Here is a 144,179-nt window from a genome sequence, read left to right as displayed (position 1 = left end):
TTAAACATGTGAGAAGGTGAATTGGTGCCATCTGATAGGCATTTAAAGAGGCACAGAGTTTGTAAGTTTATTTAGTAAAGAAAACACAGAATAAATGCTGTTACCATATATTAGCATTATTTAGTGTTAGGTAAATTCCTTCTGTTTCTCTGAAATGTATGCAGCAAGCTGAGATGAAGGGGACAAGAACGGCTTTATCCACGCAGTGTGAGTAAGCATAGAGCAGGAAAGGGAAGAGAAGGATAAAATGAAATGAAGGTTAAATGGTAGTTCGTAGCCTAACAGTGTAAACTGCTGTTCTCAATGCTCCTCTGCATCTCGGGGAAGGGGAGTGCAAAAGCAGCTGTGTTCCTGAGAAGAACCTGTGTAGCTCAACAGTTTTCTGTTGATTCTGGAAAAACTTGGACTGAAGAATAGTCAGATGTGTTGATTTTACTAATAGTTATTCCATGGTAGATAGGCAAACAGGGGCTACCTTATGCATAACAAGAGCAAGGCTGTCTCCTCTTTTTTTTTTTCCTATCTTTCTGCAAAAGTCAGTTCGCATTGTAACTCATGTATTTATGCTTACTTGAAGGGATTTCAAGTCTGTAGGGGGAAGGAAAAAACTACTGTCAGATGTTTTTAGTACTGTTTTATAGATCTTGAGAAACCCAACTTCCTGTAGTGACGTTTCTATTTGTATTGCTTTTGGCTTGCAGAAAGTTATGGACTTGTATGTCCTTTGATCATTTCATTATTACCATACTTAGACTCCTGCTTTTCCTATGAGGACTGGAGTGAATGTGTAAGACAGGATAGTGGGAGGTGAGAATTTCACACACATCCTACCCGGTACTCAGAGATGCTTAGGAGCAATGCTACATCACCTACAGCTACAAGGCACCATGCGTCATACCTTTCTGTATATGCATCCCATGATTCAGAAATGTGTATTTATAGTTAACTGCAGCCACTTCTCATTATTGAATCAAAATATTTACTATGCCCAGTGCCATAACAATTGGGTACTTCCTGAAAGCTGCGCACTTAAAGAAGCAAAACTCCTGTGGCATAGGGTAGAAGTGATATGTCTGCTGCGGTAAACTTGCAGGTCAGGTTTCATGCTGCAGTTTATGTAATTAGAAGCTGTCCTGTCCTTTATGTTCATAAGACAGACTGAGAACTGAAAATCTATGCTAGCTTTACAAGCATGAAAGACAATAAAGAATGATAAGTTCTGCCCTGAACCGAGCTAAAAAGAGGTAAGCATGGTGAGTTGCAGGACTAAGAATGAGCAACTTGAGTAAATTTGTAGTTTCATGTTAGTTCGAACCCATGAGCGATGTACAACAGCTTAATAGGGATTTTTCTCTGCTAAGATAGAGAGAAGGAAGAATAGTTTAAGATGGTTATTCCGTCATTTTTGCATTATTTTTGAAGTTGTCATTTGTCCTGTAGGTTTGCAAAGCATGACAGAAGTATCCTTTTCAAGTTTTCAAGAATACTTTTCAAGACTTTGGACTTCTCATAAAGGTTCTGGTTGTGACTCTGACTGTTTATTTTTCTTTCGTGTGTGGTCCACTGAACTTAGCTGATCACCAGTAGCTAATGAACCAAAGTAACTAATTAACTAAGTTTACCGCTTAATGCTGGTTTTCTATCCAGAGAACTGAAGCTTCAGTTCTTTTCCAGCTGCCAAGCTTTTTGTTTGTTAAGGCATTCCTTTATAGTGTTGATTGCATATCTAGCTTGAAAGCTAGATATGGTCTGATCTCTTTCAGATTAGGGAGTTTGTTCCAAAGGGACATTGTAGCATAGAGGTGTGAGGTCTAGAAAAGAATTGGGGCACTTAACAGCACATTTTGGAGGGAGTTTTTAAATTATTGACTCGGGCAGTGACAGTAGCAACATGGGGCTCTGGGCAAGATTATTTACTTCTTTGGAAGCCTTCTGAATCTTTGTTGTACTTGTCATCTCTGAATTGCAAACTCTTAATTCTCCTAGAGGAAATGATGTGGTGAAGAAGTTGGTACAGAAATGAAGTACTGTTTATTTAAGCAGCAGGGAAATGTGTGTTTAGCAAGCAAGTAAGTGTAAGGAAAAAACTTGAAATCAGTAAAACCCATTGTATGGCATAATGTTGATTTTTCACTTGTCCCAGTACTCGCGGAAGTGTGTGCTTCAGAGATGTCAGAATGTATTTATTAATGCTTTTACAATATCTAACAAATTCACACTTAGACTCAATTATTAGAAATTACCCTTAGTTTTAGCCATTCCTGAATGTAATTGAATCAGTGGTCTGAGAGCAGCTGTCCACTCTGAGATGCTGTCATTTTCGCTTAATGACAGTAGCTGACAGTCTTAGTATGCAAACCAGTAATTAGGCAGGCATGGCAGGTGAATGCCATCTCAGCACTACTCAATGTATCTCTGTAATTATACTGAATCATGTTGCTGTGGGTGGTGCGGCAAGACTTACATTACTCTCTGCCAGTGCTTCAACTACTTTGTTTAGTAAAATAATGGAGATACAGGAAAGGAGGGGGGGGAGGGGGGGGAGGCTGTTGCTTTTTTAAATTATTATTATTTTATTAGGATATGTGGATAATGATATTTAATACAAATATTTACTGGGTGTTTAAAATGGCAAGTTGGAACATAAAGTGTGTGTCAGCAGATGGAAAACTGGATCCAGTTGATCAAGAATTTGTGTAATAATGACCCTTCTGCCCCTTATTTTTCTTGAAGTAATATGCAGAATTCAGGCAAGCTTTCAATATACTTTTATCTTGTTAGAAAAATTAAGGCTAGTGCTGAGAATACAAAAAAGTAAATACACTTTCTGGAGTGTGGTCCTCCCTCAATGCTCGTTTCCTTTGTAGAGAGCATTCTCAGGCCTTTGCTAAGAAAGTACAACAGAGAAGTCCTTGAGTGATAGGACAAGGGGGAATGATTTTAAACTGAGACAGGGGAGGTTCAGGTTAGATACTAGGAGGAAATGTTTCACACAGAAGGTGGGTGAGGCACTGGAACAGGTTGCCCAAGGAGGCTGTGGATGCCCCATCTCTGGAAGCATTCAAGGCCAGGCTGGATGTGGCTCTGGGCAGCCCAGTGTGGTGGTTGGTGACCCTGCAGATAGCAGGGTCTATGATTCTATGAAATACTGTCATAGACCTATGCCCTGCTTCACAGATAGTAGCAGAAATAGATCCTTTTGAGATCCAATTATATATAAAAAAAGCATAGATTATCAAATTAGCTTCTTTCATCTTCTCTACAGCTCAAGTTGTAAAATTATGGTGTCCTGAACTTCTTCAGAATACTTCTATGCTCTACTAATTCTTACATTAAAGAACAATGCAGTTGTCGTCCTGACTACGATAATGCTTCCAGATGCAATACTCGAGAAGTTAAGAGCTCTGACTTCTGCTTAATCAGGCCATGTTGCTGTTATGGTGAAATCTGTCCACTGGCTAAATGATCTGTTTGCAGCATCCCCAATGAAGTCTCCTGGAATTTTAAGGTCATCTACAAGAGAAATCTTTAAGGAATCTAATTTGAAAGGGAGATAGCGAATGCTTCCATGGGTGATAGGTGCATATCTTGTTATATACACTGTTTACTTTATTTGAACTATATGGATTATGAGAAGTCTCCATATTTTCCTTATTGTGATTTTAGAGATAGGGGTTGATCATGGGGAGTTTTTGTTATTCTTCTAAGAGTTAACTTCTCTCATCCATCTCACCGAATTCCAGCTTTTCATATTATTTTAGTATTTGAGCAATAATCCTGATTGTTTTAATTTTTTTTTCCTTTTTTTAACTAGTCCCTTGCACTAGTGCATTGTAGCTTGCCTTTATCATGTGTCTTGAAGTGATAGTTTTAAGTTGCCTTCTGGTTTCTGTTGTTGAATTTAAAGGGGTTAGCTGTATTATGAGCTCTTTTGGAAAATACCCATGTAGATGCTTCATGCTTGCTGGAACAGTGTCCAGGTGCCAAATGATTCCACTGAATGGTGTGTCCATGCAGTCCATCTAGAACTGTGTTTATGCTGTTCTGTGAACCAGAGGACCAGGGCTGCTATGTGTTCCTTGCAGGATGACTAGGACATGAATTAAATGCTCGAGAAGAGGTGCTAGTGCACCTGCTTTGCAAGGCAAGTATGTTGAAGTATGCTGTGTTGTTGAGTACTTTCACTGGCATCAGTTCCTTTCAAGCTGTTCAGAGATTGCTCAGGCAACACACTTAAGAGCCTACAGTTTCAGAGGTTTCTAAATCTCCTAAAACCCTGTAATATCTGCAGCATGAGCAGTGTCAAATACACATCATCTCACTGTTAGGAGAGAAAAACAAGACCAAAACATAATGACAACAAACTGAGTGAAAACAGTATTATTTCAGTGTTGTTTGCATTTCTGATGAGTATCCCTGTGATAGGCAAGAGCATCACAGACCAAGCTCTGAAGTTCAGAGCATCCTTCTGCAGAGCTATGCTTCTTTCTCTGCTTTCTCAGTAATGATACTACAGCGGTAAGCACAAAGACTGCATATGCTTACTAAAAATATTGCATGTCAAATAGGCTGTTCATCCAAGAGATGGAGAATCTGAAATAACTGGTTCTAGAATCTGCTGCTTTCTTGCCATCGAATATTCTCACTGTGGCATTTCAGTATTCATGGAATCACAATGACTGAATTTGAAGATTAAGTTACAATTAATAGAAAACCCTAACGCAGAAATGCGATCTATAGGAGTGCTCAACTTACAGGTCCTGGTGGAAATTAGAAATTAGCAGTTTTGAGGATGCTTCAAAATTAGTTTTGAGGTTACTTTTAGGGGACAAAAAGAAGCACAATTCAGATTGAATGTGAGTGGGGCTTTTCAGACCCTTAGTTGAGCTTTTAGGCAATATTTGATACCTAAGACTCACTTTAAAAGCCTGAATTCTTCAACAGATTTAGAAGGAAACTTAAACTAGAAGGAAACTTAAAACCTCAAAACTGATAAGGATGAAAAAATCTTTCAACTTTTCAGACAGCAAGAATAAATTTTCAGATGTTAGGTGATGGAAATACTTCAGATTCTTTCATCTTCCTTAGTAGAAAACCGATTTTTGCTCTGTTTTTTTGCTTATTCCTCCCCTGCAGTAGAATGCTGCAGAAGCAGTTTAGTAACACTTGATATTTCTGTGTTACTAACATGGGAAGCACTGACATTAGGGAAGTACAGAAGTGCTCAATGGCCCTGAACTACTGGACACCACAGGTTATAAAAGAGAAATGAGCTGAGAGAGAGCGCAAGTTTTCTCAGCTAAGAAATCAGTGATTTCTTAGGAAGCACAGGCAGCTTTAGCAGTAGTTTCTTTAATTCACTTAAGCTTTCCTTGCATAAAGTTATGTGAAAAGTCTATTTGAAAGATCTCGTTAATTCTAAACAAATTGTCTTGATCTTTAAAGAAAAAAACATTACATTTAATTACATGCTTTGAGAATCTCTTTTGCCTATAATCCACTAACTCATTAAAAAATCTAGCACTAAGCTAAATGCTTCGTAAAAAGCAAGTTCCTAATTCATGTATTGAGGCAAGAATCTGACAGCACGTTATTAAACACCTGTTAATTTTAAAAGTTCAGATAATCTGAATATGTTTGAGATTAGGTGGAGCTTGTCTATGTGTTCCTATATGTGTGCCTTTAGTGACATTTTGCAGTGGATTAAAAATTAATTATTTTATACAAGATACAGAGGTCTCAAAAGCTCATTATTTATGGCTGCTTTTCCCACATAATTTTATTCTCTTTAATGTGTTTTTCAAGTGTGAGGAAGCTTAAACACATAAGAAGGCAGAACTAACATGCAGAGTGTAGTCTCTGTAGTTCTCTTGTGGGCATATATTCCTGCAAATACTGAATAACTATATAGAACTTGAGGAATTTAGCAGCACTTTTGTCCCTTGCTCACTCATTCAGTAAGGAAGGAGTCAGCGCCTGTGAGTTCCCTCTGTCTTTCTTTGCGTTCCCTTCTGCATTGAACATTGTGCACAGTGAGATGTTTCTTCATCCCAATGAGATGGAGAAGAAAGCCCAAAGATCTCCTTATACCTTTAATGAATAGTTACAACAAGAATGCATTTAACAACATTGCTAGTATAACATTATATCCCTAACAGAGCGTTATGACTTTGAAATACAGATTAAGATTCAAGAGTAAATATACACTTGCAATTATTTCTTTCCACAACAATTTCTAAAAGAAGAAATTAATATTTGAAAAATAAGCAAGCAGCAACAACAACAAAAAGAGAATCAGGCCAATACCTCTACTGGAAATACGCTATGTCAACAGAATAATTTCTAGAGATACTTTCTTGCAATTTCAAATAACTCTTTAATCCCTGTAAGCACTTCCCAAACAAATACAGCTGACAAAGAAGGAAGAAATATTAACTATAAAGATATTAACTATAAAGAAGGTCAAGTACAAATAAGGTAATTTTAAATTACTGGCCAATATGAAAGTGTCAAATATAACATAAAATATTAACGTTTATAGAAGAGTAAACACAGTCATTTTGTTTACTTTCAGAAGGCGAACTTCAAACAAGAAACAGCACAAACTGGTCACTGTAAACTAAGAGAGAGGAAATGAAGTTCCTACTATAGATTCTGTTTATTTTTTGTACTTAGTAAGGTGCTTAAGCATTCAAAGCTATTTTAACATCCAGAAGATCCATGTTAATGTATATTGAATCAAAAGTACGTTCTAAAACCCATGTTTTAGTCATTTTTACACTTTTTCAGTCTCTTGGTTCCATAACTGTCACTTGGTTGACTTTGTCAGGTATTGGTTCCAAGTCACGGGGCTAGACGTGAGCTAGATTGGGAATTATCTAACCAGTAAATTAAAGGTCAAGCTTGAGTTCTTTTTTTTTTTTTTCTCCTCATGTTGCAGTTATACATAAGCAATAATTTGGGACTTCTGTTTTGCTTGGCTCTCTCCAACCATGGCAAAGATTAATAGCTCTATGAATATCTAGATGAAAGTATAACACCATGTTCTATCTAGTCCTTACTGAAAAACCAGGCAATCTGTTTTAAAGTTGTGTGAAACAGAGGAAATTAAAGAACGAGCGTGTAAATAGATAACTTTATTGGTGCTTTCTAAAAACTTAGGGAAGAACTGTGGATACACGAATATGCATTTTTTCATCTGCTGAACTAAAAGGCCCAACTGAATTTCACAGTTGTGTGGCAGAAAGTATATATTTAGTACTGTGGATGCCAATTTATGCATATTTTAATCTTATTCTTAGTATCAAAGCAAAACGTGAAGGCAATTTTGTTATACTGTTCAGAAGGAAGCTAACTTTGGAACCAGTTTCAGACTAGGAGGATTGTAAAAAAATAATCCCAATCTGGAAAGTATGGGAGGCAGCTGCTGCTAGGAAGGTACTAAAGGGAGGTGGAGATAAGAACTGTTTGCCCTTCTTTTCACAGCCCATATTGTTTCTGACAGACACTTATTAAACATTGTTCTTTACTTGAAGATTTGAAGAACTGCCAGTGAAAGGAGGTTTTGCTGTTAAAAGTATTTTTGCTTTGTGTACATTATGGACCTTCATTCATGTGTTTTAAAAATGAAATATATTCTGTTCAGCATGCAGAACAGGTAATTCTCTGCAGCAGTTTTACATTTTTTTTTTTAAAGACTGTGAGCAGATCAGTTGTTCTTTAAACCAATGAACACTAATCCGGCTAATCGCTAATGGCTATCATTGGTTCTCTGGCTGCATGTAGTATTCCAGCTGAGACCATACCAAAAATTATCAGGTTATGTTCTCTCTAAAAAGTAATTCTGAACATATGGGAGATATTTCTTTCCTACATTCCATTTGCTCAAATCCACTACAACAGACTTTGGTATGAGTAGAAAATATCTAAGTCAATTTTTAGTACAAATTTAAAGGGTCTTAAAGCCTGCATTCCCAAAGTAAAGTATTTTTAGCCTTCATTCCCAGAATAGAGTTATTGTGGTGTTTTTTTGTTTGTTTGGTTGGTTTGTTTGTTTTGTTGTTTTGTTTTTTTTTGTTATCCTTGGAACAAGGATGTTCTTGTACCATGAAAAAATTCTATTCCCAGGTAACCACAAGCAACAACCACAGAATTTAGTGAGCTTTGGAGACAGAGTCTTTCATTATGATCTGTTAGGCCTTCTATATATTTGATACCTTGTGGTGCACTCAGAGATGCTTGTCCCAAAGGAAATTAGGTCAAATGCAACAACAAAATATCACTTCATAGAAAGGTTAATACTGTAAGAGAAAGACCAAGAATCTCAAACACAAGTTTCAGATTTATTTCACTCTCCTATATCCATAAGAAACAGCTGTCTTTTATTTCAGAAACCTGCCCTGTATACTGCACCTACGTAATATACCTGCATTTAATATTAAAATTAAAAGCCGGCTATTAGAATAGAATCTTGAAACACATTAATTTCTACAATAGAAAAATGAGAGTGATCCATCCTTTGAGGCATGGATCCCAATGAGGAGAGAGGAACTGGATTTGTAATAGTGTATTCCAAGGACCATTTTAATATGAATCAGTATTTTGACTTGGGTCTAAATAAATTTATAGTGGACTATGAATTTCTCTGGACGTGAATGAAATATATTTTCCTACATGTGTTTCTATGGCCTTGAGTGAGAAAAGAAGGTAGTTAGGTACAAAATATGTGTTCAATCTCATTTCAGATCATTGAAGGCAGAAATGAAAGGTCCGTTGTTACAAGAAAATAAAGGGTGACTAACTGGAAGCACAGACCTCTACTACTTCTGTAGTTTTTGCTTCTGGTAGCTAAGTTTTCATGCAAGTTATGTAATTTAGTATGTATATTTATATTTTTAATGAATGTCTCATCTCACCTGCTTGTTTCTATGTTGTCATTTATATAGGTTTCTATATTGTAATTTATATAGATGAGCTGTAATAGAAATATGGCATAAGGATGAGATTTGGGAATTCTGCTGTCCTCTCTGTTAGGCAGTAGAACTCAGTTCCATATCAATATCCTTGATTCTGATGGTATGAAGTGGGTTGATCAGTATAGTTTCCATTGAGTATTAAGTAGAATTACAGCTCTATAGTCTTTAAATTTTTACGTCCTATTTATATATGTGTTTTAGGAGACAGCTCTGTGAATTTCATTTATTTGCTTTTGAAACTGGTGTGTTTAGCTCAGAAAACTGAAGATATCCTACTAGGGAGTAAAGTAGAGAAGTACAATTTGGTGGACGAGATATCTCTATTGTAACCTCTAGTTCCCAGACTGAAATTAACTGGCTATGTGGATTGGCCTTCTGCAAATGACACTTGCAGTGGAATAGTATAGGGTAATTCCCACAGAAAAGAAAATGAGTTGTTGAAACCTTCAATTAGTGTGAGGACTGCTTTGAAAATAATGCTTCCTATTTACTTTTGTTTTTGTCTCACGATGCCAGGGGCAGATGGTGGTGGTATGGCAGTAGAGGATGAACTGTCCCATCAATATTCTCTTACTTGTTGTTGCGATATCACAGATGGCAGAAGAGGGGCAGTCTGATAGAAAAGCATCTGACATGGAAATGCATATGAGGCCAAGGTGAGGCATTTGGTTCCACCATGCAGAAAAAATGGCACCTGTTGACATTCGTTGGTTGTTGTTGATATTTCTGGAGATGAAATGGCTTATGTGAGTGCAGTAAGGTGATGGGTGGTGTGTTTCTGCAGCAGTGACAGTGGATCATCTTCACTAGTGCAGATTTTTATGAGCGTGGCTTGCAGGGTGTTGTTCATAGCTGACAAAAATAGACAGTTAATGGTGGTGACTATGTTGAAGAATAGTGTTTTGTCACTGAGAATTTGACTGCATTGTTATCCCTAGTGTCCGCCCTTGGTATGTGTACCTCTCATGAATCTAAATGATCAGTTCCCAGTGGCTGCAATTCCAATCCTGGGCTGATGCAATTCTGACAATAACCCAGAAACGTAGCTGCTACTGTTTTCAGCTTGCCAAGAACTGTGCATTTTAATTTTTAATCTGTCACGGGTTACTTAGATTTACCTATGCCCGTGACAGGGGAAGCCACCCCGTAGGGCCCCCCCGGGGCCCGGAAAGGAGGGAGAAAAGGGGAATGGGATAAAAACAGCGTCAATCTAAGGAGGAAAAACTTATTTTACTAAATATGATATCGAAATACAAGATAACACAATATAATATAATTGAGGCTAATAAATTGAACGAAACAGAGAGAGAGAGTCCCCGAAAACCGAGAGGCCTACTGTGAACTCTAGGCAACACGGCTGGAACACTTACCACTCTCCGAGAAGTTCGAGAGAAGAAGGAGGGCACTCCAGCCTGGGAACGAGATTATATAGAGTCCTGGTCCCGTGACTTATTGTTACTCCTGTTGTTCTCTGGGATATGTAGTCTTCATCTGTGGACTGCACATTCAATAGAAGTATCCATGCTTTACATGATGTTATGATGTGGAATACTGATAGCAAAATTACAAAATTACAAAACCATGACAATACACTCATATACTTTTCCTTCAGTAGGCTTGATAAATTGCTACTAGTTGCTATTGCAATTATATCCACTACCTAAAGCAAGATTCTAGTACTGAATTGCAAGCTGATAGGTTAGGGGAAGTGTTTAATCAAGGGGAGGGGGGGGGGGAGGAGGGAAGAAAAACATCAAGAAAAACATTCTGTTATCCATTTGTTTCTGTTGCTTTTCTGCATTAGCTTTACTCTTGTAGTAAAACACAAATTCTGGTGGTTTCATTAAGAACCAGGAATCTAATCATACCCTACTTAAAATCATCTGTGTAGTCTGGTTCTCTCTGGGGTACATTCTTTTGTGGAATCAGTGCTGTTGCCTGCAGATAAGCCTTTGACTGTGGAATGCGTGTCTTATGCGTGGACTTATATTTGCCATTGTTGACCAGGAAAGATAGTTTGCTGTATAAAATATCTATATGTAAATATATTTTCTAACTTCAGTAAAATTTTCTCCCACCTAAAATCCCATATTATTTTGGGAACTTGTAGGAGAAATTAGATAATATAGGCCCTCCCTTTGCTGCTGTATGATCTAATCACTGTGACTGCCATAGGAAATGAGATTTACAGACGTACGACAAAAAAGAAGTTAGATGATGCTTAATACTTAGTCATATGGTATGAGCTAGTAATATTTCTGAATAAAGAAAACAGTGATAATTTTGTTAATGCGAAGTGACACCTTAAGAAAACTGATATAGTTGAAACTCAGAGTTGACTTGATACATGTTAGTTGCAGTAGTTAGACTGTTAATTGTATACAGTGAAAAACAGGATTGGAAAGTTGATCAGCAATGGAAATAGAGGAAAAGTGGGTTGAAAGTTTTCAACAGAAGCATTTTTGAAGATATTTAAGAAGGTAAAGCATGATTTGATTATGACAGCTATTACAATCCCCTTTCAGGACCAGAGTCATTTGTTGCTTAAAAAGTAAAAGAAGGCTTGGGATTGTATCTTAATGCAGAACAAGAAATTATTACTCATGTTGTTATTGTTACTTTTGTTATATTATCTATAGTTATTTTATTGCTGTTATCATCACATCATCAGAATGCAAGTAATATTACTCAAATTTTTGCAGTAATTTTCAGTGAGTGCTGAAACAGAGAAGCACCCACTTAAACACTTGTGGCTCTGATCCATCTACAATTTTTTTTTTTTTTTTTTTTTTTTTTTTTTTTTTTGATGATTAACACTATTACTTTGTATGATTTTGAGCAATGGAAACATTATTAGTGCTACTGCCAAGGCATATCCGCATACAGATTTTAGCCATTCAAATTAAGAATTGATTGCTTGGTCTTCCTGTCCTATCTGGTTTGGATCATGGAATGCTGCTTTCCTAGCTGGCTGTTAATATTTCTTTCTCTCCACCCTCCTCCCCACTGAAGCGGATTAGTTAGTTTCTAGTTGGGGTTGCAACTGACTTCTTATTTATTTTCTTGTTCAATGATGACTTCCCCAGTGTTGCTAAAGGATGGCAGTTCATAGGCCCTTAATATGCTTTCAGAATTTCCCTATGCCTATTACAGAAAAGTTAATTTGGACCTGTGTTATTACCTGGTATATACTGGTTTATCTGCATCATTTGGAAGTGCTGCCCATGCTTTTTGAGGTTTCATTTCAAATGTGAGAAGTGAAAAATGGGAGAGATGGTGGATATGCTTGCTGAGATACATATACAAAATAAATGGTATTTTATTTTTCACATATTACTATAGATGCTTTATCTTGAGAGGAGTTTCTGGAGCTAGCCAAGAGTATGAACAGAACTAATTTCAAACAGCTGCTATATTTGTGTTTATATTGCGTTGCTTTGTGTTCCTTTATGAGAAGGTAATGAACTAAATCACTTGATTTCTGTGTCAGATAATGACACAAAGGCAGTCTTAAAATTGATTCTCCTAAGGTATGTACCCATGTTAACTCATGATTAATTTTGCTGACCTCGTGTTACTTCTGATGAAAGCAAGGGAAGAGTCAAGCTAGAAAACCATCTGTGCCATGAATTAATTTGCATTATGTCAGCTATTATCTGGGATAAAAATGGTATGTCTACTGTAATGGTTTTGGAATGTTTCTGTTAATCAATATTTGAATGAGCTTTATCTTGGGACTACCCTGAATTGGCTAGTGTGTTTTCTTTGCAATGGAATAAAATTGCTGCTTATCACCTGCTACCAAAAGTCTTAATGGTTGCATATTTCTATAAAGAAATATAGCTGTCAAGTGGGGAATTGAAGCATTATTGCTGTGAAATGCACTTTTATAAGATACTGCGTACAACCTCAGGGACATAGATGTTAGGTAAATTTTTGTTTCTTCAATGCACATCATCTTTTATCCTCAGCAGTGCGAATGGAAAGAGATGTACTTAAAAATCAGAGTTCTCCTGAGAGGTGAATTGGCCACACCGAAGAGGTTTGTTACTTCTTTTCTTGTGGCTGATACATTCTGCAGTGGCTGCATATTTTTTATATTAAGTATAGGGCACACAAGTAACAAGAAAAATGTGTTATGGACCATTAATTGAGGTGATGAGTTGAAACACACACCCCAACTGTACAGAATTAATTGTAGATTTAGGCTTTTATCTGTTTTCTTATTTTTCTAGAACTTTTATTTTTTCAGTTATGTTTTGAATATATGAGATCATAAGAACTAATTTTGAACACCAGGGTAGCCATGAATTCTTTTAATAGAAGTAAATATTTTCTGCTTTCCTCGTCAAGTGAAATTACAGTTTTCGGGAACAATGGATCAAAAGGAATGAGACAAAAGTGTAACTCTAGTTTTATGTGTCATTCTTACCTTACATTTGAGAAAGCATAATCAGATGGAGATATTTTGGGGAGAAAAGGTCAGAACTGATGTGTTGTAATCCTGATTGCAATATTTCTGACTAGCATTAGAAGGTCATTAGTTGTCATCATGGTGTGCCAAACTGCTTCTTGTCTTCATAGCAGCCATTTAATACGAATTGTGAGGCAGTAAGCAGAAATGAAGGGGTCTAAATGTTTTGCAAGAGTCTTGAAGTTTACTTACTACCTATCCTCATCTCATCTTCTGTAGGTATTTATATTTCTTCTATCTTGTGAGAAAGCACAAGACTTGAGATGACCTTCAGTTTAGCTGGAAAGGGAAGCAAAATGAGGTTACTTGCCAGCCTTGCTGTTGTTCACTTGCTGCTGTCTGTGTTCCCTGTCAAATCGTCTGTGTCATGCAGATATTTGTCCAGGATGTGATTTTCCAAAAGAGTAACTAAGTCTTTGCTCTGTTCAATGGCTCACAATTTATCATTGTCAAAAATATGCAAGCATTTCTTTTTGTTAGATGGATGAGAACAGAATATAAATGCTAGTGTGTGTGACACTGTTTCAGCAGTGATGTCTGTGGTGGCAATCAATCACAAGCAAAGCAAGATTTCTGAAATGATGTGCTTCAAGCGAAGGGGGGATAACTGGTATTTTGACTTGGTTTCACACTGCAATGTTAAAAGAATTTGCTGCTTGCCTTATGCATCCAATGATTGGAATCATACCTGGAATGTGTCTTTGCTGTTTCAAGCACATATACACTGCGAGAGCTAAAAGATTTAGTTACTGAATGCAAGGGTTAAGGTTTGACCATGGTCCAGCTGGAAAATACATGGAAAATATCTCTTAAGTGGTAACAGACTGCTTTCAAAGGTATCTGTCAGAAACCTACTTTCCTAAGAGCCATAGGATGGTAAATGAATAGGAATGTTTTTTTCCCCGAAGTTTTCCTATTTTTCTCCTTCAGAATCTTTGTATAAGAGCAAAGGTGTGAAACTCATTCCCTAAACTATACTGTGTCATTGTGGCTTTGTGAAGGAATATAATTGCAAGAGACAAAAGGTGTACTTTAAGATGGTTACAGCCTGCTGTATTTCCAGTCCAAAATAATTCCTCATCTTTTGTAACTAGAAGGGGTTTGACTTGTGTTCTGACTGCGAGGTGGGCAGATCTGCTGATGTCCAAAGCAACGGGGAAGATTAAATTGTGCTACTGGCAGGACACCGATATGTTTCTTTGTAAACAAGTAGTTTATCTGATATGGTAATTATGGTGAGGAGAACTGCTGGCTGAAGGAGGCATAAAATAACCTTAAGTGCATAGGAGTCACACTCTGAGGAGAACCAAGAACTTCAGTGTCTTTCTTAAGTACCGCATAGGTACTATGCTAGTGATGTTACAGTCATCATCCAAGGTGATCATGCTGCTTATCCACCATATGTACAGGTGAATTTATTCTATTTTACAAACAAACAAAGTGAATCCTTCAAAGTTGAAGATAAGTATCCATGCATATGTAATGGTTTGCTGTTCTGAAAAGTAGTGATTCACTAAATAACTGAGACATGGGAGTCAACTTGCAGAATGAGATAATGTATCTATCTGCAAAGGTTTGCTGTGTTTAAAGTGCATTGATGTTAGGTTGATTTTGTCTTTTATAAAGCTGATAGGAGTAAATAGGTTTATGATATGATATAAAGCGAGGGCATGACTGGCAAACAGAAAACAGCAGTAAGGTAGATACATGTGCATGTCCTATGGGTATTTGCTGTTCAGGAAGAACTTTAACGTAGATGAAATAGCAATGAAAGTTATGAGTATTTGGGATAAGTGCATTTAAAAATATTTCAATTTATAATGACTGTCTGTCACTGTGATGAGCACTTAGCTTTCGTAGTACTACTGCACTAGCTTTGCATCTTCTTTTGCAAAGAAGCCAAAAATATTGTTCATTGCTGTGAAGGACAGATCAGGTCGTTGATAAGCAATAAAGCTTCAAATGAGGCCCTGCCTGCCATCAAAGAGCACTCAATCACAAAAACACAGTAGGTGTAAGTATTTCTCTTGAAAGTAACCTGTGTGTGTTATTGGAGGAACACAACCATTCCATTCTGATTTAACTAATATCCCAGTGGTCACCTAGAGAATTCAAGGACATGTGTCTTTTTACCATATATAAGTAATATAAAAATATGTTTCATGTGTATAGGTTTAATTTTTTCCTCAGTCGGATGGTATAAAGCAGAGGGTAGTTAGGCAACACATAAATTGCATTTATTTTCCTGTTTGCATGGTGCTTTTAAACATAATTTAAAGAACTGAATCATTCTGTCCTTTCAAGACATACTGCTAAAATACTACACTTTTCCTGCGGGTTACTTACATATGATTCACTGTTAGTTATTGATGCAGTTCCATACAGAGATATCATAGTATTTATTTCTGACTTGAAATGAACAGGAGAAAGAAAAATGGAAGTGAAAATGTTATCAGAGAACACCTATAGTATGATATCAGCAATATCATCTGGGAGGTTCCCTATAAGACATGAACCAGTTGTGTCATGTGACATCACTGGAAGTAAAATGGCAGGGAATACATCAAATCATGTTCGTAAAGATCTCTGGGAGAATCTGTGTTAAGTACACACATTTAATCAGCTGTAGGGTGAAAATAACAAAGGGATGTGGTCTAATAAAATACAAAACTATTCATGTTTCCTGAAACACTTCTGCATTTGGGACTGTCCTCTTCAAATGCATCCAGAAGTAATGAAGCATAAATAATTGGTTTGGAATACTTTGACCAGTGAAGCGCAGATGAAATCTGAGACAGAAAAATGCTTGTTAACAGATTTCATCCTTGACACAGGCACCATGGTTTCTTCTTCTTTGCTCATTACATTGCAGATATATCTGTGCTTCTTCTCTTCTCTGTCCCGGGCAAGCTAATATATTCTCTTCCCAGAGATAAACAATCCCAACTCTCTTCATCACAGGACAAGTGCTCTAGCCTTTGGATCATGGATCACTCCTCTGGACTCTTAAGTTTGTCCATGGAACTTTTTGCCATGAATTACGATTAAGGCCAAGATTATCAAAAGTTTTAGAAAAGAAATCGGAGACTGTAAATAAGAGGGAATTGTAGAAGAAAGGTATAATAATATATATTATGGATTCTTCAAATAAGTTGGACCTCTTGCCCTTTTCTTTGAAGCAGCTGAGGATGAGAGTTCACTGTTGCTGAATGAGTAGCTAACCTGAAACAAGTATTGAACTTAATCGAGTACAGTGGATAGAGCATCCTTAATAATTTCAGCCCCAAAGTCTTAAAGGTGAGCAACAGTATCATAACTTCAAAGAACTAGAAAATATAATAATCTTCCAAATGTGGTCTCAAAATCTGTTTCTGAATTTTAAGTTAGATCCAGTGAAGGGATCTTATATGATCCACTTTTCAGTGTTGAAGTCAAAATTCGGAGCAAGTAGGATTCAGTGACCCTCAGACTTGCAGGCTCAAAGCAGTTTGAAAGGAGTTAGATAATTACCTAGGCAAGTGAGTCTGATTTGTACAAGTTTATTCTCTAGATAAGTGATGAAGTGATTGAGGGAAAGTTTTTTTTTCCTGGAGATAAGACAGTTTACAAAATATGTGCTGCATTAACATACAGTATTTTTTTCATTTTTCTTCTTTTCTGTCTCAAAATCCTAAGTGTGAGCCCAGAGCTCAGTTCAATCATGCCATGAATGTGCCTCTGACTTAATAATATAGCACTTAATATCAAATAGAATCATTAAGGTATCGAGTCCAATTGTCAATTCAGCCCTGGTACGCCCACTAAACCATGTCCCTCAGTGCCACATCTACCCTTTTCTTAAACACCTCCAGGGATGGTGACTCCACCATCTCCTTGGACAGCCTGTTCCAATGTGTCACAGCTCTTTGAGGATAAATTTTTAATCATGTCCAACCTGAAAGTAAATAGCAATTCCTCATAGGCAGAAAATGAAAATCACAGAATGTTTTGTTCTGAGGATGTTACAAAAATTCCCAGGGGTGAAAGAAGCTCAGTCATCTTGAGACCTAAAAACATTAATAAACTCTGCCTGAAAATGGTAAGAAGTTTGAGAGTGTAGTTCCAACATCAAGATGAGAAAACCCATAAATGCCGTGCTGGAGTAGTTAGAGCTAAAAATCATGGTTGGCCTAAAAGTTACGAGATGAATAATACCTCTGAGTTTTCATATTTGTCTATTTTGTCTATTTGTTGTTTTTTTTCCTACCATTTTTTAATCCTTAGTACCATACACAGTTCAAGTTTTTAGGCTTTTCTCCACAGTGATAAAGGCTTGAAATCTGTGATTTTTATTCCCTTTCAGTTTATTCCAGAAGTGTGTTTGTTAGTTGGTTTGTTTGTTGTAAATTCATTATGTAACAAAACTCATGAGAGATCATAGAAAAGCAGAATAAGTTTCAAACTTGTACGTTTGAGTCCAGCACCTCTCTCCTACACCCCTCCACCCTCCCCCCCCCCAATAAAAATCCTTATTATAAAGCCTAAGGAACAAACATCAGATAAACTACATGGATACTCCAGAGCATTTAAATGAACTCCTTCTATATGTTCAATAAAGAAATTAATAAGTCTAATTTTGCAGGAGAAGCATATTTTAGAAATATGAAGCAGGTTTTGTACAGGACTCCTATTAAACTTCTTAGTCACTGAATTAATACCTTACACTTCATGCTAGCAATGCAGTCTGGATTGTTTAGTTATGGCTAACAGTATGGGAGTTCACTGTGAAAACCCGTGAATCCTAAATTAAGTTTAACAGATACTGAAAAATGAGTCAGTGTGTATCATCCTATGCTGTATGCCAGTGGTTCTTTAGCTTTACTCCTGTCAGTTTTGTCTTAACGGTTACATCTCTCGATTGAATATGTTTTGTAGCTCTTGCCATTTTTGATTATTTCTGATGTACAGACAAGACAGAAAAGCAACAATTGAACCCTAGGGATAACTGTTTCGGTTTAATCCGTGATTTTGGTAGAGAAAAGAACAATCACCAACATACGAATGCTTGGCTATAATAGGGAAAGGGAAGAGAACATTTGGAATATAAACCCGATAGCATTCTGTAAGAAGATGAATGAGTCAATCATATCATAACATGGTCTTGCAAATGCCCAGTAGACTGGATTAGAAAATACCTGGTAGTCTCGATTACATTGTGATGGGAACAGTTTTGCCCAGGAGACAACTACTTAGAGTTTTACTGTGGGTTTTGCAACTCTCTCCCGGTCTCCTACTATTCTTTGTCAAAAGATTTCTTGGTGATTTATTCTGCTGTCAGAATTCTCCAGAATTCTACACTGATGCTTCTAAGTAATAGTAGCTTCCTCTAATAAAAAGTTGCTAATCACAGCCTGAACCTCTGATGAATCAACTGAGGCAAGTGTCGGGTTAGCTGTGGGAGCACAGGTGAGAGTAATTCAGCTGTGCTCCTGGAAAGGGTGGAGCTTGACTCCACCTCCTCTAGAACTCATTTAAGGGCTCTCCACCACTAAGGCAGCATCTCTTGGAGATCACTCCTTGGTGGGGATTGCCTCAGCGTTTCCCAGCAGACTGAATGCTTCCATACGGGTGAGTTTTTCCTGTAAATAACCTTTTGGATATTTACTACCATCTTTACGTTATTGTCACCGTACAAAAACCTTTTGGATATTTACTACTGTTTTTATGTTATTGTCACCATACAGGTGTCAAGAGGAATATTTTCTCTCTGTTTTTAAGTAGTACTTAGTCATTTTATGTCCTGATAGATTTCAGAGCTGTCTGAAATGCACTTTTTAATGCACTTTGAAATAGCACTAACAATCAGGCAGTGGTAATACTCATTGGATATCTGAAGAGTTACAGAACATTACATTGCAGGAAGTGTTCTCTAGGTATCTCTGTAACAAAGACTTTGGTCTAATTAAATAAGAGAAGTACTGGTTAGCTATGTGCCTTTTCTCATGAAATACAGGAAGACAGGCACATGTTAGGAATGGTGGTAACAACGAACAGTCTACTGTCCCTTGACATTCTTCCATGCATGTAAATGTCAACAACAGAAAGTCATATGCTGTGGTAGTCTGTTTCTCAATTGGCTAAAATACTCTAAGAATTTATTATACTGTACTATACAGAGAAAAAAAAAACATGAAATATGGTGTTTTCAAGTTGAAGAGGTGCTTAAGTGGTAGACCACATATTTTGGTAGCTGGAAAACATCTATTATTTTTTAGGAAGTGTTTTTACTGAAAGGCTTGAAAACGTCTTCCTCCGTATTTGAATACTTTATGCTTAAATGCAGGAATAATTTATTTCTTATGTGCTATATTAGCATATAGGATATTTCTCCTACATCTGTCACTCACAGGCTGGTCTTGCTGAATTAAATATTAGCAGTCCGGTTGTGGTGTTTGGATTCCTGAGTCTGTGAAATCTGCATGTGCTAGTTGACTATTTATATAAAGAGAAGGATCTGTTATAAATCAATGCAACCCCAACACAGGTAGGATAATATTTTCATCTCTATTGGTTATCTGAATCAGGGCCTTTGTACTATGTAGGATTTTCATGTGAGAGGCCCATTTCATATTTCCTTTTATCAGCGTCACAGAAATTATGTGAGAGTAGGAAGAAGTTTTTTGCTTCAGTTTATAATAACGATGCATCAGCTACCTCACACACATTTCACAGATGGCTTGTAGTGGACCCAAAAAACCAGTAATCTCACAGTTTGAACTGCTAAGTTGGTGTCCAGGTTGTGACATCAGAAATAAAAAGCAAAAAAGGAAGAACATTTGTTGCATGTATTAGTTTGCATGATAGTTCTTGTGTTTTTGTCAAGTTAATGCTAGTACTTCTGACTCTTGTTTCCAGGAGCGAAATTCTCTTGTCTGATATTTTCTTTAAAAATAATTTAAATGAGATGAGGATATATTTCTGCAGCTCTGCCTTATAAACTTAGGAATAAGAAAATGGCACAGAAAAAAGAGTGAAGCCATAGTACAAATGTGAGGACAAAAAGCCATACAGGTTTGCACAGGGTACTAACGCTGCCTTACAGTCATTTTACTGCTAAAGAATTACAGTTGACTGTTATCTCAGCTTTTCTAACTCTTTGTCCTACAAGTGACATGCTAGAAATTCATAATATAATCAGCCATTTATGTTTATATAGCAGTATTCCTGCAAACATCTCAGAGCGCTTCACAGTCATTAAAATCAAATTAAAATACTATCTTAATACACAGAAGAATACACATGGTAATTCCCATTTGAATATTAACCTAGTCTAAACATGGATTTCTTTCTGGAAAATTCTAATAAACTAACTCTATGGAAATATATCTTTTCATTTTACTGTTGGATAAAGAACAGAAGGCTCGGAATAGATTTTGCTGCAGCACACATATGTAAATACATAACATCATTACCGTCAATGAGATACTCAGTTACTCAAAGTTATGTTTGAACTTAACTACTGTCTCAGGTGGGTTTTACTACTGCTAAGGCATTCTTGAAATGATGAGAGCAAAATGCTAAACTGTTTGTCCATTATGTGCATGGCCATATTTATTAATAGTTGCTTACTGTTTAGTGCATATTCTAAGGGACTATTTCCAAATATTTTTCTTCTCCTAGTCCTTTAGACAGTTGATGTATTTGTTGCCTGGCAATAACACGTCTCATCGGAGCCATGGGCTCCCTTGTTTTCTTTTGTCTGTTATTCTGCTGATATATAGGATGTGCAGCAGTACTCAACTTGGGGAACTCGGATTTATTCAGTGTTTCCAGCTGCTGGTGGTCCATTTGGCCATCTGTGTTTTAGTGTGGTATCTCATTTGTTGATATTTTTAATGCCAACCAGCAGTAGGCTCCTACTGCATCGGTGACAACATAAAGACACCAAAATGCCACAACCAGTGATTTCAAATTTTCATCAGGGAAAGATGTCAGTCATCTTGCAAAATATGTTTTTCCATGGTTGCTTAGCTCTTCTGCGAGCAAACAGATGACATCTGGCTGCACTTGCCTGCTAGTAGGTAGCCTGCATCTTCTCTAAGATGTGCTCCTGTACTATTAATTGAGTTATGTATTAAATCATTGCCATACATTCATCCACAAACTTTGAGAGACTGAGGGTTTGGTCTTTTTCTTTCCTGCTTGAAACTCTACATGAAAACAAATTTGGAGCAGGAATTAATCAAATGAAGAGCACATGTGTAGGGAGATCGTTCCTCATACCTGTAGGTGAAAAAAATTGTGCAAAGCAGTGATTATGTCTGGCCAGTTAATTCTATATCATTTATTGATATTCATCAGCTGAAGACATTCCCCTTGCTGCTTAAAAAAAAAAAAATAAATAAATAAAAGTTGGGAAGTTAATGAGATTAGCTATTTTTAGTGCTGTTTTAAACTCCAAAAATCTGTTCCTTCCTCTGGAAGCTCCTCTTTAATTGCAGTTTTTATGGAGGAAATACAAAATGAAATAAAAGAAGTTATTAGGAAAAAAGAAGACTACCAGATGAAATTGAAAACACATTGAGTCCTTTCTCTGAAAGAGAGAAGTGACAGATTAAGCATGAATCAGTTGTCTGAGTAGAAACTGATAGCATTCTGAGGACAAACAACATGGCTGTGTGGTATATTCCTTTGTGATTTATTTTCTTGCAAATCTTTTTCTAGTACTCTCGATGCAGAAACACCATCTGGGGTTTAACTGGGATTCTTTTCAGCCATGAAATAGTGTTGGATGAGGTGAGATTCTGTAGAATCACAGTATTTTGAATGGAGCCCATTAGTGAGATGTAATAATATTCTCATGCTAGATGAGAGCTAACAGTTTTTAATCAACAGAAGGTAAACTCCCACAGTCCATTGTATCAGTGATCAATGCATAGTGCCTGGAAATGTTGGCTGATTTTCTTTCTACTGTTCTATCTTCATCTGTCAGAAGAAACATTAATATTGCATTATAGTCTCTTCTATAACTCCCTCGTAATAAGCATTCTTAACGGCTTTCCTTTTGATTGAGCCTGGGGGGGTATTCTCATCTTAAGGAGAAATGCTACTTGGCAGAATAATTTTTAGGATGGTTATGGTATTTTTAAGACTGAAATATAGTATCTTAAGTTTTTGGTCATCAAAGCTGAACTTGAATGTAAGGAATTTGCTGGTGACAGTAGCTAACAGTCTGTTATGTTAAGAGGAGGAAAATAATCACCTTGTGTAATTGTGGCTGTCTGTGTTTCAGATCCATGAGATTCCTACCATTTTCCAGATGTAAATGAAAGCTTTTTTTTTTTTTTGTGCCTCATGTTAACATAAGGTGAATCCATTACTATTGTAAGTTCCCATGAAATCATGAATTTCTGTAAGAATTCAACTAGGCAACATTTTATTGATTTTTGTGGTAGAGAAACTTGGTTTCTTTGATTGCTGTTGTTAAATCTTGACAAACTTGTGGCAGTATTGCTCAAATCCAGAAATAGTTTTGCATCGATTGCTATAGATGAAGCCTCCCTTGTATGTACTGAACTTTTGAGTATGACCACGCACAACAAAAATAAGCTTCTTAAAATCAACATGTGGGTTGTTGATGGGACTAGATGAGTAATAATCATTAAGATTGCTTGAAAAGTGTTGGTAGTGTTACTACATAGAAGAAAGATCTTTAAATTTGGAAGATTTCTGTTTTGGGACTGTTATGGTAGCCCTGACCTAGACCAAACGCATGTTTAGCATTAGAAGTGCCAAATAATTAATGTGAAGGGAGTTGATTAGAGACCTAAAACTATACAGAAGCTTTTATATGTTGATGAGTCTAGATGCATTTTTTGATGTCATGTAATACAAGAGAAAATACAGGAACGAAAATCTTCAAAAAAGTGTAATGTGAACTTCTAGTTTACACGCATTTTTACCATCCATGAACAAGATCCTGCATGCCACACTTGTGTAAATCTTCATGGCTGTCTGGAACGTGCCTTGTCTTGTTCTGTCATCACTGCTGAAACGCACCGCTGATCAACTTACCATGCTCACATCCTCTGTTTGGTCTCCCTAAACATTCAGCAATGCCAGTTGGTGCCATATATCCTGCATGGAGCAGTTCAGTTCCACACCTTTGTTCCATATGCACTTGTCAGATGGCATTTTATCTGACTGCCCCTCTGCTGCCATCTTTCACACAGCAACAAAATGCAGCACAATACTGGTAGGGAGGGTACTGTCGTACCACCAACATATGCCTCTGATATCATGGGATGCCATGTTAAAATTAGAGGCATTACTTTCAGAGCACGAAGTAGCCAGTCTGACATGTTCAACAAATCTGTGAGTAAAAAAAACCAACCAAACAACAATTTACTAGTTTTTCTGAAAATGTAAACATCAAGCTTATATAGTATATTTCAAAATGGGTTCTAGGACTTACTATAACTCAAGACATTTGACATATCAGTAAATATATAGTATACAAAAGGCTTCTGTGAAATACTTATGGCAAGTTTTGCATTGCAGTGTATTTTTTTTTAAACTGATAAATATTACATTTTCTTTAAAACTTCTTGCCCTAGTTTGACAGTGATGTAGGCAATCTGTAGGTCTATCCTAGGTTAATAAGGTGTAATATCTTGTTTTCTTATTTTTGGATCACCTGTCTCCTTTCAGACCTAAATGTTATTTCTATGTGTAAGTTAGAGTATTAAATGGAAATTTATGTTTCTACAGTAACTTATTTCAGTGTGCTCAAAAGGAAATTATACATTTCATAAGGAGAAGGAATCAAGGTTTATTTTGAAGTTAACACCAAAACAGTCATGTAATTACAGCCCATGTCCAACAGCAGAAATGTGAGAACTGAAAAAACGTCTTCAAGCATCTCTCATGTTCTGCATCAAAATGTCATAGATGAAATATATTCTACATAGAAAAACATTCTATTTTTTAAGGTTTAGATATTAAAGATTTTCTGACTTTTGATCTCATATTTACAGTACTGCAGAGCTGTGCTATCTACTTTTTAATGAGAATGCAAAGTGGAAAGAACAGCATGACTTCAATAATATTTTATGCCCACACAGGGTGCTTTTTTTTTTTTTTTTTTTTTTTTTTTGGTAATGATGTGAGGGTGGTTCCACCATATTTAGATCAGAAGAAAAGTTTGCTCAAATAAAAGCGACATTGACAGTTACAGCTGATCTGTCCTACTTATTAAGAACTGAATGTAGAATTTATCCATTTATCCATTAACTAAATACAGATCAATTTTTTCCTTTTTTCTTATTTTTCCTTTTTTTTTTTTTTTTTTGTTATTATTCTTCTGATAAGTAAATATTTGCACACCTCCTTCTATCCAAATCAGGTTTTTCCAACTGCTTGTCTCATCAGTTGAACTAAGATTGCTTAGAACTACTAGATATTTTTCTGTGTTGTTAGTCTTGGGACTATCCATCTTGTCTACTTTTTGAGTCAATTGAATCTTTCTGCCCTTTTATATCACAGCATTTAAATTCTGTTTCAAAGGATACAGCAGCTTTAGAATTCATATCATCGCTTCCTTTTAAAATAACCCATTCAGAAAATCAAAGAAGCACAATAATAATCCAGTTAAAAGATCAGAAGGAGAAGAAAATATTCTAATGGTCCAATTCAGTGGTTTTCTGAAGAGAGACAAATAAAAAATCATTGATGTTTCCATGCTAGGTTTATTGATTCGCTTGTTTTGTGGGTCATACTGATGATTAGCATGAAGTAGAACTGAAAAAACAAGAAGCAAGCAAGAATACAAATATTCATGTGACCTTTTGAATCCTTTCTATCTGGCCTACTTAGATCATAGGGTAAGGTGTGTAGAATGGTGTGCAACTCATACTAAAATGAAATGTGGAGCAAGTCCTACTAAGATCAGGATTAAAATACACCATTCTGCCCCTGTGGTAATACAGGAGCTCTGGCAACTGAAACACAAATTTAGAATGGAAGAGAAATGACTAATTTTTTCAAGAATATTAACTTCTGGTCCAAAGATTTGTTACAAATCATGGGGTCTGTTGGAATGCTGTGTCCCCTACCTTATAAAATTGAATTATTTACATAACACGCAAATGGTTTCTGTACTATCAGTTTCACAATTTTATTTATTTTTTATTATTGTATTAACTGAAGCAAAACCACACAAAATAAAACTACACAAAATAGAGATGCAACTTCATTTCTATTTGAACTCCTTCAGTTTGAGTGAAAATTTTAAGGCTGTAGGATAATACTAGAATAACAGATAAATGCTATTCTAAAAACTTTTGTAAAATACATTTGTTAAGTTAATCTTAAATATGGAAGCAATCTGCTTATTTTGTGGCTTAATCTTCATAAAATAAAGCCATTATTATATGTAGAATGCTTAATTGCATTTAAATTTTCAGCCTTTGTGATACTAGTTATATTTGGGTGTGAGGGAGTATATTTTGCGGCCTTTGAAATGAAAGTCTGAGGGGGAATTCTTCTTAATAACATATTTGCAAACATCCAAACATAACTAAAATAGAGGAGAATTCTTTGCCGAATGAAACTCATTAGAAGGGAAATAGACTAGCTGAAGGAGGCTCATTAGATTTTATACATCATGTACATTTATTGCACTAGATGTTGCAGTTCAAAAGTATGTTCTGACTAGTTCACTTAGATGCTTCAATGTCACGTCTGGTCAGTATTCACAGATGCTTTACTATTTATGACTGCTTAGCACTGTAGCAGCTTCAAAAATAATGAACGCTCTAAACATCAAAACTGGTCTCATAGCACTTCTTGTTCTGTAGAGCATCTTAAAAAGCCTTCAAGATTATCATTTCCTCCTCTTTTATTGCAGCAAAATGCATTCAAGTTGTCTTGGTAAGGCAGTCATGGCAACGTGTTCACTTTGGTATGGCCAGCAAAGTGGCTGTATGTAGCAAAGCTGGGGATAGTCCCTCTTTGTTTCCTTCAGTGCTTTTGTACTATACATGGCTATGCATGCAGTGACAGGTTGTTGCTGAAGTGCTCTGGGCAGAATAGCATTCAGAGACTAGATTGCTAGTTGCAGTTTAGACTCATTAGAGAATTAGCATCTCAATAATACATGCTCTTGAAAACTTTGTTTCAGTACTGAAGGAACTGACCCATACTTAACTCTAAAAGGAGAATCATAGAGTCATGGAGGATATGCAGGGAATTTTTAATAAGCCAGCAATATAAAAATTAATTTTCCTTGATGTTTTCATTCTACATTAAATGAAATTACGAATCAGACTTCTTTTTTCATTAGCCACAGTCAAGAGAGAGAAAAATGCTAAGGTTCAAGGGTAAGCATCACTTAGTACAATCTACACTTATCTTGTAAGGTGCACTTCCTGGCATAGTTCTGATTTTGGCTCACCCTGACGTAGATTAAGATAGGCTCTTGAAAATACTTTATCACATTATAGACTAGATCGTTTATCTTAAACTTGACATCTTCCCAAGTGTGCAGTTTGATAGTGCTAAAGCTTAAGGTTCAGTTTAGGTAGTCTACGAGACAGCATTAATGCAGGTTTTGTAGATGGGTTCTCCAATTTAACATCCATACCACACAATGATTTATTTCTCTGAATTTGTCATATTGCTGTGTATGGGTAAGATATGTGCCTAAATCACTTAGTAAATGAACAGAATGGATGAGTTAGAAACATTAAAAGAGGAAAAGACTTTTTGAATGGTTCCTTCCATATTAGTCATCACCCTGTTACACAGCTTACAACTATAAATTGGCTAGTGCCAGCGAGTCATGTTTATGTACTTCATGTGTTACGTCTTATTTGAATCCGATCCAGCGTAACATTGTCACTTTTTTGCTCTTATGCTTAACAGTTACACTTAAAGATATTTGGAATAGGTTTGCATTCAGATCTTGATTACAAGTTTTGAATAATTTTTTGTTGACCTTTTGATGACTATATCCAAACATGTGACATGATTTGGAAACAGCACCTTGTAACTTGGTTTCACCTTGGTTTGGTTCAGAAAACCAAAGTATTTTCCAGAAAAACAACAATCACAGTACGTTTTTAAGTTAAAACCTGATCTTGATGGACTATCAGGCCTGAAATTTCAGAACACTATTAAAAGAGGTATTGAGATATAGTCATCAAGAACAATAAGAACAAAGCTGATTTTGAAAAAAAAAAAAGAACTGATTGGTATGGGTTTTTATTGGGTTTTATTTTGTGTTGTTTTGTTTTCTTAGGAAAGTATTTGTAGTAAGGGGTAATCCTTAAAAAGCACTGCATATTTTCTAAACTTCTGGTAATTGCCTTGTCACATCCACTGTAACCTGTCTTCAGATGTTTCTGTAGATTGCATCATTTTATAGTCAAATGGGCTATGAGAGAGATGCAGCTTGCTGCAACAATTAAGGTAATGTTAAAAATGCACATTCCCCAGGGTAAGGCTTTTATATTTCCCAAGAAAAATAAAGCAGGTCTGAAGAATTCAGGACTTTGGGGAAATGAAATAGAAGCTAAAAAGAATAAATAGGTCAAAAACACACAGGGTACTGCTGACTTGAATAGTCTGAGCATGTAGCAAGAAATAATATTGATAAGATTTGTCAGTAAGGAAGGCTATGGTGGGTAATTTCCCTGTAACAGAGAACATGTTATAATAACCAATCTTGTATGCAATTCATTTTATAGGTGCAATTGCATTATACTAGGACAACTGTGAATGCAGTCAGGTGTACTGATGCCCAGCAGTGGTGAATGCATGCGTCAGAAAAAAAGCCTTCATAGTGTCTTGACCTGTACAGAATTACTCCTTGGGGCAAATAACACTTCCTGGCATAAGGAAAAATTCACTTCCTGACCTAACCCCAAAGAAAAGCATTTTTAATAGTTTTGTACAAGAAATTTCTTCCTGCAAAATGTCTCATCATTTCTTTGACTTGTGCTAAACCATTTATCTCAATGATAATGATATGTTATGATAAGATATACGTGAAGTTGTATATCAAAGTTTTAGCCTACCAGCTTTGTTTCTTGGTATTTGTACCACATATCACACTCAGTTTGGGTTATTTTATAATTATATTTATCTTGTGTCTCAGGTTAACTGAAAATCTACCTGCGTCTGTATGAAGGACAGAACTGTTTTCTTTTGTTGTCTCAAAGCTTGCTTCGTGAGGCCTTTCTGATGATAAGACTCTGACTAGTGACTGCTAAGTATCTAGGAGGGTGAATGGTGGGTGTTATTGTGCCATAGTGTCTCTGCTTCAGAAACAGGACAAGCAGTCTTTTTCAGGGGTGCTGCTCGAAGGAGCAGACCACTGCAGAAGGTGATAATGCTTGTATCTGGAAATGGAGGCACCACTCCCTGCTGACTTATCTGTTAAGACAGGTATGTCACAATAAACTGAGAGAAAAGAAGAAGAAGAAAAAAAAAACACCACAGAAATGGGGGATAAAACACAGAAACACACACATATAGTTATGAGCAATCAGCAACCCTATCTTCTTAACAATTTATATCCACTTCATGCAAATCCTTAAGCTGAGAACAAAACTCCATAACCTAACACACTATTATTAACCCAAGAAATGGCAAAACTGCCAAGAAAAGGAACATGACAGCGGTGGAGGGGAAAGGCAGCTCTAGCGGGGTGTCCCCCACATCAAGGTGCACTCGTCCTTTCCCTACGCTACTGGGCCGCTGCACGGAGGACTTCTTGGGACTGTCCTCCTCTGTCTCCATCAATGGATCAATCTCGATGTCAGGGCAGGAGCCCAGAGCGTAAGCAGAGGGGAGAAGCAGACCAGCATCACTGCTGGTGGTACAGCCATCCTCCAAGTCACCCATCCCATCCTCCGAAGCATCTGTTCCCTCCAGTGGAACAGGAACATCAATGAGAGGCTCATTAAGAAAATCCCCAGCAGATGATGGTGCCAGCAGCTCCACGTCCCGGCCTGGAGAGTCCATCTCCAAACCCTCATAGGGGAACAGCGAACCCAGGCCTCGTGGCCTCAGGACGACCCCCTCACTGCGGGGTGGCCCACTTGGTACATCTACACCATCCTCACCATGAGCTCCTGCTTCTTGCCCAGGTGTCAGGGATAGGAGTGGAACTGCTGGCACAGTGTCTGGAGTGCCATGCTGCCGTAGGACCTGCTTCTCCAGCCCTAATATGGTGTTTCGGGTGGTAGCATGGGGTACTGCGTATGTTTTGAGCCACCCAGTGGTTACCTCCACCATGGTGAGCACATAACGCTTACCATTGCGAGATCCTGGCAAGGTGATATTATCAACCTGCCATGCCTCCTCATATTTATACTTTTGCTTTCACCCTTCCTCCCAGAGAGGTTTCATCCTCTTGGCTTGTTTAATTATGGCGCATATTTCACAGTCATGAATAACCTGAGCAATAGCGTCCATAGCTAAGTCCACCCCAAGGTCTCTGGCTCGCTTATATGTTGCATCTCTTCCTTGATGGCCTGAGGTCTCATGGGCCCACCGAGCTAGGAATAATTCACCCTTGTTCTGCCAGTCCAAGTCTATTTGAGCCACCTCAATTTTGGAAGCTCGATCGACCTGATGGTTATTTTTATGTTCTTCAGTAGCCTTACTTTTAGGCACGTGAGCATCTATATGGCGCACCTTTACAACAATGTTCCTTATTCAGGCAGCAATGTCTTTCCACAGTTCAGCAGCCCAAATAGGTTTACCCCTTTGTTGCCTGTTGTTCTGTTCCCATTTCTGCAACCACTCCCATAAGGCATTTGCCACCATCCTTGAATCAGTGTAAAGACGAAGCATTGGCCAGCTCTCCTGTTCAGCCACATCTAAGGTTAGCCCCTCGTGCCAGATGGCTGGGCCTCCAGCGGGCCAGACCGGGGGCAGTGTGGCCTCCTGCCCTGTGGCCATAGTGGCGGGTGCCCGCTCAGCCCGGAAGTGCACTGACCCCTTCCAGATATGGAACAGACCCACTGGGATAGCTGAGACAGGTGTTGTCCACTCGGGGCTGTGCTGCTCTGCTACCGACTGCCCTGGCTGGGCTTGGGGAGGGGTCTCACTCTGACCAGAGGTTGTTACACTCAAACTGGAGAGTGTCGTGCTCAGACTGGAGAGTGTCGCACTCGGACCGGAGAGTGTTGTGCTCGGACAGGAGAGCGTCATGCTCAGACTGGGGTGCATCTTGCCTGGACCAGAGGGCATCAAGTTCGGACTGGAGGGTGTCACGCTCGGATCGGAGGATGTTACGCTGATATAGGAGGTCATCTCTCTCAGCTCTGAGATTCCCTCTCTCAGCTTCAAAAACATTTTCCCTCTCTGGAATGGTATTGAATAAGGCTCAATACGCATTAGCCAGGCCCCAAATCATTTGTGCCTCCTGAGATCTATCTGAGCCATTACATTCCTGCCTCAAACATGTGATCAGGCTCTTGGGATTCCTCAAGTGTTCAGGAGTAAAGCTCCATGACACTGAAGATGTCTGTCTTTTAAAAGTCTCTTCAAAGCCTCTCCACACTCCCTGCCACTCAGTATTCTCTGGTTCTGGGGAAGACTTCCTCCAAATATTATAGGTCCAGATACTGAGTGAGATTAATAAAATAACCAACAGTAAGTTCAGGGAGATTGACAAGATTGACAGTGTGGTCAACTGGTCATTCAAAAACTGCATAAAGGATTCAAAGAAGGGACGAGGAGCATGCAGTCCCAAGAAAAGCAGTTTTACCACAGAAATTTTATTTTTTTTTTCCTTTTTCTTCAATAGCAAGATAGCAGAGCTCAAAGTTTACAAATATTTTGGAGTATTGGCAGTTCGCCCGGACTTTCAAGGTCAAGCTCTGAGGTGCAGCAACATAAACCTCAGATAGCTCACTAATGAAAACTCTCTGAAAACAGCTAAAACTCTCTGAAAAAAGCTAAAAAAAACAGCAGGAAAAAAAAACAACAACAAAACAATCAAACAAACAAAAAAACAGCAGCTTTTGCCTGCACTCTCCACCAAAATCTGTCACGGGTTAACCGAAAATCTACCTGCACCCGTGACAGGGGGGCAGCTGGCCCACAGGGCTGCTGACCCAAAAGGAAAGGGAAAAAGGGAAATTAGAAAACAGCGGCAATGATCTAAGGAGGCACACTTATTTACTAAATACTATATCAAAATAGAGGATAATGCAATATAATACAATATAATTGAAATTAAGGCTAACGAATCAAGCAAAACAGGAAAGAGAGTGAGTCCCAAAACTGAGAGGCCTACTGTAGCTCTAGGCGAAATGGCTGGAAGGTTCCTACACACTTCCCCCTGGCTCTGAGGATTCAAGAGAGTGAGTCCAGCCCCAAAGTGAGATTATATAGTGTCCTTGTCCCGTGACTTATCCCCGACCGTGATGTTCTCTGGGATACGTAGTCTTCTTCTGTGAGCTGCACATTCGGTAAAATTATCCATGCTTTACATGATGTTATGATGTGGAATACTGATAGCAAAATTACAAAACCATGACAATCTTGTTGTTATCAGATTTTGCATTACACACATTCAAACCAGGGAACCTGGTCAGTGCAGTCAACATGAATGTTAATGAACGTCAACATGAGCCCCATTCTCAACTAACTTGTTTCATTAAAGAAGCCTGCCAAAAAGATTTTAGAACGGGTAAAAAGAGTCGATGTTGTAATGAAATCTTAATTCATTCTTTTGTGAAATGCTGTATTGTAATAAGTTAGTTTATGGCTCAGAAGATTTTAGTAGTCAGCTAGATTTTCCCCATTACCTGAAAAATTAGACATTTCAAGAATAGAAAGTGGAAAGAAAAGTCATCCAGACTATATTAACATAAATTAATTGTGAAAATAAATTCAGTGTAGCTAATACATCCTTACCATTTGAAGAACTGTTCTTTAAGTTTAATAAGGACAAAAAATCTCTAAGTAGAATGAGTGAGAGATTATTTATCATAGAATATGTAATCACTGCAAGAAGGCCTGAACAGCAAATATATATAGCATGTAGTAGAATGTAAATTGAAAATGCTATTAAACAAGGAGTTAACCAAGAAAACATGGGGAGAACACTTTTAGCTTTCAGTCTCTTCTTTCTTCCCGTCTTCCGTGACTCCATTATTGATAGCCTTATGGTGAAGCTTATGTTCTTCTCTACTTTTGGAAAGATTAGGCTGTTGATGTCAGAGAGGTATATGTAAATAGTAAGTAAATTTCTTGATTTCTTTTTTCTCTTATCTGATGAAAAAGGCATGAATTCTTATTTTAAAAATAAGTAATTCCTTGTTTTCGCTAGTTACAAGAATATGTTCTTCACGATCATTTAATGACTTCGACCCCATATTTAGCTTGCTAAATATCCATAGCATGTGGGTACCCAGTGCATCAAATATAACAGTTTTGTATAGCACCGAAATCTTCATATACACTATATTAGCATAATTCATATCCTTGTCAGTATTAGCTTAATGCAATCTTTGAAGAACTGTCTCCCTTATTAAGCTACTCTAAGGTGATGACACAGATTGTCCTTTGACAAAATTCATGTAACTACTGTAGTTACATTTTCTATGTTAGGAAATTGCTTTATTATTAGAAGATATATCTTGTTTTGGCTTTTGCAGAAGGAAAATATTGCTTTATTAGCCTGCTTTCTGATGTTATAGTAAGAATATGTTTGAAATGTTAAAATAAAGCTGCCTGTCCTTAGTGAGTTTGATCTACTTCAAAAGCTCTAAGTTATTCTTATTTCATTGTGAATTACTGAACAATTTAAAATTTAATAAACCTAAACATATAGAAGAAAAATACAGCAACAGCATTTTTAAATATGTGTCTTTATATGTATACATTTTCCCCAGTTATTTTGGGCAAAGTCAGATGCATATAACAAAAGAGATTTTGCTTTCTTAAGATTTTGCAATCTTAAATTGCAAAAAAGGCAGTAAACGCTGTGATTTAGAACTGGTGCCTATTAATATGTAATCCTATTATACATACCTGCATCTTGCTCATCTCCACTTAGAAAGTGTGTTTTAAATAACTAGGCAAGAAATACTAAATACTTCATAATATTGTACAGTTGAATTGCAGCATCTAGTAGCAGGGAATTTTGTGGTGTATGCAGGAAATGCTGTGTCATCTTTGGAATGCCATGAATAGCATTCATTTTAATGAGTGCTTAAACAGCAAAATCGCTGTTAATTCTGCAAAGTCTACCTAGTTGTTCAAGTTATACTGGGTCTGCCCCCAAAGCAATGCCTCCTATTATTATGTTGGCCCATGACATCAAAGGTAGATGTTGGTGGTATGGCAGTAGGGGCTGAACCTTCCCAGCAATATTCACAGTCTCACAGTCTGACAGTCTCGTGTGGGTTGGAAGGGACCTTAGAGATCATTGAGTCCAACCCCCGGGATTCAAGCTTCCTGTGTAGCAGAGCAGCGCTTCTACCACTTGCGCTGCAGGGGGGATTTGAACCCGAGCCTCCGGTGTTGCAAGCGGCATTCCTACTACTGCGCCACCGGAGTGTTGTCTTGTGACAGATGGCAGCAGTGGGGCAGTCTGACATAGCTGCATCTGACACAGAAATGGCTATGAAGCCAAGGTGCATCATTGAATTCTTCTTTGTGTAAAATATTGCACCCACAGACATTCATTAATGCTTGCTGAATGTTTATGGAGACCACACAGTCGATGGAGCACAGTGAGGAGTTGGACAGTACATTTCAGCAATAGTGATGGTGACATGAAATCAAGCCATGTTCCAGATGTCTAAGCAGGTTTTTGAGAGTGGAATGCAGGCTCTGGTTCATAGTTGTTGAAAATGCATGAGAAAGTGTAGGTGAGAACTTTCTCTACCAAATAGAGTTACTGTGCATTTTGTATTTGGTTGCAGCTTCCATGGAAATAGATAGATATAACTTTCAGAGCAAATGCATGTATACGTATATAGATAAAAATATATATGTATACGTATGTTGCTCTGAACATGCATATATATATACCTCATATATACATATTACATATATATATGAAATATATTTATTATATTATGTATATAATCAGATGAAATGGTAAATTTAGATTTTGTTGTATATACAACATTACATTAACCTGCGTTGTCCTTTAATAATGTTCTTGTCTGTCTATAGAATAACCAGATTGTGTAGACTGTGATTTACCTATGATTACAGCCTGAAACTCGTACAGTAACAGCCTACTCTCTCTGGAAATTTTGACTGAGTTTATGCAACTAAATTTATACTGGAAACAATATTTTAGCTACAGTGTCTTCTAACAAGCATAAAAAGCTCGGAACATGAGTAGACGGTGCTGCTGTTGCATTTTCCTTCAAAAGATGTGACGACCTCTTAGCAAAAGCTATTATAATCTCAGTGCAATTAATTTCCATCACTTCTCATCTGATTGAACAGCCAGCAATGACCTGCATGCATTAATCCATTGAATGAGTTTGCATGAAGAATTTCTTATTAATTCACAAGCAAATGTAAAATCCAAGGTTCAGTGACTGGAGGTGCTTCACGCTGAAGTGAAAGATCTGAGTCAACATGTGGGGGAAGTTTGACTGCTCTGAGTCAAGTTGGTGGGATAGTCAGCAACTGGAGGTGGCACCTGATCTGTTGAAGCGGCGTTTGTATCTCCAAAGAGATGAGGCATTCTATTAGTGAGAGAAATGTCAAAACTAACTGTAGAATAACTTAGAGTTAAATAAACTTTAAAGGAAAGTAACTGAGTCTGAAAGAATATTGCGAATGACTGCAGGTGAAATGGTATAAATACTTTACCTGGAAAGGCTTGTTTCTGTTAAGGTTGCTACCTATGATATGTATGTATTTGAAAACTTCAAAAGCAAGAGAGGGTTTCTCAAATAACTAGTGACACATCAATTATGTGAACCTGGTAGATAATGAACCAACAGTCATTCTCAAAACCTCTACTAGTCTGAAGGATTTGAAGTATTCGGTAACATGCCAGATCAGGGTCTGGGCTTTTTTAAGTAAATCAGCATTTTATTTTTGACACCTAGAATTATTTATAACAGCTAGACTTGTTTGGGGTCTCAAGCACACTTTCTGTGCAGATATGACTGCAGCGTAGGCAAATTGCCTATCTTCTGCACAGCTCTGGCAATATCCCTTACACTGACAAGTGCTGTACGTTCCTATCCGTATTTTGAAGAGATAGGTCTTTTTAGCATTTGACAAAGTTTATTACAGCTATCGTGTTCTGGAAAGAAGAGTTTATGTGGAATGTGTCACAAGTTAAGAGGGCCTACTGTTGCTTTTGTATGGGTGAGCGAGTAGTTGGGTACCCGTGAACTTAACAGTATTTTTTTCAGTTTCAATGAATCCAAATTGGCTGGGAATAACTTGCAGCTGGTACAGCTCTATTTTTAAATAGATTTATTAAAGGAAATTTAAATTAGCCTTTCTCCTTCCCCTCAAATTTCCATCTGCTACAATTAATATTAACACAGTTTCTAACTTGTCGTTTTAGCTAATTATATTTTTAGAAAGATTCCATGAAATGATAGTGTGAAGAACATACACTTTGCATCCTTGTCAGTCTGCTTGCAGAGAACGTGATCCTCCACAGCAACATGTAGGTCAAAATCAATTTTATTTAATGCTTCCCTACTAATGTATAGCACATAAAGCACTTTCAAATGTGGAGATATTTCTGAGATATCATTCAAGCCTACTTCACTGTCGCTCAGTCTGTTCCACACAGGCACTTGTGGGGAGTCTAGTAGAATTCAAAGAAGGCTGAGATACTGTGCTTAGAATTAAGTAGGAAACATTTGCCTACCGATCATCAATAATACATGCGTTCATCATCTGCATGTTCTATATATATAACACAGTCATTGGAAATGCTGCAAAGCTTTACAAAGATATTGTTGCTCTCTGCTATGGTGGTTATAAAAGGTCCTCCTCAAATCACGTCATGCCTTTGCTAAACTTTATTTCGAAATGATGTCGCTCCAATTTACAGGAGGGAGGCAAGGTTCTTTGATATGTGTATATACCCAGCGTGAGATTAAGAAGCAACGGTTCAAATGTTGGTCCAACCAGTTTATTAAAGTCCTAGCTGTTTTTAGGGAGATGGGGAAGGGAAGGTAGGCGATAGGGAAAGTAGGAAATATAAGCAAGGAGTCTTTGCTGAGAGCAAAAGAGATAGTCACCACCATGGGTCCAGCGAGGTACACAGTAGGTCCGATGATCTCAGGAACTCATCTGATCACCACAGGGGATGGGAGAAAGCCAGGGAGCTCCGCAACAAGCCGGCCTCGGGGGTTCTTCCGACGAGGTTTTCCCCTCAGGGAATTCTCCATCAAAGATGTCTTTGGGAGTTTGTCTCCAAAGTCCCCAGTTTAGTGAGGGCCTTTTATCCCCCATTTCGGTAGGGGTCTTTTCCTTCTCTTCTTTGAAGTTTGAGGATTACAGCTCAGCATTTTTTTGGGGCAATACCGAACTTCCGAACAGACAGGCACTCCTTGAAAGATGATTTACAACCAGCTTTTGTGGTATTCCTGGCCCACAGATAAGCCAGCAAGGAGGGACGAGGGGGTCTCTGTTGCCGGACACAAGCGTTATTGCCTTCTGCAGTGGTCCACTCCTTCGAGCAGATCCCCTGAGGAAGACTGCTCTTCCCGTTTCTGCTTATCTTTGCGGTCGTAAGCAGAAACACTATGTCACAATGACACCCACCATCCGTCCTCCAGGATACTTAACAGTTGTCAGTCAGAGTCTTATCATCACGAAGGCCTCATGAAACAAGCTTTGAGACAACAAAAGAAAAACAGTTCCGTCCTTTACATGACTTTAAATCTGTAAGGAATTTTATCAGGAATCTTCTAGTGTATTCTGTTAGTAGATCTACTGATAAAATTATTGTGACAGAATTGCCAATGGTGATCCAAAGAAGCAGTTAAACTCTTAATTGGCCTTATCAGATTTATTTCTATTAGAGAAACTTTATATAAATAGCTTTTGAAGTGCTTTTTGGTGTGGTAAAGACTTTGTGTATATGATACAATTTTTTTTTTTTTTTAGATTCTAAATATTGCTAAATATTTTTAGATGCTAAATATAATTATGGATGCTAAGTATTTCCAGCATTTGAAAATAGCATTCTTCACAATAGGGTGTTGAAAAATTTTAACATCTTCTATAACAATCTGAGCTTTCGTTAACATGAATTTTACTTTGAGGTAAGGGCTTGTGGGACAAGTGTAGAGGAAATGCTAAGTCATGGCCTGAAGCAACAATGGAGCACCTGGTACAAAGGTGGGGCCAGCCCAGGAGAGCTCAGGTGCACACAATGCCTCTGAGTGACCTGAAGGACTGGAGCCAGGATCCACCCCTTCCCAGAGCTCACTGAAGGGCTGACTCAGGGTGGTGGGGGTTTGTTGCTGAAGATTTCTGCCTACCTGAGGTCTTCTGAAGGTAAGCAGATTCTTTCTTTGCTTTTGCATTCATGGCTGCTGTATTTGAGCATATACTTAGCTGTTACTGCTTCTTATTCGTATTGCTGCTATGATGTCATTCCTGCATTTTCCATCATATTACAGATAAGTTGTGGGGTTCTGGGAGATAGGAGGTTACCAGGAGTACTCAGCATGGGTTCACCAAGGGGAGGGTGTGCTCGACCAACCTGGTGGCCTTTTATGAAGATGCCACTAGCTGGGTGGACAGGGGGAGGGCGGTAGATGTAATCTACCTTGATTTCAGTAAGGCTTTTGATACTGTCCCTCATGACATTCTTATAACAAAGCTGAGGAAGTATGGAATAGACGAGTGGACAGTGAAGTGGATCGAGAATTGGCAGACTGGCAGAGTCCAGAGGGTTGTTGTTGGCGGTGCGGTGTCTGGCTGGAGGCCTGTAACTAGCGGCATCCCCCAGGGGTCTGTACTGGGTCCGATCTTGTTCAACATGTTCATCAGTGACCTTGATGAGGGGATAGTGACTACCCTCAGCAAGTTTGCTGATGACACGAAGTTGAGAGGATTTGCTGACACGCCTGAAGGCTGTGCTGCCATTCAGCAAGACCTGGACAGGCTGGAGAGCTGGGCAGTAAAAAACCGGATGAGGTTTAACAAAAGCAAATGTAGAGTCTTGCACCTGGGTAGAATTGCATGCACCAGTACAGGCTGGGGGAAGACCTGCTGGAGAGAAGCTCTGCTGAGAGGGACCTGGGCGTCCTGGTGGATGACAGATTGGCCATGAGCAAGCAGTGTGCCCTTGTAGCCAAAAAGGCCAATGGCATACTGGGGTGCATTAAAAAGAACATGTCCAGGAGGTCGAGGGAGGTGATCCTCTCCCTCTACTCTGCCCTGGTGAGGCCTCATCTGGAATATTGTGTCCAGTTCTGGGCTCCCCAGTACAAAAAAGACAGGGATCTCTTGGAAAGAGTCCAGCAGAGGGCCACAAAGGTGGTGAAGGGCCTGGAGCATCTCCCTTCTGAGGAGAGACTAAGCGAACTGGGTCTGTTTAGCCTTGAGAAAAGAAGGCTGAGAGGGGACTTGATCCAAGTTTATAAATACCTGAGATGTGGGAGCCATAGTGGTGAGGCTGGTCTCTTTTCAGTAGTGTGTGGGGACAGGACTAGGGGTAATGGGATAAAATGTCAGCATAGGAAGTTCTGCACGAATGTGTGGAAGAACTTCTTTACAGTGAGGGTGACGGAGCACTGGAACAGGCTGCCCATGGAGGCACCTGCCCACCTACATGTGTGACATGGTGTAGGGAGTCTGCTTTGGCAGGGGGGTTGGACTCAATGATCTCTAGAGGTCCCTTCCAACTCCTACAATTCTGTGATTCTGTGATTCTTTTTATTTTTGTTTTTTATTATGTCTTATGATGAGAAATCATCACAGACCTTAAGCCGGTTGTATAACTGGAATACAGTGCTGGCATTGTGTTGTTCAGATGAATACGCAGGTGAACATAGCAAGTTTCATCCATCTAGCGCAGCTGTGTTGTTTTACCTTTTCAAAGCTAATTGTGGAGAGAACAGTGCTTCTGCTCAGTACTGTATGAGCTGTTACTCTCTGAAATATACATGATGTGTAATGTGTTATTCTTTTTTCTTTTTTTTTTTTTTTTCCCCCCTGTTGATTTTTGGTTGATACCTAACCTCACAAATGTCATTAAAAAACAGAGGTAGTTGCAGTTACTGTTAGCATATACCTGGGGTATTGCTGCTGCTTGCATGAGCAAGGAGGAAAGAACAGAGCTCTTTCCTAATAGTTTGATTGCAGTTTAAGAGTTAAGTTTGTAAATTCTTCACTGTTCCTGAGCTGTTACATTCTGCTGCGTATCGAAACAGTTCTACTAAGTACCTTAGCTATTGCTGAGTAAATAAATGAGTAAACACCCTTACTGCAATAATGATCAGGGAGTGCAATTTCTGGCTTGAAAATATTGTAATAAAAGAGGAAATCATTAGCTCTTAATGACAATTTTCCTTTGCCAATGTTGAAATTACAGTAGAGGGAGGAAGAAAAAGGAGAATAGTCATCCTTTCTAGTTGCTGAGAGTCTTCAGCAAAAACACCAATTAATTTAATCATCTGCATAATGTAATTTCACTGGCGCTGGTTTGGCTTACTAGAGCATATTAAAATAAAACTTTATCTTTACAAATAGCTTAATTGAAATCAGAGTTGTGAACTTGGTCATATTTTTTTATTTTGTAAATATATGATCTGTCTGGCATTAAAGAGTTGTCTTGGTCCCAGTTCAGAAAATTAGGTTATCCTGCTTAATTGCAGTTATATACGTACGTGATAATTAAGTCAGTGCTACTTAACAATGATGTGGGAAACTGAATGGAGCTGTTTTCCTTATAGAAAAATGTGAGGGACAAAAGTAATGTCATTGTGGAGGGTATCATAAACAACATTTATGAAGAAGATATATTGGAAACAGATGCTGTCCCTACAATAAACTCATGTCCAACTGATTTGTTCTGATGTTGAATGCATTCAGTTAACCCAGGTTGGTCCTATCTCTATTTTATAGAAACTAGACCTACCAGTTTCAGTTCAAGAAATAAATATAACCAGTCTTTAGGTGGGTGTGCAAGACAAATCAGGTTTAAGTAGGAACTGTTAAGGGCACGGTAGTCTTCTTGTAGCATCATCAGGTAATAGAAACATATTCTGTAGAAACAGCTGTTGGGTTTGGAAGATGAGGATGTGTTCATTGTGTGCTGGAAGAGCTTTTATTTAGATGCCAGTTTAACATAAGGGTCCCAGGTTCTGCTAAGAGACTGGACTAAATTGTAGTAAATTCCTACAGCTGGATTAACTTCACACCACTCTGAAATGCACTGGGAAGTAATTTCAAGGTCAGGATGATACTTTTTTCAATTTTGTCATGGAAACTCTTTTCTTCTAAAGGTGGTTTTCCACTATAAAGAAGTGTGCTTACTTAATAGCTAGAAACATGGTGGAAGCCCTTCATTTTTCTGTCCCTTCTGTATTTGGACACTTGAGAAATTCACGTGTTGGACTCTTCTATAGTCTCCATTTCGTAAATCCATATGCCAAGAGGATTTGCTGGCTACCAGCCTTTCTTTGAGAAAATAAAGAACATATTTATTTAGTTTGTTTTATAGTAAAAAATGAGGTTATTTTTTATGGAATAAATCTAGTGCAGAACTAGTTTTGACAGTGTACTTAAGTTGCTCTCTGAAGAGTCCTTGCCAAGTACATGTACCACGTGCCATATTCTCTGTCTGGCACAATGCAGCAGTAAAGAGGCATTGTTATGTTGTTGCCCGTGTCACGTTAACATTTCTTTGTGATGTTCTTAAGGAAGCAAATTCTCCGACTATATCATACACTCTACATAACCAAATTTTAGCACATCGGTGTCTGTCCCATCAGGCTTAGAAGAATTGGAATTTGATATGAAGTAAGGTTTCATGATGATTATCTCAGCAGAAAATGTAAGCTTGTTAGAATTATATAGAATACAAGTTTTTCAACTGGAAGTGACTGAACACTTTATGGTGAACAACAGCCAGTGACTATGGCTTGCTTTCTATAGTGAAGTAGTCAACCAATTACTTTCTCACTTGAGTGAAATCATTCTTAATTGATATTTTCAGTTGAAGCAGTATGCGGATTTGTTTCAGCAGTGTCTGTCTCCTACTTGTTGCTGTGACTATTTTCTCCATTAAGCATGCCCTGTTGAGGTATCACTTTCTTGCCTGCTGTCAGTAGACAGAGATTTTCCTACAAGTTACTTGGAAGCTGGATGGGCAAAGGACTTCCTGAGTTCTCCTGTAAGTTTTACCTTATCTCAAAAATGTTGCCCTTCTCCATCAGGTCTTATTTTTGTGTCATTTAGGTGAGTCTCCAAATTATCATTGCTCAGCACTCAGTGTTGTTTGTTTGTTTGATTTTTCCCCCGTGAGAGAAGTGTGGATGGAAACAGAAGAAATCCAAGGGGTGTAAGAAAACTTGTTGCCACTGGGCACCCTGTGGCATGGAGGTTATACAAAGATGAAGGTACTGCACAGGTAGCCCAAGGCATGTCACAGAATCACAGAATGACCCGGGCTGGAAGGGATTTCAAGGATCATGTAGTTCCAACCCCCCTGCCTAGCAGGGCCACCAAACATACACTAGATCAGGTTGCCCAGGGCCCTGTCCAACCTGGCCTTGAACACCTCCAAGGATGGGGCGTCCACAACCTCCCTCGGCAGCCTGTTCCAGGGCCTAACCCCTCTCCTAGTAAAGAAATTCCCCTTAACATCCAACCTAAATCTTCCCTCCTTCAACTTGGATCCATTTCCCCTAGTCCTGCTATTGTCAGCCCTTTCGAAGAGTTTACTCCCCTCCTGGGTGTAGGTTCCCTTCAGGTATTGAAAGGCTGCAATGAGGTCACCCCACAACCTTCTCTTCTCCAAGCTGAGCAAGCCCAACTCCCTCAGCCTGTCCTCATAGGGGAGGTGCTCCAGCCCCCTGATCATCTTCATGGCCCTCCTCTGGACCCTTTCCAAAATCTCCATGTCTTTTTTGTACTGAGGGCTCCACACCTGGACACAGTACTCCAGATGGGGCCTCACAAGAGCCGAGTAGAGAGAGGGACCATCACCTCCCTCTCCCTGCTGACCACCCCTCTCCTGATGGAGCCTGGAATGTCCATGGAAAGTCCATTCCATTCTCCTGGAGGAGTACCATGGCTTGCAGCAAGGGAAGGCAGGACACTGACCTTTATGACACCATACTGCTAGTATTGCAAAATGTGCGCTTTCTTATGCAAACAAATGCTCCTGAGAAACTGTGCAGCACTACTTTTACTCATCTTCACTGTTTCAGGCTTCTTTTTCCCCTGTTTGTCAAACGTAAGTATCAAGTTTATATTCATTTTGCAACCATGTACAAGTTATTTAAAAACAAAACTAAACCCTTAAGCATTCTGCCAATACAGTGTCAAGTACTTTAAGCTTTGATTCCATCCCTTTGAATAAAGAAGTGTATGTAAAGCAAACCCTAAGAGGCAGAAATAGCTGTGCCACTTCAGAAGTGTTCCATGAGGCAGTGAAGCAGAGAGATCTGAATATACTACACTCAGTGCACTTCTGGATGAAAGGGAAGTAAATCTTATTCTGTTCTAAGATAGCAGTCGTCTCTTTTCTGTATGTTAATGTGCATTGGAGATGAGAATCCTGATTTGGCCTTGTGTTCAATTCTTAACTTTTGTTGAGGTAGCAGCTTTCAGAGCTTAGTTGTACTAAACCTTACTTATTATTCTCTTAACAAGAAATGTAAACATGTAATTTTTGGATGTGTTTTTACAGTAATTTTGATATTATTTTTTAGTCTGGTTGTTTTTTGTTAAAACAGATTTCTTACTAGTGATGATGCAGGAGTCTCAGAGGTAGCTGTGTGAGATGACCAGGGGCAGAAACTGAACTCACCTCAATAAGTTATCAAGTAGCAATTCTGGAGCTGAGACTTAAAAATGATATATGTAACATTCTGTTTTGGGTAATCACTTGGTAACAGTGGAACATGCAGTTATTTCAGTAGAGGATGAGAAGATGGAACAGTGTCTCCAGTAAGCATAATCTTATTCTGCAGGGCCACGAAGATGATTAGGGACTTGGAGCACCTTGCTTATGAATAAAGACTGACAGACCTGTATCTGAACAGTTTGGAGAAGTCGAATGATGACCAAATCAGTGCTTATAGATATCTAAAGGTTGGGAGTGAAGTGCTTGGGACCACGCTTTTGATGTTGCTCAATGACATGACAAGGCAATGGGCACAAACAGGAACATAGGAAGTTCCATACAAATCTGAGAAAAAACTTGTTTAAGGGTTATGGAGCACTGGAACAGAGTACCTACAGGGACTGTGGAGTCTCTAGATATTGGAGACCTACCTGCACGCTTTCATGTGTGACCTACTGTAGGGAGACTATTTTAGGAGGGAAGGTGGGCTGGGGTATGGGTGTCCAACCTGCTGGCTTCCACAGGCCACACTGATTGAAGAGGAGATGCCTAGGGCTGTATCTACTAAGGTTGCTCTGAAAGTAATGCCTTCTATTTGTTTCCAAGGAAACCACAACAGATACCAAGAGCACTATAACACTAATTAACAGAGGCAATTCTCAACTGAAAGAGTTCAGTGATGACCAAGAACTTGCATGCTGTGTTTTTCAAATAATCTGCACGGTCGGAGATAAACTGCTGTCACTGCAGAAATGCACCATCCACTGCCTCACTATACTCACATCAACGTTTTTGTTGCCCTAAATGTTCTGCAATCATCAGTCAGTGTCAATGAGTACCATTTTTTCTGCTTGGAGGAATTCAGTGACATAACCTTTCTTCAGATGCACTTCAGTGTTAGATGCCATTCAGTCTGACTGCCCTGTGCTTCCAACTGTCTCGCAGAAGCAAAATGTAATACAATATTGCTGGAAGCTTCAGCTTCTACTGCCATGCCATACCATCAACATATATCTCTGACAGTGTGGACCAGAATAATGAATTAGAAGGCATTACGTTTAGAGTAGCCCTCATAAAATATATAGTTTATGTCTAGGAGTATCAACCTTTCTTAATACTTTAATTAAAACACATAAACAACACAGATATAACACTACTGGTGTGTTTGACCTTATTTTTGTAAAATTAATGCATCTGTGTGATTTGATGGCAATGTTTGCCAGTCTTATTGAGCTCACTAGGTATTTATCAGAGTTCTTTGATGAAATTTTACTCTTCCTGTGCTTCGTCCTTGGAAATAATTGTATGTGAATGTACGTATTGCTGAAAAGAGATGAATAACGCATGATTGTGAATTGAGGGATTATGAAAGACAGGCTAAGAAACGTGATGAGATTTCAACTCAGTACATTCCATTAGAAAATGGGCAGGTAATTTTTTAATGTTGCTAGAAAATAGTCTCAAAAGAAAACTTGGGTTTATTTTGCTATCTTGTAAGCCGTTCTCAAATTACTTTAGCAGGACAGAAAGTACATCTGTGCAATGTCTTTTTGCTGTTTGCAGGACTGTGTTTAGCCATCATGTAGGAATCCATAAACTTATTTTTCATAAATTGAGTTAGCACTGCGTTGTGACCTTCTCGTGCCCTGGTTTCAGCCCAGATTGGATTAATACTACACCATTGTTTGGTTGGTGCTGAATAATGTGCACATGCCCGGGGCCAAGCTGGGCTGTTTGTCAGGACAGAGCTGCCATAATGATGGCACAAGGCAGCGAGTGGTTGTAGTGACAGCTGTGCCAGGTCAGGGCTGTGGGCTGGACACAGCTAGACTGGTTGATCTCCAGATGTCTTTTTCAACCACTGTGATTCTGTGAAGTGATTCTCAAAGGTAGCCTTTGTGCTATCAATGAGATCTTGTACTGATGTATTATTTGCTCTTGTGTGCAAATACAGTATATAAAAAGCTGTGAAAATCTGAACAAGTTCTAGCACATAATCGGTTTTCATTGTTCAGTTAATAAATAGAAGATGAGATTATTAAAACATGTTACCAATATTCAGTGAATAATAATGTTTACGGAGACAGTATAAAATAAATAATATTGCTGATCGTTCTCCTACCATCAAGTTAGAACAAACACGATCATTAACTGAAGCCTTTAATACTTTATATCAATTATGTTGTTGTTAAGCATTCAATAGTGTATTTTTAATGAACTCTTATTTACTGAACAATGAAATAGCTGAGCTAATAGATTTAAGTCACGCAAAAATGTTATTTTATAAAATGGAGGAAGGACTGGTTTGTCATAGTGGTGATCCTACAGGTCAGTATCAAAAGGGCTGCCCGGACCCTCCCACAGTGGTCACAGTTGCTCTAAGCAATGTTGATGCTGGAGTGTTCCTGTGGCAAGGGACCCTGAAGGGCTCAGGTCCTGACACCCATGGCTCTAGCTTTCACGCTTTCTGCCATATGCACTTCTCAGAGAACTGTGCTGATTTCACATCCCCCATATCCCAGGAAAGCTGTAAGAGTTATAGCCAGTAGGGCTTCAGACAGTGTGGCAACGTTTATATTTAAATGAAGATACCTCAAAATTTCTCCTCACAATAACTATTTATTAACCCATATGATTTCTTAAACATTTTTAATAAATCAGTGTGAGTGCGAGGTCTGATTTCTCCTCTCAAAGGATTTATTCCAGTAGATTGTCCAGATGTTTTGTCTAAGTTACAAAAGCATGCAATGTAAGTACTGTTTCTACCTGATATTCACCAGAAAATATATATAATTATTTTAAAGTAATTGGATTAGGCAGCTGGATATGTGAACACAATATCAGCAGAATGCTGAGGTTTTTTCTTTTTGTGTGTGTGTGTGTGTGTGTGTGTGAAGTTGTTTCTTGACACTGTATTACTGTATTATTAGATTTACTGAAAAAATTTCAATGCTGTAGACTGTGGTAAGCATATACTGTTTGGCAAATGCCAGTAGACTCTATTTAACTGCATTTTTCCCTAGCATTTTTTTTTATTTTTTTTAATTGGTTTTTTTTTTATTTTATTATTATTTTTTTAATCTCCCCTTGTCTTCAGAAAAGGCAATTGTTAGAATGATTTCTCTGTAAGAAATCTTCATGTAGTGACTTATATACAAGGCAGTTTTAATGTTCGTCAGAGTTAATGGAGACATTTCAGGAGTCCTGGAACAGGATTTAAATAGGCTATTCTGTATATACAAGAAATGAACGGACCATTGAACTTTTTAAACCAAGAAAACAATTGGGTATATTGAACTATATTTTCTGTATGACACTTCGGTAAATCCACTGATTTCACATGGGTGGAATCCATGTGTTTTCATTCACTCATCTCTGATTATATTACCAACTATTTATAGTCTTTGCATAACACATGAGTATCTTCAGTCAATGCAAGGACTTCCAGATGGCGGCAGTGACTCAGTTTGGAGAATGGTCTTACTGAAGATAACTGTATTTCAGCTTAAAGAAATCTGAGGTCGCTCAGATTTGTCATGTGACACCTGAGTAATTGAATGTCGTAGTCTGAAAAATCATATGAGGAACTGAGTTTCTCTGTTTTCCTTAACTGTCTTCTTTGAAAAAGCTTTTCTTCTCCTTAAACTTGCAGAAATCAATGGTGTTTTCTTTAAAAATAAAATAAAAATTTAAATATAGTGTTTAATGTTTGAAATATGAGCAGTTTTAGCATCAATTATATATCTTCATCTTTACCATATTTTATCTTTTCACACAATTAATAATTCTCTAATGTATGTGGAATAAGTAGAATGCTTGATGATTTCAGGTATGGAATGTGAACATGTATGTTGAAATGTTTCCAGTTTTGGAAATTGTTTTAGCTACTCTGTCAGTAAAATGTTCTGTTTCAAGTTTTTAGCTTTTAGCTTTGGAAGAAAATAAGAGATGAAAAATAAATTTTTGAAGGACTGTAGCTCTTTATCCTTCAGTGCAATTTAGACCTCAAGCCAAATTTATGGTAACTCATTCTTTTAGTCTGATTCTAATTTCAAAAATAGAGGTTTAGAAGATTAAGTGCTGTTATGTGCAAGACCATAATTCTTTACTGACTTTAATCCTTTTATATGCATATACATATTAAATTGAAAACACTGGCAGTGTTTGTAGTCTGAGGGAGACTCTGGTGACTGAGTGCTCAGCTTACGTAAATCTTTTTACAGGTCACACAGATGATGATGAACAATGAACTGTCTGAAAAACCTTATGGAAATGAGTATGTTTTACCTTAAATGTGAGTGTAGAGGAAGTGGGGAAAAGATCAAGTCAGTCAAAATCAGCTGAATGTAACATTACTAATTATTATTAGTATCAGATAAATTGAATCTTTTCAGAACAGGAGAAGAACTTAACCATTCACACAGTTCATCCTATAGATAAGCCCAGGACCAGATGTTCCTGGTATGGAATAAAAGCAGGCAAGCACCAGTAAATAGTCTGTGGGCATTTCAGTCTGTGGAACAATTGAGAGGAAGCACAGCATATAGTAAAGGAGCTTCTATGTAGCTTGGTAATTCATGAAGATGGAGATATTTGTTTCTTCAGTTACTATTACTGAAGGAGATAAGCACATCTCCTGTGTAAATGTGAAATGAAAAAATGTAGCCTTATACTTCCGAGTAGACTAGCAACTAATTCTTCTACTGTGGAAGAAGTGCTGTATAGGTGAATTAAGCTCCTTTTATGCTAACTAGGTTTAAAATGACCAGAATCAGTTCAGATTGGACAGTCATGTCTATAGGGACAGGGGGAGAGAGAACTCAAGATGCTCTCGATCCTTTTGTAACACGGTGTCCAAAATTGTGTGACACCATTACACTCTTTAGGTAATCTTTTCCATTAATTGCAGTGGGAAAACAGTTTTCCTAGAGAAATCGCTAGAGAAATGACAGCCAAGTATGCTTGGCTGTCATTGGATAGGATCACTCACTGACCTGTCTATGTGATGCCATGGATTTCAGATCGGATTGTCAAGAGTGAGATGTTTGTCAGTTTGTAAAATATAGCCCTACTTGCATTATTGAGCAGTAGATATGTTAGAGGGAAGACATTTTTTCTTGTAACTGTTATGACAAGCCTATTTTTAGAGGAAAAGCAACTAGCATATCTTTATAAGTAGGTTCGTTCTCCTGGAAGCAGAAGGCAGTATCTTAGTTTCTTCAAGAGGAAGAAGAAAATATTTTTATGCCTGCTTTAATTCATATGGCTTTTTACAACTCTAACGGGAGGAGGGTCCAAAAAGACAAGGTGCTGCTTTCTTTCCGTCACCTCTCCTGTTCGTGGTAAGTGTACATGCACAATGAAAAACATGACAAAAATGAAGGTCAAAGCTGTCTGGGAGCTCTGAGGAGGAGTACATGCCAAGCCAAAGAAAGAAAAAAAATGAACATGCTGCAGCTCAACCTTTCTTCTAATGTAATGGAAGATAATATTGACTACAGCATTTTTCTATTTAATGATATGTTGCATATATTACTCTTAATATTTCATTGTTAAAGTAGTAGGGAAATAACCTGCTTAACTGAAGATGAGCTAGAGATAGACGTAATATGATTTAGTGACTCTTTTGAGCTGGTGTTTACTCCAGAGAACGGGCTACTTTCTAATCATACTGCAGATGAATGTCACTTGGGCATTTGCATGTTTGAGGCACTTGGAAATGTGTCACCTTTTAATGTGCATATACATAAAGTAAGAAGACGCTTGAATAGGCAGAAATCTTGGTTTCAGAAGTCATTAAGATTGAAGGTAAACTATAAAAAAGATTATCGAGCAGAAAGCATTGTGGGTTGGTACTCTTTCTTAGGTAAATGAGAATATGATGATAAGACTAAGAAGAGAGTGACAACATTGTGTAGTTGATGATAATACCAAAACCTGTAATTCACATCTTAGTGCGATCATAGCAAGTTACATGTCTAATGAAAGTAAAATAAATTCTATTTAATTTTGTAGCTAGTAATATTTGTATAAACTGTTTTAGGTTTGCTAGGAGTTTATACTACCTACTCATTGTGGTAAACTGTATCTTGTTATTTTCATATATACATAGTATTCATAGTAAAAAATAATTTGAAGTGTATCCTATATTAGTTAACTTGTATTTTCTTTCTTTTTTGAATGCAGCTGTTGGACTCTAAGGATTTTATGTGCAAATCTATGGATTTAAAATATAAAATGAATCAAATGTACCTTGGAAAATAACACAGCTTAATAGCCAATAGCCTTATGTGAAAACATTGCATTTTATAATACACTTTTTTTCACCCTGCACTCACAAAACCTCTTCAACTTTGCTATTTAAGATCCACAGAATAATATGCTACATAAACTACTAAGCATAGCAGCAGTAATTTGAGGGAGATCTGTAGTTATTCCCTGTGGTCCTTTCATTTCTTACATTGCTAAATTGGTGTTTTGCAGCATTAAAATCCTGTTTTGTTATTCATATTCAAGGACTACTGTATTATTTCAGGAGTTTCAGGAATGAATCTGGAAAGGATATCTTATCTGCATTTCTGAGTGCTGCTGCTGGTGTTGTCCAATGACAAATTCAAACTGAGCGACTGAATATTTTCTCAGCCATGCTGACCAACTAAAATTCACTAAAGATGCTATTTAATTACAAGTTTGTCAAGTGCTGTGAGTTGAAGATTCTGGAGTATCCTGAGGAACTGTCTGTGAAGGGAGAGAGGGGCTGAAAAAAGCACCTGTGGCTCACTGCATGTCTCCAGTATTCTGTACAGTTGTATGGGTTTGTCTGCCCCAGGGCTGATTCAGCTGCTTTTAGTCAGTGTCCAAAGCGCTGAGGAAACTGTTCTCACATCATGAACCAGCATGGAAAAAAATTCCAAACTAAAATATACTATGTCTGTAAATATTATTAATGGTTGAATAATTACTTGGAAGACTGAACTTTATTTTCTGACACTTCATTTCTTTCTTCATCTATTTTTCTTCAAATACACAATCTGATTTTCATGAAGACCAATCAGTTATGAAATTAATAAATCTGCTGGGTATTTTCTGGCACACAGGCAATAAGTTTAGCAGAGTTTCAAATATGAGTTCAATTAACATCTTTATCAGCTAAGTAGTTACTCCTATGAGCTGATAACTGCTTTATCAGTTAAAAGTTTTTATTAATTGCCTGAATTTATTGGTTAAAATTAGCCATAACTTTTAACGAGTCTTGTCAGGCTGTTGCTGCGTGCAAAAATATTTTTATGAAGGTGTATGAAGAAAGATTGTCTCAGAACTTGTGTTGCATTAGGCGAAATACGGGGATCTTATCGAGATGTGACATGACAGACCCTTCCCCATATTCTGGAAGAATCTTACTGACATGTAATACAGTGGGCGTAGATGAAATGGACGTAGGTTATATAAGGTCGTGTATGCTTCAATAAATTGCCATTTTACCACCCTACCACCTTGGTGTCACTTGGTAATTGGTCTAACTACTGCTTCAGTTCGAAGCGAGAGATTGTAAAGCCATTAACGATCGTAAAGCCTTCAACTTGACATAAATATTTCTTGAGTGGTTTGGAATTTATTAACTAATTTGTTTGAAAAAGAATTGTCAAATGTCGAATGAAAGGAGTTATCTTCTGTTGCCGATGTCACTGCATAGTAGTGTAATGACGTAAGACCTGGCTACATTTGAGTTTGGTTGCATGACAGCATATCAGGAATAGTGGTCTAATGGAACAATATTAAGAAGTTTGTATGTATATTTTGACAACTGCAGCCTCAAGGATTCATTTCTGCCACACTGAATTGATTCAGGTTTCATTCACTACATGGGTAGGCTGTAACTTGTTCTCTGTGAAGAACATCCTAAAGCTAAGATCTATCGGCATGGATATCTCACCTTTCTCTTTGCAAATTAGACAAGAGTGAACTATGAAAATAAATGATCTGAGAGAAGGAAAGATCCTTTATAGTAGTAACCCAGTTTCTCTTTGTGTCTGCTTCATTTCCTCCCCTCCAACCACTCATTATTTTTCTTTAGAATGTCATTAACATATCATTAAGTAATAATGCATCTATTTAAATTGCTGGATTTCACACACTTGGACCTGAAATTTAGCTTTCAAAGGAAATTTACCTTACGTGCTGGGAAAAAAACCCCTCACTATCCTCTGGCTCTATATCATTAATGCTATTAAAACTCTGCTGTTAAAAGGTGTGATATTATCTGGTTCAACAGAATAGTTGGGTATAGGATAACGATGAGCTTGATCTTGAATGGTTCAGTGGAGTCTAATTAAAAACAATTGAATGTCACAGATGATCTGACCCATAATAGATAGTGAAGCCATGCCTCCAACTTTACTTTGGAAAGAGAGATGCGTAGTGGAAATTGACTATGAGGGCTTCTGACAAATATTGACTTCTTCTAATGATAACTGTTGCAGGGATGATTTGGAAGCTTGTAAATAAGGATCTGAACACGCAGTGTTTTCAGGAGTTGGGAAGGCAGTTAGTGTTCAGTAACTGTAAGCAACTGTGGTCCTTTACTAGCAGTTCAGAGTTTTGAAAGAGAAGTGGTACATTGAAGAGTATAAAATGAATAACAATGAGCTTTATAGGTTACCTTGATTGGAGGTTATTCCTACAGAACAAGGATTTCTTGGGTCCTGACTTCAGTTTATGCAGCTGTTTATACTCAATTTTAATAAGATTTCACTTTGATTGAAGTTCTGAGGGCAGTTTTATTGCTAGAAAAAAATGCTGTGTAATGCTTTGTTTATCAAAGAGTACTCACTACAGTCAAATTACAGTGAGTTTTCATATATGTTTGCAGCAATCACTGAAAAGGTTACTTATAGGCCAATACTTACTAAACAGGAGATCTGGAATGTCTTACTTGCTGCTTATACTTGCTGGATGTTTAGTATTGTATAGGTGGTAAATATACAGATGGTAGCAAAGATGGTAATAAATGTACAGAGGTTATAAGCAAGAGAGAAACTCACCAGTGGTGATGCCTTTGCTGAGGAAGCTGGGGCGGTCTTCACTGAAGAGCAGTCTCCAAGAGATGCTGCCTCAGTGAGGGTCAGCCCTTAAATGAGGTCTCAGAGGAGGTGGAGTTGAGCTCCACCCCTTCCGGGAACACAGCTACATTACTCTCACCTGTCCTCCCACAGCTGACCCAACACTTAGCTGATTAATCAGTGGTTCAGGCTGTGATTACCAATCTCCCATACAAGTATATAAGTAAGTTTCCATGAGATTTTTCATTTGCAGTTCATCATGCCTAGCTTCTGTGGCTTAAGAGGATTCAGGACATCTGAAAACACAAGCAGGCTCAGCAGTACAAGTAGACAACAGCAAGAGAAATAACAGACTTTTGGATATCTTCTGGTTTAACAAAGCAGTTCAAGGGGAGGAAGGATATCACTGACACTTCATTCAAAGTGTGACTGTGCATCTTAAAATGGTTAATTTTAATCAAAATTTGATCCTCGCCTAAATAGCGTTAGTTTAATAAAAACTAGTAGAGCTGGGGACCATGAATCAGACCTTTATCAGGTACCAAAAAGAATGCAGGTCTTCCTGTGTGGTCATATAGCGTGTTTGTACTTAGTTATGCCTTCCAAGTGTCTGACCATTTATTGTTAAGCCTTTCTGAGTGGCTGGCTGAAAAGTCCCTCTAGCCTAAATGAGATAATAAAACACTCATAGCATCAAAGGTTACAATTATTGTTCTATGAACGAAGAGGAAAATGAAGGAGATTTAACATTTTAAACTGTATTTTATAGTTATGTTCTTAGCTTTCCAGTTGTTAAATGAAGGATTAAATTGACCATTAGAGCTCAAAAATATGAAATTTTCTCAAAATTATTCTTTCCATCTGTAGTAGAGTACATCCAGTTCCATTTGATTTTCAATTCTTTTAAGCTTAATACAGTTTTTGATGCATTCGGACATCAGTTTATTGGAAGAATGGTGCTATCATTCAGTCTCTGTATCTTATATAAATTATAACATTTTTTTATAGTGACCTCTGTGGCTGTAGTAGTGCTGTTATGAACTTAGGGTGGGATTCTTATATATGGGTTATGTGTGAGCATTATCAGTTCCAAGTTAAGGAAGACTAAGCTTTAGAGACAAACGGTTTAAGGCTGATAGGTTCAACAGCATTCAAGAGAATATTTAAGTAAAATAAAATAATAAATATAAATTTTAATTAATTTATTTTACTCATCACAGATAATATGAGTTCTTTGGTGGTAAACCAGTACTTACAAAGCTGTTAAAACATTAGAAGGTACTGGGATATATTAAGAAAAATAATTTACATATAGTAAAATGTTGTAATACAAATGGTATACCTGGAAGTATTAATTTGTTATTTTTTTTGCTTGGCTTATACTACATTATTAATTTACTTGTACATTCTTCAATAAGTGCTGGTTTTGATTATGTCTGTGTGAAAGACAGAACTGGTTTTCTTTTATTGTCTCAAAGCTTGCTTCATGAGACCTTCCTGATGATAAGACTCTGACTGACAACTGTTAAGTATCCTGGAGGACGGATGGTGGGTGTCATTGTGACATAGTGTTTCTGCTTACAACCGCAAAGATAAGCAGATATGGGAAGAGCAGTCTTTCTCAGGGGTGCTGCTCAAAGGAGTGGACCACTGCAGAAGGCGATAACGCTTGTGTCCGGCAACAGAGACCCCCTCTTCCTTCCTTGCTGGCTTATCTGTGGCCAGGAATGCCACAAAAGCTGGTTGTAAATCATCTTTCAAGGAGTGCCTGTCTGTTCGGAAGTTCAGCACTTCCCCTAAAAATGCTGAACTGCAATCCTCAAACTTCGAAGTGGAAAAATTCCCACCGAAATGGGGGATAAAAGGCTCTCGCTAAACTGGGGACTTTGGAGACAAACTCCCAAAGACATCTTTGATGGAGAATTCCCTGAGGGGAAGACTTTGTCGGAAGAACCCCCGGGAACGGCTTGCTGCGGAGCTCCCTGGCTGTCTCCCATCCCCCGCGGTGATCAGACGAGTTCCTGAGATCAACGGATCTACTGTGTACCTCGCTGGACCCACGGTGGTGACTATCTCTTTTGCTCTCTGCAAAGACTCCTTGTTTATATTTCCTACATTCCCTATCGCCTACCTTCCCTTCCCCGTCTCCCTAAAAACGGCTAGGACTTTAATAAACTGGTTGGACCAACATTTGAACCGTTGCTTCTTAATCTCACGCTGGGTATACACGTATCAAAGAACCTTGCCTCCCTCCTACAAATTGGAGTGAGACAGTCTGTTCCCAGGTATAACTTCGGCAGTGTTTGAATGAGTAATATTTCTATAGGCAGTGCTTGAATTTTGTGTTTGACCTGGATCTTTGTATTTTCTTTGACTGGATAATCAAGGTTCCGCAAGTTACTATTGCTTCATTTGCTGTGATTATTTGGCTAGAATTCAGATATCATGGGGCGGATAGTATTGGAAAATATTGGCTCGTGTAACTCTAGCAAGTGGTATTCGATCCTGGTTTCATAGAAGCTTTTGTAAAATAACTCAGGCATGTATGTTTTCAACACTATTGACCATGCATTATTTTATTATTTTCAATTCTTCTTTGGCATTTCAGTGATAAATGCTATCCTGAAAGCTCTCTTCATGTCTTTCCAGGGCCAATTCTTCATCACAAGATGATTGTGTTTATGTCTCGTGGACTATAATGAGTACAAAAGCTATGGAAATAATAGTGGTCACTTCTTGCTGGAAGTTAAATTGTAGTTCAGATAGTAATAACTAGACATCCATTGGGTTAAAGACTCAGAAAGAAAATCTCCTATAAGTCCTTCTGTGGACGTCCTTTTGTCTTTACCAGTTTCGTGCAGGGGGATGTGTGACCCCACATTGCTTTCCCATCAGCCTTTAAGTTCAAAAACGGAGATAGTGATATAATCACTAACACCTTCTGTCCTCTTCTGTTTCTTTAGGAGGAGATCGGAGGTACAAGTGTGTTCTGTCAGAGTAATGTGTGCTCTGTATTTAAGTTAAAAGAAAAAACAGGCATAAATAGAAAATAATTTACTATTTCAAACAAGTGGGAAAACAGCCATGCTTGGTGTGAAGAGTTTAATGTTTCCTATAGACTATGAACTCAGTACTTAATTTTAGCTTTTTAACTTTTGTGCAGCTTGTAAATCTTGTAGGTTTTTTTTCTTTTTTTTTTTCCTTTTTTTTTTTTTTTTTTTTTGGTGCTGTATATTTTCTGCAGACCACTAGAGTTAGTCTTTTCTTGATATTACCTTGTAAATTATTGAGGCAGTTTCATACAATGCATCACCTTTATTCATTATTAAGAAGGCAAGCCACAGAACTCCCGTATTTTCACTTGGGTGCCATTAATAACGAGAAGAGAGCCAACCACGTCAGGGCAAGAATAAGGATTGTACAGAGAAAAAACATTTCAAGTAAATTTTCTTCTGCACTGGAGGAAACAGTATAAACTTTTAAATCTACCTAACATAAAATACAGAAATAAATTTAACAAAGCTTGTTGTAGCTTCAGTGGATCTGTTATTTTATTTAGCTAGTGTTTCACAAATATGTAGTCTTCCATAATCCTTTACTGCGCCAGCAGGAACTGTAAGGTTTTTTATTGGAGAAAAGATGAAAGAAATCTTAATTTCAAGCACTTAGATTTTCACATAGATTAGGTTTCATGCAATGTTTGCAGAATGTTATATTTATTTTTTGCATTTATTCGTATAGTTGTTATATTCCAAGGTAGATGACATGGATATACAGAAGGTACAGGTCAAGCAGTAATGGATAGCAAATGTTTGAAGGACACCATGTGAAATTTCATATCCTAATGCTAGGGAGAAATCAGGAGAAAGAGGAATGCCCTTTTTAATTGTTGAGTCTCTCATGGAGCATATAAAACTTCCCACAGATGTTGTAGAACGCTTCTGGAAGTGATTTTTGATGCTGAGCTGTAGTTTTGTACTGCAAAATGAACTTCCTAAGCTCTGTGTTCCCACTACCATGTTAGATGCCTTAAATACTGCTGACAAATAATGTGTTCTTTTACTCTCCTCATTGTCCAGGCATGCATGTAGCACTTTGCTTCGTTCCTGTAACACCTTGTAACTTAATGCAGATAAAATCACTGTAAGGGATATGTTCAGTTCATTATTACATCTGAACTTATTAGAAAAAGTCCTTGTGCATTTAAAAATCTCAGAACATAACATCAACCATAAATTCTCTGGCGTCCACTTTTGCTCCCTAAGTGTAGCTAATGTGTTTTGAAAAAAGTCTCTCTCTCAGAGATCACCTTGGAGACGTGGTTTTATCAAGTATTTTTTAAGACTATAAACCCTGTAAGCCGTAGATTTTAAGAAAACTGAACTCACTGAACCTCGTGGGTCAGTCAGAGGTCTGCACCAACATCAGGAGTGGAAAGCATATTTCTAAGGGCTTTATTTAGGTTGGTTTTTTTTCCCCCTGCTTTTCAGCTTGCTGATGTGAAGTCTGTTTTGCTTACTTAATAGATTATAAAGCTGATTATAAAGCATATTATCTATAAATAGATTATAAATAAATAGATTATAAAAAAATTTTAAGCAGTTCAAGTTGCGAGTTTGCTGTAAGAGCTGTTTTAGTTGTTTTAGTACTGAACTCCATATTTGAATGAAATTAGAATATGAACTTGGCACAAGAAAAATGAGTTTGCTATATAGTGGGGGCTCAGCCTGCGTTGTCCAGTCCCGGATAAGCTTTTTTTGTGATTGTTTAGGTAATATGTTGACTTTATGTTGATCTGCTTGCCATACCAAGAATTTTGATTTGTGTTTCCAATATGTTATATTCAAACAGACAACACTTAATGGATTTTTCGAGGTTCGTCTGTATGTCTCTTAACTTTCCTTTTTATTCTTTAAAAACATGAAGTAACTAAGTATTTTTATAGTAATGGCATCTCTCTTATTTTTTTTTTTTTATTTTTTTTTTTTTTACCACTTGATATTAGGAACTCTGGGTTGCTTTTCAGTTTAAGTATGAACTGTTTAAGTCTATTGAACGTATCCAGCAGGTGTGACAGACACTGACTTATCTAGGATGACACGTTCTGCTTATGTAGCAAGGACAGATCAGTTTTGCAATTCACGAAGCACCACTTCATGCATCATAGAATGCCATGATTTATTTTTCATCTCTGCCTACAAAAAGGTTGGTTAATTTTGACTGGAAAACAAACAAGGTTGTGACACAGGGTAGGATATCTGGAGGATTTGGAACAGGAAAACAGTAATTTTTCTTTTCATTTAACTAGTATGTCTTATAGCCTAAGAAAGCAGATTTGATGATGATTATATGAATTAATTCAAATAGTCACTGAGACACATTTTGAATGCCGGATTACCTTTGTGACTGAGTTTTCACACAGAATCACAGAATGACCCGGGTTGGAAGGGACCTCAAGGATCATGTAGTTCCAACCCCCCTGCCTAGCAGGGCCACCAAACATACACATTTACTAGATCAGGTTGCCCAGGGCCCTGTCCAACCTGGTCTTAAACACCTCCAAGGACGGGGCATCCACAACCTCACTGGGCAGCCTGTTCCAGGACCTAACCACCCTTCTAGTAAAGAACTTTCCCCTAACATCCAACCTAAATCTTCCCTCCTTCAACTTAAAACCATTTCCCCTAGTCCTGCTATTATCAGCCCTTTCGAAGAGTTTACTCCCCTCCTGGGAGTAAGTTCCCTTCAGGTATTGAAAGGCTGCAATGAGGTCACCTCGCAACCTTCTCTTCTCCAGGCTGAACAAACCCAACTCCCTCAGCCTGTCCTCATAGGGGAGGTGCTCCAGCCCCCTGATCATCTTTGTGGCCCTCCTCTGGACCCTTTCCAAAATCTCCATATCTTTTTTGTACTGAGGGCTCCACACCTGGACACAGTACTCCAGATGGGGCCTCACAAGAGCAGAGTAGAGAGGAACGATCACCTCCCTATCCCTGCTGACCACCCCTCTCCTGATGGAGCCCAGGATCCCATTTGCTTTCCGGGCTGCCAGAGCGCACTGCTGGCTCATGTTAAGTTTCTCATCTATCAGGACCCCTAGGTCTTTTTTTTGTTTGAGTTTTGTTTTCCCTTGTTTTCCTGTTTTTCTTTACTTGCGTCTGTTTTCACAAAAGAAGGAAATATTTTTATGTCACGTCTTTTTGGCACTAAAAATGAAGAAAAAAACTGTTGAATATGCTTAAATGCTGTTTATTTTTTTAAACTTTTTGATAATACTTTTGGAGATTAACACTTCAATTCCTTTAGTGTTTTTCCTGAGCCAATTCTAAGTTTTCTAATGCTTAATGTTTCCAATTAATACATATAAATTAACTTTCCAAATTTTACCTACTATACTATGATGTCTGATTTTACATCATTATGATTTGTGGTAGGTTTTGGTGCTGGAGAATCATAAGATTTGTCATTAAGGTGGTTAGACAAGGGCGTAGATGTAAAATACAGGTGAGTCTATTTGTAGATCATTAGATGAAATTATTCAATTTTATTGACAGGAGCAAAGATTGGTACAAATGGTGAAACCTTATATCAGGTATTTTGGAGTGACTATGAGGAAAGGGGTGTGGGGGTGTTGGTCGGTGCTTGGCTGAACATGAGCTGACAGTGAGCCCAGGTGGCCAAGAAGGCCAACGGCATCTTGGCCTGCATTAGGAACAGTATGGCCAGCAGTAGCAGAAGTAATCATCCCCCTGTACTCAGCTCTGGTGAGGCTGCATCTCAAATATTGTGTTCAGTTTTGCACTCCTCATTACAAGAAAAACACTGAGGCCCTGGAACGTGTCCAGAGAAGGGCAATGAAGCTGGTGAGGGGTCTGGAGCACAAGTCTTATGAGGCGTGGCTCAGGGAGCTGGGTTTATTTAGTCTGGATAAGAGGAGACTCAAGGGAAACCTCATTGCACTCTACAACTTCTTGAAGGGAGGTTGTGATGAGGAGGGGCTTGGCGGCTTCTGCCAGGCAACAAACAGGACCCAAGGATGAGGTTTAGACTGGACATAAGAAAGAACTTTTTCTCTCAGAAAGTGTTCAGGCACTGGAATGGCTGCCCAGGGAGGTGGTGGAGTTGCCGTCCCTGGCAGTGTTCAAGAGGCGTCTGGATGAGGAGATATGAGATATGGTTTAGTGGTTTGCTGTAGCTACAGTAATTGGAGGACAGTTGGATTACGATGATCTTGTAGGTCCTTTCCAACTCTGTGTTTCTATATCATTCTATGATTGTACAAGCATTCATGGTGTAGTGGGAAAATGTTCTTTCACCTTTGTCAGGACGCTCAAAATCTTACGAATCTGGAAATAAATGAAGACAAACTAGTATGAATAAAACTGTATGTTTTATCAAATAATCATTTTTAACATTTCTGCTGGATCTGCTATGGGGTAATGTGAATGATAGCATGACAGAACACTAATAAATTATTTTCAAGTTTCAGCTGTGAAGAATGTTGCTCAGTGCTAATGCTAACAATAAAGCCTAGAACAGCATAGTAATGGAAAAAGTCTGGAATATCAAATAAGGGCACAGCAACGATGGTAAAAGGCTGAACTACTCTCAGAAATATGGTTTTGTACTTATAGTCAGTAGAAGTTCTGAGTGACTACTTCTGCATTAAAATATATAAGGAATAACTGTAAACATGTGGTATACATAATAATTAAGGAGAAATGGTCTCTTGCTTAGTGAAGAACTTCTTAAGTAATGAATAAAGAGCTGATAGGTGAAGTAAGAAAGAATAGTAATGAGTGTTCTCAGAATGTACATAAATGAAGCATACTTTGAGTATAATCAATAGAATCAAATGCTGCTCAGCTTGAGTGCTTTATCTAATCCTATGAGATACACCATGTTCAAAACTAACTTTCTCTCAACTGGTCTTATCAAAAGCATGAATTCTCTGCTATTTTTTTTCTTTTTCCCTGAAGTTTACAACTGTGTGCCTGAATATGTGAAATCCTTTGCACTGTTGAAGAGAGTTTTGAAAAGGAATTGCTGTTTCAGGGGAGAAAATAAATAATAATTTGTTTTGGCAAAATAAAAACCCTACTCCACTAGTAGTTTAAGAAATTAACTTTCCTAGGCTATTTCAAAAGCATTTTAAGTATTGCCTAGCTTGGCAGGCGGTTTTGTTCTCTCAGGGGCATCTGCCTGCTGGCCACACATAACTAGCCAAGCTGCTTTGACAGTCAGTGCTTCAAAGCAGTGCTCCGTATTGGATTGGAGGTGACTGTTTACTGCAGGGAGACAAGCAGCTGAAACAGCACTGTTGAAGCTACAGAAATTATTCTGCTAAGTTAGCTCTGTGGGTACTTCGCTTCCATTTTTTCCCATATTTCCAGCTCAGTCATACTTTTTCTACCAGTAGGAAGTGGATGGATGCTACTGGGAGGTGATGCAAGTTTTGCAGGTCTGTTTTCCATGAAAAATCTCATTTAAAATATTGGCAGAATCTTATTAATATAAGATACTATATATCAGTTAAGACTCAGAGATCGGGTTTAGGTAGTTGTGTGTATATCTCTAAAACACGCTCTGCTGTTGATTGTCCAAAACAGAAGCCTTCACACCCCTTTGTGTAGAGTGTACTCTTATATCCAGACTGGTGTATTAATGCAGTGTAAGCTCTGTAATAGGAATCTGGCTGTAGGCAGCACTGATAGTCTGAGTTATGCTCAAATGATGTCTGCTGACTAACTTGCTTTCTGCTTCACTGAAGTTCAGTAAGTCACTGCAGGACATACTGAAAGTTTTTAGGTTTTACATCTCAGTCACTGCTGTTAAACTACAAGTTTAAACTGAAGGCCATCTGTGTGAAGATGGCTGTATTTTTCAGTTGGTTTATACTATGTGTCATGGTTTGCATCGATGTCAGTAATGAGACTTATCCTTCTGCTTCCTGTCTGTGAATCATTCTCCTCACTTCTCCTCACTCTTCAGGCAGTAGTGACAGAAGTTCTGGACTGAATCTGTGAGTAAGCATTTTTATGGGCATTCCTAGGGGGAACCAAAAAGGCAGTCTTCATCAGTCCATGTACTGTGGTTGAAAGGACTCCTTAAAAGCAAAATATAGTTTAATCTTGGTATCAACATGAGGCCAATAAAGCACACAAATGAAAATCCGGACTTTTTCTTCTTCCTAGCATCAAGTCTTGTTCAAATAAAATTATAAAGAATAAATATTGAATTTATTAAAAAAGGAGAGCAAACAAGGGCAGAGGGGAGGTTATGCCTTCAAGTCAGCGGATCTGACTAGTAACAGGCGTTGTTTGTAGGTCTGTTGAGGCAGGAAATGTCATTTACATAGGTGTTTGTTTTTTTTCCTAAGTAGAGTCATATTGTCAGTAGTGGAATTATAAATTTGAAATCCATGATTCATGCAGTCATGTTTTCCAGTGAGGTCAATAGTATGCAATCCTTCATATCTTGTTGATGATTCTTCAGTTATGCACCCATTTTGAATTGTTTTTGTTTATTCCTCTCCTTCTTTGTTTCCCTCTTTCCATTCTTATTGTACTGAATCTCTTCATTTTCTAGAGTCTCTTGGAGATCCTTCTGTTTACCCATCCATTCCTTTCACCTTTCCTGTGGCACAGCAATACCCATTTGCATGTAATTTGCTTACAAATTCCAGCTTCCTTTTCATTGAATCATAAAGGTTGGAAAAGACCTCTAAGTTCACCTACCACTGGTGCTGTCCATTAAACATTTCTTGTATGCCTCCAGGGCTGGTGATTCAGTCACTCCTCTGGGCAGCCTCTTCCTATGCATCACCGTTCTTTTTGAGAGAAAATTTTTCCTTCAGTTCTAACCTGAACCTTTCTTAGACACAACTCCCTTATTCTGTCTTCAGGTACCTCAGAGAATAGCTTGACTCCCATCTCATCACGACCTCCTTTCAGGTAGTTATAGAAGTCAGTAAGGTCTCCCCTCAGCATCCTCTTCTCCAGACTAAACAATCCCAGTTGCCTCAGCTGCACTTGGGCTGGCCACCTGGGCACAGTACTAGCTCATAGTCAGCTGAGTTTTTCATTACATCAACTGGTCTTTGTAGTGATTGTAATAAATAAACAAATACAATAATTTGTGTTATAATCTTCCAGTGAACCAAACCAAGGAATTAAGCATGTGTTAGGAGTCAGGACAGGAGAAAAATGCACCCAAAAACTATTAATAGATACCTACTGGCAGTGAGAATATAAATTGAAATCACTGTTGGAAATCCAGGCCTAAATCTAAGCAAATGCTTTCTGTGTGGACAGCTTGTCAAAATATGCTGCGGTGGTGGAACACTAACCCTGAGAAGATTAATGTACAAGCCTTTTTTATTTAATTTAAGCAGAGCTTTCTAGAGAAACTTAGAGGGTTTTAACACATGGCTCCCAAGGGAAGCAAACATCTGAATTCCTTAAGCTTGATTGAGAATTCTAGCATGAGTGTCCATCTGGAGTCCAGATTAAATCAAATTATACTTCATATGACCTGCAAATATCTGAAATTCAACTCTTCATATTAGGAGGACTTAGAGAACACTATCCATCCTTTTATTTTAGTGGACTGTTCTGCAAGCTGTCAGAGTGACCATTTTGTGTGTAAATTTTCTGTATGCCCATACTAGACTACTGGGATATCTTGTAAAGGAGTGGCTGCTAAGGAGGATGACAGTGCTTGCTGATGGCATGGGATTTATTGTTGATGCTTTTTTAGGAGAAAGTCCTATAAGTTCATCATCTCATCTGCCATGAGGCCTCAAGTAGCCATTAGATTTCTTTTGATCTATGCTGCCTTTGAGCGCATTCCAGCCTACATTTGCCATATTGAACTGATAATTTACTGTTGTATGAGGTGCTGATTTAATTCCAACAGAACTCTAAGTGGTCTTGAGAAATCCCTAGGATGTTAATAGGTATTACACATCTCTATAATTGAATTGCCTTATATTCTTTTCTGGATTAACGTATTATTGTTTCTATATTTTTGTGATAGTGTATGTCACTGTTATTTTTAAAGTATAGAGTGTTTTTTTTATTTATCTGTATGACCATTGAAGCTGAGGAAAGATGTGTAATTCATATAGGTTTAGAGGGGTAGCATTTGACATTAAATACATATCTCCTTAAGAGGAATTATTTTAAAAATATCACAGGGTCAACTAGTTTCAAGATCTGGGATCACTTATTTAAAGATTAGAGGTTGGTATTAGTTAACTATGCAAAAATAGATGAGGTTTGCTTTTTTTAATGAGCAGTGTAATAGTATGTGTTTATGTGTGTGCAGCTGAGTGCTTTAGAGAGTGTTGAGGCACCATACCTCTCTCCAGCGAAAGTAAAAGTAATGTCAAGTTATAGAAAAGCAGAAAAGGTACAAAAAAGAAAGCTATAAGGTACCTAAAAAGCTGCAGTGGTCAGCTTTTTTTTCCTCCAAAGGTCTGAGAGTGCCATGGATGACCACTGTTAGTACATGCACTGCTTGCATTTGTATCGCGTCAATTTTTAGCTCTAAAATGCATTTCATACTTTGAAAAGATTGGTGATGCAAGTGAAGCTTGTTTCATAATTACAGCAAGATTCATGAGGTAGAAAATTGCTTCATTGGCAATATCATATTATCTGGATTTTTGTAGTAATTTGACATCTCCATATATCATTTCTATTTTTTGCATCCATTCTTTCATTGTTTAAAATCAAGAATGCAATGAGGATATTGATATTTTTCAAGTGGTCTGTCACATCAGTTCCACAGAACTCTGTAACTTGCAGAATTAAACTCCTTTGCTTCAAAGATCTCTGAGATTGCTGAGAAAATGATACACCTCTCATCCATTTATCGGTGTTTTAATATGTGCGCGTGCAAAGTGAGTACTGACTTAATCTTTGTGACTTGATTTCTATTTCTCTTTAGACTACTTACATTATTGTTATGTTATATATCATAAAAGCAATTCTCTGATTCTATGTTGCTGTGGATGAGAATGTAATAAGAAATATCTTTCTCCCCGTCTAGTTGAAAATACTTTGGACCAAATAGTCTACTGCTGAATGTCATGGCAGCTTTGCAAATTGGATGATCCTATTCAAGTTTGTACCAAATGAACGTTTATGTTAGTTTTGAAGATTAAAGAAATAATCAATTTTATTATCAAGCTGCTAACAGGAAAAGCAGATGTTCTCCAGTGTGCCATTTTTTTCCTCAGGTCAGCTCCCACTGCTTTTTTTTAAACATTAAAAATCTCTGTTTAGATAAAAGTAATTAGTATTTTTATTTATACTGCAGATGTATTTGCAGATGCTGTTTGGGATGTTTTAACTTTTGAAAAGTGCATGTTTTCAAAATACAGGTTTAAAAGATTGGCTTGAATTAATCGAGCTGCAGTGTGGCCATCTCGTTATTTAGAAGCCCCTCATAGCGATAAATATTATTGTGATACAGGCTATATATTGTGATAATGAAGAAATAGTATTTTTAATGAGATGAAATGCGTGACTTTTAACTATTTGGGGTTAGCAGAAAGGAACAAGTTCACTATTGTACCTATGTAGTAATTATATCTAGTAAAATGATTGTTTTAAAATAGGAATTTGATGTAAATTCAATGAATGTAGTTTAAGTAGCGAGTAAGAACTTACCTCTAAAGTATTAACCAATATTGACATTGTATTTAGTAAATTAGTATGTAAAAAGAGTGTATTTGAACACTGTTCTGTTCAATTAGATAATGAATGCAATAATATCTGAGAGCCCCAGTGAGTGTTTGGGCCTTATTTAACAAGCTTATTTTACTCTGGACTGCAACCAGCATTGTCTTATTGATCATAAAAGATAACTGAAGAAGGTTATGTTTGGTGTTGTAAAAAGCAAATCAGCATTTCCAGTCTTGATGCAGTTTCTCTTAGACTCTGTATGGATGACGGGAAGTTGTCTCATGGCTCTGCAGAACAGGATATTGTTTGCAGTGTTCTAGTGCTTCCCTCCAGCCCATAAGCCCAAAAGAAACCAGGACTCATTTCAAGAACAGATTGCTAGTCTGGATTCTGCAGTTCAGGCATAGCCTAAATGATTTGTTTCATTTGAGAATGTTTGCTTTTGCATAATCCTGCTTCCAGCTTTATTCTTTCAGCTTACAAAGGAGGAACAAAAGAAATTTTTATGGGGTAAAAGAGCATTGAATTAAATCTAAGTCTGACCTGGAGCTAATGCAACAGGTGTAGCTTAACATTCGTCAACATCCTTCAAATTACAATATCTTGCTGAAAATGTTAAACAAAGATCAGTTACGTGCCCAATTCCTTTTGCATCCGTTTTGTCTTCAGCACAGAACATACTGAATTCTGTTGTATGAGACTTTTTTTTTATCATAGTCCAGGCACTTAAGTTTTCCAGGAAAAATAGGTCAAAATAAAATGTATTGACAACACAAGGCCATCTTTTCATTCTTTTGTCCCTCATGTGTTTTCAAGGCTGAGGTGTCGCAGACAGTCAGCAGAACTTAATACCTCTGTTCTTCAGACACAAAATGCTAATATGTGAGCAGGGTTTGCTCCTTGCTTCAGCTTTTTTTCACGTTGTTATCTCACACAATCATTTTGTGAGAGGCAACTCTGTCAGGTGAAGGGTAGGTTTGCATTGCTGCTGCTTGGCAAGTTTAATTTATTGTATTTGTTTTGGACAAATAGTGGGATTAATAAGAAAGCTTTAAAATAGTGCCTATTTGTTTCAGTAGTGACTCTTTTTAGTTGCTTTAGTATGTAAGTGATAAGAGTCCACAACATTCCAAGTCACGCATTTGGGTAGACTGACTAGTATGGCAAATGAAGAGATTGACCTAGCAAGTGTTCTGCATTAGTAACCTACAAGTCATAGCAAGATGGACGTCAACAAAACCTACTTATACATTATATATGTTTACAAAACCTGTCTTATGCTTAATTAAGTCCATATTACTTGATCAGAAGTGAGGCATGAAAGTGGTATAGCTAGGCATCTCTTATAGAACCAATTTTGCTGAAACAAAAGGAATCCAAGGAGGCTGGCAATAATAATGATTTATTAACAAATTACTGCTTTGGCAGGTGTTAGCTGGACAAAAAATTCTATTTTTAAGTGAAAAAACATCAGCTAAGGGCACAGAATATACTTCATAGAGGCAGGTGTTTAAAAACTGGCAAACAAGACTGACTTTGTACTGAATAGAGGGTCTGAAAACATAAGGAGAAATGCTGGTTCTTTCTTTCCTTTTTTTAAATTTACCCTACTTTAAAAAGATTGGATGTAGCACCTTCCTTCATAAAAAGAGTGTTAAAAGCGTAAAATCATGCATGTGATCACAAAATTGTTTTTCACTGCCAGAACCTCTGAAGACAGATTTCCATTACCAATGTAAATCTGGTCTGTATGTGTCTTCATCTTTGAAAGCATCCAACCCTCTTTCAGGATACGAGATTATTAGCACACATAGAGGTGTGCTAACAGGAAAATCATGCAAAACTCATCTACATTTATTTCTTCTTCACAATTGTATGCATCTTTAGAAAAAGATGAGTAATTAGGTGCTTTTACTAGTTGAAGTCCAAGGTTTTGAAGAGGTCCTGTCAAGAGCAGTGGCCAAAAGGAGTAATTAAAACAATTTTGATGGAACAAAATGAAGGGGAAAAAATAAGAAATAAAGCTACTTATGGGAAATTTTTTCTGACTTAGCTACTGAATTTCTATATACTGTTAAATATATCTGTCTCTGTGATTTGCTATAGCTTGTGTATTTATTTATTGTGATGGCTTAAGTTATTTCTAATTTGTTTTCTTGTTTTACTCATCTCTAAATGCAGAACATCGGTAGTAATTCCTCCTATATTGGTTATTTTCTGAGTGACTATTAACTACTATATAGAGAAACAGAATTTTATTGCAATTACATTTTCTTCGCTCATATAGCAGTTGCATGCGTAGACGCCCACATAGTTATGCTAAGCTAAGTTCTTTAATTTTATACTGAAATCTAGTTAAAATGTTCCCAACTTGCAACAAGAACTTAATCAGGGGGAAAAAAAAATAACTGAATATGCACTTAATTAAATTTAGAGTAGCAGATTGGAACCCTTCTTTGGACAACTATTTGTAGTTAAATTTCCGGTCATTTTTACACTGATTATTTCTGGAGGTAGAGACTGCATAATGACACCCTCCTGATTAGCAAGTGAGCAGACTGCAGACTGTATTTTAGTGTTATACTGTAAATGATTAGAAATTAACCAACATGCTGATCAGGATTTAATTTCACTAAGTAGCATTTCATCAAGGCCTAGTAACATTTTAATTAAAACTCACTGGGGGGTAATGTTGCAGTAGTAGTTTAAAATGAAGATGACTTGGATGTTAAGCCATTCATCAACCAGTTTAGTTCATTTCTTTCTATCTTGCAACTAATATTTTTTAGAAAGACTTCTTGGTTTCTTTTCTTTTAGTGAAATTTAGGCAGTAATTTAGTTTGGTAGGTGTAATACCAGTTCAGGAAACAATCATTTGGATTATGAAATAAGCTCAGAAAATAAAATCACCCCAGAAAACCAAGCTCTAACCCCAGGTTAATGTTCCCTATAGGCAGGGTACTCTGACTGCAGCAAGTATTGATGATAATAACCCAGTAAAGCTGAAGAGCTTACTATATATTCTTCAAATAGAGATGTAATTTTTGCTGTGAATTTCATGCTTTCTTATTATAAAGATCCCTTCTAGACAGAAAGATAAGTGGTACCGTGGCAATACCAATCTGCAGTTTTTGAAAAATACTACTATCAGCTTCACTTGTGCTGTTACTGAAAGCAAAATTATACATATCAAATAACTTAAATATCATAGTTGAAAGTATTAGTGGGCAAGAAATGGGAAAGTAATTATTAATAGAGCAGCCTTTAAGATTTGAAGTTGTTCATCTCTTTAACAATGACTCTTGTTGTTGAAAAAACAACAACAACAACAACAACAACAAAACACAACAAATAAGACCTCATCTATAGGGATGTCTTTTCCAGACACTGTATTAAACTTTCATCTGGAACATAAATTTATAATGTGGCTATCACTACAAACTCAAAGAGAGAGAGTCTGTGAACTGAGAAACTTTATGGGTTTTGAGCCATAAACCAAAGTAGCAAAAGCCCTCCCCTCTGTCTGAAGACTGTCTCCTCCTCTGTACCTTCAGATACAGAGTTTCTCTTTCACATAAAAGCACTCTTACAAAATTCTCAGTGAATTACTTAATGAATTACTACCTTTCTTAATGAAAGGTAGGAGTGACTGAATGAATTAAATAATTTGATTCTTTCCTAAATGAAATAATGTTTTACTGTAGTAATTCTTTCAGGGCAGAGGCAGGTCAACATTACAGAGTTAATACCTTATCTTAGACAACTGGAGATGAGATCTGAGAGAATCTTCCATATATTCCATCCCTTCTCAAGGTGTGAAATAGTTGCAGATTTCACTGTTGAGTTAAAACTGAGAACCTGATGATCCATCTGATCTGATGACTTGTCCTGTAAATCCTGTAAAAGTCAGAATATGTCTTGTCTTTTTCCTTCAACTGATTCAGCTATTTAACTCTGCAACAGAAAGTGTAAGCTTTGTTTTATGTAGATGAAAATAGTGTATAGGAATGGGCATACAAGTATGCAAAGATAAATTCTGTTCAAGGGCATCTTATTTCAAGCTCCTTGAGTGTCTTGGCTTTGCTAGAACACCAAAGAAGTTGAGCATGAAAAGTCAAGAAGAAAACCAAGTAAATTCTGCAACTCTTGGTTTTCTATTCTTAACTTCATCAGTTGTGGACACTATGGCCCTTCTTCTGCCTTATGATGTGCCTTATGATGCGCCTTATGCCTTCTGTCACAGCCTTTTCTAAGTGACCTTGGATCTTGTCATCACAACTTCATTTGACTCATAAAGTGAGCAACACATTACAGTTTACTTACTCATTTTCTGTGTGTTCTAGCTCTCGTTTTTTTTAATGTTTGTTTTCCACGATGTAACTTGGAATTTACTTTACAGTTGTTTCTGTTTATTAAAAATAAGAAACAACAACAACAAAAAAAGATAAAACCTGTTTAGTTCTTAGGGATACCTCAAGCAGTTCTGTCTGTCAAGAAGACTTAAAGAAAGCTATTTTAGACTGACTGATCAGAATATTTCTGCATTTTGCTGGGAAAAAAAATAGAAATAAAATATATATATATATATATATATATATAAAAATTGGAGATCACAGGTCATGTTTTATGAGGAAAATAGTTTTAAAGCAAAGCTTAATATCATGAAAGAAAGTCTTTCTTTTGATTCAAATAGGTAGTTTAGTGGTAAATATTTCCTTTGAAAAGATGTCTAGATGGATGTTTGCCATGGTTGCATCTTTTGTTTTGACAGTCAAAGAGTTCAACTCTTATTTATCGACAAAAATATGTCTTAAACTTTTCATTTAAAAGGGAAAAATAGAATATAAGGATCAACTATGCCATTCTAGATTTGCTGTATTGTCAGCCTCCATAATTTTTTAATAGGTTCAAGCTTTTATTCTATTGGGCAATGTCAGTTGGAAAAAAGACATGATAGATCACTAGGCTGGAAAAAGCTGGTCCTTGGATTTATTATTTAATTAACAATTCATTATTTTGATTTAGTGAGTAATTTTAAGTGCTTCTTCCAGTTTGAGGTTGCACACACGTTCATACGATACAGCTCAATATGAGAAAACTAAAAGGATGATTCTGACTTATATTTTTGGGTTGATTTCAGTGTGAAGAAACCAGATAATACATTAACACGTGATTCTTTGGAAGCGATAAGTAATAGGGCAGTGATGACCCAGATACATCATCCACAGGAATTGATCAGAACACAGTGCAATGAGTCAGGAAAAAAAATTAAAGTAAACTTGAATGTCTTTCAGATCAAAGGTACAGTAAATCAAACGTTATATGCTGAATAAAACATACTGCTTCTCTTTAATCCCTCCTTGTGTCAGCACTGACAACCTTTCTTTCTAAGGTACCAAATATGAACAAACCGAATTCCAAAATGCTGAGCTGGAGGTAAAAATTGTGAAGGACTTTGTATTGACAAATTCAGAAGCTGAGTACTAATAGGTATTGATATTTGAGTATGGGAGTCCTCATTACATCATATGATGTAATAGCTGTTAAATTATCGAACAGTAACCAAATGTTAGTGGAAGCAGTTCACAGTTACTGAAATATTTCTTTATTTGTTGTGAAAATAGGCTGTCTTAAATTGCAGGGTTTTTTTAGACTTTCTAACTGTGGTAGTACACAGTAACTTAGAGTCAGTGTGCACTAACAGATGGAAAAGCCACTAAGTTCAAAAACCTTGCTTGGGAAGCTCAGGTATTTCACTAGAAACATATAGAATAGTAGATCCATCTAACACTAACTTGTATTTCTGTTTCCAATTTTCTTGTCAACTGTTGAGCAGCAGTTTTCTTCTCTTTTACCTGTCTGTCATATTCATTTGTGTGAATCTAGAGTAAGTCTACACGCTTTGATGGAATTGCTTTGCATTTGCGAAGGTATACCTGAGATTAAAATCCTTCACTGTTTTAATGTGCCTTCCTTCCAGTGAAGCTTCCCTTCTGTACTGATAGAGTTCCCGGAGCGTACTTCCTCTAGTCTGATGCTTGTGGCATATAAATAGTTTTGTAGGTACATTATATTAATAGAAATTATCTATCACGTTAATGGGTTCCTTGCAGCCCAAGTGTTATGTACTGGAATAGAGTGGCAAGTGTGCCTGTTTAAGTTTTACTGCTAGTACTGTATTAATTAAAGCCATGTTTATTTGCAACTGGTAAGGATTCTGTTCCTTTCTTCAGGCTTTTTAGATGCATTCTCTTTCTTTTATAAACGAGAGGATCTTTTCTCCAGGTTTATGTGATTTCTTCAAGGATTTAATTCTTATGTCATTTTTATTTTTACATCTTTTTCTTTAAGAAACAGTGTAGTCACAGAAGATGAAGGCTGAAATGAAAGAGAAAATAGAGTGAGGTAATAACGAGGTACGAAACTTCTTTAAGTTCTATCTGATGAAGGAAATGCAGTAACTGATTTGAATACAAGTGTAACTGCATATCGATTACAGCCAGTAAAACACTCTGTTACCTTTATTTTTACCCTAATTGTAGAGACTTATCCTACCATTTCAGTAAGGGCCAAATTGGTGGTTCATCCTCACTTTTAGATGTATTATGGGGGACGATTTTAAAACTACTGAATTGTGGTTCAGCTTGATCTTGTTTATCTATACATAAATAGCAGCAATGTACTACAAGTTCCTTCAGTATCACCCTAGAAGTCACTCAAAAGGTTTAAGTGCCCGTTCTGATGTAACATTACTTGTGTGCATCATAAGCTTTTAGTCTTCACAATTCTGTGAGTTCATTCTTTGCTGTTTTTCAGATGGCGGAGGTGATGAACAAAGAAACTATAACGTGCTCAAGGTCGTACAGAAACCTGTGGCAGAAGGTAGAGTTGAAACACTCTGACAGTTATGCTTGTGTAGATATGAGTAATTCAATTCCAGTGTACGTAAGAGCAAATATTGAAACTGGATAAATTATTCACAACAAACATGTTCTTCTCAATGTTCAAATCCCCTTCTACGTAGTTTATTTTCAGACTGTCATTAATGTGTGTATTTATTGCAAATACTCAAACAATGTATGCTCATACACAATATTTGCTGAGGTTATTTTCTGCATTAGCTATTCAGCATTTGTTTTCAACCAGAATTTTTTGATGTTATTGCAGATTTGATGTTTTTCAGTCTCCTCAGTGTTTTCAAGACTATTTTACGTTCTTCTTTATTTAAGCACACACGACCACACATGCTCATAAGAATAAGAAATGTTTCTCATTTTAGTGATGTTGCTGAAAAAGAACAACACTGGGAGTATGCTATCTTGGGGAAAGAAGATACCCAATGGTATCATTGCCAAATCATGAAGTTGACTCATATGTTCACAACTTTGTTTCCTCTGATGTTCACTCAGTCTAGTATGCAGAATTCCTATATAGATATATTCTGATGTTTTGCTACTGCCTGTGACAAAAATGCAGTTAATTAGGCAAGCTGAAAGGAGAACTTAGCTGCTTTAACATGCATTGCTTCTGTCACAGAATGTTCAAACAGTGGTGGTGAATCAATTTTGAAAACTCCAAGTAGTCTGGTTAATATAAATGAAATTATAAGTCCAAGACTGCTTGATATGCATTTTTATTTTTCAGACTTCGGATGACATGGTGCTTAAAAAGTCCATCTCGGGCTGCTACAATAAAAAAAAAAAAAACAAAAAACGGTATCGTATTGCAATAAATTCCCACTTAATTGTCATGAACTTTTCTATATCTTCATTTACACCATTACTGATTTCTGAGGTATCTGTGTACAAACAGAATCTCACTCATTCACATATCCCAGATTAGCTGATTATGATATTAGTTTTTTGAATGTTTTTTGTTTTTTTTGTTTTTTTAAGAAATAGTAGAAATGAAGTGAAAGAAAATTCTTCCTTGTTGCCTCTAAAGGCAAATAGAATCGTGGTGCTGGCACTGCATCTTCCTGGTGTAAAGAGAGTTATTTTCTCTTTTGGATTTGGATTCTGCTTGTGTAGGGGTTATCCTTAAACAAAGAGAATTTCCAAATCAGAGAGTATGACCACACTTGTAAGTTTTTAGTTAGGAAAGAGATGTTGGAGACCCACTGAACTTTTTTTTTTTGGGGGGGGGGGGGGGGGAGGGGCTTTTATTTTAGTCTCCAGATTTTGCCTGATTATCATTCATTTTCATGTGTACCTTTAAACCCACTTCTGAAAGTCATCATCTGACTGCATCTCATTTCATGTGAAGTCTCAGAACACGTGAAATATTTAGTTTCACTAAACCTATAATGGAAAGCTAGACTAGGAAGACCTTAGGAGGTCCCTGACCCAGAATGGAATTAGCAGATAATGTGGGATCCTAGAAAAGATAGGCATTGAACCTTTCTGTGGGTATGGAGATTACAAACCTCAGAGGACTCAGCCTATTTTTAAGACTTCTCCGATGCCTAACCTGAACCTTATATCTTTTCTCATTTACATGGATGTAAGAAACACTGCATTCCATCTAAAAATTTTTTTGAATATTTGGTTCTTATTATCATTTTCCCTTCAGTCTTCTTCGTCCCAGTTTCTTCAGCTTTTTCCTACAGGTTATGACTTCTAGGCCTTTCACATTTCTATTTTCCTACCCTGGACTCTCTTTCTCAGTGTCTTCATACTGAAGACCCATCCTTACTCTTCCATCAGGCGCTGCTATCTCACTGAGGCAAGGCTAGGACCAGGCCAAGCACAACAGTATCCCATCAGGATTTATTTAGATATCTAAACTTAAGATGAGTGGTTTTGTTTTTTTCTTGGTACAATGTCATTGCACTGTTGACTTGTGTTAAGATTCTGGTTCTGTATAAGAAGTACTGCCAGACCATCGTTCCTCCCTTGTTTTTTGTGAAAATGAGTAGCTGACTAAATGACCTTAGGCTTGTCCCTAGGAAACAGCAGTCCATCTTTTCAAACCATTTCCTCAGCTTGTGAAGCTGAATCTTTCACATGTGTGAAATTCTCCTTTGTTCACATTTGACACATACTGTCCTTTTTTATTCTTCTTTAAAACTCTGTAGAGGACTGGACCCAGAGCTCTATCCAGTCAAGTGTACCCATTCATCCATTCAGTGCATCGCACTAATGCAGTCTGGTCTTGGTTTGCCTGTCTTATTTATGACTATGTTTTCTGGGAAACACTGGCTAAAACTTGCCAGCGTGTGAATGCTCTACTTCTCCCCTATTCATAAAGTCTTTTAGGCCGGTAAAGAATATTAAAGCCTGAGATGGTCAAGCATTTTTATAGTTTTTAAGTTCATAAACATTTATGGAGTATTTATTCATTGTAAAAATGTTTGATATTATAATGAAAATTTGTACAAAAATGCCTTTTTCACTTTAATTATTTGTTCCTTCCTTCATGTGCTCTATTTTCCCTTCCTTCCTTTATCAGATGACAAAATGGAAAAGGGAGGTGAAAACAGAGATCTTAAAAAAAAAAAAAAAAAAAAAAGAGAACTGAATTTTGCTGTGTAACTTCTGTGAACTGTGAGGGAAACGCAATGCTCCTTTGCACAATGTATGCAAGTGGTACTGAAATCAGCTCTCCTCTGTGTAAGCCCTGTTCATGTACTAATAACCCCTTTGACTCAAGAATAGTCAGAATATCTGCAAAAGTTCTCTAATGTCTCTGTTTTTTAAGGAAACAGTTCTTTTTAAGTGAAGTTATACCGTAGAAATAGGCCTTGTTTGTATTCATGAACAATGCATAGTAGTTCACAGTAATGTGTGTCTAGATCACAATCAAAACAGAAGCAAGACAAACATCTCTGCAATTCTTTTTGAAATGCTTTCCTGTGAACAGTTGTTTTATCCACAAAGCAAATGAGGATTTTTGTTTCCTGCCCACCCCATCTGCTTGCTAAGTATAGCAATTTAGAAGTATCGCCAATGGATGTGGCTGAACACACATAGAAAATAGCCCCATCTAGCCCCAGTGTGTCTTACTACAATAAAAGCACTAGCAAAAGACGAGCCTTTCTCCGTTGTCTGTTATTGCCACGGGAAATGATGATGAAATATGGGCAGCAATGCATGATTTCTGCTTAGGACACTGCAGTCTCCTCTATTTTCTTCCTTTGCAGGCTGTTTTCATGCTGACTCATGTTTCCTAACAGGGCTCTCAGACACAATAACCCACAGCACTGAGGACTCGCAGCTTTTCTGCACAGCAGAGCTCGCAAAATAGATGTATACAAACTACAGTATTTACAGGAAAAACCTATTTCCCAGGACTTTGTGTAAACACTCCAAAATGAAATCAAAGCTTACAAGCTCCATTTCCCTACAGAGGCTTAAAATTAAAGCAGAAGGCCCTAAGGGAGCAGGATTCAAAAATGCTCATGCCTTGTTACTAGCTTGGGAACTGCAGCATTGTACAGTGGAGAGAATAAAAAGTGCTAGCTGGACAGTGAAGTTTTTTTTCAGGTTGGCTTGGGTTTTGCAGTAAGAATTATTATCTTGGAATCCAACTAGTTTCTCAATTGACTGCGGTAATGCATGTAAATGCATGTAATGATTACACTCCTTTTAATGAAAAGTCTTTAAAGGTGCTGAATCTATTTTTATAGCAGAGAGGGATTGCAGTGCTCTCCTTACTTTGGATGGGGCGGTGATGTGGTGGTGTATGGTAACTGTTGTGTCCTGGCCTGACCCACTGATTGAGGACCTGGGGAAAGGACCCGGTCAGCCCTGGGAGCACAGGTGAAGGCAATACAGCTGTGTGAGTGGAAGGGATGGAGCCTGGCTTCAGCTATCTTAGACACCATTTAAGGACTGACTGCTACTGAGGAAGGGTCTCTGGTTGGGAATGCCTCCCTTGTGGTGTTTTCCCTGTGAACCTTGACCTTTGGAGATGGGTGAGCACTTTTTTCTTTTGTTACACCTTTCTATCACTACAATTCCCTTGTCATTACGTGTCTTATTGCACTGATCTTCCTGATTGTTAAGTGGGAAGCTATTCTGGAGGCCTTCATTTAATAATCTTATTTGTAAAATATATGTTAAAGCTCTAGCAATTTTCTGCTTTTCAACACTGGAAATGCCAAAAGAGTATTAATATGAAGCATGCATAATGTGTAATTCTCTGCCCTGGCAAATAATCTCTTTAGCTTTATTTTCTAAACAAGTTCAGGTTGCAGTCTTGTTTCATACTCTGTAGTTAAGTATTAGCATCAAATAGTAAAGCCTTGTACACTTCACTGTTACAATCTTCCAGATTTTTTTTTATGTTTAATTCACTCATATGTTGTTGCTTCCTCATTCAGGAAGAGGCAAGGTGGCAGGAGTTACCTGAGTTATTGTACTCTCTATGCAAAACAGCTTGAAGTAAGGTTTTATGGGAAATGTAATACACACAGCACAGCTTCATTGAGGCCTTGCTCGCATTCTGTGGGCCGAGAAGGCACTGTAGGAGTAACTACATGAGACAGGAAAAAAAGCGTGTTCTCCTTTTCATTGAAGTGGAAGAAAAGACTGATCTCTATAAACTAGAGAAGGCAGAGTTGTCTTGTGGAAGGGCCTGAGGCTTAACAGTGTCTGCTTGAGCATCTTCAGCTGCATAGTTTTGGGAAGGGAGGTTGTTAAAGCTAATGTCTGACATGATGACCAGGTGAGCTGGCTTCTCTCATCTGTTTGTTGCTATGTTTGAGGAATTGAGCTCAGTTTGTTTTGTTGCTTAGTTATGGCAGCTTTCAAAATGTCCCTGGCTATGGAGAACAGCTTTGATTCTGGAAGAATCTACAGGACTGCAGGAATAATTCTGTAAATAACATTATCTTTGTGTTTTATGGTCATGCTTATACTTCTTGTATCTCTTTAGCAGTGAGAATGCTTCTTTTTTGAACTTCTTTTTCCTTATGTTATGTTAGTGCAATGGAACTAATCTCTGGTAAGAGATTGTTGCTATTTTGAAATCTTGTGAAACTTATGTGTTTCCAAACCTATAACTCATGTCTAGGTAGCTGCAAGAAGACAGGTGTTTTTCAAACACAATTTATCAGTAAGGCTATTCTCCTCTTAATTGTTGAATGAAATGTCCCTCAAAAGACACTCACAGCATTCATTCTTTTGTTTGTGAGGTGCAGTACAAGTTGTTATTATCAGTACTGTTACTCTTTGCTGTTGTCATTAGTGTAAGGGAATGGTCTTTGGGCAAGGTTTCACGTGAGCTTTTTCTTTAATATTTCCACTCAGAAATAAGTTTTGAAATATTATCTTAAAAATTCTGTTGCAAAGTGTTTTAGCTAATGAATATTTTTGCAAGATACTGACAAGTATTTTTTGACAAATCCTGAAGTAGACAAACCTTTTCTTGTGTTATGAGGTCAAAAAGACTTTTATTTTTTTTATTGATTTAGTTTCCAGGGTAGATCTTAATTTCCCTAAGGAGAGCAATTGAATTGATGAAATAAGGTATTTGCACCTGTGTCATCTGCTGAACAAGTTCAGAATATTGCATTGCAGGTATATTTTATGAAATCCATTGTGTCCCCTTTTCTGTGGAGTTGGGAAAATTTCTCTTTGGCCTAAAGAGAGGTTAAGACTGGTTTTACAATGAAGACCTTAAACAGGAGGTCTAGCTGTCACTGCCAAGAAGCTTTACTAACTTGCTGAGCTGTATTTATTTTTTCTAATAACTAACTTCACCATTCAGAATGACTGACATGAGAACATCTGAGGAGGAACTTGTCCTTTATTTTTCTGTTTTGTCTACTCATTGGTTAAGTGGAGCTAATGCTTATCTTCTTTACAAGTGTTTAAAGTAAATGAGCATGTGTATTTATGGTCCCATCTGCTTAGCCTCACACAGGTGCTTCCAGCTGCAGAGGGTTTCTTGCATATTAGTTCTGATGTATGCTTATAAGGGGAAGCTCCAGCTGAACTTCAACAAGCTCAAATCCAAGATGAACCTTTCTGGTTATATAGCCTTTCCCGCTGATCAGCACAATGCAGAGGAAGCTGAAGAGTGCAGCTGCATTTTGAACTTACCCTACTGTGTGTAAGTGGTACTTGTACCGGTCTATCTTCACTTTCAGGTCCTGGTTTTGTTCAACTTGCAAAGAAGTAATATCAGTTTAGTGCAAAACTGATAAACAAGCCTGTTGTTTCTATAGAGATGTTCTTTTGGAGTCAGGTTTCATGCAAACCGAATTAGCTCAGTATGGAGTAGATGCTTGTTCTCAAGTTTATTGTCATGTTAGGATGAAGGTCCAATAACAGCATAGTTTCATAGTAGATGGACAACACTCATTTAATGGGGTATAATTTGACAGGAATTCTACCTCACTGGACTAGCAGAAATAATTTGCAATCTTTTATGGACTGTTGAAACAGTAGGTCAGAAGCTCAGTGTGTGTATATCAAGATAGCTGGCTTAGAAGCCATCAAAGCACCAGCAGTTTATGCCAGTTACGTTATTGCAGCTGTTTGGTTTTGAGAATATTTTTTAACCTGATAGCTTGAAAAAGTAAACAAATCCTGTCATTGTTCACTGCTAATTCAACTATTTTGCCTGTCTAAAATGTATTAAATCTGCTTTAGATAATGTTTGCTTTTGAGTAGTGAAAAAAAATTGATAGAATTAGGTTGAAAAAGCTAGTATTTCTGCTAGGAAAGCAAATTCTTTGCCATCTCCTTCCAGAACAGCTATTTCAATACCTACACAAATGACGGGCAGCATCAAGTATTGTGTTGGAAGTAGGGGGGGGGGAGAGAGGATGGAGATATATCCATGTCTGACAGCAGGAATGCAAATGGTTGTGGTAGCGTCCTTTGAAGAATTAACAGATCCAGGTGAATTTCTCATAAGTAGTTCCATGACCAATTTCAAAGAGTTCTAAAATGTTGTGAACAAATAGAATTGTTTCAGAACAGCATTGATTAGCTGGTGCTCCTTTTCAGTTCTTGAAAATTCCTTATTAGTTACCTTATTTTCAGTAGTAGCCCATGATCTTCCTGTGCATCTGCAAGGAAAGGCTTTGTCAGGCATGTTCTTCTTAGTCCAGATCTGTCCCCAGCCAACCATATAGCAGCATATGCAATTGCAGATGTAATCTAAGAAGGCATAAAAGCAAAAGAATTATGTACATGCCATAGTCAAGAAGAGATAAATTGGGATGAAGCAAAGTAGCTTAATTTTGATGTGCAGATAGTGGGTTTATTTTTAATAATCATACTAGTGTGGTTCCAAGTACATACAAGTCAGCACATATGCCTTAATGAGTATCCCCTTCCTTAAAATATTTTTAAATGGAAGATCGTAATTACTTAGTTTTCTTCCAGAAAAATGGCTACTAACACCAACCTTCATTTAGAAGTTTACGTGTTTGCAAAATAATATCTGAACATCCAAACGCTATCTAGTGTTCTATAGAGCTCTTTAACTCTTGTTAGCAACTGACATTAACTTTACATACTAGTCTTTATGGAAGTTTTATTTACTGAGACAAATCAAAGTGCTGCCAGGGTACTCATCTTCCATGGAACTAATTTTTCATGTCATCTGTTGTGTAAGCAAAAAACAATGAAAGAAGCTTTCTTCAGTTTAGACCGAAGTGTGTAGAAGCACATAATGTCTAAGCTCAGGACAAAGTCACTATCATGTACCCAGTCATGCTTGTACACATGTATGCATATGGGTTTACAGAGGATGAACTTTTTGTATTGCATTTTGCATGGTTGACATGTGGGTATTGAAGGCTGCTGACAGAATGCTTGCATTGATGGAGACTGGTTTGTAATACTGAATTATGTACATATATTTGAGGGGGGGGAAAACCAACAACAGTAAAACAAAAAAACAACTGTGCAGTCATCTTTTGACCACATATAGGAGTGATGTAATTATAGTTCCCTTTTCCTATTAGGTGGCGTCACTTGTAACTTTTTCATCACAGGGAAGGTTTGAATTGTCTGACTGTTTTTTTTTTTTTATTGTGAGCTTGATATGGATGTGGTATCTGAAATCCTTACAGAGTTCAGTAAGCTGTGAACATCAGGGTGTTCCTTCAGTCTGCATTTCTATAATCCATTTTTTACAATGAGAGGTGTGGAAACTCACACTGGTGGGTCCCAGTGGTTTGGTGAACCTTTTCACTTCATGTGATTCCTTGTGATATTTCTTTGAAGCATCTGTTTTGTATTTTTCTGTGGAGGTGCTTTTGTAATCAGCAGTCTGAATGCCACCACTCTGTAACTGGACATGGAACATGTCTATTTAATGGGTGGAACAGAGTCAGCCCTCTAACATAATGGTGTAAATAAAACAATTGTATAAACTCAACTTGGATTTGCTGGAAAGTATGCTTCAATACTGAGAACTTCATTTTTTATTTTTATTTTTTTCTTTTACTCTGTATTTTCTTAAATAGGATGTCTTCTAGGGAAGAGGATGAAGCGCTGAAACTGACCTCAAATTCTTTATATTAGTCTTGTGACCACAGAAATCTGGAGAAAATAAATAACCTCCCCAAAATGTCTTATCTTACAGATTGAATGTATAATTGAGGGAAGTTCATCCCTTTTAAGATAGTTATTCCTAAATTTTAGGAAGGTTCTTTTGAAAAATAAAGCCTAGAATGAATCTTGAGGTAGTCAGTAAGTCATAAAAAGGATTTCATACAAAATTTGCTTTAATGACTGAAGAATGTACAACCTGGGCTGCTGGTTTGGTAAGACATCCTCTTCTTAGATAAAACTGTACTGTTTGGTACAACAGTACAGGTGGAAATCCAATTCCATAAATTGGATTCTTACCTGTAACTTACCTGTAAAGAAGGAAAATGAAACAAAATGCAGCTGAATGTTTACAGGCAGAACTGTAAAGAAAACTTGAAAGAAGATGGGAATTGACTGCGTCTTCTAATCAAATACGTACATTTTATGTAATTTTATGCTGAAGTTATTCAGTAGTTGAATTAGAACAAGAAATATGAGGTACTTTTTCATATGTGTAACTAAGCTACTGAAATTCAGTGTCAGGGCACTAAAAGTATGTTAAACTATTAAATGATTCAAGCAGTAATTAAATTCAAGGAAGACAAGACTGTCAAGGACTTAAATTTAGAGATAACCATTATAGATAATAGACTTCTGGACTACTTTTAGGTTGCCATGTCAGTTGTTCATATCAAGGCTGCTAAAACCAAAGTATAGCTTTTGTCCTTGATTGACAAGAGTTGTGTTGTTTCTACTTTTTTCTTGCCCATGAAGACTGTGCCTATGATTTCACTCTTAGGAAGTGTGACTCATATTTTGTTAAAGAATTCAAGGCTATTTCATATATGTTGTCATGTAGCAGGTTGCTGTTAAAAAGCTTGCAGCTGCTGCTGTTTTAAGTGAGAATAGGTTTTTATGAAGCAAGTGAAGAAATACTCGAATGCCTCCTAATGATGAAGAAACAAGATACGTGTGTTGAAAATGGCAGAGAAGTTAATGCATTAGTGTCAAAATCATAGCTTCATTCCATGAAGTTCATGACCATCACTTCATGACCATCATCTGAGAATTCAGAGACCTGTTTTAACAGTGTAAGTGCCCTTTTTAAAATTTATTTTAGCGTTTAAAAGATTATTTAATACATCTATGTAATGTATTAAAGGAGGATCTCCCTTTGCCTCATAGACTTGCTTCAGTAGAAAGATAACATCATCACCTTGGCATGTTCAGGCTTGATTCTTTCTATTTCCTTAACAATATAGCATGAAATTGCATTTCCTTTTTGTCATAGTAGCAAACCTAAGTGAACACCTATTATTTTGTTGGAGCTTCTAGTGGCCAGCCGTTATGGTGCCTTAGGGGGAGGACTGTCATTGTACAGAGCTAGTTTATACATCTAGTAAAGTCAGAGGGGCCCAGAAATTAATGAAGGTTTTAACACGATTTGATGATTCTTTTTCTTCTTTTCTCCTCTGCTTTCTTAGTCCCTCTTGTGGTAGCGAATGGAATTACTCAATAGCTGCTAGATCTTTTGGACCACTTTGTCTAGTCTAAGCAGTCATCTGTACAAAGATGACAAAATAGTTGATGATGATCAGCTATCTTATTCATAAGGGAAGACTGTGAGTAAAAAAATCACTATTTGAGGAAAACTGCCTTCATTATTCTCTAAATTCTTATTTTCTAAATTGTGGGAAATATTTTTCTTGCTATGAGTTATTTAAAGTCTGTGTACCATAAAGGTTTCAACTCAGTTGTAAGTATGGAAGAAAGCCTTTTCCTTTTTTTCTTTAATGTTTCTAATAATTTTGTTCTAGTATAAGTAAACTTGAACCCTTTTGTTGCAGTATTTTGACAAGAAATGTACCTCTTCAAGAGAACCTGAAATGTGTTGTCATCTGTAGGCAGAATTGCATTCTTCATAGTATTGTGCAATATTGATTACCTTTACATATTCTTCTGATAACTTTTCTTCCCTGACTTCTAGCTCCCTCTTCTCCTTGTTGGCACTGTCAACGAAAATGAAATAATAATAAAAAGTTTTTTTTTATCAGTGAGATTTATCCAACTAATATAGACAGGCAAGCAGTCTGAGAAGCAGAGAACAGGGTAAGATTGATGTTTGGCTTTGCTCTGTTTGTTCTCTTTCTGGTTGCTGAATACTCCTCTTAAGCCATGAGAAGCCATTACTAAGTGCTGTCTCATCTCACATTCTTCTTAAATATGAACAGCTGCAGCACTTCTGTTTTCACAGTATTTCTTAGGTACTTCCCAGCACTCTCTGTCATGTACAGCAACAGGTGCTTATGTGGGTTTGTATGGCTGAAACCCTACCAGAGTTTTGTACAGCAAAATATCTATTTTTCCCTTACAAAATCCATCACAAAGTATTTTATTTGGTAATTATTCTAATAATATAAAAGCAGTATTAACGTTGTGATGTTAAGAGAGAATCGCAGAATGGCCCTGGTTTGAAGGGAACTCAAGGATCATGAATCACCCCCGCCACAGTCAGGCCATCAACCTCCACATTTAATTAACTATAATTAACAAAATTATACTTGATAATTTGTTATATTAATTTTTAGGAACAGTGAGTATAGCACACTAGTGCAGCCTTTCCTGTTCTGACTATCTTCTTGTTGTGTAATGTCTATCACTGCATCTCTTTCTTATCCTTGCAATCATAGTGTGCGGCAGTTCTGTAAATACTGTGCTATCTGTCGCTGGAAACAAACACCGGGTAAATACAATCTATCCCAGTTTTACAGCCTACTATGGAAGGTTACTATGCAGGAAAATGTTGTGTCATTCAGTCTGGGAAAGTAACACAGACCTGCAATGCTTTGTGGGACACATTGCTTTCAGATTATTGGGCTTGAGGCAAGAATTAGAGGCTGCGATTAGATATCGAGGATGTTATTTTTGTTGGTAAATTCTCTTCATTAGTGAGCCTATAGCCACAATTATCTACTTTAAATGTCAAAAGGAATGCTAGTTTGCATGAACCATAATGAAGTGCGTATTCAAAGCTAACTGCTCAGTGAGATTTGCAGTTTTTCCTGTGAGACAGCTGGTCACTGACCTGTAAGACATGAAAGAAAAAAGAACACGAAGTAGTGATAAGTTGCAACCAATTTCAGTGTCTATACCCAAGGGGTGTTCTCTGTATGCTAATTGGGAAAAAAGGCGTAAGCTCTTCAGTGAATGCCTTCAATATAAGAAAATAGGAGACCAGAGATTTCTGTTAGTCTCAAAGATGCTAATTCTACACACACTGTACTAATAGAGTGCATTACTGACAAAGTATTTTTGTGAGTTATCCAAATGTAAAGTGAATGATCCCACAGTAGTGACAGAAGATTTGCAGGACTGAATCTGTATACATTATGATAAAAGCTTCACTTGCAGTCACTCTCCTGTTACTATTATGCAAATTATCTTTTTACAACAGGAAGAAACCAACTATTCATTTAGCTTCCTGAGATTGTCATTTAAAATAAAGCAATTGGGTATAGGAGAGAAATGAAATACAAATCTTAAAAAAAATAATAATAAAAAAAAATTAATACTTACATGTTTTATAAAGATAATCCCAGAACAGTGTATATAAGTGCATTTGGTCTCATGAGTATAATGAATTTCTCACGATGTTTCTTTGTTTTGCCTATTAAATTGATCTATCAAGTCTGTAAAGTACGAATTTCCTTAGAAACCTAGGACTGTACTGTATTACACTGGAAGTACTTTTCAGTGGTACAGATACTTGATTGCCTAAATTACCTCCAGTGTTTCCGGAAGGCTAGCAGTATTTCTTGCTGATAGGTGTAGCTCATAGTTTTGGTGTACCCTGTGTTTTCCCCTTGTGGAACCTGACCTTAACTATGTATGTCCTTCTACAGAAATGTAGCTATTGGCTACACTGTTGACTGCAGCTTTTGTCCTATGCTTGTCACTACTTTTTCTGAGAGGAACTTTTTTATGTACTTTGGTGTAACAGGATTGTTTTTGAGCTGAAAGTAGACAGAGGCGGTCTAAACCTACTGCTGTGTAAGACAGGTTTTGTTATACAACTTATAACAGAATCACAGAATTATCAAGGTTGGAATAGACCTAGAAGATCATCCAGTCCAACCATTACCAATACTTCCCGGCTAAATCATATTCATCAACACAACATCCAAACGTTTCTTGAACACTCCCATGGTCGGTGACTCCACCACCTCCCTGGGCAGTGCATTCCAATGCCTGACTACCCTTTCCAAGAAGTAATACTTCCTAATGTCCAGCCTGAATCTCCCCTGGCGCAGCTTAAAACCATTCCCTCTAGTTCTATCATCGATTACATGAGAGAAGAGGCCAACCCCCAGCTCACTACAACCTCCCTTCAGGAAGTTATAGAGAGCAATAAGGTCTCCCCTGAGCGTCCTCTTCTCCAGGCTGAACAATCCTAGCTCCCTCAGCCTCTCCTCATAATGCTTGTGCTCCAGACCCCTCACCAGCTTTGTAGCCCTCCTCTGAATGTGTTCCAGGGCCTCAATGTCTTTCTTGCAGTGAGGGGCCCAAAACTGAACACAGTACTTGAGGTGCGGCTGCACCAATGTCGAGTACAGGAGGACAATTACCTCCCTGTTCCTGCTAGTAACACTGTTTTTGATGCAAGCCAGGATGCCGTTGGCCTTCTTGGCCACCCGGGCACACTGTCAGCTTATGTTCAGCCGAGCATCAATCAGTATCCCCAGGTCCGTTTCCTCCACACAATCCTCCAGCCACTCTGCCCCAAGCCTATAGCACCACCTGGGGTTGTTGTGGCCATAGTGCAGGACCTGACATTTGGTCTTGTTGAACTTCATCCCGCTGGCTTTGGCCCAGCTCTCCAGCCTATCCAGATCTCTCTGCAGGGCCTCGCTACCCTCAGGCAGATCGACTCTCCGTGCCAATTTGGTGTCATCTGCAAACTTACTGAGAGTGCACTCAATGCCCTCATCCAAGTCATCAAGAAAGATGTTGAAGAGAACAGGCCCCAACACTGACCCCTGGGAAACATCTCTCATGACTGGTCTCCAACTGGATTTAACTCCATTTACCACCACTCTCTGGACCCGGTCCTCCACCCAGCTCCTTACCCAGCCGAGAGTGTATCCATCCAAGCCACGGGCTGCCAGCTTGTGTAGGAGTAATAGCATGGGAGATAGTGTTGAAGGCTTTGCTGAAGTCTAAGTAGACCACATCAACCACAGTGAACACTACAAACAAACCCTCTTAATTATACCTTTATGAGACCCTGAAGATGGAGGAAAAAAATAAGTTAAAAGGTTTTAATTCAAGCTTCGATTCAAATCAAGTTATGTATTTGCTTTCTTCAGGATTATAGAGTCTCGAATAATCAAGGCCAAAAGGTGCCCGATATCAAAAGAGTGGAGTAATAATCCCCATACAAGAAGATAACAAGAACTCACACTCTCCAAGTTTCTTTTAACATGGAGCATTCCTCTGATATGCTGGCCATTTCTTCTCTGTTAGAACTTCATTTTCATCTCTCATCTTTCGTGGGCAGCAATGCTCTTCAATGATACTGGTATGCAAGATTTGCCAGTGGCAGACTTCTGAAGCAATGACTTTAACCCTGGGTTCAGCTCTTCCAGAAATACTGAAGGGATCTTTTCCAATCTGAATTTTAAGATAATGCATGGCTTTATCTGCCAGCATTGATAGGACCTTCTCTTTGTAAAATGTATTCAGTAACTACTGAATGATTTCCTTGTTCTCAAGTACTTAGAGAAAAAGCAAAATAGTATCTGCTTGCATTTTTATAGTTTGTATGTACAGGAAGCTCTTCTTGCTAAACAGGCTTATTTTCTGCTCTGTGCTGCTCTGACCTTTGCAGATGTATTAATGTGTCAGACAGAGGTCATTCAAGGGCTGCAGATGGAAATAATATCTTAATAGATATAAATTGTTGTGCTTCAACCCAGGAGGCATCTAAGCACCACACAAATTAAATTATTGTCTTGCTCCCTCTGACCCAAAAGATGGGGGAGAGAATAAGGAAAGAAATAACCAAGTAGAATTGGTGGAGTGAGATTAAAAACTGGTTAGCAAGACAGAAAAGGGAGAGAGAATAAGAAATAATTTTTCAACATAACCACCATGGTTATCTATGTACTTCTGTCAGCTGTGAACAGGGCTTGCATGACACACTGTTAAAAATGCATGCCAGCCCGGGTGGCACAATGTCAGTGTTGACACTACAGAAACTCACTGCCTCGCTGTGCTCATGTCCACTGTTTGGTCTCGTTAAATGTTCAGCAAGCACTGATGAATGTCAATGGGTGCTATTTTTTCCTGCACAGAGGAATTCAGTGCTACACCTTTGTTTCCTAAGCACTTCCAGGAGAGATGCCATTTGTTCAGGTTGCCCCGCTGCTGCCGACTGTCACATGGCAACAGCATGTAGTGGAATAGAGGTGAGAAGGTTCAACCTCTGCAGCCATACTGCCAAAAACTTCCTCTGACACTGTGGGCAACAGAATAAAGTAGGAGGCATTATTTCTGGAGCAGTCCTCATAGGTACAAAATAAGTTCTACACGTCATAGCTGCTCCATACCTGCCAACCGATGCTCAGGCAGACCCCAAGTAGAAGCTGCCTGCCCATCTAGCTCCCCACTGTTCTCAGGGTTTTTTGCATGATGTCATGTGGTATGGGATATCCATTTGGGCAGTGTACCTCAGCTGTTCAGTTTCTGTCCTTTCCCAGCTCCTGCTGCCTCNCCCCCCCCCCACACACACACCTTCTCCTTGCTGGCATGATAAAACGAGTAACTGAATGATTAAAATATCTTGGGCTATGTACAGCACTGCTCAGCAATGACTAGAAACAGCGGTTTGTTATTAACCTTTCTTTTCTCCTAAAGCCAAGGCATGACATCATGTTAGCTGCTATCAAGGAAAGAATCAATTCTGTCCCAGCTGATACTAGAACACAGACAAGTTTTAAGTAACAATGCAACACCTTCCTTCAATTAGAAAAGATCATTTATTTGAGATTTGAGAGCTTGTTTGTCCAGAAGGGCTTGTTTGCATTGTACCAGCATGCCAGCTGTTCTGACCATTATTACCTTTTCTTTTTTTTTCCTACTTTGTCCTTCAATCACCAGTAGCTACAGCTCTACCACCACACAATACGGCAGTACAATTGGAGAAGAGTCAAGGCTGTTTCTGAATTACACTTCAGACAGAGCCTGAGGTGCTTTGGCTGTTCTGTTGTTTTATCTTTCCATGATGAATTTCAAACTGCAATGGAAAAGTTAATGGTCAATGTTGCAGGCAAGCTAGGATTTTTTACCTACGTGTTTCTGAAAACAGTTTGCTACAGAATACACAAAATGCAAGTAGAAATTATGCTCTCTATCTGGATTTTTTGCTTGAAGGCAGTGGTGATTTTGGTATTGTTTACTGTTCTAAATTGCTTTCAGTATTCTAAACAATACATGCTGATACTTTTGTGTTAAAAGAGTAAACATTATGGCTGCATGTTGTTGAGTGATTGCTTGTTTTGGAAGTTCTAGAAGTTCAACTTTGCTTAAGAAAAGAGGAAAAAAAGGGATAAAACCACATAATATTGTTGAAAACAACATTCACTGCTGTAGCCTAGTTGAGGGAGCAGAGTAAATATTTCCCTTTGCATGTTAATTTCTGTGGGTACTTGGATGTTATTTTCATGGCATGATGAACACTAGATCAAATGTTTGTCTGAAGAGATGAGTGAAGAATCCTGCATCTAGTGATACAGATACCCTTCTGTGGGTGACTGCACAACATCTAATTTAGGATTCGGAGTTTAGAGAAGTTTTTCTAAGTAATGATGGGAATGGTGTGGCTGAAGCATAGATGCATAACAACTCTAGAAATGCAGCTTGGCAGCTGGCAGTTCAAAAATGAGCATTGATGCTGACAGCTTGAGGATGGTGAATACCAATAAATGAGGTGGCACTTCCCAAATCTGGCATCATACTGCAGGTAATTGAAAAAATAATTGAGCACTTTAATAGAATTTCCTGCTTTGGTACAGTATGAATGAACACTAAGAAGTACTAGAAACATTGGATAAAGTCCCACGTAAGTGAAAACTTGATGATGGGGTTTGAAATTCTACGTTGTAATTCACTTGGCAATTAAATGAGAAAACATGGATATTTAGGGCAGTTGTCCCATTGCTGAAACTAAGCCAGTATTTGCTAATGTTTCTTCTCACTGGAAATCTCAGCATTTCACCTCAAGCTCTCGGTTTTTCAGCACAAGATGGAAAAGGCCAATCTTGAACTATTTTAATGGACTGTAGTAAATAGTGTGTCAGTTTCCTTCAGAATAGTACTCAACATTTACAAATGCATAAGATCTGCAGTTACAAGACATGGTGTATTTCTTGCAATTGCTGCGCTCCATGTTGTATTGTGCCATGGTTCTTCAGCCAAGTCTTTTTTTGTAAGTTCTGCTGAGCAGTGGCAAATGGCAGCTCTCCTGCAAGCAGTAATTTGCCTTGAGGTGTTGCGGCCCAGCTGGAGAGGGACAGCCTTGCTGCTGCAGCTCTTCCATGTGAGCAAACTCACATGCAGAATGGTGAGAAAAAGGAAGTACATCATTATTACTTGGCATTCTTATTCTCCTGTAAAAATCTTGTGTTGGTGCTTAGTGAATACACTCTCTAGAAAACTCATGGAAAATTTAATTTGCAGCAGAATGTTTGAATTTTAGAGTAAATCCTCATGATGCTTTTGGATTCAGAATCCTCTGCAGGGAGGGAACGATGAACTGTAAGAAGAGTCGTCAGTTGCATTATGTCTTCTGAGATGGATATGCATCACCTAGTCAGGAAGCAGTAGTGATTGTAATGTTTTTCTTATAAACTGCTACTGTTAAAAATTAATATGTATATTGTTACATTGATGAGTTACACAAATTGTTCAGTGTTTTCTACTCTATACATCCTCTGAATAAACATCTAGGCTACTGGCCACCCGAGCACCTGCATGCTTCTCAGGTTATATTATGTGATGCTACTTAAAGGTGTGTATAATATTTATGTTTTTCCTTCTGAGAGGCGTCAGCAAACCAGGAGGAATATTTTTATTTGGAGATTATACGTGTTCTTGTGATTGAATTCTGTCAATAGAAGCTTTGTTTTAATTGCAGGAGTACTCGTGACTGGTGAAATCATGTTGCATCTGAAGCAGAAGTTTTTAAATTTCCTAGCAGTGCAGTCCCCGTGGTTACAACAGCCACACAGTCCTTTGTTAGCGAAGGGCATAACATTGAATTTTTACTCCATTTATGGGGATTGATTTAAAGTTTTGTTAGAAAGACCTAGAATTTAAAGCACTAAAATTGATTCAATTTTTTTTTTTTTTTTTTAACTCATCAGATAAGGATTTCATTCTTCACCCATATGGTTTTCATATAAAATTTGATGTTTTTCTGGCTCTGATGTTGCTTTTGAGGCTATGTGAATCCTGCAAAATTTGTGTCTGTGACCCTTAATTTTGTAGTCCTTAGGGAACTGCCATAGGCTTAAGTGATTCAGCACAGCTGTTGCCAATGAAAGCCAAAGTCACCACCCAGAACTTCACTTCTTCTGGTCGCAAACACACTTGGTAATTTAGAGGATCAGGAATGGCCTTCTTACTGGGACAGTGCAGGCAATAGCGGAGAACAATCCAATTTTCAGTAGCAAATAAAATGGAAAAAAATATAGTAGACCAGAAGATGAGATGATAATAGAAGACAAAAAAAGAATGAAAAGGAGAGAGTGATTATACAATCAAATGTATCATTTGCTTGTTATGTCTAAATATATCCTGAGAGGTTTAGATGTGAGGAACCTGAATAGTCTACTGGAGTTTTTCATAATGTGCTTCTCCAGAATCATTGCAAACAAATAGAAAGATTAGAGATCTTTTCCATAATTTATTCTTTCTCTTTTGGTATGGATGTGGAGTTTAGCTTTTTTGGATTTTGTTGGTTGGTCAATTATTATTTTTTTTATTTCTTGTTTTCAGTGTGCCTTGTTAATTATAAACTCTTGTAAAAGAAAACAGTACTTTTTCATTCTCCTAAGTCTGTGAACTTGGTGTGGCATTTAAACAAACTGGGTCTTTTTAGCCTTTGTGTTGTTTATGCTTACAAATATGTGAATGGGTTTGCTATGTGTATGGAGTTGGAAACTGAGCAATTTATTAGAGGAAGTAAAAGCACATTACTGTGTCTGTTAAAAATATTTATAAATAAAAAATGAAGTAATTGAAAAGCTGCAAGAACTGTCAGTTTTCCCACAGCTCTTGCACATATTTAGAACTATGACATAACTTGAAAATAGAGATGCAAACCAGGATATATATATATATATATATATATATATATATATATATATTCTAACAAGTTTTGGTGAAAAAAATCTATGACTGAAGTGTTAACAACAACAAAAACTTATTTCTGGAATACAAAAATGTTGCTTGGATTTTCAGCTTATTGTGCTATTGCTCAGTGAAGTGTTGCTTGCCTTTCTTCTGAGCACATCGTGTTCAATCTGTAATGCAAATAGATTCAGTTCCAATTCATTTCATCCCCATGTTTCACTTGTTTTTATCCTACAAAGTCATTCTTTTGATGCCAGATATCTGCTTGCTTTTCTTCATTTCGTTTTGTTCATTCATTGCCCTGCTGCATAACTGAGCAGCAAATTTTATCTGTCAATAAGGTATATCTGAATACAGGGCTATTTATCTAGAATAATAGTGGTCAGCTTCTATTAAAACTGGCAAGATGTCTGTCTCAATTTGCATTATTTTATTGTGAGATGTGAATTAATTTTGGCCTTTTACTATGGCTTTGCACAGTAAGTATTAGAGCTATGAATTTTTAAAATGCTGCAAAATAATGCCTCCTATTTTAATTCCATGGAAACTACAACAGGTGCAAAGAGCACAATAGCATAGTTTGTGGCAAATTCTTAGCCACAAAACACTATTCTGTAATATAGTCACCACCATTAGCTATGCATTTTTGCCAGTCATGCACAAGAACCTGCGTGCCATGCTTATAAAAATATGTACCATTGGAGGTGATCCACTGTCACCACTGCTGAAATGCACCAGCCACCACCTCACTGTGCTCACATCCACTGTTAGGTCTACATCAATGTTCAACAAGTGTCACTGAATGTCAGTGAGTATCATTTTGTCCTCAGAGGGGAATTCAATTTCCACATCACTGTGCACTTAAATGTCAGACACAGTTCTGTGAGACTGCCTCTCCACTACCATCTGTCACACAGCAACATAAAGTAATGGAATATTGGTGGGAAGGTTCACCCTCTCCTGCCAGACTGCCAACATCCACATCTGATTTCATGCACTGACATAATGAAATAGGAGGCATTACTTTTGGAGCATCCCTCATATAAAAGCCCTTCAGGTTACCTACATTTATATCACATGTTTATGCATAGCATATTTGTCTTTTGCTATTTCTCTTACAAAGCAAGGTCTTATTTTAGAAAAGAATCTCAAAGTTACGCATGTCGATGTACACTAGCATTTCTTTCATAATTAGCCACAATGAGTATCACTGCAATGACTTCAATTTAGTATTGATGAATTTTTACTGACAAACAAGTTGGATCTGTCAGAAATGGCTATGCAAATAATTAGCTGCTCAGTCTGAATCCTTCCAATTCTATTGAATTTCAGAAACCTGGGTTGATCTGAGCATTTTGCTTATCTTTTTGTTTTTTCTCTACTCTAGTCAAGTGCTACAAGGGGATGTTTTTATGCTTCTTTTCTTTATGTTCCTCCAGCTGTGAGTAGCACAATTCATTATTTATTTGATGCAGATATAATTCTTTTCCTGTGTAATTCCTAAGAGTTATCAAACTGCTTGTGGAAAATTCCTTTTTCCTCTAAGCTCATTCTCTAAGTTTGTCCTCAGCTTTTAGGATTCTTGGGTGATTTTTGATAGACTTCCAGCATTATTTGTTTTTTATAGCATTTCTAGACATTTGGATAGAAACTGAAAATGTTAGAATGGTAGTTTTTACTGTACGCTGTAGAGTCTTGGCAACAAAACTTTCGTAAGGGTCATCCGTACAACCATAACTGGTTATTTTGTGAATTTCTGCTGGGTTTAATACCCATTCTGTGTATTCATTTGTCTTCTGCGTAGATGTTTAGTTTGAGGGATGTTTTAGGTTTACAGTTTACAATTTAGTCTTCATTTGCATTGCAGTTAAGCAGAACTTAAGGTACTAGCTGGTATGCGAGTAAGTTTATGTAAAAAGGCATATAGTTGGGGCAAAAATACATTCATATCCTTCTAAATGTAAATGCCAAAGAGGCTGATGGCCTTCATTTGTTAGGAAAGCACTGGTGGCAGGTAATTTATTTTCTGCTGTCACCACCACGGTATACTTTTTACTTTCTCCTTTCCTCCTATCAGCAAGTACAGAGCTGAGCAGCTTTTACTCAGTCACCACATCAACTCCTCAGAATAGTTATCCCAGTGAGAGAGGTGCTGTGAAGGTAACATGTATTTTTGAGCACCTGAGGAAAACGTATTTGGATGCTGGGCGCTGGACTCCATTTGTTTAAGGTTGACACATCCACAGGAGTCGCATGCTTTAGAGTCTGCTTGGTCTTTGCCTGATGCAAGCTGCATGCTTGTTTGTGTAGCTTCCCTTGGCGACCTGGCTTCCTGGCTTGCCTACAGGCTGCGTGCCTTGATGGGGGCTTGTTAGACAATCCTATGGCTGTCAGCTGGCCCCGGTCACTGTCACTTAGTCTCTGCTGCATTTGTTCCATTACTGTGCCACTTTCTTTGTGTTAATGAAGACATTCAATCTCTTTTATTGTGGATATTTAGGCAAAGGCCTTGTTCTGACTTAAGTCAGAAAGGATTTTCATCTTCTTCTGCGGCCTTTCTCCTGTTTTGGAATTTCAGGCTTATCTTCTCCAAGGATAGGTGTGCTTGTTACCTTTCAGCACAGTGAAAGGAAGCAAGGTACGCTGGATTAAACAGTTGGCATGCTGTTAGATGCTCATGGTGCAGGATGTCCTTTTCTGCTCAGTAAATCCCAGCTGCTGGATGCACTGGGCTTTACATTCTCTATGTCCATATACTTTATTGGATGTACTGGCTGTCATGATGTAAATTAGATTATATGCAATACAGTACTTATTTTAATTAGTGTGAAGTTTTTTCAGGGAGGATAGTGGATCTGGGAATATCTGTTTCATATACTGTATAAATAGCATACGATATACTACAAAACACTGTAATCACATGATTTTGAAATTGTGGATCATAGTATCTGTTGTTCAGCTTCTAGGTAAGTACCTCCCAAAAGAACACCTTTTCAGTTAACAAAATCAAATGAGGAAATTGCATTGTACCCTCTAGTCATACTTACTGTGGAGTTCACGTATATCCTGAGTAAATATCCTGCTAATTTCTAAGCTATTACCTGTGCAAAAATCCCCAGCAAAGAAGATTAAAAAAAAAAAAAAAAAAAAGACTGTGGGATGCTCACCAAGAAATTTGGGATATTGATTTGTATGAGAACTGCTGAGTCACAGCCTGAACCCGACTGAGCACCTGTGGAAATGATCCAGTCAGCCCTGGGAGCACAGATGAAGGTAATTCAAATTCCAAAGAGTTGGAGCCTGGCTGCACCTCTCTTAGACTTCTTTGAAGGGCTGACTGCCTCTGGGGAAGGATCTCTAGTTGGATATCTTTCTTTGATGAAGCTTTCCCCCATGTACTTAGAATCTGCCGATTCCCTTCCATTGTAGCATCCTTCTGTTCTGTCAGTCTCTCCATCATCACACCTTTGTTGTAACACCTTTCCTATCGTACTTATCTGTCCAATCATTATGTAATGTGCTGCAGAATAACTGGTATGATTTGTTTGTTTGGGTCTTCTGAATGAAGTCCTGAGGGGAGGATTTAAATGCTTCCACAATAGACTTGATTGTTATCAAACTGGATTTCTTGTTGAAATGCTCCGTTACTTAGTTCTATTTTCTACTGTTTGTACAAACTCTTTTTCTCCTATAAATGCCTCATTGTAGAAAGATTTGTTCCTGGAAAACATGGGATGGGAGTGTACTCTTAATGAGCTGTAACCAGAAGATCATAAAATTGCCTTCAGAAGCACTGGGTCTTTGCTTTTCCTATATATCAGGCAGTTGACATCTTCGCAGATTTCACGTGTGCCCTTTTGCTGAGAGAAAGAGGTAGGCATCTTCTATCTTCTTCCTTCTGCCTTTCTGCTGTTGTTATAGGACTGTTTGGTTTTCAGGACACAAGGAAGGGAGAAAAAAGCATTTAGTGTATCACACTTCTAAGCATAGGATTTACTTGGAAGTTGAGGATTCTGGCACAGTATTTAAATGTCAGCCTAATGTGTGTTTTTCTTTCCAGACTTTAGCTCTCTATTAATCAGTGTCTCTGCTAGAACCTCTTTAGCTTAGAGAGTAAAGCAAGTAGTTAAGTCCTTGCTGAAGAATATCTTGAATAAGAAATGGTGAGGTTTATTTATTAGGTTTTTATTATTGAAGACTATTTATTAAGATTTTCAGATTTCTATTCTGAAGAGGAGGTGGAGCATTTCTTTCCCATTCTGTTAGTATTCATGAATTCCAAAAACCCTTGTTTTTCTTTCTTGTGTCTAATTTCAAGAAACAAATCTTATTTAAAGAAATCAGTAAAAAAAATAAATTTTAAATTCACAAACTGTGGCTTTTCCATCTGGGAATGTATGTTATCAGTGAAATAAGAGAGGCTTTCTAGAAGCTCTCAGTAGTACCCTAGTACGTAGACAGTTAAATCAGACAGCTTTGCAGTCAGAGTGAAGTCTTTACAGCTAGAACCTTACGCACAGAAGTAATTACTTACTCTGATAGAGATAAGAGAAAATTAAATGTAAATGTTCTACCTAGCAAGTCAGTGGCCTGAATTTTTCTAATCACAGGGCCTCAGCAACCACCTCTCCCTCCACTTTCTCTTTCTCTGCTACAACCCCCCCACCCCACACTTCCCGTTCCACCCCCCTCCTCTAAATCACCCACTCCAGCCCTCTAAAATGGGAGTTTTAATATGTTGTGAGGTTTCCAGCTCTTCCTCTTTAACATATTACTTGCCTGTTTCTGCTCTGTCCACTTGAAATGTTGAAAAATCCAGTGGTTTCTCTAGATTTTTCTTCTCTTTCTGCAAAGACATCGAATCAGTGCATTATGGTAAACAAAGAATGTAAGGAGAATATGGAAATCTGTATCTAACATTCACACTCGTTTCACTGATTGAAAATTAAAATTGAGAAGTGATTCAAATTAGAGAACCTAATCTATTTTTTTAGGCATGAACACAAATATGTGTTCATATACAAATATATATTCTTATATAAGTATATATTCAACTCTTTACAAGGGTAGATAATAGAGGGAAAAGGGGAAATAATTTTAAGTTAAGAGGGATAAGATTTTGGTATGATATCAGGGGAATTTCTATACTCTGAGGGTGGTGAGGCACTGGAAGAGCTGCCCAGAGAAGCTGTGGATGCCCCATCCATCCCTAGAGGTGTTCAAGGCAAGGTTGGCTGGGGCCCTGGGCAGCCTGGTGTAGTATTAGATATGGAGGTTGGTGGCCCTGCCTACAACAGGGGAGTTGGAATTTGCTGATCCTTGAGATTCTTTCCAACCCAAGCCATTCTATGATATGTACTTTCCCTTGAAATGGCACTGGGATTTAACTACATTGTGTATTTACTTCCATGACATGTGGCTGTAACTCTTACATACCTTTTCCTTTAAGCAGTGTAAACCAAGTTGAAGAATTTGATCACTACCTCACCAAACTTAAGATCTGTCAACAGAGATAAATATTTACCCATCAAAGTAATAATCCTCCAAAATTATCCACTAAAATGTTCTAAAAAAATGACTGTGAAGTTTTTGTTTGTTTGTTTGTTTTTTGTTGTTTTGTTTTGGTTTTTTTTTTGTAATGCATGAGTAATATATCAAGGATACATATTCTTAGGCAGGATTACCTAGACATAGAAGTAAATGTCAGATTCCTTCCTTTTCCACTGCATTTTGTTTTAGCCGTTTTAGTTGTTTTATCCCCGTCCTTCCATGGGCATCAGGGGATGTATGATCAGGTCCAAAGAGAAATTTCTGCTACACTAATGAAACCCTTTTTTCTTCTTTGAATATTGTGATAGAAAAATAGAGGACATACTGTTCAGTCTATAAAGTGGACCTTTCAACTCATACAGGCCCCTAATTGAACAAGGCTCTGAAGGGAATGAAATTATTCTTAATGACTGTCTCATTTCTCTGATCAAATTAAAAGCGCTGTAGAGGTTCAGGAATTATATAATCAATACATCAGTCTGAAGGTTTAAGAAATAAATAAACAAGGACCAGTTTATTTAGCTAAGAAGGATAAATTAATCTTGAAGCAAAAAGCAGAAGAACACTTGATTAAATTGAACAAAATGTTATTCCCATGGACATCAACAAACTGCAGCATAATAGGCTTCAACTGAGTTGCTAGGTATCCGAAAGCTAGTAGAGGCTGCTTTATGAAGTTTGTTTCCATTTTTAAAGAATGACATGGTAAAATGTCAAAAGATGAAATTGTGGATGTGCTCAGTAAAAATGAAGCAAAAATAAAAGATGTAATTAAATATTATTTCATATTTAAAGAGACAGATGGGTACACAAATTAGAGGATTCTGTTCATATCCCCAACAAACACTGTATTTAAACAGTGCATGCATTAACTGCGCTCCATCTGTAAACATCCTGGATGTTGTCTTCAAAAGGAAACCAAGATCTTAAGTGCTTCAAAGAGGAACTGAAATATTTTTTGCTGAATGGGTGGAAAATGGCAAGGAAAAAAAGATTTGAACTGGTTGGTTGGTTTTGTTATATGGATAACCGAGACTGTTGTGAAAATGTGAAATAAGTTTTCATTGTTACTGATAAATCTTAGATGGTAAACTTAAGGTAAGGAAGGATTGGTTTTAATCTGGGAATTGAAAACTGGTTATTAAAGGATATTGTGAAAACTTTTTGTTTCTATAGATTTGAAGATGGATGAAGAATTGAACAGATGATTGCATCCAGAGGGGTGTGATCAGTGGATCTATGAAAGCTGCTCCAGAAGTAATGCCTCCCATAGGCCATGATGTTAGAGGAGGATATTGGTGTCTTGGCTGTAGAGGTTGAACCTTCTCACTGATATTACGTTACGTTTTGTTGCTCTCTGACAAATGGCAGCAGAAGGGCAGTCTGACAGTGGCATCTGACATTTAAGTGCACATAGGGGGAAAAAAAGATGTGTAAATTAACCTCTCTCTGAGGAAAAGATGGCACAGGATGTTTATGAAGTCAGTGGATGTGAAAGGTGCATTTCAGCAGTGGGGACCATGGCTCACCTCTAACGGTGCAGATTTTTTTATGGCACCATTTAAGTCATGGCCTGAGCAGCTGGGGAAAGGACCCTGTCAGCCCTGGAAGCACAGGTGGTCAGTTCAGCTGTTTGACCTGAAGGGGTGGTGCCTGGCTGTACTCCTCTTACCTTGTTTAAGGGTTGACTGATACTGGGGAAGGATCTCTGATTGGAGATACCTCCCTTGTTGAGTTTTCCCTGCAAACCTAGATCTTTTGTGATGGGTGTGCGCTTTTCCTTTGTAACTCCATTCCATCTGTGCTAGTCCCTTTGCTACTACTCCCTTGTATTGCCCTTCCACCACGTTTAAATCTCTGATTGTGAGAGATCATACCCTCAACCAGTTCGTCTGTGACACCAAGTTGAATGATGTAGTTGTTATGACAGAAGGAAGGGATGCCATCCAGAGGGACCTTCTCAGACTTGAAAAGTGGGCACATGAACCTAATGAGTTTGAACAAGTTGAAGAGCAGGGTGTTGCACGTAGGTCAGGGCAATCTTGGCTATGAGTACAGACTGGGAGAACTTATTGAGAGCAGCACTGTGAAGAAGGACTTGGAGGTCCCAGAGATTGAGAAGTTGATCATGAGCCAGCACTGTTTGCTTGCAGCCCAGACAGCTACCTTTATCCTGGGCTGCAACAAAAGAAAGGTGGCCAACTGGATGAGGCAAATGAGATTGTTTCCCATTAGTCTGATTTCATGAAGACTCATCTGTAGTATTGCATCCAGGCTTGGGGGCTCCAGCATGAGAAACATGTGGAGCTGTGGGATTGAGTCCAGAGGAGGGCTCCAAAGATGATTGGAGGTCTCAAGCACCTTTTCTATGAAGTAAGGCTTCTTTAGCTTGGAGAAGGCTCTGAGGAGACCTCATTGTAGCCTTCCAGTACCTGTGGGGAGCTTGTTATCAGGAAGGAGATAAAGGTTAGGTGTTTGTAAGAAATTCTTTACTCAGAGATCAGTGAAGCAGTAGTACAAACTACCTAGAAAAGCTGTGGGTGCCCCATCCTTGGAGGCGTCTGAGGCCAGGTTGGATGGAGCTCTGGGCAGTGTTATCTGGTGGGTGGCGACCCTACCCACGGTAAGGGGGTTGGCTCTTGATGGTCCCTTGATCATCCCCTTAAAGGGACTTGATCTCTCCTGTCCCTTAAAGGCTGTCCTTCTGTGTTTCTGTCTGTGGTCTTAACCATGCTTACATGTTCATACATTGGAACTATTGTATCACTGAGTATATGATCAGTAATTTAATCAAGTGTTTAATAAGTATTTGAAAGAGGTTGAAATAATATGATTCTAGAAATTATATTTGAATTGCTGTGTTATTGGGGATATTTCTTCACTTCATTCAGCTCAAATATTATGAAGCAAATAGTATTCCATAGTATTCCTGTGAGCCCTGCTTAGCGTAAAATACCTCTCTGTGACTATAGACAGAATATAGCTTTGCTTTCTAAAAATGTTTGTTTATGCGTAAACTCCTGAATGATTTTTAACTAAATAGTAGAAGACAGCCTAAATACGTAAAATGCCAATAAGATCTGAACCATATCTTCACCTTCTGGGTTATATCTCCAGTAATTGTCACTGGAAAGTAATATTTTATTGAGAAGCTTCTAGGGTGTCTAATAAAACCTGCATAAAATTTTAAGCTATAACAATTTCAATTTTCCTTCTCTGGCAGATTGATGAAAAGAATTTTTCACTCTTTGATAGGTGGCTTCCTTAAATTCCTCATGAAAATATACACGTATATATTTATATATTTGAAGCTCAAATACTGCTATTTGCATATAAAGAAGTAGTAGATTGTGTAGGTGAAAATAATTTCTCATGCAACCTCAATCATCTCATTCTTGAGAGCTGAAGTTATGATGAAACCATAATGAGAGGAGATGCTGCGTCTAGAATTGCTTATGCAATGCTTCTAATATCTGATCTAGTCAGTGCTTTTTATTATTTTTTTTATTATGCTTGTATGTCGGGGTATACCAATCTCTGAAAATTGTCCTCTCTTCCTTCAGAAATGATCCTAACAGAAATCAAAGTCCATGTGATTTTATGCTTCATTTGCTGTTTGAGAATAGTTGGTTTTGTTTAATAGTCAAATACAGAAAAATAGTATTTTTTATGGTGACAAAATAGTTTTCTTCAGCTTTCTCTGTGGCAGCTCAGAATAGAACAATAGATTTATATTCAGTTTATTAGGGAAAATAATGCTGAAACCTCATAGGAGAAGGCTTAGCATTGACTGAGCTGGGATGTTGTTCTCTGAACTCAGTGGTGGCAAGACCCTGTTTCAGGGTCTTTGATGCAAGCAGTTTGCTGGTCTTACTGAAGTTCAGTCAGATGCATCCTAGGAGCCACCCATCCAATGTGATGCTAATCGCTTTTGATCGAGCAGATGAATCAAAACTTTATCGATCAAGCCAGCATGATGACCTTGTCATTTTGATCTCACAAAGCCATGGGGATATTGTTCTGTTCTAAAGGTATTTTGAAGAAGTTTATCAAAACACATATAAGACAAAGCTTAGAAAGTCTAGACAGTTCTCTATGGCTCAGCTTCCCTAACTCAAAGACACTTGTGTTTAAGGGTAGCATGGTGTTAGTGCAAAAATTATCAGCTATATGACCAAATACAAAGTCCTGTCCGCTTCAGCTTATCTGGTTTTAGACAGAAGAAGAGTTAGACGAAGAGTGTTGCTATCCTATTTAACAAGGAAATTAAAAAGAATGGAGAATACTTCTAATACTTTTTTGAAAAAAAAGCTTCTTATTTATTCCTTCAGTATGTAAATAATAAATCTCCTTATTTCTGTGTTCTTGCAGGTGTGCGAGTTTATAAAGTAGGAAGGTAGGAGACACAGGGATAAGAAGTCAGGACAGTAGCTTAGGAAGAGCAACTTTGCTATGCGAGGTTGTGAAACTGCTTCTGGTCTCATGCTTACCTGATGAGTGTGTTTCCAACAGTAGAGGTTTTGCAAGCAGCATTGGTAGTCAGAGGTTTTTCAGCTTAAATACATTGATTAATTTTTGTGCTATCTCTATCAAGTTAAATATTTAGGCATCTTTCCCAATAACTATGTTTTTATAATATTTTTCAGACATTCACACATCCTTTTTGAAATCTTTTTTTATTGAGAAAAGTGTATCATCCCTTAACCAAATACTGTTTTTCATGCCAGCAAGATGAATATTGATTCAGGCTTAACACAAAGCTTTGCCAGAAACAAAGAACTGTTATGTGTTTTTAACAAAACAAGGCAGTAAATTGAGTTGGGATTTTTTTTGTCAACAAATACCCATATTAATCTGTGACTTACTTAAAGTCCTTAATGCTTTAGGGATATAGAACTTTTCTGTGATATGTGTATCTTATCTAGACGCTGTTCACATAATGACATAATTGTAGGAGCTGGAAGGAACCTCTTGAGATCGTTGAGTCCAACACACATTCTAAGCAGGCCTCTGATAGCAGGACTAATTTTCAGACAAGTAGCGTGAGTGGCGGTCTTTGTAAATCTTGTGGTGCGTTTGCCTGTTTTAACACACACACGTGCACATCTCCAGTAGAATGTACAGGATTAACTAAATTTTCAAGTTATATTTCATGTAAGCGATCCGTACTTGGTTTTAATGTCTTTTTTTCTTTTGATCATTATTTTAATAGCTTTAGGAGTAGCTGGAACATTGCAAAACATCCCCTATCACAGGGTGATCATTCAGAACTGTATGTCCTGTCTAGTATCATCTAGCAATCTATATCAGGAAGATGAAGCAGGTTTGGGGTGAAATAATTTAGATTAAGAGGCTGTTTTTACACAGTGCCATGGCTGGCCATTGCATGCCAAATACTCTTTCAGAGAGAAGGGAATATTTGCTGCTTTCACACAGCTGCAAGCTACTGAAACTGTAAACTGTATTTGGCCAGGATTTTTCAGTAGAAGCTTATCCCAAGTGCGAGTGTTAAAATGCAGTGTCCTCAGTATTTATTCTGTAATTCTCTACTTTATCTCAGTGTTCTGTATTCTTCACCTTTCTCTGTCCCTCAAACAAGTATTTAAATCTTCTTCATTCCCTCTACCAAGTTCAGACAGGAATAATTTTATCATTTGGCTACGTTCACCAACTGTGAAGTGAACATGAAATGAAATGAGTTGTGTTTTTATCTGGATATAATAAGCAAATACAGAATTAAAATGATAACGCATATAGGGTGGTATCTTACTTCCTTATCGTCTGTCTTTAGTGAGAGTATTTGAGACTAGAACTGAGTTTTCTCTCCCAGTTTTTAGGGAGCAATCTCAGAACAAACCCTATTTTTCTTTGAAATATTATTAATAGAGTTTTTAAATTTTATTTTATTTTGTGAAAAGTTAATTTGCTTTATTGGAGTAGTTTAAGAGAAATCAACTCTCAAAGCAAATATGGTTAGACTTGATTCAAGTGTTTCCTAAGCCATATTTATCCTATCTTTGTTTTTATCATCATCCTTACAGGAATGTAATCAACATTTTCTTGCTTTCTAGTAGTGTTTAATTTGCTAACCTAGCAGTATTAAAATTGTATAAGATCAATAAGAGGAAATTAATCTTACTAGGATGGTACAGCAAAGTTCCAAAATCTTGCCTTCGGAAGCTTCTTAAAATTAGCCTTTTGATAGAATCATTAATTAGACAACTTGCTTGAAGAAACAGATAAAGGAAAGTGTAAAATTGCTCTGCTGTTGGTTTGCGCTGAATATTTGTTAAAGGCAAAGCTAGTTAGGTCAAAAAGCACACAAAGCCAACTTAATGTTTGCCAGGGCATTTTCCTCACCATGATGAAAGAAATACTGTGATTCATGTTATAATCCGTAGTGTAAATGAGGGAACTGTACTTCTAGCCTATTAACAGCAATGATCCCAATTTCTAGAACTGGTTTTCATTGAGTCATGCTGTGGACAGTGCAGCCATGTGGCCAATACAAAGCGCTTGTTCCAGAAAAGCTTACAGCAAAACAGCTTTAATAAGTGGAAATAGCAAAAAGACAGATTGGCAGGGAGTGCTGACAAGCACTATAGCAAGCTGGGCTATTGCAATTATGTGCCAAGTTCCCAACAGTCTGTTGGCCCATTCAGCAAACTCATTATTAATGTCAGTTATGAAGAAAACAGCTTAATCTTTGGAAGTTCCTCTGATGCCCCAAGGCTGGTACTTCACTATTCTGTCACTTTTCAAATTGGTCCAAGTTTTCAAAACCAAGCTGAACTAAATGCTTTCCCTACTTTCTTGCTGTCAGTTCTGGTTACTTTTGAACTGTTTGCTTGATTCTCTGGGCTTCTTTCCCATTCTTTTTGCCCTTCGTATTTTGTCGGACTTCTAATTACTTCATATGCCTACCATCAACAACGAACAAGGTAGATGAAAATTTCCCTGAATTTCTTACAGTATGAAGAAAAGGGTTGCAAAATACAAATTGTGTTGCATTTATTTTGTTTTCTACAAAGTAAATTTTATTCTCCATAAGGAGCAAAGGTCTTAAAGAAAGCAGGTCAGTGGACAGTTGCTGCAATGAAATGGAAAGATCTTAATTCCTCAGTGCAACACCTTGTGAATATGTGTTTTAAAAAGTGTATCTTCGAGTCTGTGATTATCAATTAATCAAACCCTAAGACATTACTGCTGTCACCTCTTCTGGAGCCCAGTAGGAGAAACATTTGGCAAAACATGATTGGTCTCTATTCCTCATCCTTAACAGTCCGAAGATTACTGGTTCCTTCTTATTCAGTGTTAGAACGGAGTTAATCCCTTTCCTCAAGTCCATCAGGCTGTCCTAAGTACTGTAGATAGCTTCATGTTTTGAGATGTTGGGTTTTATTTCACTCAGGAAATGGAAAATGACTGTGTAGAAGTACTCCCCTGCTTGGTCCACTTCGTCAGAGTGGAAGTTAAGAATGGCTTGTGTTTGTTTATGTTAGATTGTATTTAATGTACTTAGTATATGGATTACGAGATCTCACTTTCACTGAAGTACTGTGCATATTTAGCCTTAATTTTCTGTTAAGATAGAATAACACAATTTATACATATATATATTAAAAAAAAAAGATATATCTTTGACCTGGGTAAACCCGAATCTTGTGTTTTAAGAAAGATGTGGCATTTTGTCATAAAGAAGTAACTTTCTGTAGTAATTCAGAGGTTTTTGTTAGCGTAAATTGAAATTAAGAGGGAGAAGGAAAAAAAGCCTACTGTGTCCCTTCATTATGCTGCCTACTCACAGAGGGGGTAAGGAATCTGTAGAGCCCCTGGTAGTGTCAGACATGCCTGGTTTCTTTAACCTGGTTCTGATTTGATGGTTATAATGATGGCTTCTCATGCTGCGAAGAACCTTGGGAATTAGTAACAAAATAGGCATCAGTGACATGGATCACACTAAGAAATCTTTCCAAGTGCTTTTGCCACAGCTTAGGTGAAAGACTTTGATGGATGCCAAGCCAGCCTGTGTTTGCAATAATATACCAGGACTGGCATGTTGCATCTGATTGCTAGCTTGCAAACGGTGATGAAAGCTGAAAGAGTGAAGGTGGTGTTTGTCATTGTGTGGACGGTTTATGCTTGGGTTAGAGTTGATTTTTTTTATGATTCTACTTCCCTGCAGAGGAATTATTATTATTAATGCATTAATTGTGCTTTTTGTAGTTTGTTTTGATGTTGGTTTTTTTTTTTGGCCAGGCCTTCCCAGATAACAGCTTCCTTGATGAACTGGGTTGCATAATGTGTAAAGGCAATAACATAATGTTAGTGTTTCACTTCTGGTAAATTATGCTATTTACTTGCTATTACTCAATGTTTCAGGTAAATCTTCCCTTTGACCAGTTAGTTTTGAGCATTGAATTACTTTAACTGAAATAAAACTGCTCCCAAAAGTTCTTTTGCAGTTCTAACAGATAAACCAGAATGCTTTATTTCTTATGCCACATGCTTTGTTGAACAGTCTTATCTCCTATGTATTTCCATTTTGAGTGTTGCTTGGGCTGATCATACTTAGAACAACAACACGAGTCTGGATTTTCATAAACATGTGCTTGAATTATACAAGAAGGGAATGAATCAACTTTCCTGGAGGTTTTCAGAGAACAGTTAACGTTCTGAATTATACAGCAAGGAATGAGTCAACTTTTTGGAGATTTACAGCAGGCAGTTAATATAATCAGTCCAAATCAGGTCAGTATTTAAAACAAAAATGCTAGAGGTAAAATTATATCTTATTTTCATGCTTCACACCTAGTCTTGGCTTTCTGTTTAATCAGAAAACAGAGACTGCCATTCATTATCTGTTTCTTAAGGTTACTGTAAGTTTCCCCTTTAACACTCTAGCAATTGGAATAACACTCATTCCATACATTTTAGTTTGGCATTCCTCAAATCTTATCTGTATACATTTTTTTCAGCGTTCCACTTTAATGCCTTTCAGTTGTATCCAGAAACTTAAAAATATTTTATTCTTTATATACATATATATAAACAGTATATGTATATATATATTTATGATTATTGCACCAAAAAGAAACTGAATTTTAAGGATGTTGTGGTTACTGTAACAATGTAGGTTTTCTGTCTTCATAACTAAATCACGAATCATAATTAGGAAGACTGTATCTAAAATGCAAGTCCAAAAATTCACTATCAGCCTCTTTTTAGACATCCTTTGCCCTAGTTACCCTGATTGTGAAATAGCAGAAGTTTCCATATATATATTTTTTTCAGCCTGATTTCTCCCAGATTGTTATATTTGCTGTCCTCCTCACTGGGAAAGGAGTGATGTGCTTTTTAATCCATAAGAATTCTGTGTTAAATACATGAAAACCTAATTTGTCTAATCCTATGTATTTATATACTATTACTCTGCCATCAGCATGACATTACTCTTCCTGTACTGTGCTAGTCACGATGGTATTTCTGTTTTTCAAAGACTCCATTTGTAGATGTTCTTTTAAAAGGAAATCTGCTTACAAGAGTAAACACACGCAAAAGACATGGTATTATTTTCTAAAAGGTATTTTGATCAGTGAACTGAAGTATCACTTTTATGGATTAATCGCAAGTACTTGTTAACTAGCTTTTAAGACATAGACAATTTGGGGTTGCCTTTCTGCTTTCTGAGCTTAATCTGAATGTTTCATCTAGATTGGACTGCGGGTATCAACTTGTAGGAACAGTGCAACTCGTGTTTTTCCCTTACAAGGGTGTTGGAAATGAACACATCTGATGCTCACACTTTCCAAAGAATTGTGTTTATTTGCATTCAGATATGATCCTTGGACTAAGAGAATTGCAGATTTTAACATTTTATTTGCAGCCAGCTTGCAAAAGTTTGTCACCCACTGTTGTGATTTTGTATGCAGCCACACTTGTACTTCTCTCTCTGTCAGAAAGAGCAACGTCATCATATCAGTATGTATACATGAAAGTAAGAATTTGTTTAAACTAAAGCTACAAGAGCTTGAAGAGTATCATGCTTTTTTTTTTTTTTTTTCCTTTTGGAAACCAACAATAAGCAAACTAAGCGTCAATTATTGAAAAGATCTGTATTCAGCAGAGAAAACTGATGGAAAAAGAGAAGTTTTCAAGACCAAGTGTTTAAAACATAACATCAGGTGAAAAAAATGAAATTTTAATAGCACACATGTAGATATTGGCCATGCTCAGGTAGTCTTTCCAGCTGAGCAAAGCTGGTAAGTCTCATTTTCTGTGGAAGTATGGCTAGAGTGACGTTTCAGGATTATCTCTCCAGGATGAAGCTTTCTACTGATTTCTAACTTCTGTAGTTGTGAGCATACTAAAAACCATTACGTTAAGTATGTTAAAGCCATGCACATTAAAGCCTTGTTGTGTTAAAGCAGGTCACCTGTACAGGTGACAGCAGCACCTGTTAGTCATGTATGAACTGCCACATCCAGGTGTGAAAAGGGAGCAGGCAGATCCGGCTCCACACGAACCCTGCAGTACAGTTTTGCCCTATGCTAATCTTGCATGAGGATGAGGAGTGGCAAGTTGTTGGTTTAGGGAAGACTGGACTAAGATCAGTGTCAGTATCTTATTTTTTGGTGAGCTCTTACGACTTTACAGTTCTGAGAAATGCTGGCTTGGAATGATCTCCAGGTTTTCCTTTATGTGTGTGTCCTTTAATCCTTGGATTGACACACATCTTCAAACAATCGACAGTGCTACAGATGTCAATAGGGGGCAAGCTTTGTATGTTCCTTTTTTTGTATTTCTGAACATGATTCAACGAAAGAATTCTTTAATCCCATATTACTTACAAGTGCTCTGAGGCACGGTATGGTATCTCATTAGGTCAGAATCACAGATAGTCCCTGGGAGAGCCCATTTTTTCTAAGTATAAAGATAAGAGGATTGACTGGCTAAATATATATATTTTAGGAAAAAAAAAATCTTGCTGGAAACTAACCCTTATATTTAGCTTAAGAATGATAGTAATTGGGGTGAGAGAGCAAAACCCAGTCGTGGTTAACATGAATATTTCAGATGTCAATCATCTGATTCAAGTTCTACTTTAATTTGGAATTAAATTATTAATCAAGAATTAGTATTTGCAAGTAGAATTAGAATTTGGATATCATGAATTTGTTTTTCATAGGCTCGTTTTTGAGATAGCTAAATGCTTGATATGATCTGCATCAGTGTTTGCTTATGCTTCACTTTGGCCTTAGCTGGCTTAAGCAATCAGGGCAGGCCATGCAGCTCAGCAGAAGTCTGATGTTGTTAGGCTACAGAAATTACATGCTACAGCAGCCCACATCAAGATGTATTATTGCTGAAAGCAGTCTTGAATTCCTTTATATGTTAGACGGGAAATTACAACACATCATCACCAGCACCACCACCCATACTAGAGGGATGAGCAAATGCTTCTCATTGACTTTGTCATGGTTTGTCATTTCCTTTAGTTCCTTACATCCTCCCAGATGGACAAAAGATAGGAAGAGAGGGTGCTTTTTTTTCACCATTCACCATCCCTTTTCCATGCCTGGTTCTGATGCATCTGGAAAAGAAAATCACATAGCCATTCTTTTTATCTGATGATAATGAGAAATCATTTTGTTGATTACTGTTTTCAATGCATTTTTGTCAATAAGAGCTGTTTGGTTCCTTAATTAATAGCTTTTGATGAAAACATGAATAAGAAAGTGTGGAGACTTGAAATGCTCAAAATGAGGAATACTCTTTGCCTTCAATCCTCATCTAAGTCTCTATTCTCTCAATTGGTAACGTGCAGAATAAATTAAATTATAAGTTATTATATACATAGATACCACCTCAAGATTTGGATTGGAATCTGATGACAGCTTTTGTGTGTATGTCTGGTTATTATCAGACTTCTTATTCAACAAGAATTTCATGAGAGAAATATTTTTCTTTCCGGCTGCCTGAAGTAAGAAAAAACTTATCATATTAGCCAGAAAGACATTCAGAACACAACTGTTTAGCACACATATTATTTTTCCCTCTTAAAAACATGTTGCTAAGTGTGTCTGACTGCGATATACTTGGGAAAGTATTTGTCTTCCTGTATTGCTGTATTTCATTTACCATAACTGGAAGCACTCATAGGCTACCAAAATATGGCATCAAAATGATCTTACTTGAGCAGTGGTATTTTTATGTTGAGAATAAAGTTATTATGTTGCAATTTACCATGCTATTATAAAGTGAAAAGAATTTAAAGGAAAGTTTTCCAAAAATATTGTAAATAAATATAAAATTTATAATTTCTTTTTTAGAATACTTACTTGTATGATTCCCAAAAACTACTAAATCATAGTGATGGTTAATCATCAGAAATTGACTCATATGAGCGTAATTTGGATTATGGGAAACTGGAACTGAATATGGGAAATTCAGTATGTTTACATTGCTGCTATGATTTATAGTGTCTGTAACAGTTGCAATATGTGTTTCCAAAAGTTTGAGAGGGACAATGAAATAAGTTTTTAATCCTTTCAGTGGTGTTTTGAAAACTTAACTACTTTAGCATTCTATTCTTTTCACTCTGGCAGTATGAATCAGTTCTGCGCTTGTAATACCTCTTATTCCTTCCAGTCTGCTCCCATCCGTTAGAAAGCAATCAAGTCCCCTCCAGCTTTTTAAAATATGCTTGTAACTGTTGTAGTTCTTGTAATTGGAACTGCTGGTATTAGTATCCTATGATTCTACACTGACCTTACATGTCTCTTGTTTCTGACCTGCCACATCTTTCAAACTTTGTGGCATTTCTGACTGCAGTAGCATAGATAAAGGTCACTCCTAACACAAATGTGTGGTTTGTTTCCACTGTAGTTCATATTATCCTTTCTTTTCAGTGTTTATAACAGACTTTTCTAGAGATGGAACCTTTCATTTTGGTTAAGACTAAGCGAAGAACATCTGGTAGAATCATTAGGGGTTTTTGACAGTTTTATTTCCTTATTAGTGCATCTCACTCCAGTGAGATGTCTCTTCTCCAGAGGAGGACATTTTATGGCATTCTAAGTATCTTAGTTGGCACAGAAACAGTACAGCAGAGCTAAATCTGGTGTTTAAAATGGTGAAAAATACTACACTGCACAGTAGGACAGTACATAAATGTACTCTTAGTTACATGTGATAATTTTCTTGGCTTTGACTTCAAATTTTGTAGCTGCACAAGCATTCAGGATATCCATTCTGAAGTAGATGTTAGTCTCAAATCTGTTTGTGTTAGGAAAGCTGACTGCAGATGCATGTTAGTTGTGATAAGGGTTAATTCATGGAAGAGGCACTGAAAAAAAGGGCTTCTCAGGAGCTCTTGTAAGCTCACTTTCCCTCTTGTTTGAAGTGATCAGAAAATGAACTTTCTATGCTTTGTGTGCAAGCCATAGTTGCACTAGGCTAGGTGAAAAAAGTCCATAGGAATGCCAAGTATTGACCGACATCATTGCACAAATGAAACTGTGGAAAATAGTTAATAAGATTATCAGTTTACCATTTCAGAGCCATTCTATAAGTGTATTTAATAGTTAATTTTCTTTTAATGTTTGACTTCGGAACCTTTCAAACTAATTTATTTCAGCTTTCCCTGTAGCGATCAAATGAACTTGGCAAGAATGGGGAAAATATTTCCATCAGTCCTAATTTTCACTTTTCATCCCGTTCCAGTTGTGAGCTGTGTGCCGTTCTGTTTGATCTGTGATGATGTCTGTTGGAAAGGCCAAGAGATGTGTGAATAGACAGTGCTGTGAGATCACTTCATCTCTCTCACCACAGGGAATGGCAGATGTGGCCATATCTGAGAAATGTAAAGCCTGTTCTAAAGAAAGAATTCAGTCTTGACCTCTTATATATCATCACGTATGGTCCTTTTAGAGAGACTTCACAAATTCTGTGGGAAATAAAAGATTTGTAAGAATAATGAAATGAAAACTATAGTCTGTAATTTACAGAGGATCGTACCTTCACGGCTGTACTTTCTTCCTTTTATTATGCCCTGCTTTGACTTACAAATGTTTTTACCATTACACCATTTTAAATAAGTTAAAAGAAGGGATTTTTTCTTCTGTCTCGTCAAAAGTAGTCTACCACTTTTTTTCTCCCACCATTATTAATGCCCTACTGTAGTCATTTCAGAGGCCGTACCATTAAATTTATTTTCAAGGCTTCTTTCTAATTAACTCTTACTGCATATTTACAAATCCTGACTAGAACATGGAAGTGACTGCACAGAATAATTAAGTAGGACTTCTTTTGTTGTTCAGGCAGGCAGAAATTTTTTTGTCAGAGCAGAGAACTTGGCCAGATAACATTTCAGCTGACAAAGATATGGACTATAGGTAGAGTGGTTAAATAGCATATATGCCTTAAGTGACAGTCTCAGTGTACAGTAAGTTGATTCACATCATTTCTTAAGCATGGGACCAAAGTTGCTATTTTATTTGAAACTTCCCTGATGTAAGCTTGTTTGGACAGTTAGTTATTATTGGTCATAACTTTCTCTGATGCCTCTAAGCACACAGGAACCCTGCAATTAAAAAAGTGAGGGTTGTTTTTTTTTTTCCTTAGCTCTACTAGCTCTCCAGCAAAGGATGGAGAGCTCAGCAAGCTGTCAGCCATCCTCATTCTGAATTCTGTAAAAGGCAGCAGCAGCCAGGCTAAGGTCCAGGGTTAAGTGTGCGGTGTGCCAGGTGACAAAGGAAAACAATGTTACATCCTTTCTCTGGGATTTCTTAATTGCATATCCTCTTCGTGCAATATTCATTTCACTTGTGTGCTCTTGAGCAAGTTCTGAATTCTTTCATTATCACGAATAGTGCTTTCTTCCCTTTGCAAACTCATTCACATGGATTATTTTGCAATATTTATTAGGTAGATCATGAAATGTGGACAGCATGATCCTCTATGCTGAGAATTATGTTTTGCCATTCTTTCTGTATTTCAGTTATTTCACTGTATGTTTTTTCCAAAGTAGGAGGTATAAAAATACTTAAGAAGTATTTAATTACCTCTAAGTGATGGGGCTTATTTTAGGGCCTCTTTCTCCAGCTGGGAAAGAAACTATGAATTAGAGGGCAAATTAGCAAAGCTCACAGTAAGCGTACATTAGTAATTATTTTTTCTATTTGCTTCCTTAGAGTATTCAAAATGTTGTTTGTTTTTTTTTCACTCATGTTTTTATATGACACAAAGTACAGCTATTACCTCCTCTTGGAGAGGAAAGCATGTGGACTCTCAAGTTTAAATATATGATTAAAACTATGATGTCTATAATGTTAGTTTTTTTTTACCACATCTTGTGTACAAATTAGACAAAATGTGATGGAGGAGACAGTGTTTAGAGAGGCTGTTTTGCAAAAAGTAAATGGTAAACATCAGGTTTGTTGATGTTCTGGACCAACTGTCTGAACTGTGGAGTTCAGACCCCACAGAAATCATGCACTTTACTATCTGTTCTTTTAGTAGAGAGTGTCAGTGTGCTGAAGAAGTAGAAAACCTTCCTCCTGGAGCTTTGCTGAATCTGCCTTATTGTGAGACAGAACATAGAGAATCTAATAAGGAAAGGAATGGGTGTTTGAACTCAAATGAAAAGTTGTTATGAAGATAGGGAATAACAAACAAATAACCTGTGTTTAATCTTCTATGTTGCTGAGGAAATAGCAAAATAATTTTCTGTAATTTGGAGCTTTCTAATATCATTAGCATTTTGTTCATATACGTAGTCTTGCCCCTCAAGAAAGAATAAAAATTATCAATAGATAGATTTTGGTGTCAGATCTTTTGGCCAGCTGAAGGGGAGAAGGCATCATGGAAAAACTGAAAGTACTTCAGTAGTGAGCTGCAGCAGTAGAGACATTCCAGTATATAGGAATCCTGTCTTTATGTTTCTTGCACATTTTCTAGTATCTGCACACAAACTGTGTTGACATCATAGTGGTAGAGTGTCTTTCTGCACAAGCAATAATATATCCTCTACAATTAATTACTTTATATCAGTTACTTTATGTAGTCAAAATTAATGAATCGCTTTGTAACATGATAGACAAGTCGTAGATACATATTTATTCTTTTAAATTGCTTTCTATATTGCTGAACTGATGGAAAAAAGGAAAATCTAGCAGTGCAGCTCACCCAGAGCTTAGTCTCAGTAACTGTTTTGCTTTTTATATTACCTTATATCAGCTCACTGATCCAGAGACCTATTCTTTTAAGTAGCTGCTCAATGTGTGCTTTATCAATATTTTGTGTGTTATATGAAATGTCATGGTGATTATACAGCCTCAGAGAACAGGGTCGTATAGTCTTAATGAATTACTTATAAGGCTATATGAAGTGGACCGCAGCTTTCTATTCCTTGGTAACAGCAGAACAGGAGAGAAATGTATTTCTCTTTTAAAGGGGTGCATATTTCACTGGACAGAGTTAGTTATATCTGTGCTGACATGGTGATACAGAAAAGTGATTCTTCTCATTTTTTGCACGTTTCTGCCGTTTTAAATTAAATGCTTTAAAACACACTGTGATGACAAGTGTTAACTTCCTGCAGTTTTGCACTGTGTTGTGTCTTCCAGAGAAAGCTAGAAGCAGTTGTGTCCAAAGGAAAAGGCAATATGAAGTAACAACTTGTGCTGGCCTGCAGGAGCTTGGTCATGTTAATTCCCTAATGGAGAGGCTTATATATGTTGCCATTGTACCGTATGCAATCAGATGGAGAGACAAGTGTTTCCTATAGCTGAATGTCTTGAGTAATTAAAAAAATACTTCTGCAACTTTCATTTTTATCTGTACCTGGTAGTGATCTTTAATTTAGCTATTGCTGTTCATTCCCATTTGACAGTTTTAAAGGAATTCAGCTAAGTGTAAGAGTAAAGGATAAATTGCTAATGTTCATTCAAAATTTATCACTGTATTGCTGTGCTTCGAGAACCTTCCAGACAGCACATACTTGCACCTTATGAACAGAAAGAAGTATTGAAGCAATCTATTTCAATGAGTGATCTACTTGCAAAAAATGCATTAAAAATACCTTTCTGTGTGCTGAGACTCCTAACTGTAAGATAGAAATAAAATGTGCAAGATGTAGAATTTTCTTGGCACCTGAGCTCTGAGGTAAGTTCCTCCAGGACCTCAGCAAATTTGCATCTTTTTACAAGAAATCCTGAGCTTAGATACTCAAAATGTTTCTATTATGTAATAATCATAAGACTATCAATATTTATAATCTACCCATGGTCAGTGTTCTTTATCTGGCAGAGGACTCTTGAGGTAGAAAGGATGAGCAATTTAATTCCCTCTTTTTAGTTATGAAGAATTTTCTTTGTTGGGATTTATTAAGCTTTTAGCAGCTCTTTGAATGCTAATGTTTGCACTATCCGTAAAGAAAACAAGCGAAGCTGAGGCACCATTAGCTGGTCCATAAATGGTACATAAATGTTTCCAAAGTGATCAAAAATCAAGGAACTGAGAATATATGCAAGAAACCAATGGATTTAAATACACATTTTAAAAAACAGAAAATAATTTATTAATCTAGAAGGATCTGGTGCTGTTGGAGATCATCCCTAAGGTCACTCGTAGGCCTCCCTCCTCCAGAACGTGTTCTGCTTTGATGCCCCATGGCAACTCCTTTAGGAAACCAACAAAGTTTATTCACAAGCATTCTTTGCTTTTCTGGGCGAGCGTGCTTGTCTCTTCTCAGGAATTAAATCCCATATAAAGACGTGTGATATTCCCAGTTGTTTTTTAATGTGTTCTTTCAAACAGCGTAAGCATGCCCAGTTTTTAACCCTGTCTGTAAAAGTGTCTGTGACAGAAAGAGCAACGTTACATTCCCAAAACAATGGGATGTATGTAACCAGTTGAGGAGAGCAATGTTTCTTTTCAGATGCTATAATTGGAGAGGTGGATATAGTGAGACTGCAGCATATGAGGATGACAGAATGTAGATACGAAGAAAGGAAATAGGCTGACCTTAAGTTCCACATGGCTGAGGGGAATGTTTACATCTTTGGTCACTTGTATTTCTCATTTCAGGCAGAGAAAGCACTATTACTACATGTGATACTGAAACGAGTGAGGCAGTAGATGAAAGGCACAGGTAAGGCAGAATCCATCTACTACTATTATCGCTTCATCCTGCGTTTTAAGTGCTTCAGTAAGAGATATGGAGTTCAAACATCCTCCAACAGACATTAGGAATCATGAAGGCATTCATGAAATATTTAGTGATGTGTGCTTTCTGTCTCTGAAAATCAGTCTGTGCCCTCCCCACTGTCCCCATTTCTGTAGTTTCTATTCAGATTTTCTCCATGGGTTACTCCAGGTAACACTTCATGTGAAAATGCTACCCTGTAAAGAGTCAAGGTATTTTTGTTACCATACCGTGCATTCTTAAAAAATACTTCAACTGTAAGGACTTCTTTTAATTTTCTTTCCATTTCCTACTGTCTTGTTTATTTTAATACTATTTACAGTGTATTCAATGCTAAGAAGCAATGACATCAGTAAGATTTTCTTTTTTAAGGCCGATACATGGAAACAGGTTGTTTGAATACTTCTGTATTTCTATTTTTTACATACCAGTAACAGTGAGTGAGAAAATCAGTTGCACTGATGAGGAGAGTTTAGAATTACAATAATATCAAAATATGCTCAGAAATTTAGCGCCTGTGCTCTCTTATTTAAGATTGAGTGATTAGATACTATTTGTGAAGCAACTAAGTAATCTGGAACAGCACATTTACAGTGGAAATGTTAAGTCATAGCCTGAAGCAGTGATGGATCACCTGGTGGGAAGGCAGGGCCAACTTAGGAGAGCTCAGGTGCACGCAATGCAGTTGAGTGACCAGAAGGGATGGAGCTAGGTTCAGCCCCTTCCCAGACCTCACTTAAGGGGTGGCAGTAGAGGTGAGGGCTTCTTGCTGTATATCACTGTCTATTTGAGGCCTTTCTAAGGTAAGCAGTTCTTTTCCTTTGTTTTTGCATCTGGGCTCATTTTCAGTTGCTGTGGCCGGAGACTTTGCTAGCCTGCTGTTATAGTGTTACTTTCCATCCCGTTATAGCATTACAGCATTCAGGAAGACATTCAGGTGCTTTTTCTATACTAGAGCTGTTTATTTAAGTTCTTCAGACAAATTCTTGGAGTGAAAATGGGGTGCAACAAATAGTATTGTGACATGTATGTGTGCCCCGGTGGCGCAGTGGTTAAAGATGCCGCCTTGCAACACTGGGGCCTGGAGTTCGAATCCCCCCTGTGGCGCAAGTGGTAGAAGTGCCGCTCTGCTACACAGAGGCTCGAATCCCGGGGGCTGGACTCGATGATCTCTAAGGTCCCTTCCAACCTGCACGAAACTATGAAACTATGCAACTATGCAGAAGGATGCTATTTTTCAACTATTCCATGTTATGGAGAAGGTCTAACAGTGCTAACAGTAATCTTATGTAATTGTGGGCTGGCCTAGGAAAATAGCTTGAGGGAGTGGGGCATAAACTTGTAAAAATGCAGAAATGTTATTGTAAGAAAAAACTTCAGCTTCTGAAAGTTTGGTGAAACCTGATTGAAGTAAAGTCACTGTGTGTCAGAAAACTATTAGGAACACACAAATGATACCAGGCAACTTCTAGCTATGGAAAACAATTGGCCCAGCACATCAGCTACTTTGATGGGTCCTTTTTGCAGGATGTGATACAGTCTTCCAAAGAGATAAGGTGGTGAGGATCATTCCCACAAAAAAATAATGCAAGTCTCAGAATAGTCTGGTTAATGGTGGGTGCTTTTGAACAGTTTATGTGCTATGAATATTTTAAACCTCTCGTGGCAAGTTGTACTATTTGTTTTACAGTAAGTGGGTGTTCTCAAAATCGAGAAGTATGTAATAATGATAAAATGAGAATTGTAATTGATTTATTTTCTGGTCTCTGCCTCCTCAGTTATCTTGAGTCTACAGCTAAACCTGCATTAAGTGTGCAACTTTTTATATTTAGTCAATACAGTTATTAGTCTTCCTTTTTCATCTCAGGAAGAACAAATCAAATTCTTCTAAGGCTTACTAGGGATTTCTTTGGTGCATGCCATTTAAACCCTTTCTGGGTTTTGTCTGGTACCACCTCTAATATCCCGTGGTATGTGTCTCAGAGCTTTGTATCAGTAATTGAGGAAGATCTCCAAAGATCTTCTAAGTTATAGTTGGCCATCCTGAGTACTTAGAGTTTCTGGCTGGGTTCTTTCATGATCTCCTGGCTTGAAATATGGACCTGTAATTGTAATAATAAGAACTAGGCATCTGAAACTATTTAAATTTCACTCATTACACTTCAAAATCATCTGGGTAGCCAATAGGGGATGATACAAGGGAAATTTCCTGAGGCGTGGATGTGCATGCAGAGTGAAGGGAGAAATAAGGGACAGCAGAAAATGAATTATACATAAAACGTTTCTGTGTGGATCAAAGAGAGAAAAGGGGAAATGGTAAAAAACGGGGAGAACATTTTCACCCTTTTCTACTTTTCTCTGCACAGGTGTCCACGGTTTCCATGGAAACTTGAATGTAGTCTGTTAGGAGGGGTGGGAAGTAGCATTTATTCCATTTCTGTTTAACTGCCATAAAATGCAATGGAAAAATTGATGTGTGGTTTCAGTTTTGCATGATTAGGCCAGATACTTTCACCAAGAGCACTCACTAAAACCAATGAATCTATTGAACCCCGTGGTTAAGTTATGAAGGTAGTTTATTTGTACATATCACAGGAGTAGCTGTGGTCATAAAACAAGCCTAAGAGGTATCAGGAGTTAAAATGGAGTTTGTCTTTCATCTCAGTAGGTGATGCACTTAGATTATACTGGTTAAATGGATTTCTTGAAATTTATTCACTTACAATTTTCACTCTGTTTATGTGAAACTATTATAGGTTTTTTTAAAGAATGTTTCTTTATAATTTCCTGCTGCATCTAATATTAGGTAAAGAAGAAACAAGTTTTTCTTAGGGTATTTTGTTATCCAGTGAATAATAACAAGAAGATTGATGTAAATTAAATAAAAATAGGCTACGCAAAATGTGATTTATGCTTTTGTGTTTATCTCACATATACCAGTTGTTTGTCACTAGCATATACTTCATTTGTTCTGAGGCAGGCTGCTTAGGGTTGCAGTTACATAGATGCTATCAGCCTGAGGAGGCTGGCAGTTACTCTGACATTATCGCTTCTTGGTTTTACAATTAAAATCACAACTGAGAGCATGGGCTTTTATTCCTAACTTTCCAATGCAAGTAAGAATTGGTAAATGGAAGGTGTTGATTATGAATAGACAATTTGTTAATCTGTAATCTGCACAAATGCTTGTGCAGTAAGTGCTGAGTTAAGCAGTAGCTTCACAATGCTTATATAGGAATTGAGTTTGTGTGTGTGTGTTTGCATTATTATGACATATATACTTCAGTAAAGAGTGAGATTCCCCCTTCTGAAGTGACGCAATACTATGTACAGCCAAATTAATAAAGCATGTTGGTGGTGGAAGAGTACAGGAAGAGCAGAGCTCCAGCGGAAGGAAGCCTTAGGAATCTGGAATGGCAGTGATCTAAAACAGTGATCTCCTAAAATTAGTCCTTACACTTAATGTACGCCCACTCTGTTTTGCCTGCTCAAATTTTGCTGAGAATCAAGCAGCTGGATGTCAGGCTCCATTTGGCATTGCTTACTCAACTTCACATGGACACAGATTTGATATCAACTTCTGTTTATGGCTGAAAGCAGCTAGAAGACTTCAGGTTTAGATTTTTATTATAACCCTAATCTGTAGTAGCTCAGTTACATTTAATTATGTCTAAAGTAATTTTTTTCTTTTTGTTGTTCTTTTATTTCCCCCCCTCTATAATGTGTATCTCCTTGTATTACATAGAAGATCTGCTGGCTATGCTAAAAATGGAATGTGTGCTATTCGTTCTATACATGCGTTGTTGTTCAGGAGGAATGGATTTGTTTTCAGATAGCAATATACACTTTAATTTGTCTGTTGACAGAAAATAGATGACTACAAGACATTGAATATACGTGAAGAGAGTTTCTTAGAGATAAACTCAAAAATGCTTATTAAATTCTCATTGGTAATACTTAATTATGGTATACACACCATACATATTTATTTAAATTGTGATGATTAACTAAAAACATTTCATTACACTTTTATGATCCTTATTCCTTTTCTTCCATTGGAGTCACTGTTCCTATTTTTCTTCCTCTCTTCATTTTCTTAGCTTCTTTCTCCTTTCCTTTTCTTCCCAAATATGTGTTTTTATATATGCATGCATACATTTTGGTAATATTTGTATGGCAAATAGTATATTGTCTTTAATTCTGTTCTTTATCAGTGGAGTTATTGCTGTAGTGGTTTTAACATGTGGTTGTTGACAGTCATTTTCCAAGTCTCATGGACTTGAATTTCTATTATTTCCAAACACTCTGAATCATAGAATTGCTTGAGCTGGATGAGACTCTTAAAGGTCATCCACTCCGACTACCCTGTCATGAGCAGGGACCATCTACAGCTTGATTTGGTTGCTCAGGTACTTGTGTGTGGGCCATTTGTTCACACAATCAGTTTACTGACATAAGTGTGTCGAGTGGAGCTCCCAGAGATAATGAAATCTCTTAATGATTTTGAGTGGTCACTGCTTGGATGTTAACAACTCTCTGTTGTAAGCCTCCATCCAACACTATTTTCACTTGCATCATCCGGTTCCCCAGAATGTGGCTTAGCAGTGGGGAAAATGTGAGGGAGGAATATCCACTGCCTGTTGAGCAGTGTCTGCTGTCTGTCCAGTGTGCTTAGTCCTAGGGCACCAGCACAGAGGGAGCTCTGGGATGGGCAGGTTTTCCAGCTTGCACTTGGTGAGCACACCATCAGCGGGGCCTCTTGCTTGCTGCTACAGCTGAGAGTGATAATGTCACATTCTGTGCACCATGGCCACCCAGGCCATACCAGTTCCTGTGTTGGGAAGGCATGGTGAAAATCAATGGCTACAGGACTGCTGTCATCACTTGCTGCTACTGTGGGGAGATGGTCCAGCAGAGAACATTGCTTCTCTTTGCATCATGCTGCAGCACAGGGTGCTTCCTCTCTGTCTCTGCATCCTGCCTGCCCTCTTCTTCCTTCTGGTAGCAGATCATCCTCTGCTACCAGCTGTGAGTCCCATCAGTGCAGTTCTAAATGTGAAGATCTCTTCCTGTGTCACTGGAAACTTCTTCTAAGGTCAGACTTCTTGAGAGATGGTCTCACAGCTCCTTGAACTTGAGCAGCACCTGGCTGGCTTTGGCACAAGGTGCTGGAAGGTGTTGAGCAGGCTAGCAGGTATTTTTTGTTTGTTTGTTTTGTTTTGTTTTGTTTTTATCTTAAGCAGGTAGAAGCCCTTGCAGAAGGCATGTAAGAGGCAAGTTCCAGTATCCTTCTCAACTTGTCTTGAGCATGGTGGAAGAAGCACAGCGTGTCCCCTAGCAGCCATTCCCTAGCACAAGTGCACTCCTGCTCTATGTGTAGGCAGGACTTTATGGCTAACATCTCCTCTGTGTTGCCCAGCTCCATGTGGATAGTGTGCCTGTAGGGATGCGTCAGAAGCGTGAACAAGGGGTTGGGAATATTATCTTCATGGACACTCCTTCCTTTGTAGATAGACACAGACCAACTTGATGGTGCAGTGCAGGTGGGGCACGAAGCTGTGACAAGAGTGTCAGCAGCAATCCCATAGGAGGCTGTTCCACTACATGGCACTCTTCAGCCACGTATGGTGCTGGCCACTGAGTGCTCTTAACCCAAACTCTGCCTGTTTCTCACATCTCGTTGGAATCACTGTCTTACTCTCTTTCATTGACCTTGACTTCTTCCTTGCTTGAGAATCCTTCCTGTTTCCTGCTGCTGACCAGATTATTTCTCCTTTTCTTGAGGCAACAGCAGAACCCATACAGCAGAACAAGGAGTACTTAGGGATTGTGGTAGATGAGAAGTCAGGTAGATACTCATGAGAAGAGTTCAAGTATTATTTCATTCTGCTTTAAGGCATTTGGACATTTCATCCTCTGCGTTAGAAAACATTAGGTGCAATTGAAGCTACAGAGTAATGTTATAGTGTTTAGTGTCTCACAGTTTCACTGAAACCATTTATGTACTGTATTTCAAAATGTTGTTTCCTAAGAAATATTGGCAGATAATGTCTGGCTCCCATGGACTGGAGGCTTGAACCCTTAATAGAGGCTGTTGTTCTCACTGAAGTCATTTTAATTAAAACTTTCATGAGCATTAAAATAAATAAATATAAAAAGAAGTGGGTGATAGCACTAAACAAAACAGCAGATGCTAGATGCAAGTCACATATGTTACTGAATTACTGGAAACACTTTACGCTCTGAGGATGAGGGCAGACAAAGATCAAATGCAGTATCACAGAAAATCTAGAAAATTGCCTCAATGAAAAGTGTGTCTGACTGAACAGTTCTGACTCAACAATCTGATAAGGGTGTTCTGTGAAATTCTTCGTGGGGAAAAAAAGAGCACCAACAAAATAGCAACACTGGAAAAATGAAAGATTAATAAATACAATAAAAAAGCAAAAATCTTAATTCACAGAGTTTTTGCATGTGTTAACAAGTGAAAATCACCATGGTCACAGGTGATAAAGAATACATTAACTTTAAAAATGTTTAATATTGAAACTACCTCTTAAAAACCCGTTCCTTTAGTTGCCATCCCAAGAACTTTACACTGTTACTATCTTGAATCATCTTTTGAAGATCTGAAGCGCATAGTTAAGATATTCTCTTACTGTGCATAAATTTTAAATAGAAAAAGCATGCATGCACACAAGGAGAATTTTTGGTTCGTTTATTTTATATTTTATTGATGAGTACTTCGGTATCTTTCTATTAATTGAGAAATTATCTTGGGTTCAGTTTGCTTCTTTAAGGAAAGGTGTTTTGTTTTGGTTTTTTTTCCTTAACCACTTCAACTCACTTCTTTATAATTAATTATGCTTTACAATATGATTTGAGCTTCACGTATCAGGCAGAGCAAAAGAGTCATAACTTGAAAGCATAGGTAAAAACCTGTAGCCTGGTGCTGTTTGCCCATTCCTTGATAGTAGATGCAGTTAATGAATATAATGATCTGAACACACCTTATGCCTAGCAGATGATCTATTTTTAATCATTAAAGGTTTACTATTATTGGATTCCTTGAAAAGACAGCAGAAATATTTTATTATTTTGAAAAAAATCTGAATTAAGCTTGGGGAAAGCATTAAAAAAAAGAAAGAAAAGAAGTGGATGAAATTCTTTAACTATGGCTAATTTGGACTCTTGAAGCTTCCATAAATATTGTTTCCCTAATAAAGAACTGCTTGATGGCTTCTAAAGTCCTTGATAGAGTTAGGACCTTGTTTTATAGACCTGTGGTGGTAAATTTACGTGCTGGTTTAAATTTTAAAAGTCCAGCTGTTTCTAGTGTTGAATTCTTAACGATTAAAATATCAGATTTATTTAGCCATGATAAATAGGACAGCATTTGTAGCATTAGAGGAGAATTAATTTACCAATCTATATAAGTGGGCCTCTATCCCACAATTCAAATTTATGGAGGCCATTTACATGAGAGTTAATGCCAGCATTTTACATCATCAAAATGAACAATATGATCCATGAGATGCCAATATAACTGTTCTTCAGGACCTGAAAAAATTACTGAGACTTTCAATTTATGCCATTGCTAAAAATCCATGGAAACCATTTCTAGAAAACACTTAAATATTTCTGTTTTATGCTGAGCTTACCATGTTTGAATTTATAGTCTAGTGCAACCAGTTGTGCTATTTAGTAGATAAAGTAAATTTTATAGTGCTAAGATACCCAGCCAAGATGGATCGTCACATTTATAACAGATGTCCCTTAATATCTTGCTTACTATGTAAAATGTGATAGAAAATGTAATAATACGCTTGGCATTGTAACAGAATTTTGGTTTGACGAATCATAATGGTACACTGCTGTGTACTGACTGAAAAACACCTTTGTATATGAATTGGTTAAAGTTACAGGGTATTTAATAGGATGGATATAAAATCATGTCAGTTTGAAAAAGACACTTTTTTTTTTTTAAAGTCAAGTCTTTGGAGGAAACAACCCAGTTTCATTAATTTCGTAAGTGTTGCTTTCACTGGGTATTCATTTTTTCAAGTCCCTAGATATCATGGTGATGTTGAATGACAACATACCTTCTTGTGTGTCATCCATTCCTCTCAGGTTTGTATCATCAGCAGACCTGCTGAGGGTGCACTCTATCCCTTCATCCAGGGTGCTGTTGAAGTTGTTAAACAGAATCAGACTGAGTACTGGCCACTGGGGAGTACCAGGAGCTACAGGTCTCCTATTAGACCGCACCCCTGATTGTGAACTTATGAACTCTGATAGTGGGTTATTATTACACATTGAAGCTTTCCTTCTGTGTGTTGCTTCCTTGGTTGTATTAGGAACCGTATGGGTAAATTTGCTGTGGAATTAATGGTGTATACAGGGCCAAAGTTAAAATACATTACTCACTTTTTTTGGAGACTCCTGTACTAAGTGGTGCATTATTTACACTTAGGAGGAGTTTTAAAATTGGAGGGTAGAAATACCAAACATTATTTATTAGTATATTGTCATTGTTGATTTTTATCTTTCTCAAATGATCAAAGACCCTCGTTCTATGCTGAAACTTTTCTCTTCCCTTTAGCCCACAAACAAAAACATAATTTTTCAATGAATCTTCTGTATACATTTCCATTTTTAAAAAAATATATTTTCAAAGTCATTGAAAGAATTTTGAAGTTACTTAATTGGGTGATTTATTGATTCATACTTTCCCTTGTAGAATCAAAAGCGTACCTCAACTGTACGTCGATGGACTGTATCTATTCAAAATACTTCACTCCATCTAGTATGTGTTTTATATCAATAGGTAATCAATGAAGTCTGAAACAGGCTTATAGCTATAAGAATACTGAACTGGAATTGGTTTTGCTAGTGCTTTCTTTTTCTTGTGAAACAAGAAAGTCTATTTTGACACTATTTTGTCAGTCATTAGGATCTTCTTCCAGTAGTACGCAAAATACATTATTGTTTGCTTTAGCAAGTTTTCTGCATGTTCTAGGCTGTATAATCACGTGACTTAGATTTTGTGAGAGCTATGGATTTATCACCCTTCAGAAAAAGAGCAAATGACATTCTAGTGATCTAGTTTGAATGTAGGCTGAATTAGTAGGAAACAAAAGTGGTGGACAGAGTTATTATTTACAAAAATCTTATCAGAACTACAGGACATGTTGATAGCTGCATCGTGCTCACCATTTGTCAAAATGGTACAGCTGTAGTGTGTTTCAGTGTAGAGACAATGTGACTGATAGTCAGAATTCTTAACGTTGTCCTTAACTGTGTCAGTATTAGCTGTGTATGGAGTGGATCAAGTCATTTGACTTACTTCATTGCTGTTCCTTTGTGGAGCAAGTAATGCTTATCTTTCTTGTGAAGTTCGGCGATACTTGTTGATAAAAGGTTCTAAGCCTTGTGCAAACCAATGCTTACATTTGAGTTCTTTGCTCTGGAAGCGTTTTATAAGTATTGGGAGGGGAGCTGAAAAATTCAGCTGGTGTTTAACTGTGAAGAACGAAGGCAGAAAATATTTTCTCATATTATAAGCAAACCGAGAATCGTTGCACAATATAAATCTTTCTGATGTAAGCTGGAAGAAAGAAACCTAAAAAGCATGATAGAAAACCAAGCAGCACTGCAGGATTTTTTTTTTTTTTTCATGAAGCTTATTTCTAATAGTCTTATCGTAGACATGTACACAATGCATGGTAGAGAATACCAGACCCATGCATCTGTACACTTACATATGCAATCTAATTCTTCTGAGCTGCTATCTCAAAAAAAAAAAAAAAAAGAGTTTTCATACTAAAACTGCTTCTGCCAAACATTTTTAATGCTAGGAAATCATAGTATCATAGTATCATAGTATCGTGCGGGTTGGAAGGGACCTTAGAGATCATCGAGTCCAACCCCACGGGATTCGAGCCTCTGTGTAGCAGAGCGGCACTTCTACCACTTGCGCCACAGGGGGGATTAGAACCCAGGGCCTCCGGTGTTGCAACGCGGCATTCCTACCACTTGCGCCACTGGGGCACAATTGCTGTAATTGCTGTATTAAGATTACAGAAATGAAATTATCACATTCACAAGTTACTTTTGAATTGAGAATGCCTGATTCTGCGTTTGTGTTTTTATTGATCCTCATACGAACTTGCGCTAAATACACGTTCATTACATTTAGGGACTTTTCTGCCTGGAAGAGATTTCTATTATAAATTTTACCAATTTTACGTCCTCTCGTGTACAAGAAATTAATGACAACTGTGTGTTTTTGAAGGTAGGTTAGATGTAAAAGGAACCTGATTAAGTGTTCAATGTGTTGTAAGTAATAACATTTACACTTTTAAAACAAGTTTTGTAACACAGATTTCTTCTTAGGTTGATATTTTGATTTGCGTTCTTTTTAATTGACACTGCAGAATGGATATTTACAATGCATTTACCTCTGTGTTGCTGTATAAGTATCCAATGTTGAAATCCTTTCCTCGATGAGCAGGGTATAGACTATGGTGATTTAAAAAGTGTTTAGAACAGTATCCATGAGCGTACAGCTTTTAAATTCTTAATGACCCATTTAAACTTCTTCATTTTTATTTTAAGAGAAGGCTTTATGGAAAAGCAAAGTAGGTATATCAGTAAAGAATACATTGCTGTGCATGACATTCCATTCTTCCTAAGTGGGGAGGTTAAACTTGCTTGTAGTTTGGACACTTCCATCTCTAGTGATACAACAAACCCATTTTTCTTGCAGCTGCTCTTGCATAGGTCAATTGCAACTTTCCCTTCAAATAAATGGGATCATTTGTTTTCTATTTAATTCTAATTTTGGTCATGTTGGCATGCTAGCATTTTAAGCATGTTAAGTTTTCATTAATTCTGGCTATATTGTAGACATATAGTTAACATAATGGGTGTAAATATTAAAGGCTGAATATTAAAACATTGGGCAGCCATGTTGAGATACTTAAAAGGTAATTACAGAAATATGTGACCTATTGGTTTAATATTTTTTTAGAGCACTTGAAATTAGGTCACGACTAATTTGAAATACCTCTGAAAACTGCATACATTGGTTATGGTATGGAATTGACTACAGAAGTGAGCTTGCTGCTGTAAATGCTTAGAATCAAAAAGCCAGACCTTGCTACCAGGGATTAAATTATAATTAGTCATTAAATTTCCACAGTCTCCTTCATAAAGCATTAATATTATTTATTTTTTTCCTAGTTTTTGATATTTCTTCACCTTGAAGTTTGCGTTCAGGGAATTAGTTTCCTAGAACTTTCTGTAGTGTATGAACAAGGTTACTCAATAAGCATCTAAGATTGTATTGCAGTGACCTTATTCCCAGGCAGTGTTCTTTCTATGGCTTTTTGGTCAACTTTTTAGGTTGATTTAATTGTGAAGTCCTTCTGGAGTACTTTTCTTTCCATTACATTGAAAGCAACCTAAGACTGGTTTTTAGCATGTAATCGGAAAAATACTTTTTAGTTATTTAATCTCCCAAAGAAAAACTTCTCAAACGCACGTAATATGTAACTTTTGCTCTTTTTAATTCAGTTCAGAACAAAGCTCAGAGTATCCTCTATGATAAATAAGGTGTACTGTGGATGCTGCAGCAGAAGCTGTTATTTACAGGGTCAGGACTGTTATATTTTTCCAAGAATTGGGACTTTATTTTTCAACAGACAAGCTCTTAATTTCACTCATCCTCAACATACCCACAGTGGCTGGGAACTTAATTAACCCTTTTAATGTGTTTTAATTATAAATAAAACCTTTGGTTTTTCTTTTTTTTTTTTTTTTTTTTTTCTATGGCAAAGCACAGATCAGGATCCAAATGTATAAATATTTCTGGTGCTTTAAATAAAAGTAAGAAGAAAAGAAAAAAAAAAAACTTTCATTGAACAGTTCAAATGAGAAAATCAGAGAGTTGAAACTATTAGTCTCACTATTTTAGAAACCTTGAGAAGTCCAGATAGAATGCATTGATGATCTGTTGTTGTGCGCTCAGTGCTTCAACAGTGAGAAAAGTAAATATTCTGCTGTTACCCTCAAGAGCTGAACATTATTTTAGGAAACTGAATCCCCTTAAGGTAAAAATAACAAATGACAATTCATCTCTTATTTGACAGCAGAGGCTTTTGCCTGATATATCTTAAAGAGCTATGTAACATAACCAAAAATACAAAAACAAACATAGGAATGTAGATTAAAGAAGGATTCATAGGGAAGAGGAAAATAATATACTAATGTTTTCCTCAAGAAGGAGAGACATAGATAATGCTATAAGGCCATAAATTTTCCCCTGGTTTTGCCACTTAATAGTGGTGACCGTGGAGTTATTAGAGTGCTTGTTGGGCAGAGCTAACAGATGAGATGGCCTTTCCCAGCTGTTTGTGACATTTCTCTCACTTTCTTGTGAAATTGTCTAAAAACAGTGAGAGGTGCAACAAATAGCAGGCTACAAATGATCAGTGCTAAATTAATTATGTATGTAACATACCCTAGAATACTAGGTGAGTATTTTATTCACTATTGAGATAAAAAATAGGCAGCAATTAATTAATCCTAGTGTGCATATTCACTTTGCATTGAAATATTAATTATCGCATAGATTCAGATTTATCATTTTTCCATGCCATCGCACATTCAAAGAACCAGATATGCTTAAAAAAATTCAGCTTTCACCCTTCAATGAGTTTATTCAGCTAAAGCATTAGAGAAGTATTATATAAGTATGGAAATTAATTTATTGTCTATTTTTTTCTATGAAATCAAGCACATTATTACAGAGTTGGGTGCTAAGATGTTAATTTCTTTGCTCCTCAAGGATTTACAAGCAATGCCAAACTGTTATCAAGTGTTACTTGGTTGCAAAAGAACAAAAGATGTTAGATCAAATGTCAACTTTTCAAGTAATTCGATTAATTACTGGATGCAGATAATTGAATTAATCTCACATGCTAAAGCATAGATAAATAGCTTGTAAAATTACTGAAGAATGTAAGGAGGAGGGAAAACAAAAACTGACGTGTTATTATCTCTTAGATTTTCTGTTGCTTACTAATACTAGAAAATGGAGAATGGGAATCTCTACATAATCTCCGGCTATCATTACTTCTACCTGTGAAGACAGTGGAGCACTCTTGATGTAGGTTGTTGTTACAACTTTCAGAGCATGTGCTTGAAAAAACACTGGACAACACAGTGCACTATAGAGCATTGCTGCTTTTCTGTGCTGTCTGAACACTGGCTTGTATTCCAGCGCTTGAGGCAGCCAGATGCCTCAGAAGGCTGAACAAGGAAGGGGGGGCTTCCTTATGCTCACTTCCTACCTCTACAATTTTTCTCACCTTATTCCCAAGCATTTCAACAGGCCTCATCGTTGTCTGTGCCTCTTATTGACTGGCAGCCATCTCTGTGGTGATGGCTCTGTGGCAATAAAAAAAATCATGACTGCCTTTACAGGTTTGATGTTCAGATGTAATGCTAAACTACATGAAATATAGAAATATGCACAAAGACTCATAAATAATATGTTTAATCAACTTTGGAAGGCACAAAGCAGGGCCACTGGGACTCGGACACAGCAGTGTTTGGCTGTTACCACCACAGCTGGGCATGGCCAATTGGAGGAAGGCAATGGTCACCACTACATAGAAGCCCTCTGAGGGCTCTTGAGCCCCTATGGTAGCCTCAGTCATTTATATATTCAACCTTCCAGATAGCAAAAGGAGAAATGGGTTTGCAACTTCATTCTAGTACAGGAGGCTGGTTGAATGGGTGTTGATTAGGAGATTAAATGTTTTCTATAGAAGAGAGAAAGCTGAAAAATTAGCTAGAAATCTTTGTGAAATGTCTATAAAGTAATCCAGCAGACCTTTTCCTGAGCTTCCTACTCTAATTTCTGTTGAGGTTTGCATCCAAAGTTTCCCCAAGGTACTTGCAAACAGGATTGCTGCAAGGAGCTGGCTTTTATCTGACAACTGCCAACACCGGAACTCTGTCTTTGCCTCGTGTCAGGTAGGGTCTTGTGGAATTGAAGTAGGTTTCAACCCTGTACCTGGCCAGGATGAATGGTTCCTTAAGCCACGCTGCTTAGCGCTGAGTAATATACAGGTAACTATTGTGACCTGTGAGTGAGAGGGTATAAATATTTGCCTTTCTAGCATGGGAGGAAAGGAGAGAAATCACAGTGAGAATAGCTCTAAGCACTAAATAACTGTGGTGTTTATGATTATTAGTATTTTAGCTATAGTAAAAACAAACAAACAAACAAAAAAAAAACCAACGTGTTTTGAGCTGTTGGAAAATGGGAGTAAACTTTATATTGCTGTCTTTTTTATAAGGTATTATTTCTGTGCCAAAGTGTACCAACTGTGAAGCACGTATGTTATATAATAAGTTATGCTACTACTGAAATAACTGCTAGAGATAATGATATTTTTAATGTGAAAGAAGTTTTAAACAGAACACGATGAAATACACATGCTACATTTGAAGGAAACCTTTTTTTCTCTTTCTTCAGTAAGGGATTCCTACTTAAGTAACCTTATTTATGTAATGAGTGACATAAAGAGCTAATACAAGCAAGGAGTTAAGCATGGCACTTGAATTTAAGTTCAGACTACACCTTTAAATCTATTCTGAGTTTTTAAATTCAAGTATCTATCTTTATCCAAGGAAGCTAATGAATATGAAACTGGAGTCTTGTACTAATGAATGTATTCAAAATTAAATATGTTCTATCAGTTTACCAAATATATTTCTTAGTACACATTGTCAAAATCTTGTTAGCTTTTAACAGATGCAATTATCCTAAATTAAAATTCAATAGAAATCTTGTTGGATGAGGGGAAGACTGTAACTTAACTATTGGTAGTAATTCTGCTGAGCTATCTTTGCTGATATCAAAGGCTTAGTGGTGTCATTTACCCTACACAGTTAGCTCTATCTTGACATGATAAATTAGCGATGCTGTAAGCTTGTTTGAAAGACTTTTAGCAGAAAAGAATGTCAGGGGAAGAGCATCAGTGAAGTTGAACAGCAGTAGAGAGCGTGCTGCTACTTGAATACAGAGGGTTTAAATTATCCATTGCTTGTTATATACTACAACTCCCAGTGATATCTAAGAAAATAACGTTAAGTTTGTATAATTAAGGTATGAAACTGCATAGAAGTTCATTAGATAGAGCTGTCTGGTGTTGAAGAAGATAAGGTTGTTCAACTAAACAGCTCATAAAATTCAAGTACGTGCTGTTTACTCCTGTGTGCTTAGATTTAAGGCTCTTGTCATTAAGTATTTCTATATATTGTTTAGTAGAACAGTGAATAAATCAAAATGCATTTCTGACCCTTTGGTTAGCTATAGAGGAAGAAAGCAAAGATTTGTCCTAGAATAGAAATGGGAAGAAGCTAGTTTTGCTTACTGAAGCTTAGGAAAAACTGTTGTTTTTTCTTCTCTGAGTATTTGTTTGATTTATTACTTGACATATTCTGATTAAGTAGCTTATCCAAATGTATAAACTATTACTCTGAAAACAACTAGCGTATAAAATTGTTTATGCTTACTTAAGTCATCTTTCTGCCAAATGAGGAAAAGAAATGTAAAAATCCAGTAGTGAGAATAATCTAATGAGAATTTTCCACTTATTTTATACTCTAAGGATGCTAAATAAGTCATAGGATCAGTTTAAGAGAATATTAATTGTAATTTTTTCTGTGCTCTCAAATCAGCATGTAAATTAAACAATCTGCAAAGCCACTGAATTGGCAAGGAAAGTCTAGCTCAGGCTTACAACCATGCCATGCATAGTGTTTGTCCATTATTTATTCAGGTGAGTCATTTTAACTGTGTTCCCTGTCATTGCGGTGCAGTCAGGCCCAAGTGGAACACTGACAAATTACTTACAGTCACACTGTGGGTCTGAGAAATTCAGAGGTTTTTGTTTGCTTGCCTCTTCCGCTCAGTGCTTAATTCTTCCCTCATGCCCAATATAATGAGAGTTCTAAAAATCAGTATTAGTTAACTAGATTAGCCAGCTTCGCTTCTTAAGTAACTTATTAATATTGAATATGTAATTTTGAAAGTTAATTTTGTGCATGGAAAGCTAGAAGTTGGATGCAATTTGAAGTATTTTTTAAAGGGATGGAGAAAGGCCCATGTATAAATAGATCTCTAAAATAGTCATAACATTCTATGAAGTATTATTATCACTAGTTTTTAATAATACTTCAAGATTGATTCAAACCAGTTCATTTATTACTGTAACAAATTATATGCAGGCCAGATGTGTCAGGTCTTGTTAGCTTAGTTCTTGAAGTTAACGATTCCTTGTGCTTTTTACTTTGTAAAAGTATAATGGAACAAAATAAAACCCTTTAGAACAAATGTGCCCAGCTGAGTTCTACTTATTGATAAAGTAAGATTAAGGATGTATGTACTGATTCAAATACTGGATCTTTAGAAATTGTGTTAACCATTTTTTTGTTCACGTGATTTATCTCTGCCAAGTTTGAGTAGTATTTATTTCAGAAGAACATTGGATTAGAATGGTAGCAATCCAAATACAGCCATCTTTGAATTTGACCTGAGTCGTCTTTATTGATGTTATTGGTTGCTGTAAAGAAAAATGTACAATTAGATAATTAATGATGCTCATAATGGCAGGTAAATCTTGTGGACATGAAAAGGAGACTGAGAGATGAAGGTAGTGCAGTGTAGCACAACCAGAAATAGGTTTTGATTTTTACTTTTCTTGGACAGTGTTCTACAAAATGACTTTCATATTCATATAACCGTACTGAGGTTTCAGCTGGATTTTTGAGATTCTTATTTTAGGATGCAGTATAATAAAGTAAAGGATTACAACCTCTGTGCAGAAAATTATGCCAAGAGATAAAAACCTCAGCCATGTAAATCTCAGAGAATCTATTTAAAATAAATAGTCATCTTATTAATTTTACGTAATTATTAAAATACATTGAAAAAACTACTGGATGTCATTCCCCTGCAGTGTAACCAGCGGAAAGTGGAAAGAAGGCATTTTCAAATCAAAATATTAGTGAAGTAGCAATGTAAGCATTTTATATTGAAAACTATAGTGCTTCACTGTTAAAAGCAGGCAGCAAGCTGATACTGAGTTCTTTACATTTGTTTAGATTAATTGTACAGACTAAAATCTATCAGAATTAAGTGTCTCAAGATAAGATAGTGTACTGTACAAAAGTAGTTAAAGCAAAAAGATTTTTGTCTTAAATTTGTTTCCCTCACTGCCCTAGGGCAGAAACAAGGCTTTCAGATGTCGCACCTTTAGCCCACTCAAAATATCAAGAACTGAGGAGTTCTTGAATATACTCATTTGTAAAGAATACTGGAGGTTTTCCCAGGAACTCAAATTTTACGCAGTTCTCATGTAAAATGGCAGTTTTGAAGTCTTTCTCTCACTGCAGTCAGGCCTAGAAATCTATGTAGGAAATTACAGGATAAAATAGAAGTAGTTTGGCAAGTTTGTGGTTCCTAGGTAACTCTTAGCCAGCTTTATGTCTTTTGTTATTCATTTGTTATATCCTACATTCACTACTTTATGTTCATAGTATGTATGCATACGACTTTGCATGTTGACTTCTCAATTGGAGACAATTCCTGTGAAGCTTGTGAACCTTAAATACTACCACAGATATGATATGCAGGTAACAAGATTATGCTGCTGGGGTACTATGGTATTATAGGGCAAAGCTTGTGATGAAAGTGGCATTACAACATTGACTTCATTTAGCATTGTTTAGTTTCTATCATGGGGTCCTCTAGAAATGCATGAACTGGATTCTTTTCAGGGTAACCAGAACAAATATAGTTCAGGACAGTGTAAATGGTCATTAAGTCAGGGGGACCAGGGTGATCACCTTTGTCTTCTGCTATAAAGCACGTGCTATAGACAGAGGCTCCTGCCTCTTCTGTTTTTTTTTTTCTGCAAATCCATATAAGTGCTCAGAATGTGTATCGCCTTGTTTGTTTGGCGGGATCCATCTTTTAACAGGTCAAATGTACACTCTGTTCTTTATCTAGGGAACTTTATGGCAACTAAAGGTAAATTTTAAAGTCAATTATTATCAGTCTATGGTATCTGGAGTAATGAAAGCTAGACTTCTCATTATACTGGGAAAGATGCTGCTCAGCAGTAAGATTTAGTATAATTCCCTAATGGATTGATGAATAAAAGCTTACTAGAGTGAATCTGTGAAATCACTTTCTATTTCTTTCCTTTATTGCCTGTTCCTTTTGATAGAATGCAAATAGGCTTTATAGCAGTCTAATCCTGTGAACATTCAGCTTCCAGTAAGCAACAAGTTTGCTGTTTGCAAAAGAGTCATGCTGAAGGGTCCATATTCAGTTGTGAGGATGATACTGGTATGAATTGCAGTCCTTGGGAATATTCATTTTATGATTTAAAAAAAAAAAAAAAAAAAAGTGTGACTCAATAATTGAGTGCAAGTGCTTTCAGTGTGTCTGCAGTTAATGTTCTAGTCATTCTAGTAGATTGAGTCAGCCTGGAATGCTCCCTGTGAAAGTGTTAAATAGTATGTCAAGTTTCTCGGCACTGTGAAAAGTGCTACATTGAAGTCTTTAAAAATGAATATATTCATCTGGCTGACCTTAGGAACGTGAATATAGTTCTACATTTTCACTCCTCAGTAAAGTGCTTGTGTGTTTTAGATGTGTAGTGCTTATGTATTAATTCCATCTACAAATTACATAGTTAATGTTCATTAGTGATCCTGGTCTCGTTGTTCTTTCTCATTTTTATATTACTGTTAAGAACACTGCTTTTTAAAAAAAAAAAAATCTTAATTTTGCTGTCTCTTCTTTAAAAATACAAAATCTTAAACAGCATATGATTTCATGTAAAAAAAAAAAAAAAAAAAAAAAAAAAAGAAAAGAAAAATATTACAATTGCCAGCACCTAAATCATGGATCGTCATACTCGTCATACCATTTTTACAGCAGGTGTCAGCTTGGTTGAAGCCCCTCAGCAAGACAGGAGCCTGTAATCCAGAAGGCAATTGTAGCTGGAGTAATAAGGCTTCATTAGCAGACTCCACTCAATCAGGTGGCCTACAGTAGACACCAACCAGAGATCCCTTTCTTACCTTGGTCTCTCTCACCCATAAACTTTTGACTTACTCTTTGCCTTTCTTCTTGGACAGCTCTTCATACTTTGCTATTCTCTTGATGTAGCAAGCAGTGCCTGTCCCTTCACTTGTTTTAAAATTAATAGCTGATGTTTTATCAAGCTTAGATTTTTACTTTTGCTTTCCTAAGACTGGTGCAGTAATGTATTTTGTGCTATGCAAGCGTGTGTTTGTGACAATATCATAACAATATATGTGGTGTTGCCATGTGTATTTAGAAATATTTATGTAATAAGTATGTATGTGGGAAATCACAAGTTAACATTAACGAATCAAAGCCTAAGTATAATATGCTTCTTGTTTCATAGGTATGTGGGAAAAAATTGTCTTACATACAGTGGCATCTGCTTTTACCATCCACTTGAGTAATGAAAACATAACAGACGGGAAGAAACATCTGCCAACTGAGAATTGTCAAACAGAGCCGTGAGTCCCAGAGTGGCAGAAGTCTGACCAAGCGCTTCTGTGGCTGCCAGTGAGAAATGCGGTGTATAGTGGAGAAGTACACGTTTCTTATTAAAGAAAAGTTGGAGTTGTATGAAACTTTTAGATAGTCATGTTTGTTGCTGGAACTGTCAACATGTTTGGGCTACTTAAGACCACTGGATTTTTCTGCTGTATACTTATAGTTTAACTGCTTTTAGTTATTTTGGTTTGCTTCAATTCAGCTGGCTGGTCAGGTTGTATTTACAATCAGTGGTGTTTGAAAGATGATTTAATTTAATAGAACGATCTCAGTTTTACTAGAACTGTTCTCTTTTGACTTGGTTTCACTATACCATTTTCCAAAGATCCAAAACAAAAAATCTTCTTGCCTATTTTGTCAAATTTAATCTATTAATGTTTTTACACATTTCTGTTCTGGAGGGTGTTCTTACATTACTTAGTAGTGAAAGGATAAGAAGAAAGTTTGAGACAACTAACATTACTGATTATAAAATATGTAAGTATTTTATTATTAAAGTAATGTGCTTAGCCATGCCCAAAGCTTTGTTCTTAAAAAAAAAAAAAAAAAAAGAAAGAAAAAAAAGAGGCCTTTTGCCAGTAAAATAAAATTCCTAGAGAGCACAGATGATACTTGTTGGTAGAAGTGAACAAGTCTGCTCATGCAGAGGGAGGAGAGGGCAGAGGATTGAGATGGATTAAGGATGTTTTTCTGGTCACATGTGTTAACAGTTCTTCTGTGCTCCATCTTCCTGATATTCCTTTTAAAGCGGACCTGTCCAGCATGTTTTGGATTAATTTACTTGTGCTCTGTTTAAGAGAAATGCATTCAGGATGTAAAACATGTATCTGGAGGGAAAAAATAAATAAATAAAAAAACTAAAAAAATGAGAAAAACCACCCACATATTAGTTTACCAGTCTTGTCAGTGATGTAGATTATTATTCATAAGGTCTGTGGTTAACTACTAGCCTGTTGGTCTTAAAAACTGAGGTTTCACAGGTTTGATTTGCTGTTCCTGTTGCTGTGTTATAGTTTTGTTCTTGGAGGGTCTTTAAAGTAAGAATTAATTTTCAGTAGCATCTACATCCTTCTATAACAATTCAGTTAGGTGTATTCCAAGGCACACATGTAGAACAACATTAATTAAATCAGCTAAGGGTATGACCCACAGTGTTTATTTGGTAACGGACGTAAACATAGCCAAAACTTTAGGTCCTGGTATAGACCTGAAGAGACTTCTTCAGATCCTTGCATTAATGTAGGATTTCTTTGTGATGAATCTGATGATGTATTTCTAGATGAAAAGAAGCAGGTGTTATTTTCCTTCCTAAGCCCAATGGAGACTAAGTAGCAATTTTTTTCTCAGTAATGAAATACATTTATCAAGATCTTTGTTTTCCAAAAGAGAATCCAGGCAGAATATTTATTGAGATTCCCTGTAGCAGTGACTATTGAGAAACCTTATCCACTTAATCCACTAGGGTACAATAGCAAGCTTCCGTTCCCAGTGTGGGAATATACTGCACATATGCTCTGTGTTCTCTGACAGTGAGCCTTCTACTCTCAATGCCTGCTATGTTTCCAGGATATATGCAGTAAGTTAAATTCGTTACTAGAACAAGCTGTGATTTTTTTCATCCAGTGTCATCCTCCCCTACAAGTGTGGACAATTATTAGTAGTTAGCTGCTGGATATTAACATAGAGCACTAAAGCTAGGCCTCAGAGGACTCAATTCTAATGCTTGAATGAACATGTTCTTTGCTAGTGTGAGAATGTTTCACTGATGAGTGATGGTCAAGTGTACAGTTGATGATCAAACTGACTTAGTGTTTAGTAGCTCATTTCCAAGTAAAATGGACAAGGCCTCCAAATTTTACAGCTAATATTTAAAATAAACAAACAAATCTCTCCTTCCCTTTCCACAGAAATCCTAATCGGGAAATTTTTGCAACTTTTGATAACGAGTGGTGTAGATTTTTGTTTTTTGCTTCAAAAATAACAGATAGACTGTGCCATTGCAAGACTCATTGCCACATCTGGAGGCAAGTTGATTCTCACAAGCTTTTAAGAGAGTTATTAGCAAAATAAAGGATAATAGCCTAAGTGCTATTTCTAACAAATTAACCTTTTACTTTGTACTGTGCAATGGCCAAATATTAATCAACAAGAAAATATGAACAAGTTATCAACATCTCTATTATTGTTTGTTTGTTTTTCAGTCATATCCTAGCCATTCAATATGCACTGCACTGCAGCTGAAAATGTTCATTTTTGGGAGGAGCTGGGTTGGAGTCAAATGATACATTAAGGGATGTATCCTTAATTTTCCCAAAAGGGAAATGGCCCTTTTTTTTTCTTTTTTTTTTCTTTTTTTTTTCTTTTTTCCCCCTGAACATCATAGAGTCTCAGAATTACCCAGGTTGGAAAAGACCTTGGAGATCATCAAGTCCAACCACAGCCTAACCATAGTACCCTAGCTCTAACAGCCCTCTGCTAAATCATAGCCCTGAGCACCACATCCAGACAGCTCTTAAACACATCCAGGGATGGTGATTCAACCACCTCCCTGAGGAGCCTATTCCAGTACTTAACTACCCTTTCTGTAAAGAAGTGTTTCCTAACATAGAACCTAAACTTACCTTGGTGTGACTTGAGGCCATTTTCCCTTGTCCTGTCACTTGTCACCAGTGAAGAGACCTGCCCTGCAGACATGTGCATTTAAAAAGGTTAATGTGTGGTGGAATGTGGGTTTTGGTGACATGTTTGATACTTGTCACTAATGCTGAGATCTCTTTGTCGATAGTAGGCTGTTGTGCTATTCTCATCTAGTTGCTTCAACAAGGGTTTAATTCAGTATTGGTTCCTTAGTCTGACATTGCCTCTTTCCTTTTACCTGTGATTTAAACAGAATACTACAGTCTCCCAGGTTGTCAGTCTCCTTTCCTGAGCACTAGATAAACCAGAGGAAAAAAAGCAATTTAGTATGTTTTCACAACTGTGGAATACTGGGTAGCTCAGGAGATTGGTAATGAATGTACATACTGAACTTGTCGATAAAACGTGTTTGATGCCACAGATTCAAAGATGTACCTGTAGATAACGCCCTATGGGTTGCTCCTAAGAAACTAAAGATGGAATGTTGTTGATGGGATGTGATTTTCCTCCATGTAATTGCACTTAACTTAAACTGAGTAACCTTGAAGTTCACGTTTAGCAAATGAAATTCCTATCGTACGTGCCTTTCCCAAATGGTACCTTTCAGGCGTGAATTTCATGCTGAGTTAAATTTCAGGAATCTACTACTGATAATCTACTTCAGAGTGAATATTCTTTTCATTCATACAATATATACTTAATTTAATATAGGTTGTTTAGAACATAATGGTGCATCACATTGTAGCTCCAAGTCCATGCCTGTAAGAACTTCAAACATTTGGACTGACTTTAGACTGCAAACAGTATAAATTATATACAAGTAATACTTTCAAAGAAAACTTTCAGGTCATTTTTTCCCTGCATAATCAATATTTCAGAGTATTAAGAATATGACTCTGAGCCTATTATTGGGAAATTTTATGCCTAAATATTGCCTAATGGGTATGATAGATAAAAACCACAATTTGCAGTGGGTAACTGTTCAGAGAAAAATTGTAGCCAGAAGCATTTCAGTGGAGACTGCTTTGGAAACATGTTGGGTTGCACTACTTGAAGTTTCTCTTCGGCTTTAAGATCTGCAAGAGCTTTTGTCTCCAGTTATTTCACTGCCGTGATGTCAGGCTGCACCTAAGTTAGATTTGAGAATCAACTTCAAATTTTTAATATTCCATTTTTTTAAGCAGAGAGAATAAATTGTGCTCTTGGAACTTTGTAGCATTTATTCATTAGCCATTTTGAAAAATAATCTCAAGTATTTGTTTTATTTCATGGATTGATGCAGTCTTTTGAGATTAAATAAAGGTTAAAGTTGAACAGCAGCGTGGGTGGCCTGCTTGCCTGGAACAGTGTGATATACTAGTGGGAGCCCTTAAAAGTTTTAGAAACTTTTTCATTTATAACTACTTAAACAATATGGTTTTGGCAAGGTAATATGTGAACGGTGGCGCACAAAAGTTAAATGATGTTCATATGCTCCTGTTTTCCACCACCTGCAGCAATGTGTGAACATTTTAGTATCAAAAAACAAAACACGGGGAGGAATAAATAGGTATCTTCAAGATAAACTTCATCATTCTGTGGGGTGCATCAGCATCTGTTGCCTTGTAACTATCAGATATGACAAGGTGTTCATTTGATGGTGTTTAAACGTTAACACTGATTGATAATAAGCAGGTGGTTTCAATAACTGGCAGTAGTTTAACAGTGCATATGAAGTAAGGAGGGGTTATCTTAGCAGTTTGTTTTCTTGCAACATACATATATTTGTTTTCACAGAGGCTGACTGGATGACCTTTAGTGATCTATGTAGTTTGTTGAAAAGGTGACTTACTCTTGCACTAACTAGCTAAGTCTGTTAGAGAAGAAATAAAGGTACATACAGCTAATGCAGGTATTACACTGCCTGATATGTATTTTTTATTTTACATACATTATATATATGTTATGCATACCAAAGATTATGTTTATCCTCTTATTAGCTATTCTTAGATACTGTTCACTAGTAAATCTTATATGTATGTAGGGTTGATGGAGTATACAGGAGTGTTCTGTTCAGTCTCCACCTGGGTCAAATCCTTGGCATCAAATGCTGATGTTTATGTCTCGAGCATTGATCTACCAAGCCCTCACACAAAAATTAAAGAAAAAATGTGGTTTCATAGTTTCGTGGGGGTTGGAAGGGACCTTAGAGATCATCGAGTCCAGCCCCCGGGATTCGAGTCTCTGTGTAGCAGAGCGGCACTTCTACCACTTGCGCCACAGGGGGGATTCGAACTCCGGGCCCCAGTGTTGCAAGGCGGCGTCTTTAACCACTGCACCACCGGGGTACACAATGTGGTTCCCTGAAAGCTGTGTTCAGATGTGAAATATCCTAACCAGATAATTCTGTTCACATACAAATGTAATTTCCCCCAGAAATTCTGATCAGAAACTCTATCTCTCAGATTTCATGATGTTACTTTCCTGTGTTGTGTATTTTTGGGTAGCGTTTTGTGTTTGCATAATTCATCTTTAATTAGTGATTACAAAAGTGTTCTCAAGAACTGCCATTTTATTTCACATTTGATTAAAATTACAATTAATTATAAGTATGGTTTATATACTCAAGGTTGTGTTCACTTAGATGGCAAAAGATTCGTGCAAAAAAATATTCCTCATATATATTTTATATATTTTATATATTCATTATAAATTTTAATTATGAATGCAGCAACATACCAAATAGAACACTGAATTTTGGAGTTATCTGATAATTTTGCATGTGTATTTTGAATGCGTTGCATGGTTTCTTACCTATATGTTTTCAATTGAGCTTATGTGTGTCTGTTTATACTTGGGTTTTTGTATACGCAGGTATGCATATACATTGACATGTAAAGTATTAGTTCCTACAGTTTGAGGTGGATCATTGCTTGGGATAAATACTTGTTTGTAATGTTGAGGGAGGGTTAGTCATGATATTTTAGTCATGATATTTTATGCCCCTTTTTTTGTTTGGTTTTTTTTTTGTTTGTTTGTGTTGTTGGGGTTTTTGTTGTTGTTGTTTTTTTTTTTTTTGCTACAAGCTGAATAACATAAAATAAATCTAAACTAACACAAGAGCTTTTTATTTTTAAGTGTATATGCAGTTTTCAATAATACATTTCCATCTGGAAAAGTGTTGTTGAGCCTCTTGAATTGGATTGCTGAATGTACAAGCATTATCTTGTTTTTCTTTCTAAGGTAGAAAATACTAGCAAAATAGTCTTCCTAACGTGTACATTAAAATAATAGCTACATTGCTGTGAGAAATCTCTAAGACCTTACAAGGTATGCCTCACTGCAACTCAGATTTTGGGGGATGTTGAAATAATAGACCTTCTATAAAGCTTTCTGTTTGATAGAAAGAAGTTCTGAGGAGAATTTGAAGATGGTATTTTTAGTTGACTCTTTCTTACGGTCTTGAGTCTACTTGTGATTAGTAAGCCATAATCTAAACTATATTTTTCTAAATGCTGTTTCTTTTCATTGGCACAACCATGTAGTTGTAGAAACTAACACGAACAAACTTCAATACTATCAGTTACTTAACAATTACACAATGTAGCTGACCTTAATTCAACATCTTTGCCAGGTAGCTCTTGAATTCTGTGAAGGGTTTTGAAAAGAACATCATTTCCATAATTATGTCCTATCTGCCAGATAGTGCAATGTCAGTGATGTATTATGTTGTACTTGTATTTCACACCAGATGTACTTTCTTTTCCATAATATTGGCATCAACTTTGCAGGCCACAGAGCAGGTTTATCATTTTGGAAGCACGTTTTTGATAAAAATTAGTGTGGCAACATTTGCAACTGCTGTCTTTGAGGTATTTGCATCCTGTACCTAAATGAACGTTTTTTGACTCATGGCTTAGGTTGTTTTTGTATGCCTCTTTTTGTAACAAACACCAAAAAAAAAAAAAAAAAAAAAAAAAAAAAAAAAAAAAAAAGATTAAAGTAGATTGTTAGTTGAAATGATCTAACTGGTATGAGCATTTCTTCTTATGTCTTCTCCCTGAAATTCAAAAAGTAGACGTTGGCATTGCTGAGGAACTTCATAGTAAAGGAAACCTTTTGTTTTTCAGGAGACCAATCCTATAGTCAATACCAAACCAGTTTCAGTTGTCCAGATTTTATTTCTTTTCTAAAGTTCGGCAGCGATAGTTTCTGATTGTGTGCAGGGTAAGAAGCCCGATGATACTGACGTTGGCTCACAGACTTGAGAAGATACTTCAAGACTGTGTTATGAATTTTTATTAGAAATGGCTTTGGGAAGGGCATTGTGTTTATTGGATCTAAATAAAAGTGAAATTATCAATCCCCTATGTGATTTCATTGTCTACATTGTACCTTATCTAAACTCAAAGTGTATTTTAGTTGTATAGATACAGTTTAAATTCAAAATACTTACCTATATAAAAATTAAATCCAGGCATTCTTTTGTTGGAATACTTGCAGTTTTCTAGATCTCAAGTATAAATCTAACAATGTATACCAACAGTAATGGACTGATTATAGTTCTGTAATTATAACTTCTTGGTCTAACTGCAATAACAAGTGAGGCAGAATGAGCTATTTGTTAAATAACTGTTATGTGCTTGAGGCACTTCCCCTGCACGTTGCTACATTGACCAAGAGTCAGACCTGATAGATTAGGGTTGATTTAATTTTGTTATTGTGGATGGTTGTATTTGACTTGAGTTTGTAAATTAGCTTGTCATCCAGGGTAAAACAAACATAGATGGTGTGCTATTGTTGGCTCTTCTGTTTTTCTTCCTACTTTAGTTTTTCATATGACTGCAGCTGTTGTAATGGAACATGAGTTATGTACTTTGTTACTGTATCTCTTTTACACAGTGCAAGATCTAATTAGCTCATGCTTAATAGCAAACAATTAGTGATGCCTCTAATAGATACAAAATCATGTGGGAGGGAAATGTTACAAGAACAGTGTATTTCTTTTTACAGTGCACTGACATGAAAAGAAACTTGGTTCGTCTTGGTAATGGAAGAGAATGAGTAACTTCATAATCTTTTTATGACAAAAATCTAAGCTGTGGTTATCTCTATAATGGAGCTGTTTTCATTTCTTTCTTCTGCTAAGTCTATAAAGCTAGTTCTTTGTTTTCCCTTGTATAATGTGATGGTTTTATGCTAGACGATAAGTGCACCCTTGGGCTTTTAACAAAATTAAGGTTTTACAGTGACTTGTACTCTAAAAATAGCTTAGTATCTACAACTTTGGTGCTAAACACTTGAACATAGGAAGAAATGTTACCTGTTTTTAGTCGAGCCATTAACACTTCTGTGATGAGTTCATAAGCTGAGTGCTGGCATATGCTTTTCAACTCAGTAGGAATCAAATCCTTGATTTACACGTGGCTTTTTATGTGCACGAGCCAGCATACTTCTCTGTGCCCACAAACCCCTCATGTGGGCAAGCAGGCAGCACCCTGCAGGGTACAGGCTGTCTGGGGCTTGTTGCCTGCCTTGCTCTGTGGGTTGTGGTCACAGCAAGAAGGCACTTCTCATGTTGTGCCATGGCAAGTTTAGGCTGGATGTTAGGAAACACTTCTTTACAGAAAGGGTAGTTAAGTACTGGAATAGGCTCCTCAGGGAGGTGGTTGAATTGTCATCCCTGGATGTGTTTAAGAGCCGTTTGGATGTGGTGCTCAGGGCAGAGGGTTGTTAGAGTTAGGGTGCTATGGTTAGGCTGTGGTTGGACTTGATGGTCTTCAAGGTCGTTTCCAACCTGGGTAATTCTATGATTCTGTGTGTGGCAGAGGCACTACCCGTGTGTTGCATTTGTTTCCTGGAGCAAGCTCACAGGTATTTATATTACAGTACCACAATATGTGATTAGGAATGTATTTGCAATGTAACACTTTCCTTTGTTTTGTAGAAGGCAAGTGACATGATCAAGTACAGTCTAAACTCTAAAGTAATCTTAATGATTGAAGTATCACATGCTTAAATTCAGATGAAAATTTAAAGTTCCAGGATCTTAAAGGGTTATCTTAAAGTAATCAATTTGTTCTTTTGTAGTGTTTTACTGCATTGTGTTCTTTTCCCTGTTCTGTTTTTTGGGTTGTATGAACTTGACTTTTATCTTTAAATGATAGAAATGACAACAACAATAACAAAACCTTTTAAAATTGTCTGAAAATGGCAGCCCTTATACATGTTGTTGCAGTCAATATTCTTGGTTGTTGTGATAAACAAATGAACAAACCAACAAAAGCCATAAAGAACTTCACAGCACAGAGTGTGATTCTTTCAGCATGAGTTTCATATGACTTGTATTATTTGAAACATTTCTTACTTCTTTTTATTTGAATGGTTTCTAACTTAAAATCTGTCATTAAAGAGCTAGAGCTGTTGGGAAATGATGGGATTTATGCAATTATAAATCTCATAATGCTGCACTGCCGTTCTGAAACATGGAAGTGTTATCAGTTAAGACATGGTTGGCATTATATGCCTCTAGCCACCAAAAGCAATCCTCTGTCTTTTTCAGCGCTTCATGAATTCAAATCTGACAATTTTGGTAAAGAAAAATGTGTGTGTTTGTTTCTGGTAGATTATGAGCAGTACATTTATGGGAGGGAAAGGTAGTGCGTGTTATAAATGAAGAAAAGCTAGGAAGTGAGAGGAGAAAAAGAAATTACAAATGTATAGAAGAAAGGGAGAGGAAGACAAAAATGTCCTTTATAAATTTACTTAAAATGTTTCTTGCTGTGAGTTTGGCAATATTACTTCTTTAGGAGAGAGATGTAACTAAAGCAGAATCTTTAGAATGCCTTGATACTATGTTGCTTTTATCAGAGAATCCTGGAATGGCTGGGGTTGGAAGGAACCTCAGAGCTCCTCTAGTTCCAACCCCCTGCTACAGGCACGGATGCAAACCATTAATCAGATGGTAGATCACTTTATTATCACTCAAGTAACAC

At 37.3% G+C, this 144,179-nt stretch overlaps 1 long non-coding RNA gene across 1 annotated transcript; it reads left to right on the top strand.

The window, feature by feature from the left end:
* The first annotated feature begins 72,045 nt into the window (after positions 1-72,045).
* Positions 72,046-136,889, top strand: LOC107315584. Its single transcript, XR_001555972.2, has 3 exons — positions 72,046-72,107; positions 114,773-114,836; positions 134,411-136,889. It is a non-coding gene; the product is annotated as an uncharacterized LOC107315584 (long non-coding RNA).
* The last annotated feature ends 7,290 nt before the right edge of the window (positions 136,890-144,179 follow it).

The sequence above is a fragment of the Coturnix japonica genome, chromosome 6 (genome assembly GCF_001577835.2).
Source record: "Coturnix japonica isolate 7356 chromosome 6, Coturnix japonica 2.1, whole genome shotgun sequence".
Lineage (NCBI taxonomy): Eukaryota > Metazoa > Chordata > Aves > Galliformes > Phasianidae > Coturnix > Coturnix japonica.
This window is presented reverse-complemented; position numbering and strand designations above follow the sequence as displayed.